At 37.0% G+C, this 120,659-nt stretch overlaps 4 protein-coding genes and 2 non-coding genes across 6 annotated transcripts; 3 read left to right on the forward strand and 3 right to left on the reverse strand.

Moving 5' to 3' along the window:
• Positions 1 to 14,339: 14,339 nt before the first annotated feature.
• Positions 14,340 to 33,203, forward strand: LOC121412903. The gene is made up of 4 exons (XM_041605666.1): positions 14,340 to 14,469; positions 27,585 to 27,758; positions 31,737 to 31,895; positions 33,097 to 33,203. Exons 1-4 carry the CDS (start codon positions 14,340 to 14,342, stop codon positions 33,201 to 33,203), a joined length of 570 nt encoding a protein of 189 aa, XP_041461600.1.
• A 10,507-nt stretch (positions 33,204 to 43,710) lies between these two features.
• Positions 43,711 to 48,989, reverse strand: LOC121412904 (flavin reductase (NADPH)-like). The gene is made up of 4 exons (XM_041605667.1): positions 48,840 to 48,989; positions 45,233 to 45,431; positions 44,556 to 44,723; positions 43,711 to 43,975 (listed from the first exon to the last, which is right to left on the reverse strand). Exons 1-4 carry the CDS (start codon positions 48,987 to 48,989, stop codon positions 43,836 to 43,838), a joined length of 657 nt encoding a protein of 218 aa, XP_041461601.1. The 3' UTR covers positions 43,711 to 43,835.
• A 7,543-nt stretch (positions 48,990 to 56,532) lies between these two features.
• LOC121413670 lies at positions 56,533 to 62,560 on the reverse strand. The gene is made up of 4 exons (XM_041606588.1): positions 62,336 to 62,560; positions 60,312 to 60,510; positions 59,210 to 59,377; positions 56,533 to 57,558 (listed from the first exon to the last, which is right to left on the reverse strand). Exons 1-4 carry the CDS (start codon positions 62,474 to 62,476, stop codon positions 57,413 to 57,415), a joined length of 654 nt encoding a protein of 217 aa, XP_041462522.1. The 5' UTR covers positions 62,477 to 62,560; the 3' UTR covers positions 56,533 to 57,412.
• Positions 62,561 to 70,260: 7,700 nt separating this feature from the next.
• On the reverse strand, positions 70,261 to 79,472 carry LOC121412615. Its single transcript, XM_041605395.1, has 4 exons — positions 79,162 to 79,472; positions 77,438 to 77,766; positions 74,062 to 74,197; positions 70,261 to 70,527 (listed from the first exon to the last, which is right to left on the reverse strand). Exons 1-4 carry the CDS (start codon positions 79,346 to 79,348, stop codon positions 70,352 to 70,354), a joined length of 828 nt encoding a protein of 275 aa, XP_041461329.1. The 5' UTR covers positions 79,349 to 79,472; the 3' UTR covers positions 70,261 to 70,351.
• A 2,094-nt stretch (positions 79,473 to 81,566) lies between these two features.
• Positions 81,567 to 81,638, forward strand: TRNAR-UCG. The gene has a single exon. It is a non-coding gene; the product is annotated as a tRNA-Arg (tRNA).
• A 12,612-nt stretch (positions 81,639 to 94,250) lies between these two features.
• TRNAR-UCG lies at positions 94,251 to 94,322 on the forward strand. Its single transcript has one exon. It is a non-coding gene; the product is annotated as a tRNA-Arg (tRNA).
• Positions 94,323 to 120,659: the final 26,337 nt, after the last annotated feature.

The raw sequence follows: 120,659 nt of genomic DNA on the forward strand, positions 1-120,659 counted from the left end.
GAAAATTTGAAAAACAAACAAACTACAAGAAAATAGGCCTATAGCTGTCATCCCTACAAGATTTAATTGTTGAGGAAAAGAATAAGGGTGAAAAGCAAGAGATTAGTTATGAGCAATTTCAAGGACACTTGAAATAAGTAAATTAAACCAATCAATAGAAATTACATTAATTGATTTTTCATTTTACACTCCAGTTGGAATGAATGAATATCTCATTCTATTTGAAATTACAATTAAAATGTGTTATACTGTCTGAGCATTTCACTGCATTTGTCATATTAATGAAGTTACTCATATATGCAACACTCAAATTACTAGAAACATAGAAATGACTAGCCACATAAATGAAATATGCAACAAATCATAGATACCAGCAAAAGTACTCTGAACTAAGGTATCCTTGAATAGTGATGAAAGCAATTATCACCATTTTATCCAAGAATTAAATAGCTTCTGTCAGATGGGGTCCTGTGCAAGTGCCTCTTTTGTATTCTCTCGGGCAACATATTAATTTCACAAATTTATTGGGGATTGCGGCTGCACGCACGTGCCTTGTGTTAATGTGAGATGGTATCGTGAGAATGAGATGAAAATGATTGCCATATTTGGACATGTTAGCTATCTTTTTGTAATTAAAAATCCGCATCCCATATTGACAGTCATGTAATATTGGTGACATAGTAGCTGTATATTGAATATATTTAATAATTGGTTTTATAACTGGTAAGTGCCACTCTAATTGAACAGAATGCAAAAGTGATACAACCAAGTCATGACTCATTTTTATGATGTGTGAGTGAGATTTATGACATTGGTACATCTCTTTAGATTATTAATGTCAAATATTGCCCATGCCAAGTCATATATCTGTCATGGACTGAGTTATCACAGAGCATCATATTGCCATGTTTATTGTTACTTTGTACATATCGATGACAAAATTATATACCTGTTGAAGTAAATTACAGTCGATAAATCTTGTAAGCCACTCAAGCATATGGATTATCTGTTTAATGCAAATTTAAGTGCTATTGGATGGTGAAAGTTGGAAAATTGGCAGATTTTTTTCCATGACATGAAATTGAGCAGAGATAATAAATTTCAAATTATCAGAAAATCTAAAATACTAAAAATGCATCTTTTGTGATATATAATTTGATAACTCCTTTAAAGGATTTCAATGTAGCAATAAAAGTAAGTGCTACGTCAGCAATGGATTGTAATCTGAGGAAATGATTTAGTTTTCTTAAAGATGTGGAAATTAACGAAATTAATAACCATATCAATTACATGTAGATAGAAAATAAGGTTATATCTTCATTATAATTTTATATTCATTGTTCTCTAGTTTTCTATCCAGCCACTATAGCAGGTCCCTTTTGTGGTCCAGCACCGATTCGTCAGCGCTTTTCGCAATATGATTTATAAATTTTATTCCCTGGTGTAAGTGTGCTACAGTTACTGATAGATGATTGTTGTGCATGCTCTTTTGTTGACTTCTTTTCTATAAGGGGAAGATGAAATATTGAACTTGGTGGCCAAAGTTGGATGAAAGCCAGATGACAGTGATTACATCTTTGCTAGAGGGAGTTTGAAAAAATCTTGTCTCGTTTAAAAAATGTGTTATTCTAGAAGATGATTCACAAATGATTGAAAACATATTCATCAGTGAAAAGAATTAATCTAGTCTTAACTAGATAGTACTAAAATTTAATGTTAAAAAATTAAGGTTTAGATGAGATGATTTTTTTTAGGGGGGGGGTGGGAGCTGGGGGACAGGGGTTGGGTCCCGGGGGGGCACTCGACCAAAAAGTGGTGGGGGTGTGCCGCGGGCGAGACAAAAAACGGGGGCCTTGGAGCAGGCTTATTGTAAAAAGGAGGGTCCTCGGAACGGGCTTCGGAACGACAAATGTTTGTGAAAACGGGGGTCCTTGGAACGGATCGCCAGCGTGTGAGCGGGTATGCCTCCCTACGGAACGGTCGTGCGTGCATGATGCAGCTAGCGCGGCCTCCGCCGGCCCGGGGGAGCTCTGCGGCCGTTTTTCACCAAAATTGCAGCTCATTCAACGCGATCGGAGCGGCGTAACGAAAAATATGCGAAGCTTTGGAGCGGATTTCTTTCTTCTTTTTTCTTGATAAGAAGAAAATGCTATGCCTTGGAGCAGCTTTCTGTGTTCTTTTCTCAACAAGGCAAAAATGCTATGCCTTGGAACAGAAATTTGAGTGTAAAAATGGGGGTCCCCTCCGTGGCACATACCCACTATGCATTATATACTGAGTGCCCCCCCCCCGGGGGTTGGGTAAGGGGTGTTCTGTGCATTCTCCCATGTAATTATGGCAGTAGGGGAATATACAAAGGGGGTTCATGCCCTGTATTGCTTTAGTAAAATGTACACATTTGTAATAATTGCTCATGATACCCTCAGTTTATGTTACGCAGAGCTTATTTTGGAAAGGACAAGGAGCTTCCAAACTTCTTCAAGAAGTCACGTTCTGAAGCAAACGTGGTCTGTGGCTGGTTTCTATCACTATGATAATTGGGGTAGCAGCTTCTCCATGGAGAGCAAGGAAAGACAACATTGGTGATGTTTGATTTGGCAGCTTGGTGAAGAAACATGATGTATACCTCGGGGGATTTGTATCAGGTATCCCTGTCATATCACAGCACTGCATGCAGTCACTTTCCTCTTATTTCATCATTACTTCTGAAGGAATTTATATGCTGTATACGAATTGGTATATGGGCGTACTTCATTTTGAAGATTCATTAGGCTTGTTCCTTTTGATATTGTGTTGATGAGTAGTCAGGTGACAGGGGTGCAAACGTATGTTTTTTGTATTTTGGATGTAAGTAGAGGATGTTATTGTTAATAGTGTAGGCCTAATCATATTTTTTGTAATAAAACTTTGACCAAGTGATCCTCCTGCCCCCCTGCCATTGTCCTTTGGGAATCATTAATTTTTATTTGCTGCTCTTGACCCAGGTGGAGTAGATTGGTTCATGTACCTGGTAAAAAATAAATTCTTTACAAAGGTGAAGCACTTTGGGGCTTTGGGCAACAATAACTGGATTGTACCATATGGTATCAGGTATTAGATGGGACAGATAGAGAATGGGCCTACCCATACAAATTTTTCAAAATTCACGCCATTATTACCTACATTTCCTTTTCATGAAGTGTACGTGTACCTGTGGCTGGTATTTATTAACTTTATTTTTACATTTGATTTCAACTGGATAGTGGTGGAGCTCAAAAGGACACCACAGTCATATTTTCCTTTTGTTTGCTTATAGTTTTGTGATTTTATATAACTTTCGCTTTGCGGAATTTAGGCATGAGGATTTGTTGAACTAGAATTTTTTTTGAATGTCCAGCGAGTGAAGAATGGATCCTTGATCATCATGATCATGGACCCAGAGTGTGGACCTCCTATCACGACAGAATGAGAAGTCATCATGGTTGAAATGGAATGAAATCCAATGAACCCTACAGAAATTTCCAAGCTTGCGGGAAGCGTGCGACTAGCTTGCGCAAGCTTGCGGCATGCTAGTAACTAGCATGCGGTTAGCTTAATAAGCGTGTGATATGCGTGCAGAGTAATAGTTAAGCGATCTTTTAGCGAGCAGGGACTGTTCGCTAGCATGCACTCGCTTATTAAGTGAGTGCCCTGCTAGTCGCATGCTAGTTACTAGCAAGCGGCACGCTTAAATTTCGGTAGGGGAACATCAACAAATATCTCATCATAATGGGGGATTGTAATCGACCCCTTCCATCCATGGATTGTTCTAAGTGCATCATATATCATCCAGCAGCCTCCAGAACACTGTATCCATGGCAACCAAGATAAACAACTGTGTCAGCTTTCTGACTCTCTTCCAAGTTCTGTGTCAGTGTCCGGATTCCTAACATTCACTTTGATATATTATCATTGGTTAGGAGGATAAACCTTGCAGAGTCATTAGGACCTAGACCTACATATCATGATAACCATGGCCTACGTAACGTAATGCATTATTTTTTTCCAACAAAGGGGGGGGGGGGGCAAAGAATGGGCAATTTCTAGAATATGGGCCAGTACAATTGAGTGATTAAACTGGTTAGTGCAGTTTGATTGATTGATTCATTCACTTTGGCTGGACTGTTGTGAAAATTTGCAAGGGATAAAACAGGTTTGGTGAGGTTTCTGGGGCAGGTATCCCTGCAGCCCCCCCCCCCCCCAATTTGACTACGATCTGAGTTTCAATGGGAAGCCAGTGATTGTATATTGTTTTTATCTTCAAGGATTCCATCTCATCCATACCATTGTACCTGCCATGTTATCCACTTAACTTTGTATCCTCTCAAGTCTTCCATGAAATATGCATATATGAGTGTGTGCCTAAGAGCTTAGAAGTGCCTGGAGAGGATCGGTTATTGCTTTGCATAATCCATAACCGCTCAGCAAACATCACCATTGCTCTGTATGCATTGGGACTACATGGTTATAGGGATGTGTTCAAGCAATAGTTTTTAGCCCTGGATTCAACTCAAGTTTTTTAAGACATTCATTTTAAAGCAAAGTTTTATTATTCTGATTGTTGTTGGTTGAGGATAAATATGAATATAAACCAAAACACAAGCTGCATGTAATTCTGTAAAAAGTTGCATTTTGTAATATGATTCTGCAGTGGTCACTAAATATCACTTGAATCAAGACCTCAATTATAATCTGTTGTCCTCAATAGGCCTATAGTGATATGCTGCCTTAAGTTTGGTCATGCCTTCATTGTATTATTCTAGCTGAAGAAGTTGGTGTGAACTCAACCTAGATATATCCACCTGCAAAGGTGCCTCAATTTTGAGATGCATCCTTTGTCATCATATCAATACTTCAAGTATACCTGGAGACTGATTGGATCATTAACTCTTAACATGCCACGCACACTACTAACCCAATGCCACATTGCTAATCCGATGCTAATCCCCTGTGCCAGCCACAAAACCCCCCTGTGCCACATTGATTTTGGGATCGCGAGTCGTATTCACTCCTTCCAATAGTCATGATTACAATTGCTTGTAACTCTCTAACGATTAGTTTATCCACAAAATATTGTGTAGTAAAGTTGTAGGAAATTTCATACCCCTTATAATGATGTCCTCATTATATGGATTGGTTATTATCTTTACCGCTAAAATATGAGTTGTATCAAGTAGTTCCATTTTGTGGAGTGTTTTGTATGGATCAAAAACCTAGGTCTCTTCCCTCTCAGAGGCGGAGCCATATCTTGTAAAAAATGTAGAAATACTCGAAAAAGTCGAATGTAAACCGCGTAAGTTTATCTGTCAGAAAGCAGAGTTCGCACTGCACACAATAGTGCTAATTACGGCGTGCATGCGATGCGCAATACAATGCAAAACGGCGTAACAATGATTGTTATTCCGAATGTGCGCAGTCATGCACGAAGCAGGCGAGGGTAGGAAACAATGCAAGCACAAAGCAATCAATAGTAGGCGTGCGAGCACGAGTGTGGCATGTTATAGTAGGATACGTAGCGTGCACGAAGCACTCAATGAGTTAATAGTGGAAATGCAGATTTTTATGGAAGTACTTACTGTAAAGTGATAGTCATGAATGTCTACCAAGTTTAATGATGATGAAGATAGATAGAGATGGTGGTAGTCTATTGTGGTGGTGGTGGTGGTAGGAGTCGTGTTGTTGATGATGATGGTTTGTTGTCATGGTAATGCTTTGGTGGTGTTGACTGTTTGTGATGAATGATGATGATGTTGGTGACAAGGTGATGATGATGGTGGTTATGATGGTGATGAAGGTGGTGGTGATGGTTTGGATGATGGTGGTGATGATGGTGATGATGGTGGTGGTGATGGTGGTGTTGATGGTTGGGATGATGGTGGTGGTGGTGATGGTGGTGGTGGTGGTGATGGTGATGATGGTGGTGGTGATGGTGGTTATGATGGTGATGGTGGTGATGATGGTGGTGATGATGGTGGTGGTGATGGTGGTTATGATGGTGGTGATGGTGGTGTTGATGGTTGGGATGATGGTGGTGGTGGTGATGGTGGTGGTGGTGATGATGATGGTGGTGGTGATGGTGGTTATGATGGTGATGGTGGTGATGATGGTGGTGGTGATGGTTGGGATGATGGTGGTGGTGGTGATGGTGATGATGGTGGTGATGATGGATGGGATATTGGTAGTGATATGGTGGTGATTATGGTGGTAATGATATGTGAAGTCATGAAATGGGGGGAAAATACCAAACACAAATTTACGCTCTCTGGATAAAACTACCCATAATACTTAGAAATAGGAGAAAATATTGAATCGTCTGGTCGCAGCCATGTTCTCTTTCAACACAGACACAATACTTTTTCATGTAGAATAAGTACCCTGCATTCAACAGAGAAAACTTCTTTATTGGCATTTTTCCATTTCAATTTCAGTCGTTTCCAAGACATGTGTTTTGGGAGATCAAACTTTTGCCCCATGGAAGTGAAACACTTCAAGACATTTATGGGTGAAAAGACAAATTTGTTCAAGATTTTATGCTGCACCTGTCCTCCAAATTTTAACTTGACCCCTTTTCTAATATTCCCTCCAAAACTTTTGCTCAGCACATTTGGAGAAGGATCAACTGGATGTGTTTTTACACGTATACTCCAATTAGAGATGACATTTTGTTGGTTTGATGCTGAAGTTTTTGTATTAAAAACTATCATTGTCAAGCGAAATCTGCATTATGATTTGGATACAGTAATAGTAAAATAAACGATTGACACTAGTAATTGATGAAAATAAAGAGATATAAGCAAACATGAATGAGTGAACATATTTTTTGGAAGATTTACTTTGATGAAATATATTATTCCAAGTGATCATGATAAGTGAGACATTATTGTAATGTTCCCAGCTTAGTTATATAAACTCTTCTTGATTGCGCTCCGCTCCAGAGTCCAATGGAAAAGCCTGTAACTCTCTTTCTTGCTACCTGCATGCATCTATTTTCCTTCCTTTCTCTCTCTCTTTCTCTCTCTCTTTGGCAATTTCCTCTTCACTCTCCTTTCCCCCTCCCATTTTTCCTCCTCTTTGCTTCATTATGTACAATCCATGAGCATGTCCTCTGCATACACACAACATCTCATCTCCGCAACATTATTTATCATGCTACATTGCAATGTTTCCAGCACCGGGAATAGCTACCCAAGTAGGCGACCCCTCGCATACATTCGTCGCTTGTCGGCTCTACGTGATGGGTATTGAATTGGAAGCACTCTCGGAAGGTCGCTGCCATGTTTGCTCGGGATCGGCTTTCAAGAGCAAATCCAGGAATAACATAATCCCGAGAGAGTGTAGATGGGGCGTCGTTGGAGTACCCCCTTCTATTCACATTGAGTGGTTCATTCGCACCCTGATCATCATTTTGTGGTGATCAAACAACCAAGAAGCAGGTCAAGATCTAATCATGTACCTGCAATTTCAGAGGAAGCTGTTTACATGGTCATTATTTGTTGAACATTTCTAATTGACTGAACTTGGCAAAAGGGAAGATCAGATCTAATTTAATGAATTTGATTCACATTTAGGAAAAAAAACAAATTTTTCATGAATCAATCTGTTATATGAGATCTTTAAACAAATTTAAGTTTGATTTTCTGCTCTGAATAGAGGGACCAAGGGGCATGCAACAAGGGGGAGGGGAGGATGGGGGAATAGGGTTGAAAGGTACCTGCGGTGATGATAAACTAGGTAGATAGATTGAGAAATTGAAGAGGGGTTATTTTTACCCTATTTCAATAAATGAAAAAAAAAACATACAAACAGAATAATGGTATTATAAATTTCCTGAAATTAGACCCTTACAAAGAATTTCTATAACTTGTAGAAAAATGTTGATTTAAATCAAATGAAAAGAAATGTGATCCAGTTAGTTCTCAATCTGGAACAATCCCACAACGCCTCTTTTCTATCCCATGAGGCCCTCTGTTTACATCTTACCATCATGCATTGAATTCATCAGTCTCATTTTATCTCCTATTCTATTTATAAGTTAGAGATTTGAAGTGGAATAGTGAAATGCTTGCGAGCATAATGTAACTCTATTTCAGGTCAGCCATGTTTGTGAAGGATATGCAAGATGTGAACAGCATCTAGCTGTGATGTTTGCTCTATTTTTTTCTAAGATTAGAAATAGAAGACCGGTAACCTTCGATAAGATTGTCACATTTTTCATGTGTCTTAAGAAAGGAGCAAATGGAATAAATGGCAAATAGATGTTTTAAAATACCCTTCGACAACGCAAGTACTCTTTTTATTAACAATGGTATCAAGTAGGCCTACAATAAATGTGGAAAAACAGCCATTAAATGAGATGCATCTACCTCTTTTTCTAGTTGATCTCCCCAGGGCAGATCCAGGATTTCCCAAGGGGGAGGGGGCACATTTTCCCTGAGGAATTTGACAAGCCCCCCAAAAAAACTGGTTAACCAAAAATAAAGGTATTTCGTCCATGAAAAAATTTGACCCAAAAAAGGTCTTCACTTTCAAAAGGGGGGGGGGGCACACCTCTGTTTAACAGCATTTTTACATTAAAAATAGAACTGCCTCTCAAAAAGGGGAGGGGGGCACGGGCCGGCTGTGCCCCCCTGGGGCCCCCTCTATACACTAGTGGATCTGGCTCCCAAATAGGAAAGGTGATCATAGAACTTTACAATTCCTGCTAATTTATATGTTCTTGGAAAAAAATTATGTAGAATTTAGAGATCGGGGAAAAATTATTGAGGAGTATCTCAAGCATGGAAATATGTAGATTCTAGATGGAATTTGCAGAATGAATTTTGACAGGAGCTTCCAAAAATACATTGATTGTAATTGGAAATGAAGATGTGCAATTCAAGGATACTGGACGTGGGTAGTCAACGAGGGAGTCATCTAGTTATTGGTACTTCCCTTTTGCTTCTTCCCTCTCTTAAACTCATGCATCTCTTAACCATTTTTCTGTTTTGTAACAGATCATCACAAATTTTGGTGCTGTTATTTGGAAATAATTTAGATTTGCAATCACAAATCCTTTATCATGAGGGATGAAATGTTACCTAGGAATTTCATGATTTTCCATGCTCCACCCTTCTAGTTCTTTTCATCTTTTTTGAAGCCTCTCCCCATTGGGGGTCCCAGTCTTTTACATCATCAATATTAAGAACATTCACCCCATTCCTGCTTGAGGATGCGTGAATGATGAACACCGCTGGAAACCTGGTCTGGTCTGTATCCACAATCACCTCAGCCCCCCCCCCCCGTACTTATATATTGAAACCCGATTGGGCTTGGGCAGACAATCCTTTTTTTCATCTCTCATTCTCTGCTCTCTGTTTTCTATGACTCCTTTTGGGGTAGGGACCATGTTTTTTTCATTTTCTCTTTAGTTTTTCTTGTGGGGGTTCTCTTGGGGGATGTTTTTCTTCTACTCAATGGGTAGATCATATCCCAAGCTAATACTTGCCCCTCTCCCATCCTCTTATCCCTGGGTGCCTCGCTATATCTCCTTCTCAATCAATACCTATTCTCCTCCATCCCTGTCCCCCTCCCTTTCCCTCCTCTCTCCCCTTTCACCCCTCACTTTCACTCTCCCCCTCCCTCTCCCCCCCCCTCCTCTCTCCCCCTCCCTCTCTCCCCCCCCCTCCTCTCTCCCCCTCCCTCTCCCCCCCCCCCTCTCTCCCCCTCCCTCTCCCCCCCTCTCCCCCCCCCTCCTCTCTCCCCCCCCTCTCCCCCCCTCCTCCCTTTCCTTTCCATTGTTACTCCCTCCGCATTATGGTAATATTAGAACATTCACCCTGGCCTTTTCTATACATGAATGAGTGGCACATATCTTTTCCATCCATCTTTCTCTATTCTCTATTTCTTCCTTTTCTCCCTCTCACCCGCCTGCTCTCCCTACCTTTATCATATTGCACAGTAATGGTAACATTAGAACATTCACCCCAATCAGTCTTTGCCACGCATGAATTCTCCGATTCCCCTCGGATCAAACATTCAGAGCGAGCCACCAAGCGAGGGCACCCTAATGAACCACCTCTAACCCTAGAGAAGGCATTCCTAGAAGATAAAAGTCAAGGAAGTGGAAGAAATGAGAAACCAGGTGTAGGGTTTAAAAAGGAGATAAGGACAATTTAACTTCATATTTCAATTCAGACCATGAAAACAGATATAATTTTGTAAAGCACATTGCAAAAACATCTGATGATGCATGTAAGTTGAATAGTGGAAGTTATTTAATTGGGGGAAGTGCTGCAGGGGGGAGGAAGGCAACTTCATGATTTTTATTTTAAAAAAGGGTAAGAAAAAAAGAAAGAAGAAGAAGAGTTGATAATGCAATTAAGAGATTTGGGTTGTTTAACCATGGACTTTGGAGGGACAATTCTATGTGGTATCCCCCCCAAAAAAAATATCTGGTCTCATTTTGCTCATCTTCCCCCTTCCCCATCAGATATCCTGGTGCCAATCTTTCATTTCTTCTTCAGAATTTTCAGAGCCAGCTCTTAGATCAAAGAGGGGCAGGGGAGGGACATCCAGGGGAAAAAGAGGATGTATTATTGTTTGATCAAGGTTAATATGGTATCCAACCTAAGTTTACAGATAGATTTTAACAAAGCAAAGCTATGATGTAAAACCAACAGATCCAAGACCAGTGACATCATTGTCATCGTTATCTATGGAGATGAGTCATTGGGTAGCAAAGGGGTATCCCAATGCCCTCCTCTCTTGGTACCATTGGTATTGTTTGATCCTTTGAGAATCATTACCACTAACCCGTCTTCTTGTATTTGACTTCTAGTCCATTTTATATGAGGCCCTGTAATACCTTGAAATGACATTGAAAAGAAGAACCACAAGATTTGGGAGAAATGAGTTGGACAACATTGGTTTAAACTTTCAGAGAAGAGTGAGAAAATAGTGAAACTTATTTTGACTTGCTTCAATACTTTTATTTCTTCCTAGCAGAAGTTTTGATTATTCAATTTCATACATTGTGCTCATATAAAATGGGAATACTTTATCTTTAATTGTGCCCCATTGTGAAAAGTACCCAATTATATCTAAATTTGTAGATTTAAAGCGGGTGAGGAAATAACTTCCATATCTCTGATTGAAGTTCCCCAAAAAGTTTCAGTAGAGGGGCAGCAAAAAATATGGGCATATGAAAAAGAACTATTGAAGATATCATGTATCTTTCTGTCACATTTCTTTTTTAATGGAAGTATTTATTGGGCTCTGTTGGGGCATAAACCCAAATTTTTGAATGCATTATATGGACAGATTAGATTTATGTGTCTTCAGTTTGTAGTTCTATAAAAAAAAGCAGGTAGATGTTATTACTCAGTGCTTGACACCTGTTGCCTTTAAGAATAATTCCAACTTTTCAGCATGTGCACAAATAAAATGTTGCTCAAGGGGAGACCATGACAAAATAGTTTTGTCATTTAGCATTAGGCCTACCTTTTCAAGAATTTGTGTGTGTGGACTATTTCTGAATCATGAGACTGAGAGGTATCTTTTAGAAGGATGAAAAGTTAATATTTTCAGACTTGATGCATAATTTCATTCTCTAATATTTTTTTTATATTTCATCATTTTAACATTGAAAACTATGATCTCGTCCCACATATTTTCATGTAGACATTTGCCTCTGTAATCCAAGTATTCGCCATGTTTTTGACATACTTCATGCCTTGTTGAGTTACTTATAATTCAAATCAAACGTTGCCAAAAATTTGATCAAAATTCCATTACAGAACCATTTTTATTTCAATTTTTACAAGAAATCTCTAGGGGACTCCGGGAGGAGCATCATGACTCTAGAATAGTTCATGGAATGTTGCCATTTCTTTTGCATTTAAACTAAAAGAAAAATTGAGTGCCTTAACTAGTCTTACCACTCAGACCTTTTCCTTCTTCGTATTGATCAAATGAAAATGATGGAAATAATTGAAGTAGAATTAAATTTGCAAAACACTTGGTTGCATCCAGACCACATGAAGAATAAGAAAGATATGACTGATCTACAAATTTACCATATTGTTTGGTAAAATGTAGTATGTTGGCCTATGTCTTTACTAATATGCAAAACAATTGCCCATAGTGGTATCTTTTCAATTTCTCTCATTCTTTTTTTTGCTTTTACTAAACAAAAAAATCATATCCATTGAACTTCCAATATGTGAATGTGAGATTGTCGTTTTAACTTTGTTGTAGACTAGATTTTTCAATTCTCTCCCACTACAGGTTTTTCCCTACAATCCGTCCAGATTTGTACCTAAATCCCCACATGTCCTTCCCTCACCACAAATGACAAAAGAAGAAAATCTCTTGGTATGTTGGCTTCTGCCTCTACCAATCAGGGTGTGAAAGATGTTGAATTGAACCTGGAGAACAGCTGAGGAAGAGAGAAAATAGCACAAGCAAACTCGTCTTGAAACTATCTTTTTAGCCAAGGAGAAATTATAACTCCATGTTTTTAGCAGGGAACTGTATTTTATATAGGCAAGGAGCTTCAAGATATTTAGGTAAAGGTATTTTGTCATGGGAATGCAAGAATTTGCCATAGATGAGCTAGTTTAGGAATCCTATACCCTTTTTACACAGGATTTTCTTAACCCTGGACCATCGCTAACCCCGTACTATCCTTAACCCCGTACTATTTTTTTTCCTTTTCACACATGCCAAATTGTTATTGCTAACCTCGGATAAGGAATGCTTGCTTTTCACACACGAAACTCGCTAACCCCGGACTAGTGGTTTTTGTCGATCATTCGTAGTACAAGTACTTCACTCGTACACTTTTTACACACGCTAAAATTTCCTTAACCCTGTACTATAGGTGGGTCTAAATTGCCATTTAGCCCCACCTATAGTACGGGGTTAAGCTTAGCCCACTTTCGTTTTACACTAGCGATCTTAACCCCGTACTATCGCTCTTAGCACCGCAATTGCTGGGATAACCCTGCTTTTTTGCAGGGCTAAATAATCCCGTACTAAAGGTGGGGTTAGCCCACTTTGCAAAAATGCTGTGTAAAAAGAAAGTGGGCTAAGCTTAACCCCATACTATAGGTGGGGCTAAATGGCAATTTAGCCCCACCTATAGTACGGGGTTAAGGAAATTTTAGCCTGTGTAAAAAGGGTATAAGATTCCTTCCAAGTAGCACCAATGCATAAATCATGGCAAAAACTTTACAAGGCTGGGGCGATTTAGCCCCCCCCCCCCCATGCTCAAAAGACCCCTGGGGCCCGTAACACAAAACTTAGCAATGATCGTAGAACATTTTTCTATGATTGAGTCCATTGACTAATGTACAATTAAAGGTCAAGTCCACCTCAGAAAAATGTTGATTTGAATCAATAGAGAAAAAATCAGACAAGCACAATGCTGAAGATTTCATCAAAATCGGATGTAAAATAAGAAAGTTATGACATTTCAAAGTTTCGCTTATTTTTAACAAAATAGTTATATGAACGAGCCAGTTACATCCAAATGAGAGAGTTGATGATGTCACTCACTATTTCTTTTGTTTTTTATTGTTTGAATTATACAATATTTCAATTTTACGAATTTGACGATTAGGACCTCCTTGCCTGGAGCACAAAATGTTAAAATAATGGAATTCCACGTGTTCAGGGAAGAATGAAACTTCATTTCACATGACAATGACGAGAAAATCAAAATATTTCATATTTCAAACAATAAAAAACAAAAGAAATAGTGAGTGAATGACATCATCGACTCTCTGATTTTGATGTAGCTGGCTCGTTCATATAACTGTTTTTGTGAAATGAAGCGAAACTTTGAAATGTCATAACTTTCTTATTTTACATCCGATTTTGATGAAATTTTCAGTGTTATGCTTGTTGAATTTTTCTCTTTTTATTCAAATCAAGTTTTTGTTGGCGTGGACTTCTCCTTTAATCATGAAAATCAAGCATACGATCAATCGCTAACATTTGTGTTACGGGACCCTGGAAAATGAAAAAAAAAGCCCTGGAAATCCCCATTCATTGCAATGCTAATAAAGCTTATCCAATGTTGAAGATTTAGGCATATGTGAAAAGTAGCCCTTAAAATAATCACAGAAAAAATATATAATATATTTTTTCCTGGCACAAAGTTTCGGTTTAGGTCCTGGCCTATAATATAGGCCATACAAACTTCTTACCATTTGTGAAGTTTCCATTCATTTCCCCATTGTTTGGCAATATCAGCTAAGATCATCACTTGATAAAAAGAGACATTAATCATGAGTAGGCCTTAGTGAAATGATGAAATACAAGATAGAGAGGAATTACAAATGGCATCAGATATCCCGGCTCTCCGTCATCCAAACATCTTCAATTCATGGATGGACTCCATGATGGATTCCCAGAATGCACAGCCCCTGACTGAGGTCACTGGCCATGAACCCTCTCATGCAACCCAGGGTCAAAGGTCAATGGTTTTCAACATCCCAAGGCTATAGTTTCTGAAACATTCAACAAACAACCTGTCATCAAAAATGGAATGCTAATCCATCATACAGGTTTGTTTGAGCGCTAGAAGGGAGTTAGTTGGTACATCATGTTCAGTTTGTATTCTACATCATGTTACAATTCTAAAGCCTTTCTTGCTCTGACGGGATATTATTTCTGTGTTAGAAATCAGGGTGATTGAAAAGGGAAAAGTTAGTTCTACTTTCCCAGTTCCTCAATTTTTAGCCATTGTTATGAGGTCTGGCTGAGGGCTAAAAAATTGTATTACATACGCCCTTCTGACCTTGGGGGTCATGTGATTGCCCCCCCCCCCTCATACGACTGTCCCACCCCTTTCACAATTTTTCTTTGGAATTTGGCAAAAGACAGGGTGGTTGATGTTAAAGGGGGGGGGGGTGGTGGAGGATGATATTGTTGCGCTGAAACCTTGATAAATCCATTCTGTAACTGTAAGATTTTGAATTTGAGCGGATGGATGTATATCACCACATCAACCAAACTTCCTCCTGCTATGTAGGCCATACCTCTCACCAGCCAGAAACCACAGCAAAAAATGGTGACCTAAATACGTAATGGGGGTGATGTAGGCCCAGGATATTTTAGTTCAGTAACTCTTTTTCGAAGATGAATTCATGTTCATGATGTTGATTTGATTAAGCCCAAATTGTTGAGTGTTCCGTCTCCTCACTGATGAGGAGGTAATTTAATCTGTATTACAGATGATCAGTAAATTGGCGATCATCAGACTTATTGGAAGCAAAATGATTGAATATTTTTAGGATTGCTGGATTAATAATTGATACTAGTAAATACTATACATAGAAGGCAAGCAGCAATATTTTTACTTTTTTGGCTAGATATTTTTTATTTTCTACCTATTTAGCATATTATTAGCTCAGTGATTTAAATTCATCTGACAAAACTATTGTTTAATCAGAATTTTTTTTAATGTCATGAAACTTATAGCCAAGACTATAGAATCAAGGTATGGGTCTATACCATGGGGTTCCCTGGATACAGCAGAAACTGTATATTCCTACAGGAGAAGAAATTTGATTTTATTATCATTGTGCTCATGAAATATTGCGAACACTTTTTTTTCATCAAATGATTTCATTCATGATCACATTGAACTTGAGTTGCAAGATAAGAATTTGATAACATCCAAATTTGAAGACGATGTTGACTTTCATCATCTCTCAGACTCAGTGTTGTTTTACTTGATCATCCATTAGATGAATTGAAAATGCTTGAAGTGCGATGACATGGGCTGTTTATAGAAGTTGAAGAAGGGGAGTATCACTTGGAAATGTGACTTGATCTGCCCTTTGGGAATCTGAGAATGTCTGAAGTATCACTTCAAACATGGGTAGTTACTGAGCCCATGTCTCCTCTTCCTCCTCTTCGATCTTTCACTTCATTCCTCTCTCGTCCCGTCTGCATCATCATCATCCTTCTGATACCCCTTTCATAAACCCAATTAAAATGAATTAGGCGGCTAATAGCAGCATAATTTGGTCGTAAAATTGGAGGAGGATAAGAGTTATCCGCATTACTCTGATGCTGCTATTATCCGCATAATAGCAGCATCGGGACAAGATTTTGAGTTTATGAACGCATTTCCAAATAATGCGGATAATTGCCATGGTGCGGTCACAAGGTCACCCTTTTCCAACACAACCGCATCAGAGGGGGCGTGTCCAGTTGTCATGGCGATTATCCGCCTTTTTCAGGACGGGCGCTCGTAAAACTAATGCGGCTTATTTTCGGAGTTTATGAACGCAATATTTTATTGAATTATCTGCATTACTCTTAAGCGGCTAATTGGAGGATAGGTTTATGAAAAGGGTATTAGTTCTGTGATGTTATAGTTTGTACCATTGTTTGTGTTTGGTATGGTTTGAATGAAATACTATACTACTATCTAGTAGTTCATTTCAGATGATTGTTTTATATTCAGTTAAAAAGATTTCTAGGGGGGTAGGGAAGGGACCCATGTGCGGATCTCTTCTGCCTCCTCGTCTCTTTCTATTCCTCCTCACTCCCCCTTCCTTCATCCCCATCTGTAATTTTATTAATTTGTTTTTTCTATCACATAATTTTGATGTCTACCCTATTTTTTTTCTTATTTCTGAAAGTCAGGCTCCTGATTTGAACTTAATAATGAACCACTTAGTGATAGGACTGTAGTGTAAAATAAGATAAGCAATAAAGCTATAATAAAGTTTGAATGTTCCTACATTTGATATTATTGAATATACCTATATTTTACACGGACCATAGATACCAGTGAGATCTACATCAATCTTTACCCTTTTCAAGAAAACTTCAATGGTTTCACTATTAGATTGGAGTTTGTAACAAGTGGCATGAGCGTATTTAAATTTGATGTTGCATACATCTGCCTGCACTAAAGAATGATTTGTTTTAAATTTCTCCTGAGGCTGTGATTGAAATTAGTTCATTCATAGTTTTGGATAACATGTTTTCCTTAATCAGCGACTGTTATTATATAATTGAACAAAATTGATGAAGTAAAAAGAGCGTCAAAGCAATTAACCATGACCTTTGCATTGTGGCCACATGAACTTGAATATTCCCCCTCCAGACCTTTACAATTAGGCCAAGATAATTTGTAGACTAAATGAATAAGTAATCCTCTTTCAAACTTGTACTTAAAAAAAAAATCTAACCTTGACCCTAAAACCCACTTGAAAAAACCCACACCCTAATCCTGTTGCGGTAATGAAATAAGGCTCAAAGAGCTTGAAGTTTACTGTATCAAATTTAACCATCTCAAAATATTATTTTCATATGTTTTCCACATTGCATAGCTGTCATCACATGGTTAATTTTCAGCTTAGAGTGGTCCTAATCCAGTGGATATTAAACCTAAAAACCTTGCCCTTGCCTAACTTCACTCTTGCTTTGATGAATGTGATGATGGATGACAATATTGCCATGGCAACCTTGACCTAGTAATGATGATGATGATTGTTTTGATCTGGTAAATTGTTTTACCTGCTGGGTAGATGATTACAGACTTAAACCACTCGTAGAGGCTGTTCTCACTACGTTCCTGAAACTAGTTTAGTGGAAACTAGTTTAACGCATAGTGAGAATGGTCAAAGCGGTCTTAGAAGCGATCTTCAAAACCAGTTTGGAAAACCACCTCGCGATGTAGTTTTCAAGATCGCTTTGCCTCGTTAAACTGGTTTTAGCGTAAGTGAGGACACAACCGTTCTTCGGGAAGCGATCTTCGCACATTTTGAGCGCGCTATTCCACACGACAGGTGTAGAATACCTATGCTGCGGTTTTGAATTTCACGCGAAATGTGTCACCCCACTGAGGGCATTTCCATAGCAACAAGAGCGCTTTACGTGAAGTGATTTTGAAAACCACTTTCGTATGATCAAGTGGGAACGCTAGCGAAGCAATCTTCCAAAGTGTTTTCCTGAATCGGTTTCCAGTAAACTAGTTTTAGAAAGCATAATGAGAACGGCCTCGTATACTTCTGCTGTTTCTGCGCATCTGTCATGTTGAACCAGGGACGTCCCTGGTTGAACCTACCTGTGGTAAACATGTGCTCTGGTAAATTATAGGACTTTTTATATTGGTCTGGGAGGTGGAAGTCTTGACTAGAAACATCCTGCATAAATTAGGATGGTGATGTTGATGATAATGATGATATTAAGGTTGATGATGGTGATATTGATGATGATGATGGTGATATTGATGATCATGATTAACATGATGATGATGGTGATGAATATGATGATGTTGATGAATGTGATGATGATGATAATGGTAATGATAATGACGACAACAACAACGATGATGATGATGGTAGTGGTGATGGTGGTCAATGGTGGTGGTACTTGACTACTTGTGATGAAGATGGTTGTACATTTTGATGAGGAAGAAGACAAGAAGAATATGATGGTGATAATGTCACCGATATCTTACAGCACTTTTATGTCACAATATTTATGATATAGACCTAAGCATACATATTAAAATATTAAACATGCAGAGTTGCTGATATTGATAACAGTGTCATGTGTAGACCAAAGGAACCATTGGGGCCTACCACCTCCCTTTTCATCAATGTAGCAAGGTTGCAATTAGATTTATGTGTTCAAATAACACGTCATAATTTAATTTTCATCTTTCATTCATTGAAATAACCTCAAGAGGAAATGGTGTAATCATGGAATGTTTTGAATTGCATCCACTGTGGCATGTTATTTCAGTGGAATCTGGGTTTATCACTGATGCCATAATATGCACCTGTTCAACAAACTATTTCACTCTAACCTGATTGGATGATTGTTTGTTACCATGGTAACAAAGGAGAGTAATGTACTAGATGATTGGTTGTGACAGCTGTGATGTAGGCTCATATGTTAAGAAATGATAGGTAAGATGTTTGGTGCATGAAGGAGAGGATTAGGAAGAATATGAATGTGAAAATCACAAATCTTGGAGGAAGGTCTAAAACATGTATATTTTTACTAATTACTATATATTTTCTTTTATAAAGATATTATGAAAAATCAGTCTTTCTGTTGGGTCTTTTATCGCATTTCTTTATCTTGTGAGTTGTGACTCAAAATCTGAATATATCCTTACAATTTAAAGATACATTCAGGATTGCACAAAGAAGTAGGGCCTACTAGTAAATGATAATTATTTCCATAATTATCATCCAGGCTATGATTCAGGCCTATTGATATTTATCATCTTAATTTTGGTTATACAAAGTTATCTTTTTGTTAGTTTCTTCTTATTATTTTCTGTTTCTACCCAGTGTTATTTTTTTTACAATGATGGATCGTCTAAAAACCTAAACAGCAGTTTGTACAGAGTGCTCAATGGTCTTAGAACTGCCCTGATTGCTTAAAGAGAAATTCCAGTAGTTGCAGTAAATACTGATTTCATGAGAAAGTCTGTAAAACAAGGCTTAATTGTCAGTATATCATCGAGGATCTAGATCTGGTACAGTTACATAAACTGAACTTTGTGAAATCTTGAAATCTACACTGAAAATGTTCACACCGAAGATCCCCAACACAGATAGGGGCATGTGGGACAGTGTATAATTATAGCTTTGATTGTCGGGCCCGACGCTCTACCCGAATCTTGTGCTTATTTGCTGATTTCTCAGCAATTACACAATTTCTTCCAGAATCCTTTGGCACATACGTTTTATTTATACAAACAGACACTTTGGGGGTCATTTCATTGGATTCTGTGCGAACTCATTTTGATATTTTTACCAAAACTAGCATTTACCTTTAATGGTCTGAGAATATAAGTCAATTTTCTTTAACTCTTCTTTTCACTTTCCCATGACTATGATTTGTTGGTATTAGTAATTCTATAATGATTTGTCTGTGTGTATTTACTGTGATGTTTGCAAAGGCTTTGTGTACTGAAATAAAAGAGGTTAGCGAAATTCCCACGCCTATGAATGTTTTATTTATTCTATAGAAATATTTGAGTAAGTTGGCCTATTATTACCAACCACAAAACAAACCACAAATTACCTTCATTTCTATTGTAGAGATCTGTCACATTTAATATAAGATATCTCAATTATAGAAGGAGAGAAACATTCACTTTGCTTGTTTGCCTCTTCGAAAGCAAGCTGGATGTTGCAAAAAATGGATCTTATTGCCAAGGTCTTTTCTTTTTGTTAATGCTAAATGAAAGAAGGCCATAGGCCTACGTTCAATATATTTGAAATATATACGGTTTACAATTATTTTTGTAGATTGTATGCCTTGGTTCGCATGGAATGAAACAGTCTGTTAAGTGAAAAGTTGGGAGCACATTCCCCCTGTTTAGAAACAAGCAGTATGTACACAACAATAGATCTGCATTGACCCTGGTATGGCAATTTCAAATTAAAACAACATCTCAACCTAAAGTACAACAATATGCAAATTAGCAATCGCACTAAAACTCAATATGAGTCACTGCTATCTATTAATTATTGTATAAACCCATCCATGACTCAGCGACACATCTCCCCTGTGATGGTGGGTTTGGGGGAAAATAATCAATAAATAATAAAATATGAACCAAATTCCCCTTGAAATTGACACAAAAGGGATGTGTCTGTTCAGCCAAGGAATGAAGAAGGGGGCAATGTACTTTCAGGTGCGATGCTGATCTATAGTTAGAATGGTTAGTGGAGCACAAATACATGATATTATTCAGCGTTTCTAGACTCATCTCGGATTTTAATGACAATCTGTCATCATCGTGATGCGGTTGAATGGTTTTGTCTGCTATACACTCTGACGCCCTTGCCTGGCGGTTGCTTGACATTGCCTCCTATCGTACTACCTTTCCACTTATCTATGAAATATCTTTTTTTTCTGAAAAAAATGTTACTGACCTTATTCCTATTAAATTTATCTTTGAAATGTTCGGGTAAAAAGACCCTCTAAAGCATTACTTGAAAAAACAAAAACAATTAGTTCCATATTTCTAGAATCACAATCTATCTAGAGAATGTTGCAATTAGCACCTGAAAAGCTGCTGGAATTGTTACGGCAGAGTTTCATGAAGCATTCTTGCCATTATATTGTTACAAGCAACTGAAATGCTTGTATTTCATTGGCTGAGAGCTTACTTGGTATGCAAATCACAGACAAGGTGTTTTGTGAAACACTCCACTGATCATTGCTGAAAGGGAAGAGAAACCAACACTCCAACTTAGCAAGTAGGTGAGAGTTTGAGGGTCAATATTGCACCCCAAGGGGGTAATGATGCGCCCCATTCTTATCTTATGACTCATCTGTGTTGACCATGGACAGTGATGGAGTGGACATTGGTCAGAGTAGGCCTATGAGGATAATGGCTGAAATTCTTGTACTACATTCGATGAGAGAAAAAAGAATGGAAATAATACAAGAAGGAATTTTGCAAAATGAAAAAAAAAATGTTTTCAATATTTTTATTTATTCAATTATTTACTTGTCAAGCTTGATGTTGCATTGGGTAGGCCTATTACGGAAGGGATATTTTTTTGCTCTGTATCAGTACATATCTGTATATTATTTTGTGGGAGGGAGATGTGGATTGGAACTACCCCTAGCACTAATTTGAGCTCAAAAAATAAAATGTAGATATTTGCACTGTTTTAAATCTGTCAGCTTCATTTATACTTACCAGATACAGCAGCAATAATGAATATGAACAGATTGCAAATAATATTATTCATCTGTGGTTAATGAAATGTAACCATTGGAGGGTTAATGGGGGGGGGGGGGGCAATAACTCTGGGATAACTTAATTAGACCTACTTTTTGTACTTGAAGAGTTTAAATATGCATTTAATCACCATTTTTTTCTAGAATCATGAAGATAAACATCTGTTTGTGATAGACTCATGATTAAAAAGGAATTTAAAACATTTTTGATACAGATGATTTTGGCAATCACCATTGCTAATTTTGTTTGGAATTTACAACCATGTGTGATGTTAATGCCAAACAACTTGTCCATATGCCCCAACTCCACACCTCTTTTATGCCATTTCTGTCAAAACAGTTTGAATAATCTTGTGAAATTGACTTTGGAGTATATTGACAAAGCCTAGGCTAGGTGTGAATGAGCTTTGTGTGGTTTTGATCCTAGAATGGTCAACAATGTCAGCTGATCCAAGCAATGATCCCAGAACTATCCCCATTTAGACCAGTTTACTTACTGTATAAAGATGGAGGTGGGGGGGGGCTAAAGTTACACTGATAAAATGCGGAATGTCATGAATGAAGCATTGAAATAATTTCTTAAATGTTGAGGTGATAGGTGAGATGAAAAAGATAATGGAAATGATAATGAAATATAGATGATGATGATGATGATGGTGATGATGATGATGATGATGATGGTGGTGGTGGTGGTGGTGGTGGTGATGGTGATGATGGTGATTGTGACTTTGGTGACAATGATGATGATGGTGATAATGACTATAATAGACATTATGATGATGATGGTAATATGGTAATGAAGGATACTTACGAATGATTGTGATAATTATGATTTTCATGGTGGTGGTGGCCATGCTTGACAATAATTGTAATGATAATAATAATCATCATCTGCATTATACAATTTAAGAAATACATTTCTTGTTGTCTGAACTGGACTTAAGCCATGATCTCTTACAAACCCTGTTCTATATTCTGTTTGCATGAGCTAAATAAACATTACACACCCTTGATGTGTCGTAATCCATCTATTTCCATCTGTCTTTCCACACTTTCATTCACCTTGTGCCAAGGTGAGAAATGGGCAGCTTCTTCCATGCCCCATTCAGACCAGACAATGCTACTTTCGATGCCAGTTATGTTAGACCTGTTACTTCTGAAACATTCCTAATGGATCTACTTTATCAGTGAAAGCCACCAGCTGAAACCATGTTTATGCATAGGCCTCTAATAAGAATGCTGAAAGCAGTTTTCAAAGTGATATTTAGTGGTCTTGGAAGCCAGTTTGGAAAACCATCCTCTTTGCCTTGTTAAACTGGTTTAAGAGTGAATTAGGACATGATCGGTCTACAGGGAAGCGATCTTCACCTGGAAGTGTTCATAGTGGGTGCATGTTAGGCCACAAAGGGGGGGGGAGGACTTGGGGTGCTATAATATGGACCATCCCAACAAATTTACACCCAAGACAAAAATGGGAGGAAAAGAAATACAAGGAAAGTAAAAGGGGGGATATGTGGGATCATATTCTGAATATTATTTAAAGATCTATCTCAAATCTGATGTTTGTATTAAAAAAGGTTTTAAAAAATATGCTTGCTTGCTTCACTTGCTTGGTGAACTGGTAGGCCTATGTTTCTCTGTCGAACTTGTGAGAATTTTGTTGTGAACAGGTCAATTTAATGTCCAAGCTCTTTGTGTAGATAAATTTTCAGAGAAAATTATTGCTGGTGTGAATGGTCCTGATGATAATGGATGTTGTAGCATTTGATCATCCATCTGTCTGGTAAATCCTTGAGAGCTTTACTGTCTCTAACTTGTCTCTTTGGTGTCAAGTTAATTGCCAATTAGAGGCTTGAGCGGGTGTGACAAAGATGGGTACATCATCCACTAAAACTCTCCCAAGACAGTGAAAGTTTACAACCAGAATCTTTGTAATTATCTGTTTTATGTATGTTTCTTTGTTTGATTCCCTGAGGTACAATGCTACAGATGTGATCTCTTCATACTTAAACCTGTTTCTGTCTTCTTGGAGTTTGGTTCTGAAATCTCATGGAAGAATTTTCTCGATATTGTAACGTTGCATAACATTTTGTTTTAATACATGCTACACAAAACTCGCTTATGATCCCCCCCTCCCCCTCTGAAAATATTGATTTGACTTGGGTTGATGTTTTGGCACTCCTACAATCTTAGAGTATATTAACTCTTGGGTTCTGATCCTTGCCTTTAAACTTTCAATTTATATTCTGAATAGGACCCCCCCCCCTTCCCTTCTGAAAATATCAATGATTCAACTTTGATTGATTTATTACTTCTACAATCTTATGCTATCTGAAGTTATTAACACATGGGGTCTGATCCTTACCTTTAAACTTTCAATTTATATTTTGAATAGGATCAAAGAAGAAGGAGGAGGAGTCGCATGATGCATGTTGCTCCTTTATTACGTTAGTTTTTTCATGTCATGCACTTGAATTTCTAAGCAAACATTGTCATCCGTTAGTCTGCCAGGCAGGAACGTGAAACAAATTGCTTTTCAGACGAATCCTGAAGATAACATTCGTGTTTGAACATTTGTGTCTCGCCGTGAATAAGAGGCATGTCATCGCTTTGTCAGACATGTTATTATTCTCTTGGTGAATCTTAATAATTCAAAGTTGGTGTGCGAGATGTGCATTATTCTTTGCTATTTGATGACATTGGAGATGGAAAAGTGTGATGCAGGGTGAGATCATCAATGACAAGTAATGTATCAAGTGCATGTGACATGAAATATACAATCAATTTTACCATTGATTAACTTTAAGTCAATGGTTTAATAACATACAAAATTAATGATCAGTTGTAAATATTATTTGTATCTGTTATATCCCAGGTGATTTTTTGAGAAATACTTGTTCAAAGAGGTATGCCACCTGTTACCCCACCCCAAATAACTTTGATAATACTTTGATAATGATCAGTCAAAAATAAAAAGATTTTTAGTATGTTTTATGTATAGGCCTCCATATAGGGCCTAATTCTACTGAAAATTATAGTATGAATTAAGTTCTTAATGTATTTGTATGAGGATCAAAAGTATAGCTTACAGCACTTTGGTATTCTTGACAATTGAAAAAAAATCACACGATACACAGTCACATCTTGACAAGTTTAATAGAGGGTAGTCCCATCATTTAAGTATTGTTGTCTTGTGGCTTTGTGGTTTCACCTCAATTAAAGGTGAATCTTGCATTGATGAAGATGTGTCCAGGGTAGTTCCAGGGACTTATGACTGTTAGAAATCCTTGTTTTGAATAATTGAACATCATTAGTTTAGATTAATAGCAGCGAGGAAAGAAGGAACGGCACCTTCATTGATTTAAGGATGACAGTGAGACAGAGAGATGAATATATATATATATATATATATAGGGATACAAAAAAAATAATGGGGAGAGGGAAACGTTGAGATAGAGAGAGACACACAGACAGATAGACAGACTGACTGACCAACTGACAGGCATACAGACAGACAGGCAGACATACAGACAAACAGACAGGGAAGAGATGGAGAGACAATAACACAAAGTGTAAAAGGTTCCTGGACAGACGAGATGAGAGTAAAGATAGAGGCCTTTGCAGACTCAAACAACAGTAGAAAAGGAACAGAGAGATTGTGAAAGAAAGAGCAAAATAAGCACAAAACAATATTCAGATAGCATTGTTACACCAGGCTAGCAAAGTGCTCTTGATGTCTGTTTCCCAAGCACTTCATCATTCCCTTGGTGTGATAAATTGCATTAAAAATCACCTATTTGTAGACCAACCTTGAGCCAACTCTGACTAATCAATTCAAATCATCAATCATCCTCCACAATCAATTGAGTTTCCAATCACAATTTTGGTTGGGATGCATCTTACAATCAAAAGAAAAGGAGCACAATAACGCATTTTGATCTTTTTGAATAACCGCTCTTTTAATAAATGGATGCTGTAATCATTATAAATAGAAGTGGCTGTGCTAAGGCAATGCCGATTCAAGGACAAAATTCGAAAATTAAAATTCCCACTCTTATTATTAGAAAAGCAGGAATTTTCACATGATTACCGACTTTTCATTCATTTAAATGATCAATTTATCATTCCTATTTCATTTGTTATTGTTTAATCCCAGGCCTAGCAAGCAAATTGTATTTTTTTATAATGTTGAGTGAAGATATGATACCATGGTATGATTACGGTATTTATGTTTTGTTCATTAAGGTCATTTCTCTTTTTAAAAAAGAAAAGGAGAGAAAGAGAGGGAGAGAGAGATAGAGAATGTGCATTTTTGTAGCTTCTCTTTATTTTCTTCTCCGTGACTATTCCTTAGTTTTGATCTGTATTAAGGTCCTGCGACACAAATTATAGGAATTATTAGGATTAATTTATATGATTGAAAGTCATGCATAATAACCAGTGGTTTGATTGCATTTTTCAACCTGAAACTTTAGTTTTTTGTCTCATTTTTGCCATTTCATACCGCTTTCCCATCTAGCTCAAGATTTGACTGGCCAAATCTACCTGATTGAAATCGTTTACATTACTAGAATTTAAGCCAGCAATAAGCTTCTAATTTTCGCAAATGCATTAAAACTTTGGCCAAAACACCAATTGCACAGATGGGTATGTATGACTGAGCCTGAGGGATTCGGCCAGTCAAAAGTTTTGTTGCACCGTATCCCAACTGGAGTTAGAGCAGCGTCTTTCTTGCTGACCCAAAGTTTTGACGGGGGGGGGGGGATGGTTTTGCCAGCCAAACTACTTTGACATCTAAATTTTGGCCATGCAAAGTGTTGACCATAGGAAAATGGCATTGGATTGCTTTATTCTCTTTGACGATTTCTAATCCCTTTAAGCCTCTTCCTTTTTTTCATTTACATTACATTTGCTACTCTCAATGATATATTTCTCTTCTTATCTTCATGTTTTCAGTTGTACTTTTCTTGTATCTTTTTGTGAGTTTTAGGAGGGTTACCAAGAAAATCTGTCACACTTTGTTAAAGCATTATTCATTTATGATGTGCATATAAGACCGTCAAAAGGCCTTGTAGAATATCACAATCATTGCAGAATTTCATTTTCTGAGGTTAGAGCCCGACAGATGTACCTTTTATTTTTCTTTGTTCATGCCATGGAAGCCATGTTATTTCTTTGCACTGTAGATTCCAATGAAAGAAAGGTGTTTTCTTCTTGTTTGTGTTGCACATATAGGCCTAGGGCTAAATCGGCGAACCTAATCTGTACTCTCTTGACACCTCTATAAGTCTTTGGATTTCGGCACCTTTTTCCTATTGTCTCCTATTTCCTTTTCATCCCTTTTTCTATCTTCCATTCTGTATGCTGTTCTCCTGTAAAGCATACAGAGGATTGTCACCCTTTTCCACTTTCTTTTCATTTTATATGCCTTCAAGCTCTTATGTTGTATCAAGGGAAGTCTAACTCCCACTTCCCTGTTAAAATCTTTCTCATCTGTGCCTTTTAATCATACTTGTCTTTCATAAAAGCTCCTTGACAAATAAACCAAAGTATTTTGGCAAGTTTAGAGGGATGAAAACTGAAAAGAGATCAACTAATCTGATCGTGCTTAAGTTTGAGAGAAATATGATTATGGGACTGTTCAGTGTTGGGTTCAAACTATTTACTGATATCTCCCAGTGTTTTAAACATGAGGAACTATTGAATAACCTGGGTTTTTTTTCAGAGAGTATTGGCAGTGTAAAAGCCCCAATTCTCTCTTCGCCCATCATACTTCTGTCATTCACAAAGTAAGAATGATATATATAACCTTTCTTTGTTTTCCTCTTTTCCCCATTCTGCAGTGAGTAAAAGTATATTCCGGAAGCCCCGCCGGTTCCCGGGTCTACCGCCCCTCCCCAGCAATCGAGCTCCTGATGGGTCCTCTATCAACGGTCTAGGAGGTGGAGGGAGAGGGACAGGGGGTTTAGAACCTGTTTCTGGAGCACCATTTAGGACCTTACAACCAAGTTTTAGTGGTAAGTACTGTATCTCCTACCATGTCTACCAACTGTAAATAATTCTTTTCATTCAGCTCAGGAGGATGGTATTCCTTATTGCTAGTTATAGGCCATCCAACATGATTATTACAATGATCGTGTCAGGAAGCATAAGAAAGCAAATCCCGCGGAGTGGTATAAGGAAATCAAAATCATGACTAATATGAAGGATAGTAATACTTTTATCACTGTTCCTGGTGTCGACAAGGATGATATCCCCGCAATAGCGAACAGGATCAATGACTTCTTCAGGTCTGTGTCTGAAGATGTTCCGGCATTAAATGTTGGGAACCTACCTGCATACTTACCTGATCCCTCTCCACCACCTAGCATCCAACCTTGGCATGTCTACCAGCAGCTGAAGAAGGTGAAGATTGGTAAAGCTGTTGGCCCCGACATGATGCCTTCTCGGATCATCAGAGAATTTTCGTGTGAACTCAGTATCCCCTTGGCCCATATCTTCAATACCTCACTCGCTGAAGGTGCCGTTCCGAAGCTGTGGAAGAGAGCTGTAGTTGTCCCTGTGCCTAAAACATCCCCTGCTACTATCGACAAGCTCCTTCCAATCTCCTTGACTGACACCTTCGCTAAGGTGTTTGAAGGTTTTGTGTCGAGATGGCTGATGCAAGCAATTGGAAAGGAACTCGACAGTAAGTAATTTGGTAATATAAAGGGGTTATCAACGACACACTGTTTAGTAGATATGCTGCACTGCCTCTTCCATCATGCAGAAAAGGGTAAAGCAGTGTCTACTCTTGTGATGACAGATTTCCGCAAGGCTTTTGACCGCATAGATCACACGGTTGCCATTCAAAAGATGATCTCACTTGGTATCAAACCCACACTGATCCGCTGGATAGCCGATTTTCTTGCAGAACGGACTCAGTGTGTTCGGTACAGGGGCGTTAAGTCAGAGTGGGTGACCCTTAATGCAGGAGTACCTCAAGGAACTAAACTTGGGCCCATTGTGTTCCTAATCGTTATCAATAATGCCCTACATGACAGTGATAATGCATATTGGAAATATGTTGATGATGTGACTGTGATTGATAGAAGATTTGCAGGAGATCATCCAGATGTCTTGGAAAGGACACTGCACAATTTTGCTGAATGGTCCACATCTAATGGAATGTCTCTAAATCCTTCCAAATGTGAAAGTATGCAGGTGTGCTTTATGAAAAAGCCACCCGAACCAGCTTTACTAGCAATACACGGCCAGCCATTGAAGCAATCTGTGTCTGTCAAATTACTGGGAGTTCATATTCGTAGTGATTTGAAGTGGAATGATCATGTCGACTTCATGATAAAACGTGCCAATGGAAGGATACATATTATAAGAATCCTAAAAGGACACGGATTGCCAACTGAGGACCTTTGTACTATCTACATGGGCTTCCTCAGACCCCTATTAGAGTACGCCTGCCCAGTGTGGAATGGAGGACTAACTAAACAACAAGTGACTCGTCTAGAGAGGGTGCAGAAAAGATCCCTGAAAATAATCTTGGGACACAATTTTCAGTCATATGATTCTGCTCTGAATGTATTGGACCTCCCCTCTCTTGCAGACAGAAGAAAGGCACTGTGTTTGACTTTTGCCGAAAGACTGATTTCAAATGAGAGGGTATCATATCTTATACCCCCTCTTAAGAACACCAGAACTTTGCGCAAATCAAACACAAGAGAACAATTAAAATGTAGAACTAATAGATTTCGGAACAGTCCCATCCCGTACTTGATTGACCTCCTAAATTCTCAATCATGACTCATAAATAACCCATATCCATAGTATGGTATTTCTCTGACTGCTTCTTTTGTCAATGGTTTTTTTTTTAATCATTAGTATGTCACATTATTCATATAATATGTTCTCTATTTCTACTTGGAATTACGAACATTAGTTAGTTATTTTCACCACTTGTACATGTATACAATCATTATGTTTTTAAGTATTGTAGATAACATAAATATACTGTTTGAAATGCTTTAGAATTAGCAAATTTATACATAATTATCACTTAAAAATGTATGATCTTTGAAAGTCAGGTATTATTATTGTATTGCACAAGAATTGAAAGTTTTTTTAAAGGTAATTTTTCTTCCGCATATGTACATGTACATGTGCGGATATAAATCCATAACTCTTAAATTTGACACTTTCATTCCAATATACTTACCAAATGATCTACTCGCATGATCTCTGTTGTATTCCTTTCCTTTCCTTGCGACTCTTTTCTTCCTGTTGTTTGTCTTTCTCTATCCATATTTCTCCCTCTCTTTTTTATCCATCCCTCTTCCTCTCTTTCTTCGAAATGTTGAATTGTAAATACTACTGCTTTTAATGTACAATTCGGTAAATGATAATGGACCACTATACCAATACGTGTTAAGGATAATATTTTACTTTCGAATTCTTCTAACTTTGTTTATTCTTATGTACAGCCTTATAACTTCATGTCTTTACCTCTTTCATAATGTTTGTACCTTCTTTTCTTCTGACTTTCTACTCTACTCCTTCCCTTCACCCCCTCTCTCCCCCCCCCCCCCTCTCTCTATCTGCCTCTCCTCCTTCCCAAGTCTCTCTTACCTTTCCAAATTCCACAATACCATACTTTATCCTATTATTTATTTCATAATTATCTGCGTTATTGTTTGAATATTTTTTGTGTCTTTATTACCTTGTAAATACATCGCAATTCGGCCTTAGCCGCGATGATGTCTTGATTTTTATTAATAAACCATTTTATCTATCTATCTATCTATCCAAGCTTAATAGAGCAGAAATTATAAATCTCAAATAAATGCCTCCCCAAAAAAATATTATATCAGCTGGTTTATACTTGATTAGTCTTGCCCATGATACAGAAAGTCTGATCTAGATATGAGTAATAAATAAGTGTCATGTGATGGCGCTATTTATCAAATACTCTCAGGGTTGATTTCATCTATTTCCAAAAGAATGGGCAAAGCATTTGAAAAAAAACCTATAACAACAGATTGTAGTTGATTGGATAGCAAGTTAGCAACAGAGGAATCGTATGAATTGGGGTATATGATTTTGTAGCATTGATGATGTCATTTATATTGTTAAGATAAGTGCAAACACCATCACTGTTCCTGCCCCCACAGCTGATGGCTTTTGCTTGTCCACATTGCAACAGACTTTTTCAGGCGAAGATTGTGCTATTCAGCCATCTGCGAATCCACATTGAATTGTGATTTTTTTTCTTCATCTTCGCAAGCAAAGGACGAACATCATCATCAATAGCTATCTTTAATGTTTATTTAGGTCAAAGGGCTTTTCATAGACAAATATTACCAACCAAAATGACCATTCTATTCTAGAATCTCCTTCTCAATATTGTTCTATAGTACTAACATATGTTTCATTTCCAAATTTGAAATATATGATGATATCCACATGATTGTATTATCACCCTGCTTGCGTGATTTCTATTTGGAGTGCATTCCTTGAACTTGGCACACGAGAGGGGGTACTTCAGTGATGTGTTTATTGAACTTGTCGGCAAATGATAGCATGGAATAAATATTTGGTCTGGCAACAAGAATGTCGAGAATTCTTGACAGTTTGCCAGGAGAATTGATAATGAGATTGATGAAAAAATGTGCGATGACAGTTACATGAGTTTGTACTTATTGTATGATGATAGTAATGTCTATTTGATATTTGCCCTGAAAAACGATGACAACAAATAAAGAATATAAAAATGATCCCTAAGTGTTCGTCATTTCAGAACTACAACGGAATAGCATATAGAAAATGTGCGATTTTTTTTCACAAACATTTCATTACCCCCTCATTAGTCGCGTGAGGGCAGTATTGCTTACATTGATGGAAGAGTGTGTTGAATTCATTTTTATTTGAAAGCCTGATTGCAGACATCATACAATTATCAATTCTTAAAAGCATTTCATTTTAATCATTATTTTCTCTTACAGATTCTTCAGTTTCCTTTAGCAGTGATGCGTACAATGAGAGCTCTTACAATAGTTATCCAAACTCAACAGCATTAATACCAACAGGATCGGGGAGCTCGGATACAAATGGCTTAGGTGATTTTGTTGGGAGTTTCATGATTTTTATAGAGTTTCTTAAAGGTGAGATTTGTTATTGGCTGCATGAATGTTTTGTTTTCTTTTGAATGAATCTGTGTACCCCCATTCTATGAAACCAATAAAGCCAGGAGGAATTTCATCAACATTTCTTGTCTGACAAACTTACCAAAGCTGACATCTTTTCTTGATTTGATGGGCCGAGAAGCACGCGGGGGGGGGGGGATTTCCTGAAATGACTTGTGACATTTTATCCTGCAAAGTCAGTCTTCTCAAAACAGTTACCATGGTAACAGTCAATCAAAATAAAACAAAAAAAGTTGACAGATGAGAAGTGTTAATGAAATGCTCTCCACTACTTTGACTGTGAATATGATAAAAGTTAGATGTTCCCAACTATCAGAAATGGTACTCATTTAAGGGTGTGTTTATGCTTCCATTGCGAGGACAGAATCAGCGATTTCAAACGTCGATTCAAAACGCCGATCGTAAACATGGTTCTGGGAGTGCTGTTTATGCTTAACTTTTCAGAGCAAATCATGATCTCCAGCTGGCTTCGCATCGTAAAGCGAGGTTGAATTTTTTTCCAATTGTTGTTATGCGGAGATAACATGGAGCAATACGACTGTATTTGCCCGCGGATTTTCATCTCACCGGAAGCATGTACCAAATGACGTCATTTAAACACGTTTACGATCGTAGTTCTGTTTATACTTCCCCAGAAAGCCTGATTCTGGTCAAACGACGTTTACAAACGCACCTTTTTGTGAGTTTACGATCGGCGTTTTGAAACAGCGTTTAAATGAAAGTAAGCATGGATGCAACCATGTTTTGGACTAATCACGTTTGGAAACGCTGATTCTGGCCTGAAAAGTGGAAGCATAAACACGGCCTTATTCTATGACATTCATTCTTTAGCCAATCAGATCACACCATTTCAGTTTCTTATCTCAGGAGCTAGGTACTTTAAATTGATAATAAGTTTAGTTCATACAAATTCAAATTTATTGTAGTTCATATGTATCTTCTGAATATATTCATATATATCTTCTTTTGATCTATAAAGTAAAACTGAAATTTGCAATCAAATACAAATAATGTAATAAATCTTTGTAACTCATATCAATGTGTTTTAATAAATTAAGTACAAATTTGATACTAGATACTTAAATTTTCCCATCAATTCCAAATAATATTTGTTTATGAATGAATTAATCATAATCTATTCCTTGTTTTGACTCCACAGAGAAGAAACATATCTTCATTCAATACTTTGTGATTGGATGCCTAATAGGAATCATCTTATCTCTTATATCATGGGTGTTTCATCTCAAGAGGAAAAGGCAAAATTAAAGAAGAAACTTAGAGGATCAGGTAAGCCAAAATGGACCAATGGTCCAACATAAGCATTGTTAAAGATCAAGTCCATCTCAGAAAAATGTTGGTCTGCATCAATAGAGAAAACTCAAGCAAATGCAATGCTGAAAATTTTATCAAAATCGGATGTAAAATAAGAAAGTTATGACATTTCAAAGTTTCGCTTATTTTTAACAAAATAGTTATATGAACGAGCCAGTTACATCCAAATGAGAGAGTCGATGATGTCACTCACTCACTATTTCTTTTGTTTTTTATTGTTTGAATTATACAATATTTCAATTTTTACGAATTTGACGATAAGAACCTCCTTGCCTGAAGCACAAAATGTTAAAATAATGGAATTCCACGTGTTCAGGGAGGAATGAAACTTCATTTCACATGACAATGACGAGAAAATAAAAATATTTCATATTTGATATAATAAAATACAAAAGAAATAGTGAGTGAGTGATGTCATCAGTTCCTCATTTGCATACCGACCGAGATGTGCATATAACTGTTTTGTGAAATGAAGCGAAACTTTAAAATGCCATAACTTTCTTATTTTACATCCGATTTTGATGAAATTTTCAGTGTTATGCTTGTCAAATTTTTCTCTTTTTATTCAAATCAAGTTTTTGTTGGGTGGACTTGTCCTTTAAGATCGTTCAAGTTTATTTATATCAAACTATAGTGATATGTTGTTGAAATATTGCACTTTCAACCTTTCGCCCTTCTTTCAACTTTATACACAATGTTAACATATCAGAAAGCTAAATACCAGCAATGTATCCTGAAATCTTAACCACATGTTATAGGTGGTTTTATGCCAAAAGGAGAAAGATATTTGATATTTCAAAAAAAATTGAGGACTCAACTTTAATAATTGAAGCATTTTGATTGTAAACTTTGTCAAAAACATCTCTCTAACACCTATTTTTATGATATACTGTTTCCAAATATCTGACAAAAATTGAAAACGAACAATTTGTAGGACTAGAGGAAAATAATACACAGACTTTAAATATTGGTTTGATATAAGTATAGTAATAATAGAACAGCTTTTGTATAGCGCATTATACCTTTCAAAGGTCTCAATGCGCGTTAGGAAAAAGAAGGAAGAAAAAAAATGAGGGAAATCTGCTGGTAATGCTATGATGATATTATTATTAGTTAAACAAATATGTTTTCAATACCGTTTTAAATTGCCAAATTGTATCAACTTAAATTGTGTGGAATACTATTTCAGAGTTCCGGCGCTGCATGCGCAAACCCCCATTCACGGTGATTCACCATAAAACTTTGTCTCAACAACAGGTACATTATAATTATATAAATACTTATGAAGTGATCTAAGATTTCAAACTGGTTCATATTTTTACAGTAACTCTTGTGAATATTGGCCTATGAAATTACTTTAATTATATTGGATAACCCAATCTCTAGGAACACTATTATTTAAGCTACTTTCTACATTATGACCCCAATTTTGCTTTTATGAGCAAGTTCTACTGGAAAATGACATCCAAATGTTTATGTGTTCATCAGTGTACATTTTAAGGTACTAGAGAAAGTGCAATTTCAGGAAGTAATTTGATTTTTTTTTGGGGGGGAGGTAGAATTGCTAAAAATCACATCTTTAAATCTGCACCTAATGGATTACCTTGAAATGATATAACCAGTGAATTTTTGTGTATCGTTTCTCTTTCTAAAAATGATTTTGTCCTAGATGGTACAGATGGGAGACAGAGAGCGAATGGTGTCTTAGCCGCTGTGCAGGAGGAGAACAGGATAGACATCGATGAGATCTGGCGGAGTCCACCGCCCCCTTCGATCCTCAACAGAGTCAGTCCGACGGAGGACGACAACGATAACACAATATGGCGTTCTCACACGTTACCCGGGTCACGGCAACTCAACAGTTACTTCCCATAGCAATGATGGGACAAGGGTGGGGTCGGACATGCAGCACTAGGGGGAAGATCGGGGGGGGGGGGGGGGGCTCTGAGGTGGAACTGTTTGGAGGGAAACCAAACCTTCCTTTCTGCAAATCTCAATGTTGTGTTAATGATTTTGGTTCATCAATAATTGAATATTCATTCTTTGAATATTACTCACCAATTTTTTATTCACATCCCTAGCAAATAAAATATCTGAAGATAATAGATATATAATTGAGTTGGTTTACAGATGAATTAGAAAGCTCAACTCTGTAACCAAATTGGCACCCTGAAGGTTTGGATTGTTCCTAACTCCTGTGCTGCATGTCCGCCCTCATGCCTTGGTCTCTTGTTAATGTGTCTTTGGCCCAAATTCATTAAGCTGGTTTCACCTGTACCATGGTACAAATGCATGGACTAAGCAGATTTCTCTTAGTATTGCGCTTTATTCAATCATGAATTTAGCGCCCTTTACCCAAAACATGCTCATAATTGGACTTTTCTTGAAATACATGTACGCGATGGAATAAGTGTTATTATTTGTACAAAATCTGCATGGTTCATGGTTTTATACCATGTTGTAGTTAAAACCATCGTTGTGAATTTGGACCGGCTATATGTCCAGAAAATAGATTTATTTTGATATGCTAAATTGTATTTAATAAGTAGGTATGTGTGAGAGTGTGTCTGAATTATGTTTGATGATAAGAGTTGTGGAAGTGTGCATGTGAATGGTGTGTGTGTGGGGGGGGGGGGAGGGGCGTTGATTTTCAGGGCTGAGATTCTATTTTATACCTCCAAATGTTTACAGTGGGAGATTTTCTTGATCTATAGTCAAGTATCTGGATTTTTACACAAAGTGTGTGTATTTCAGAGACTGCCTAACAAAATCAACCACAGGAAAGGGCATAATTTTGAAAATTATTTACTCTGTATTTTATTTTTATTAATTTATTTGTCAATTCATTCATTTACAATTTAGAATGAATTATGAAATCAAGATCATACAATAAAAATGGTGGCTCAGTGCAGGCGCTCGCCTCATGGGGTGGTTAGGGTCTGTTCCATGGCTGAGTCATGCTAAACAAATTTTAATTAAACTTTCTGCTAGCTCGGCACTCATCATTTAGATTGGAGAAGGGTAATAATAACATGTTATGTTATGCAGGGTGCACTGGTAGAGCAGTTTTATACCTGAAGTGGTAACCAGGGGTAAAACACTATTATTTAATAATAATAATAATATTATTTAATAATAATAATAAGAATAAGAATTGGATTTATATAGCACTTTTTCCAGAAGATACAAAGCGCTGAAAATACAAGTGCTGCCTGTGAGGCGCTCTAATGTACTAAATCTTTAAAGCAATAATATATGTGACATGATGAGACAATAATGTGACAGGATCACACACAAAAGCATGACACAAAATAACAGCTCATTCAGAATTTCCCCTTGAATTAGTAATAATGCTGGGAAGTAAAAGGGTTTCTTTTGGAGGGATAGGTTTACAACAGGTTCCTGATTATCATAGCGATGTGTGAATGAATGAGTGAATGGGTTGAATGTAGGTCTTTCAAAAATAATTTAGGCTCTTTCTAAAGAATTTCATAGCTCTATTTTGTATAGATATTCTCAAACTCGTTACCCTTTGGAAAATTATTTATTTGCTCCATTCATGGATATTTCTAAAATAACTTGTAATTGATGGGGTCATTGTTTTGCAATCTCTACTTGAAATCACCATCCCCAGCCATACAATAAGCCAGTTCGTAGTTCCTTTCTGCGCATGATCAAAAGATTCTACGCATGATCAGAAGAAGGTCATTTGCACTAAAGTGACATGGTGCTTTAAAATCTAATGAGATAAGCACCAACTTTGATGTCTTGATTATTCATATATTCTTTTGAATTGTCGTTTTCATTTACATCCACAAAAAACAACAATGCTTCCACGAACGACTGGTATTTCACAGTTTGTCAAGTACATTGTGCAACATGCTAAGATATGCATTCAAAGTAGGAATGCAACAAATACCTTCATTAAGTGTTCATTGGTGTGCTATTCTAGTCACCTGGTCTATTCAATTTCTTCATCCTGCTATGTAAGGCAAGCTTATGTAATATCTTGCTTTGAAATCTGCCTATCATGATGAAAGGAATGAAAGGTCATTTGACCAAAATTGCCCATGAAGTAACTACGAACTGGTCTATTTAGATGTTAATTCAAGTTATCAGAAATCTTTGGGGGCTATGGACATATTGTCATTTTATCATTTCAGAATATTTTTCAAAATTCAACTTTTGGTTAGTATGATATTTGACATTTCCGGGGTAGAAAATATTTGACCAATTCAAAGTCTATCTAATGACGTGCAGTTGCAGAGTTAAAATACATACAAGACTAAATAATTCTACACCTTTTTTTTGCCCTCTCAAGAGAAGTTTGTCAATATCTACATGTATGAGAATAGAGCTCTGAAGTTTGGATGAAGATGCTAAAGTTATAATAAAAAAGGACATTTTAAACTTTTACCTTGTATATTTTAGCCTTTTAAGATATCCTAGTGCAATTTTGATATATTACGTTTGTTTTTACACACAGTGTTTTGTTTTGATGTTATGTTGTCGATGTGCATGGCCATAACGGGTATATATTGCCAGAGACTTACTGCTCATTTTTTAAAATCTATGTACTCATTTTCTCTCCATCTCTCTTACTCTTTTTCCTCCTCTCTCTTTCTTTCATCTGATTTGTCACAAGCGCTAAGCGGTATAAGTGACTTATGAATGCCAAAGTTTTATTTATTAATCTTTAGTTGTGTAAATATGAATATCTGTAGTTCGTTCTGTTTTTTTCTTGTGACATCAAGCTTACGAGCTTATCTTTATCATCTATGCATACTTCATTTCAGATTGTAATTGATTCTTGTAAAAAATATGTGTTAATTTAAGAAAGTAGTAATGTTCAAATATATTATGATAAATGTGATACGAGTATTGTGGCACTTCCCAAATTATGGAAAGGAAAATTATCAATGATTAAATATTTTAACGAATTCTTTACCAGTTCAGTAAGAAATCATTATCTTTTAAACTAATCATGAACAAAGAAAGTCGAACACTTTTTAATTGTAGATATTTCAGAGGATTCGTTGGTAAATGATCATGGATATTTTCTACCCAAATTATGTGTGGATGTTACTTGTGGTAACGACTTAATCCTGCATTCCTTTTCAAATCAGGAATGCATTAGCAGAAGGGTACAACTGCATGAACTGAATATTTGGGGACTTTTATCACCATTTACTTGAGAGACAATTCACAATATTTCAGAATGTATATTTGAAATGAAATTAATCATGAAAATTTTAATTTTGTATTGCAAGAATATAATCATGACAACTGTTCTGATTCAGCTAAAATAACAAAACTACCATAAAATGTGTAGTGACAAATTCTTACAAATTGGAGCTGAATTGGATAAATTGCCTTTAGGCCTTTTCATTCCAGAATATTATGTAATTGTAATTGACATTTTATGCCTAAAATTGGACATATGATTATTTATTGGCCCTGATTGCAAAAGCTCATCAGAATGTATTTTGAGGTGTTGGCAGGAGCATCTACGCAATAATGAGCTCCGATAGCATTAATGGGGCACAACATTACGCTTTTATATAATGTTAAAACAGAGAGATGTGTTTCACACTCAATTGCTGATGTTTATCAAAATCACCACGATGAAAATTGTTTTTTAATATGTATCGTTACATAATTATGCTTGATTGGTTGATACGCCTATGTAATTGTGCTTGGTTCTAATGCCCCTCATTGCAGAGTGTGACCAAATTGGCAACAGTTGGTGGCATCATGAGGTATATCACCATGTTCAATGTTTGCCTGACATAGCAGTATCAGCCATGTTGTAACCATTGCCAATATAGTTGGCCACACTGTTTAATTACTGAGTCTTGTTGATTTACAATTGAAAGTACCTTCCCCTGTCATTAATAGATCAATTTCACATGGCACCATGATTCCTTTGCTATCATTGAATTTCAAATGATTAATTAACTTCCCATGTGCATTTCAACTTATCAAGGCCACCGCACACCTTACGACCCAACTGGTCTGCGACTGAGAGAGGGGAGATGGATCGCAAGGTGGTCATAAGCCTCGACACCGCACACCTTGCGATCGGATCTGCGACTCATGCATGCGCCTTTTGCTTTTTGCCATAGCAACTGAGAAAGTGTGCTTACTACTGCGTATGCGCGTTGCTTATCATATACGCGTCGTGCAACTCTGCTGTCTGATTGGCTGAAAGTTGGATTGAGCTTACGATCCAGTCATAAGGATTCGACATGTCAAATCCTTCCGATTTTCCTTGCGACTTGTCTCTGACCAGTCTGTGACGTCACATCTCCCCTCACCCAGTCGCAAGCCAGTCACAGACCAGTCGGGTCGTAAGGTGTGCGGTGGCCTAAGTATACACAATAGGGTATGTTTTCAGAGGGTATTTCACAAAGATTAATTGTGACTAAATATTGCACTTAACCTCGTAGTTGTATGCAATATAAAATGCATCACCACATTGGTCAAAGTAATCAATGAGATCGCATGTTGAATACCATGTGTGAGTCAACACTAAACATGACTCTAAGTCATCCTGACTCCTAGTTGTAATTCCGATACAGGTTTTGTTTCAGTATTCGTTTTATATGTATGTATCTTCTTCACTATTGCAGCATTATTTTAATGTGGTTACTTTGTTAACAAATTTTACTACCTCACTGCTCATAATTGGCCCTTGCACAAGATATATGTTTGTAAAGGACAAATCCACCCCAGGTACTGGAAATTCTGATAACTCCCCCAACTCTACCAATGATTTAAGAAGAGGAATTTGATATACATGAATTGCAACTCAAGAGAAGTGGCAGATTAAGGTTGTGCAAAATAAATACCATTACTTTGAAATTTTGTATAGTTTTAAACACAGAGTAGGAGTGATAGCTCAGTCGTTCGAGCGGAGGATTTGTATTCCGGTGACCTGGGTTCGATTCCCACTTGATGCGCTGGTACCCTGTGGTAGGGCATTAATCCTCAGTGCCAGGTCCTTCGGAGAGGATGCCAGGTCCTCTGGTTACTAGCTGACAAGCATTCATGCTTTCTGAGCAATCAGGTAAAAATTCACCACCAATACCAACACTATTTTTCAAACAAAATGTTTATCAGGCAGTGTTTACATCTGTGGTCACTCTGCATGCAAACCCCCAAATCACTTATAAGCTTTTCTATAATACAGTAATACATTTACAGTTGAAAAAGTACCCACACTGTCAATATATTTGCCCTTTATTGCTATATCAATCGCCAAGAAATTATATTTGTTTGGATTGAATTTGTAGAAGCAAACAAAAATATATTGCACCACCACAAAAAAGTGCTTTAGGGCCATTCATTCAGAGCCACCAATTTCAGTATTAATTTGAAACTGAATATACCACCTAAAACAAAAGTAAATGGAAAGCGAAGACCTCTTTAAAGTACCTGTATGATTACAAAAATGGACATTGCATAATAGTTGTCAAGGATGAGCATGATTTAGAAATCTGATATCATGTGGAGCGTTGTGGCCCAGTGGATAGGTCTTCTGACTTTGAAACAGAGGGTCGTGGGTTCGAATCCCAGCCATGGCGTAATTTCCTTCAGCAAGAAATTTATCCACACTGTGCTGCACTCGACCCAGGTGAGGTGAATGGGTACCCGGCAGGATTAATTCCTTGAATGCATGAGCGCTGAGAGGCAGCTCAAGCTAAAGCCGGGGTAATAATGATAATAACAACGCGCCTCGGAATAGAATACTTCTAGATAGATGGCGCTATATAAATGCCTATTATTATTATTATTATTATTATATCTTGTTCTGCAGCAATAATGCAGGTAAAATAAAAATATGATTTAATTGGTTTCATATGGAGTATGGCCTACTGTAAAAACAAAAAACCTTACCTCTTCATCCTCCAATGAAATTAATTTGTAGTCCATTTATAGTTTACATTTTTAGGGGGGGGGTGATGGAATGTCTTCAAATTGTCTAATATTTTCTAGTTATCACAGAAATCAACAATACAATATGAATAGTACTTTGCCTCTTTTACTGGCATTGATATTGATAAGAAAGAAATATCACTGCTACAAATCTTTTGGACATTAGAAATGGATACCTTTAATACTAAACATATTTACGATAATTGTCCATAACTGGAAAAGTATAAATCAAAATATATACATGTTCAGATATAATAATATGGAGGATGGCCCATTTCAGTGGTATTAACAAACTACCACTGTTGCTCCATGGGGTCCTTAATAACATACCATGGCACCACTGTAAAGCATTAAGCAATCTTTTTATTTTACTGGATGACGAAATATTTTGTCAAATGTGTTGCACAAAATAAATTAATCTGTCTTCCTTCCCGAATGCTCCCTTTTCACAAAATAAAGTGATGGTTTTTTTATATCATGGTTCCACAACAAATCAAAAGCCTTCTTACGCAATAGCTCAGTCGGGGGATTCGTATTCCGATTACCCAGTTTCGATTCCCACTTGGTGCGCTAGTGCCCTTTTAAGAAGGCATTAAACCTCAGTACCAGGTCCTTCGGAAAGGACCTTCAGCCGTTGGTATTCTGGTTGCTTGCTTGCAAGCATTCATGCTTTCTTAGCAAAATATCAGTACCAATACTATTTCATTAACTTGTAGTGAACTATTACCTCTGTTACACCCAAAGCTGTATCAATGAATTTTACAGTAAATTGGATATTGTCTGTCCTTATTTCATTTCTAGAAATGTATCATTCAAAACAATAAATTTGAGTCTTCTTGATCACATTCAGTCCTTGTTATCCGTGGAGCCCTACACCCAAGATAAATCAGGCAGAAATCATGGGAAATGTGTATTGGATGGAAGTTAAATTGTGTTCTATGGGTTATAACCAAATTTTCTTGCAAGGCTTCTGGGATAACAAGGGTCATACGCAGTTGTCTTTATATGTATTCAAACATGTTCAATTAGATTATTTTTTAGTATTGTTTCGTATTATGTTATTTATATCTTGTACCTTGATATGTTTTTGGAGAGATGAGTTTTGCCATTTATATATAAGTAATGTTTGTTATCAAGAGGGATGCCAAAATCTGTTATTATAGAGAAGTGGTATGCTACTCATATACAATAAAATCATCTTTTTGTAGAAAATACAAATGTTATCTTTGTGATTCCTTTGTCTTGGCAAATTTAAAGATTAAGTTATCCCTATTACTCTCTAGAGAATACAAATATACAAGTGATAAAGCTACCATTTCTCAGTACTATTTGACATATTCTCCTTAAAGGGGTGGTCCAGGCTGGAAATATTTATTTTTCAATAAATAGAGTAAAATTCACAGAGCAAAATGCTGAAAAATTGATCAAAATTGGATTGCAAATAACACAGTTATTGAATTTTAAAAATTTGTATTATTCCGGTGAAACAGTTCTAGGCATATCTTTATGACACAATTGGATTGACAAATGATTAAGTGCATTAGTTATTTATGGCCACAACTTATTTCATCATAATGGAGACACATCATTTACACATGTTAGCAAAAATGAAACATTTATGATTTCATGTAATAACATAAAAGGAAAGTGGGGATGTGACATCATCATTAGCTCACTTATTGAATATTCATGAAGATGTGCATAATACTGTTTTCACAAAATATTAAAATTCAATAACTTTGTTATTTGTTATCCGATTCTGATGAAATTTTCAGCATTTTGCTCTGAATTTTACTCTGATTATTTAGATATGTTTTCAGCCCGGACTATCCCTTTAAAATGACAGTAGACTGACTTTGCACCAACTTAAACAGAGGTCGAGACGATAAGTGGATATATGAGTAAATCAGTATGCACTTATTTGCTAATATACAAATAAGACCATCTTTTTTGACAATACATCTTTCTTACATCTCCTTCCCTTTTTAACACCTTTGAATTAAGATAGGGACTATCATCCCTGCTGCATGCAGTGACTTAAAATTTGTCAAGTCTACTGTCATTTTTGAAGAAAAAAAGTCTTGGGACAGATTTTTGTGACATTTTAAACATGTCCACAAATATTGTAGAACAATGAAAAATTTTAAAACCAGATTTCCAACACTTCGTTTCATAACCTTAACGTTAACAAAAATCTTAGAGCAGAATCGAAAAGTACATAAACCTGGCATACCTAAATCTGCATTATAAAAAGTAATTTGTAAAATAAAATACTTTCAACTTTTCCTTCGCCAAATGAGAATGAACATGAATAGAAATAAAATATATGTTTGTTTATGATATGAATACAATTCGCAAAAATATTTTGGATCTATTTCAATTCAATACCATACATTTACAAACATTATAATACAAGTATTAACTTTGAAGTTTACAAAAACTTTATAGGACATAATGCAATCCATTATACTACATTATATTTCATTTCTCAAGTATCTTACACTGAAGATATAATAACAATTGTTAAAGTAATGACCACATTACTCCTTAATATATAGGCCCTACAGGTCGTGTTATAAAGAATAAACAAACATATGTCACCTCGGGTTCTCCTAACAACCATTATTATTATTTTACACCAATGGCAAGAAATTTCTTGTAATACTTGTCCTCGTCCAGACATTGTAACATGAACCTTGCTACATCAGCTCGAGGTATGGATGTAGATGCATTCACGAACTGACGTTCTTCTACGACGAATGGTTGACCTGTGGAATAAAAGTTATTTTTCATTGTATCGATTTTTTAAATATTTTTTTCTTTATTTGTTTTATTTATTCATTTATTTACTTATTTCTAGTTACTTATTTACTTATTTATTTACTCACTTATTTCTATTTATTTAATAAATAATTAAGATTTATCTATTTATTTATCATTATTTTTTGAGGGGGGTCAGAAAAGGGTGAGAAGTGAGAAGAAAATGGGAGAAAGAGCGAGGAATGTGTTTTCAATGGAAAGAGAAACATGAACTCCAGTTAATTCAAATACATTATACAGCATAACTAATAGATCTTTTTACCGGAGGGTGCGGGGGGGTTGACATGACAAGGTGGAAACCATACTCATTCATGGACCTCCAAAACGACCCAAAACAAGTAATCATCATTTCATCGCAGAGAATTTGTTTTCTTTAACCACTAAAAAAACATGTTTTGTGAATTGGTCATAAAAATCATCGTTTTGCATCTCAAAATTCTTACTTTATTTGTCTGTTTTAAATACATAATGACGATAATCAAGATAATGAAAAAAAAGAGGGGGAAGAAAAGGAGATGTAAATAGTACCTGTGCTCTGTTTGCTATTGAGCTGAGCGGGTCTCACAGCAGTGTAGTCGATATCTTGGCATTCTGTCTCCAGATATGTTTCCATAATGAGCATATCACTCAAGACCTTCTTGAGCATAGGTCTGATCACCCAACGGGCTACGAACCCGGGATCGTCTTTAGGGTCGACTATGAGGAATGCAAGCGAGTAAAAATCAAAGCAGATCAAATCAATCCAAGTCAATTCAGGTCACGTGACTTATTGTAAAAATTAAGTAGAGTCCAATTAAATCAATGAAGTCCAGTCGGACGTAATCTAATCCATTCAGATCAAATTAAATCAAGTGAGATCAACTCATTCAAATTGAACCAAGTTAAATCAATTGAAATATATTAATTCAAGAGCTCAATCAAGTCGAGTCAATTCAAGTCAACTGAAAAAAAAACGTTCAGTCAAGTTATGTCAAATAAAAGTCAACAATAATTCACGTCATATCAAATCACATATTTTTTCCACTCTAAAACACGTCACTTGTCTATTGCACTTTAAACAACAAAAAATATAACAGACTTTCCTGGTCGTGTGTAAGGCAATATAGCCAATAAACGCATTTCGCAATGGGATTCGAACCCGGGACCTCATAGTCCACAGCTGGTCCCTGGACTTAAACTAAAGGGCCTACACTCTCCTAACATACCTTGCGTATACCAAGATGTGATTACGACGAATCTTTTCACGTTGGCATGTCTCATGGCTTCCACGATTGCTTTGCAAGATCTTGAGTAGAGCGTGACTGTAGAGAATAAGGTCTGGCCACCAAGACCAGACAGGACTGCATCGCAACCATCGAAGATTGGTTGAAGACTATCAGACGAATATATATCACCCTTTACAATCTGTAGTAGAGATGGATGACAGAAGACAAAAGCAAAATGCTCGATTAATCGAACACGTATCAATACTTGAAGGTCAAGTCCACCCTAGAAAATGTTAATTTGAATAAATATAGAAAAATCAAACTAGCATACCGCTGAAAATTTCATCGAAATCGGATGTAAAATAAGAAAGTTATGACATTTTAAGTTTCGTTTATTTTTCACAAAACAGTGATATGCACAACTCAGTGACATGCAAATAAGACAGTCAATGATGCCCCTCACTATTTCTTTTGTTTTTTTGTTTGAACTATACAATATTCCATTTTCTAAAAACAAATTTGACAATAAGGACCAACTTGACTGAAACAAATATAATATGATTTCAACAGATCCAAAAAACTGACTAAACATTTCATCAAAATTGGACAAGGAATGAGAAAGTTTAATGACATTTCAAAATTGTGTATAATTCGGTTAAAAGTCACATGCATGTTTTCATGAATATGTTATGAGCAAGGTGATGCCATATACCCACTTATTGTTTTGCATATCATTATATGAATTCATATTTATTAAATTCTGTCAACAAGGGAGACACATCATACACACATGTATAAAAATATAGAATAAGACATAAGAACCGGCCTGAGAAGAATGAGATGGATGTCCTACATAATTATGGATATTACCGAATTCTTCTTGTAAAAGAAAAAAAATGACGTGTAAGAGAAAAGAAGGTCAGATTCGTGAAATACTTCGAAATTTCAAATTAACTGATTGTTCTAAATTGATATGCAACACCTTTTAATAAGTTAAAGGAAACTAGGAATAACACCACATGGCAAATATCAGTAAACATTCTAGGTTGACTATCACGACCAGTGGCGTAATGAGATAAAACTTTGTGGGGAATTAAACTGGGTAACATTTTTTTAAAGTCGTGAGTAAGCGAGGAGAGCGAGCGAGGATAGTGAACATTTTTTGTTTCACAGTATTGACTGCACAGGGAGAGAGTGAAAGAGAGAGAGAGAGGGGGGGGGGAGATTTTTTTTATTATTAATTTTCTAAATTGATAGCTAATTTTGACATGATCTTTAAAAATATGCTATCATATTGTCCCCTTTTGTTCTTTCTTGTGTTCTTCTTTTCTGTTCCTTTCCTAGTCGTGCAAGTGCCCCAAATGATTTTCATTTGAAATTACCGAAAGAAACCGTATCCCCCCCCTTTCATCTGCGCTGTCCCTCGGTATGTAGCTATGTTCAGTTCACACCCTGGACTTTGTTTTCAGTTGTCAATAAGCCCGTTTAGACAACGGGCAATTTTCTCCTAATTACATGAATTACCTAGTAACACCTGTGCAGTCAACAAATAAATGCAATTCGTGACAAATCTAAGTCGTTTCATGAAGCATTAAGCAACAATGCTATCTTATTGCTCAATACACCACTCCCCTTGTTAGCGGTCCTTTTTTTTTATAAAATTAATGATTCCCATCCAATTTTGATTCCGAATGCAGTGATCATTTCGATGTGTTCTATTCCACATAATAAAAGAGGTGCATAGGTTAGATACACTCAATAGGATTGTTTCGAATAGAATTTCATATCGGTATTCGTTCTTGACAATCTGTAAGCTTGTCAGGAGCTTGCAAGATAAAAAAAAGTTATTGTTATTTGTAGAGAGCGATAGAGAGAGAGAGAGAGAGAGGGAGAGGGTGAAAGAGAGAGGGATAGATATTTAAAATTCATATTTTCAAAAAGTATTGGCGGTTGAACAAAAGAAATAAATGGCTTTTACCCTTTCGTAATATTGACATTGATTCCAGTTGGGAAACAAGGTGGGTGTTTCATAAAGCTGTTCGTAAGTTAAGAGCGACTTTAAGAACGACTGTGATCCTTTCTTGTGGTAAATGGTATATACATTGACGATGGTTTAGCGCGTAAGAAGGGTTCACCAGTCGTTCTTAAAGTCGCTCTTATCTTACGAACAGCTTTATGAAACGGCCCCCATGAATTTGTTTTCTGACAACACAAAAAGGGGGAGGATTCTACCCCACCCTCTCCTTCACTCAGGTAAGATAGTAGTCAGGTAGTCGGGAGCAATGCTGCAGTCAAATGGTTTCCCGTACAGCGACTCGAAAAAACAACAACAAACGTTTTATTCATTTCTATTCAAACCACCTACAAACAAATGTTTGAACACAGGGCCCGTTGCAGAAAGAGTTGCAATCAATCGCAACTCTAAAAATCACGCGCAATTTGATTTTCGACCAATCAACAACGCGCATTCGGGACTTGCCCATGATTTTTAGAGTTGCGATTGATTGCAACTCTTTCTGCAACGGGCCCCAGGGGCTCGCTGTACGACCGCCGTAGGGAAAATGTGACTGCGCCATAATCAGCACTATTGACTCTTTCGCATTTAAATGGCTTTCAACACAAAATGTAGCTTGTGTATACCACCAATCATAAGAAAACCTAAACATAACTTTAACCTCGAACTTGTGTTTCTCCATACGATTATGTAACGATGCACATGGTGATGATACTGATGCATAGGCGGCGGAAGCGGGGGGGACGTGTCCCCAAAAAAATTTGAGGAGGGGGGGGGACGGTCCGTCCTATATTTGTAGGTTGAGAACCTTTTTTTTTGTTGCTTGTCAAATTTTTTTTGGGGTTGTCCCCTCCTAAATTTTTTGGCTTCCGTCGCCAATGTACTGATGTAATGATGATGCTAATAACAATGTTTGCATTGCGTCAACACTTCAATCGATCGAGCAATATTATCACAATTTTAGCACATTAGTTATCTATACGGACTATGTTCACAATAGTAATAATAATTCAGTCTAGTATGTAATGGGCAATTCGTCATTTATATCATAAATAATCAATAGAAGTGAGGAGGTGGTCATAAATTAGCGGGCCCAGTCATGTTCCAGCAATATGGAAATCATGAATGATGTCAGAAACCCTATCTGTCTTGACAGATACTTTGCTTTACATTTTAATTAAATCACGTATATCAGAAGCTTAAACGCTTAATCATGTGTATTCGCAGCTATATTAAGCCAAGTAAAACCCATTTCGAGATGCTATCGGTAGCCAATTTAGCCGCCCTCAAAAAAATTGTCTCTTAAAATATGTTTGACAATGAATGATAAAAATGTTCAGACGTCCATCCATGTAATTTAAAATATTACTGTTGACTAAATGATGTTGACGTCGTCGACAAAATAATTTTTGAGCGACAATACTTGAAGTAGTAGATTCGGAAGCGATTTCGCATGAAAAGGGGATAGAAAGAGGGGTAAGGGGGATAGGGTGAGATATAGAAGGAGGGAGACATAGACAAGAGGGATGGGAGAGAGAGAGAAAGGTGTGAAGAATGAGAGAATAGGAAATGTCGGAAATGGGACGGTCTTACCTTCAAACTGAAGTCGTCGACATTCTGCTCGATATCACGTAGTTTCTCAGGATCTCTGACCACGGCAACGACCTGGTGACCAGCCTTGATGGCTTGAAGAATAAGGCTTTGTCCTGTCCGGCCTGTAGCGCCCAAAATGGCCAACTTCATGTTTGAAATAGATTGAAAGTAGATCGTGTTAACTGCGCACGGTATTGCCGGTATTTATATCTATATTATATTGCATGCAATTTTTATGGAACAATATCGAAGTCTCATAATTATCTCGTACTTTGAACATGACCTCGTACAAACAGAGTTAATGATTATTAGTCGTGATCTTTGTGTGACCCTGTCAAGAACCTCAATCATTCACAGCAAAATATCAATGAATAATTTCTAAACGATATGATTTACTAAAATGCGTAAGCGATGTGCTGAACATAATTATATAGGCTACAAAATAGTTTACCTCAAGTCCCCCCTTCTCCGTATCCACCCCTTGCGTATAATACACGAAACCTCTTGCAACCCTTTTCCACAGAGTTGGATTAAAGAGTTCCCATTTTCCAGCAGATAATAAAGAATATATATTTTACAGAATTACGGGAAATTACCCTAGCTGGTGTCAAGTTTGTTTTACTCATGCAAGTAAGGAATATATGTCAAATATTTTTGGGGCAAAATAATCTATAAAACGAAATAGAATCGTTGCACTTAATATGCCTTTAATACATCATAGCCAGTCTCCATCCATATAGTGACCGCTGTATTTCATTTGATTCAATGGTTTTAATATACCACAATTACGTTGTGTCATAATTATCTTGTTTGTTTCAAATCAAAACCACTTTAATGTATTTTTGTTTCTTCGTTTTGATCTATCTTCATTGCGTTAAGAATTTTTAATCACTATTTTTTTCCGGGAACCTATGATTACAAGCTATGTTTTTTAATAGGTTCCTCATATTCACGTTACTAAATTCAATTATGCTGTCATGTTTTTTAAACAGTGAATGCAATTGTCATTATGTTCTTATTTGTTCAAGATGTATGTATTTTGGTGGAAAGTGAAACAAAAAAATATAAATAAAATCAATCAAATATCTAAAATTTTATTTACATCTAGAGTTCCCCATGATAATTGTCGAGAAAATATGGTTTTACTTTAAAAGGGTAGCTATAGACAACCATCACGTTATTCCTTTTCATTATTCTTTTGCAGTGGCGAATTCAGGTAGATGCACTTCTGGCCCATGCCCCCCCCCCCCCTTCGAGAGCCAATGTTTGTTAGGGGAATATATGATCTGCATGCGCAAGTAAGGATCCTTTTTTATTCTTGGTTTTCAAAATGTTCCTGACATAAATCACCATTACATTAATTGGGAGTGAAGATCTGGTTTTTTGGAGGGGTGGGGGGGGGGGGGGCTTGTTAATTTTTTTGAATGAAAATGTCCCCCATTTTGAAAAAAATATGGATCCACCCATGCTTTATTATGTCAGTTTAAGATCAACTCTTCATACAATTTTCAGTTTGGAAATAAATTTTGCTACCGACATTACAATACCTCTCGTTCTCAGCATGTAGGTCCATGGTCTCAGCAGTGCAGGAGTGATTCTATATCGACTTCATAGAAACATCTTGACAGAGGCATTTACTCCATGCAAACTTGCTTATACTTTGACGATCACAATAATTCTGCAACTTACAGCCTTGAACAGTTGAAGAGAGTGCAGTCTTGACCAAATATTTATCCCTCACTGACATTGGTCATATTGGTGATGCTCTCCGGAGGCCTTGAACAGTGAAGTAATTAAACAGTAATAAACTTCATTAACGAAACTAAAATGGCTGAACTCACACGTACGCAATCCCTGTCCAATCATGCCTGGCCTAAGCTTTTCTTGATGGTCAGTCACATGATAACAGATTCACCTCTACGCGCCCTTGCTTCTTCTCTCAAAACAAATCCGAAAGTCTTTCTTAAAAACCGCTCAACCAAGATTTGGTAGATGAGAACGTTAAGATGGAATTTACAGAATGTATGTTCACCATTCATACTTCTTTTGAAGCCAATACATTTCAGGCAAAAAACAGACAATCTACAAAAGGAACAAAGCGCTTACATGGCTTAGGTCCAATCGGGGTCCAGACTATTTTTTTAGGGGGGGGTCTTCAGGGGCTTTAAATTTGTGACATTGGTTTATTCATGGACCAATAGGTCCATGGTTTATTTCAACTTGTCAATGTAAGGAAATTGGACTAGCGTGAGCAACACAGGGATCTGCAACATCAGTCAGTCTCTTTCTCCAGGCCTGGGGATCAGTTAGTTTCAAATGTTCAATTGGAGCGAAACGACCGAGTGAAAAAAAGAATATGTATATTATTTCTTCTGTTTCATTTCACAATAAGGGGGATACAACTGGCAATAAGGAAAGGGCTATGTATTGTTACCCTCTCCAGGTATTCCAAATATATCATAAAAGTGAGTGAATGTAGAGAACCAGCGAGAAAAATTCTCAATTTCAAGAGAGAAACTTAAGGGGCAAGTCCACAACAGAAAAATCTTGATTTGAATAATAGAGAAAAATCAAACTAGCATACCGCTGAAAATTTTATCAAAATCGGATGTAAAATAAGAAAGTTAAATTGTAGAGTTTCGTTTATTTTTCACAAAACAGTGATATGCACAACTAAGTGACATGCAAATGAGACAGTCGAGGATGTCCCTCACTCACAATTTATTTAGTTTCTTATTGTTTGAATGATACAATATTTCATTTTTTACGAATTTGACAATAGGGACCAACTTGACAGAATAATATAGTATTAAACAATGCAAATTCCACATGTTCAGGAAGGAACTAATCATTGTTTCACTTGACAATGAGGAGATAATTAGAATATTTTGTATTTCATATAATAAAATACAAGAGAAATAGTGAGTGGATGTTATCAGTCTCCTCATTTGCGTGCTGACCAGGATGTGCATGTAACTGTTTTGTAAAATTAAGCAAAACTTTAAAATATCATAACATTCTTATTTTACATCCGATTTTGATGAAATTTTCATTGTCATCCTTTTATTTTTCTCATTTTATTCAAATAAACTGTTTGTTGGGGTGTACTTGTCCTTTAACATTCTAGCGATCTCTGGCGGGGGACATCTCCCCCAGCTTTCCCATCTTCATTGATCACCATGTTTGGAGTGAAAGCAGACATGTAATTTTCTGTCCGACTAATTCAATAGTACAAAAGAATAACAAAATTGATCACTCTTTTGCATGAGTTCTTTTGTGAGAAATAACAGAATATTAATAATATGCAAATCAAAATTATCTCTTTTCAAATACTAGTAATAATTATAAAATTCAAAACACAAACAACACACGAGGAAACTGATGCGTTCTGTAAATATTTAGTATATCTCTACTTTACGTTGAAAAGTCTGCCACCTTAAATATACAAGACTATTTGACAATCTGACAAGACAAGAATAAAATACAGTATATGATATTAATTACATGTATAATAATTGACCAGGGGCCCGTTACATATAGGACTTAAAACCGTTGTAACTTTGCCATTTTATTATTATTATCATTATTTATTACCCCTTTTGCAGCGATAAATAGTGACCCTGTTTTGTCTAGACTTTCCTAATAAATTTACACACCATCTCTGTCCCAACTTTCACCCTCCCCTTTAGATCCGTTCTGAAATACTATCAATACATACTGATAAAAATTTAATCAAAACAAGAGTTGGTTTTTGTTTGAGAACGACTCGCTTGTCATAATGTATTTCCAACAGTTTATGAGAAAAATAATCTTGTAAACAGGAAATAAAGATAATATATGATGATTATCAAATGGTATAACGTTATTGTAGCGACATGCATCAACAATCATGTTAAGATTTTTTTTTAATACCAAACTCCAAGTATTTCATCTGACCTTCCTTTTTCTAGCATTTAGGAAATCAGAAAACTGTTGGAAGGAATGGAGGGTGGGGGCAGAAAGGCTGTTCAGTGTACCATTACCATATATTCGACTTGATTTGATATTATTTCTGCATTCACACCAGTATCAAAGATATATTAGTATTATATAATATACAAAGGTAATATATAACAAAATATGAATAATTATAAGCAGTAATAAATATCAATTGGATGAATTATTCATTCAATCAAATCATAATTTAAAGGAATGCAGGAGACCACCATCAAGAGAGATTAGGCTTGATGATGACAGCTGCCTCATAAAAAAGGTACATATTTCTTCATTGATAAAGTGGGTGCAGTGTGCAGGGGCCGTGGAAGGGGGGGGGCTGACCATGCAAAAAATCACAATCATATGGTCATTTTACGATTTTGTACACGGTTTTGGAAAAAAGTGTGCCCCCCCCCTCCCCGCTTCTGTGGCCTCTGATGTGGGTGCTGCTGCGGTATAGTATCATACCACTGAAATTCTGCAATTAGATGATTACACTGGGTAACATTATTTGATTTTTAATTTATGTAGTCTGTAATAATGTTTTACAAAGTTTCATTACATGAATCTGATACTTTTAAAAATACTGTCCTATAAATAATTCTAAAGGTCAGCCATGGATCTGAACTATTTCATATCAAATTGAATGGCATGATAATGGCATGTATACAAAAATACAATAATTGATATTCCATAATGGTACCAAAATACTTTCAAAGCATGAGTAAAGTTTTTAACTAAATAATGTATTCTTATTGATTAATTCTGTGTGAAAACTGGAATTCAACTGTTTCTGTTACATCGTATTAAGTCTGCTCTCAGTGATATATTTTTCATAAATACCTTCAAATAGAAATAAATAAATACCATAATATCATAAAAAAAAATGTTGTCCCACTTCATGATTTAGAATGTTTAAATGTTGTCCCACTTCAGGATTTAGTGATTCCATACCAAAGCCATATGAGGAAATAAGTTGGAGACATGACTCTTTGCTCTTTCTGATTTCAATTTTCACATAATGTTCCAAAATGTTTCATTATATTTTTCATTCTATTTGACCATGAATTTAAGCAAAATCAATTTTAAATTCACTAAAGCTTTATAAGGCTTTAGAATAAAATTTTAGTTTTCCGCTGCAACAATCAAATGGACTTAAAGCAACAACTCCAAACCTACATATACTTAAAGCTGACTTAAATTTAAACATATTGAATTTCTACAAAATAATCAAATGAATGTGAATATATTTCTTAACAGTACTATAAAACTCTTAAAAAAAAACACTTTAAGTGTTTCAGACTAAAACTAACATGCTAAAGTCCAACCAATTGACGTAGTTAGGAAAGTAACATATAAACAATTTAAAAACATGTATTTTTTACAAAAACTACAATGCACAATATTTCACATCTTGTAGACCTGCATATATGTGAAACAAATTCTTGACAAAATTATTCAGTCTTTCACTGTAACAATGACATGTAAGGTAGGAAACATAGTTTTGGACCATTAAACATCTTTTAACATCTGTTTAAAACTACTTAAACTATATTTCACAAAAAAAGTAATGCATAATGATTCATTTCAGACAGCACATGTACGCAAGTTGTAAAAAAAAAATAATAATTGCATTTGAAAAGGGAGAGCAGAACCGATTGACAGCTTAATGAATGACTGAAACTAAAAGAAAATTTTAATGGCATATTATTTATAATGACAAACAAGTAGAACGCCTCTGGCTGTCTCACCTGCTTCACACGATTCAATATAGCAGCAGTGCTGACTTTGAAAACTACTATAAAATATTCACAAAAAAAATTCATAAAATGATACAATACTATATTCATTGACATTTGACCTTGATCATGTGACCGAAAACTTGTCAGTGATACTTTATTACCCCTATATCCATAATTTATGCACTATATCTATCAACTTTGAAAGTTATGATGATAATTCAACAAATACCCCTAACTTGGCCAAGTTCATTGACCTTACATGACCTTTGACCTTGATCATGTGACCTGAAACTCGCACAGGATGTTAAGTGATACTTAATTACCCCTATATCCATATTTTATACACCATATCTATAAACTTTAAAAGTTATGACAGCAATCTAATAATTATCTCTAAAATGGCCAGTTCAATGACCTTAAATGACCTTTGACTTTGGTCATGTGACCTAAAACTCGCATGAGATGTTCAGTGATACTTGATGACTCTTATGTCCAGTTTTATGAAATAGACCAATACACTTACAGAGTTATGATGGTAATTCAACAAATACCCCCGACATGGCCAAAGTCCATTGACCTATGACCTTGGTCATATGACTGAAACTCGCACATGATGTTCAGTGTTACTTGGTTACTCTAATGTCCACATTTTATGAACAAGACCAATACTCTTACAGAGATATCATGGTAATTCAACAGATACCCCTAACCTAGCCAAATTTCATTGACCTTACATGACCTTTCACCTTGATCATGTGACCTGAAAATCGCACAGGATATTCAGTATTACTTGATTACTCTTATGTCCCAGTTTCATAAATCAAATCCATAATCTTTCAAAGTTATGGTGTTACTTCAACAGATACCCCCATTATGGCTAAAGTTCAATGACCTTTGTCATGTTACCTGAAATTCGCACAGGATGTTCAGTGATACTTGATTACTCTTTATGTCCAAGTTTCATGAATCAGATCCATAATCTTTTAAAGTTATGATGGTAATTCAACAGATACTGGTACGCCCAATTTGGCCAAAGTTCATTGACCCTAAATTTCCGTTGACCTTGGACATGTGACCTGAAACTCAGGCAGGATGTTCAGTAATACTTGATTAACCTTATGGCCAAGTTTCATGAACTAGGTCCATATACTTTCTAAGTTATGCTGTCATTTCAAAAGCTTAACCTTTGGTTAAGAATTTGGTGTTGAAGCCTCCGTCGCAGCCATCGGAAAAGCAGCACCTATAGTCTCATTCTGCTATGCAGGTGAGAAAAAACAGATTTGTAAAAAAGTAGACTAATCAACCTACTCCTTATACCCTGACAAAAATGAGGAATATTTTGGTTGAAAGTTGGAGAAGATATCATTTGTGATGGGAATGTATACTTCAGTTATCCAGAAATTTCATATAATTGTATGAATAGTACCAATCATTGAACAAATATTCCTGTTAACTAAAAATGAATGACAGGTAATATTGTAGATCTCAGCCAATCATTTCATTAGGATCCCTATCATCACTATTTAGTAAAAACATATATAAATATAAATATATATATTCCACTCTTTGCTTTTAGATTGACATTAGCATAATGTACAAAAAATAAAGAGAGCTAGTTTAAAGCAGGTCCATTTCATTTTTTCCATAGAACTTAATGAACGAGTTATGCTTTAACACAAATAACAAAATATCATCAGCATATTTCATTAGTGAAAAATGAATTTGTGTTTGATTTTTGGACTTGCATTTGACTTTGATCACAACTCTTTCTTCATTGGACCCATGGGAAAAAACAATCCCTGAAAATCTGAAATATCTTATGATCTAGCACAAATAGCTACAGTAATATTCATGGAGTACAATAGAGTACCGAATTGATGATGTCACAAAAAACTTTTCTTTTTTGCATTTCAGCATTTTTGATACCATATTTTTGTAGAGCATGATGAAATACCTCCACTACCAAAATTTGGTGGGAATTGGTCCATGGGGGCCAGAGATATGACCTCATGAATACATAATTAGCCCATTGAAGTCAATGTATTATTGGCAGGATTCTAAAAGTTAGGAACCAGGCCAATAGTTTTATGCAACAGGGCCCTAGGTCTCGTTTCACAAAGACTTTTAAACTGACAAATGTGCACTTACTATTACAAATGTACTATCAGCCAATTAGATTGAAGGATTTCAGGTGTTATTGCAAATTCATTATAATAACAAATTTCATGAAATGGGCCCGTCACCACTTCAAAGAACACCCAACAACCAGAGTGATGCTTCACCAACCAGCTTGTAAAGTTATGCATGACTATACATGCACAACTGGAACATGTTCTCATGTTCTATTAAATCAGCTACTTAAATGTAGGGATATACCCTTTAGCACAAGAAGGGTCACAACAGTGGATAAAGTTGTGCGTAACATATGAAGAGCTTTGTGATACCATGAACCTACTTCAAGTAGTAGTAGTAAGACCATAGTGATAAAGCCCCGTTTAGCTGTACTTAAAAAAAAATCGGCATTTAATATACTAGCCCGCATTCTGAAGTCAGGTTTAACTCTGCATATATTTTGGGAGCCCAAAATTTAAAAATCCTGTTAATATTGTAAACCAGTATTTCTTGTGTTTACTATTTTGTTTCCTTTTGCTTTCATAATGAAGAAAAATTATTCAAAATAGTCCAGTTATCATTCCCAGAAAGACAATTTGGGTGTCACATGAGTTGATAAATTGGATGTGTGCTGTTAGGGATTTGTGCCCCAATTAGCTCTCCATAGTTAAACCACAACTTTAAACCAGGGTTTAATCTAAACCCCAGTTAAGAATACGGCTACTGTATTTCACAATGAAAAAGTTAACTCTGGAGTCCGATGGCGACACCTTTCTTGAAGTGATCTTCGGTATTTACGTTCTCTAGCATGAACTTTGCTACATCTGATCTGGGCATCTTCGCCGGAGCATCACAGAACTGGCGACCAATATCAACTTTAATCCCCTTCCCTGTGATCATTAAAAAAGAAAGTTATAAACAGTAAAATTCTTAAATTCATGAATTTGCGAAAGACACATCTGTAATCTCATTTCATTTCTATTCCTCTTTATGATTATCTCTTTCTTCTGAAAATTCTAACGACCCATTTGATACTCTCCCTGTTTCTCTCAAGAGAAATTCCAGATTAGAGCACATTCCTAAGCTAGAAATGTAACCCATTCTGATAGATGTAATGGACCACAGGCATGCTTTTGTACATTATTGAGTTCTTGAATAACCTGATGTTACCAAATGCCCATGAAACTATTGCACAAAAATTCTATGTTGTGTGATTACAGTGCATGAACCAATCTAATGTGAAAGGTTCCATGACATTCACTTCGGCAAAAATTGCTCCAATGGAAAATCTGCACGTTAAGCTAAATATAAAATATGACTAACACTAAATAAACCCTAATATTTGAATATACATGTACTGTAGAACTTTTTTATCTTCATATTATTTCAAAACATTATCGTGGGTTCGAATCCCAGCCATGGCGTAATTTCCTTCAGCAAGAAATTTATCCACATTGTGCTGCACTCGACCCAGGTGAGGTGAATGGGTACCTGGTAGGATTTATTCCTTGAATGCTTTAGCGCCTATTAATATGGCGGCTCAGCTACAGCCGGGGTAATAATATGATAACAAGTATCAAAGCGCAGTTGAGTATATGCACATAGTAACTGCGCTATATAAATGGACATATTATTATTCTGATCCAAAACTCTTACAATCCTAACTCTAACCATATGCCATAAGACCAAATAAAATGCCACAGGAGTAAATGTCATGTCACCTGTGAGAAGCTAGAGGACCAATGGCTCTAAGTCTTCCCAGGGAAGAAAGATTTACTTCCGAATGCTCATTTTACTCATCCTATTGTTGTTTGAATGTGAGTGTCAAAATGCAATGTTGGAAAATATATTTGAAACATACATTGGATACTGTAAATAGTTACTTCTTTTTGTATACAAATCGCTCTATAACCTAGCCCCATGACATCCGGTGTGATGGCTCATTTGGTAGAGCATCCGTCTCACAACCGGGAGGTTGGGGGTTAAAACCCAGGCGTGTCAGACCAAAAGACGTTAAAAGATGGTAGTTGCTGCTACCCTGTTTGGCGTTCAACAGTGAAAGGGATAGAGCCTCGTCGATCTGGCGCTGCACAGTGGCTGCCGCCTGCCGGGCCCACGATCAATTGGGCAAAGCAAATTTTCGGAGTATTTCATTTCATGTCTATTTCGAACAATAAATTATGGATTTTAAAAAAAAATACTTGTCTAATTGTTCAGAAATATTTCCCAGGTAGAAGAACTGGATCCTCTAAGACCCACTTAAATTAACATACTGTATCCAACTAAAAGAAAACAGATCGGAGATAGAAAATTCAACATTTCATCCTCAATGGAATGGAACAAACTCCCTCTCCATTAAGACAATCCCCAACACTTGAGTCATTTAAGAAGTCCCTTAACACTTTTTTTCTAGGCAACTGCCTTCATTTTATATGTAATTCTGATCTTTTTGTTGGTAAGTGCTTTGGGCCATGTGGGAAAAGTGCTTTATAAATATTGAGTATCATTATTATTATTAAATGGAATCAAAAGTAGGCCTACCCGAACAAGGCCCATCGATGAGTTGTGGTGGTCTGACTATTGTGTAGTTGATGTCCTGACACTCGTCGTCCAGAAACTTTTCCATGATAACTACATCAGCTAGCGGTTTACTCAGAACTGGTCGGATGACCCATCGAGCTACAAAACCTGGGTCATCATTAGGATCAACTGGAAAAAACAATTTGAAAAAAAAAATGAAAGTATAACGCATATGTAAAATACTCAACATGACAGAGGCCAGGCATACCTAATGATTTGTCTACCAGAAGAAAATAGCTTTTGATATGAATACTGAAAGAAATATACTACTGTCCAAATATCAAGAATGTCATGACAAATGATTAACAATATGTTTACTTAAACTCTAATAATCCTGTTATTTATGAGATGTTTATGATATCTAAGTGCTTAAAGATTTTTATTTTAGAATACCGGAGCGATGACGTCAGTTGCCATGGTGTCATGACGGCCTGGTTCTAAACAAATGAACTCAGAGCGTGTTTCTCATAGGAGAAAATGGCTGCTAATGGAATTTCATCGCTTGCATCCTAAGAATGATGGTAATTTTTGCAAATACAAATGTTTATAAACGGAAACGATCTTGGGCTGTGACTCTGTTTAGAAACAGCCGGTTCGTTGCCATGACAGTGATGTCACACTTTGGTACTCTATTATTGTTGCAATCCTCCAATGGTTAAAAAGCCAATTTGCTTCATAATCAAGGCATCAAAACAGTTATAAATACAATTCATTGTAGGTAGGTACTTTGTTCTTTAGTAATAAGAAAGAAACAATTATAGGTGATCAATAGTACGCTACTATTTTGCACGAATAGTTCACAGTTGTTTTTAGCTTGTTATTTCAGGACGGAAGTTAATGGAACCCATGAAAGCCCCTGCTAAATCCATCTTTATCACCAATAATAGTTTGAAGAATGTCCCGATGGAAATTGAATATTCAATCAGGAAAATGGAGGAGGGGGTTATTTGAAAACTAGAGTTGAGATTGGCCTACTGTATGCACAGCTATCCCTCTCCTCTTCCCCCTGTCTCCCTCTTATCTTTTGACCATGCAACGATACAGATGAATCATGACCACTCACTTTTGACATACCAAGATGACATCAAAAGGAGTCGTTTGACCTGCGCGCCTCTCATTGCCGTGACGATGGCCCTCATAGGAGCAGAATAGACGGTGGTACTGTAGATGAGAGAGGGTGATCCTAAGCAGGAGAACACCGCATCGCATCCCTCAAAGTTGGGTTGGAGACTCTCTGCAGAGAAGACATCCCCTTTAACAGCCTATCAAAAGACAAAGAAACCATGTGGGAATACTTGATGTAGTAATCCCTTTGGCAGCTCATACAGAAGCTATAATGGGATGATGAATAAAGTGAGCCACTGGAAGGAGCATTATAAAGTGTAAAAATGGTGATGGATAGACATAGCAACTTTGTATTTGTACAGTAAAACATGCTATGCTGATAAGCTGATTGCAAGTAAAAACCAAGCTTTTGACTTTATATCATATAGGATCCAACAGGGGGCTGCATCATTCTGATGGCAGGGGAGCGGCCTCCTTGAAACTGGACATTCCATTCCTTTGGTGGTGACAGCTGAGCTGGGTAGGTTGTTCCAGTTCCTTATCATTCTTGGATAGAATGAGAACTTGTGCAATCCGCAATGGAAAAATACAGAAATAATGCTTAAAAATTACAACGATCATAAACATTGGTCATATTTAAAGTTGATCACTTAATTCATGGAAGTTTACTGGTATAATATTTAAGAATATACAAAATATATATGTTCAACATTCAATTCTTTTAACATGACATAGGAGCCAAAAGGGGCTTACCCTATGATTTGAAATATGCGCCTATTCGCATGGACTTTTCATAATCTTTTCTTTGATGAACTTATCTCCATTTGTAATTATTGTGATGGATTCGTAAGCTATAAGTCTAATCTGTATCTTAAATTCAATTACCTTTTTTTACTGCCGATTTTTGTTTGTATCACTGTATCCCAAATCAAAGAATTAATTTTCATTGATTAAAATTAATCTCATAAAAAATTATAATCATAATGAAAATGAAATAGAAATAAATAAATGATTTAGCATGTTTAACATCTTAGTTTTGTATTGTTCTTTTTTTGCTGAACGTTATAAATACGTTTTTTTTTCGTACATAGTTTCTTAAAACAAAATTGTTTTCATGTTGTTTAATTGTCTACAATGAGAAAGCATGAGTGGTCAGAGAGATAGTGCAGTGCCGCCCTTTTCGATAGTTCAAGTTTATTTTCTTTTTTAATGGAAAAGGGGTGGGGATAGGACGGAGGGAGAATAAAAGAAAATATATTTTAAAAATATATATTTGGGCCTACATTACCCCCGGAGAAGTTAAAATTACATCCGTTTTTGGTCGTCTTGTCGACCTGAAATTGATGACAACTAGCCCCCACACAAAGAATAACTTGGCGCCATTCCAGATAAAATGCATCATCAACCCCCTAAAAAAATGTTTAAAGGTGATATGTCAGTGTGGCTTGCCGTAAACGCATTTTCTCTCAATGCCGACGGTGGCGGGCGGTGTGCAAAGAAGATCATGCCTACGTAGGACATGTCTGGAGGTGTCTTTCCAAGGACCATTCTTCGTATCGCCCAAATCGGCTTTGTGAAACAGTTGAGCGATATCTCGTTCTTACGTAGAACGGTTCTACGAAAGACCATTTCATGCAACAGGCATGACAGGCCCCTTGTTCCTTGAAAGTTGAATGAGTGGCTACGACCTACGTGGCTACAGAACGAGGAATCAAACACACTAGGCTTATAATATAAAACAAACATATGGCCATTGAGTCCCTGACCCTGTACAGATTGAGCTACAACTTCGGTCTCTGTATTTGGTGAGTGGAGCCAACGGAGTTCAGCGGAACAACCAACATAACAGAGCCGAAGCTTTTGCCAAATGTTGTTGGTGCCTAGCCCTAGACCAAAAGTTTTGGTCTAGGACTAGGGCTAGGCACCAACAACACAAAATGATGAGCGAGGTCCCAGGCGTACCGACCGGGAAAGCTCCGGGCACTCTCAATGTGCGCTTTCGCTAATCAGGGCTGTACTAACCTTGAAGTTCTCGTGCTGAATATCTTCGAGTTTCGCTGTATTTCTGACAATAGCTGTTACTTCATGTCCCCCATCTAATGCTTGCCTTATCAGGGACAACCCCGTGCCTCCCGTTGCACCTAATACAACAAATTTCTTCATGATTGCAATGAGTTTCTTCCTGTGCTGTGTGTGAGTAGCTTTATAAACATGGATCACGTGATAATGATTTTTGGGGCCGTGGCGCGGCCGGCCGGTCCGCGGAACGAACGACCGGTACATGTGCACTGTGGGCCTATACCCTACTTCGGGGAGGGGAAGGGGGGGGGGGGGGGCGACGGGGACACATTATGTGGTTCATATAGTGAAGTTTGAATTGTTAGATCTATGCACTCGGCATGGGCAGCGGAACGGTTTTCAAAGTGGGGGGCAGGGGGGGGGGGGGCTGACCATGCTAAAAATCACAATCATAATTATGGTCATTTTTACGTTTCTGTACACGGTTTTGGAAAAAATGTGTGTGGGGGGGGGGCTTAAGCCCCCGGCCCCGGTTCCGCGGCCCCTGCTCTGTTTTGCAATGTCTGGAGAGGGTGATCGATGCTATAAACATAAGGATTTTATTAGTAAATCGAATGCATTGATCACATCATGAAATTATGATTAATAAATTTTTTTTATTTACATATTCAGCATCAGTATGATATTATTGATTCGCACTTACTGACAATTCAAGCAATATATTCTTCTTAATTTGTGTAAATATAATATACATGCATGTTCATATCTCTTATTCAAATGACAATCTATATCCGGGGTCTGACATGATCCAACATAGTAAAAATTGTACGAATTCAGGTAACTAAGCTTCCAATTTTATTTGTGAAAAAAAAACCCACTTTGGTATCTAAAACAAAAGCGGAATATTGCAATATCAACTATCAAAATAAAATTGAGCTAATTAATAACTCTGATTTAGTCACAATCTCAAATACACTTTAAAAATTATTTAAACTACGCTGTTTACTATGTGAATCGCGCAGTGGTTTTTTAAACAGTTCAATCAAGTGTTTAAATTCTTAAACAACCATGCTTAAGTTATTGTCATTTCAGATTTTAAACAGCGTTGTTTTAATCATTTTTAACAGTGTAAATCACATGCGCTTTATGATGAAGATAAACTCAAAAGAAAAAGGAAACGAGAATGTTCAACTACTAGTATATGGACTGTTAAAAGATTTTCACCCTTGTGCCTGACCGCTAAAAAACAATATACATATACAGCCTACGGGCAGTTGCGATGTCATTATTCTAAATATACATACACATATAATCTTTTCATGACTGCTTTTTTAATAGGAAAATTACTGAAATATTCGAGCTGAATCAGAAAAATGACATTCATTGACTATAATAATAAATGCACTGACCAATATAACTAGATCACATCAATTTAAATTCAAAACATTTGTTGTCCGTTAAAGCAATAGGTCCCCCGGGGGGGGGGGGGGTCACTCCACATGGACTGCTACCCACCCGTGTCCGACAACCTCAGAACTACATTAACTGAATTTGCAACCCTAAATGGCGTAACACATGATGAGAAAAGCCACCCTAAGTGGCGTAAACATCGAAATCGATTAATTTGATACCATACTGATGACTGATGTTAAATTGAAGTATAATTGGTATATAAATTCAATTTTTTGAAGTTAATTATTGAGACTGAAAGTAAGGCCAACATAGACACCTCTCTTATCCACTTTGAATAGCCATCTTTTAGCCTAAATTAATGAATACAATTGAAAATGTTGCTTGCCTTGACTGACTGATGCATCACTTAGATCTACCGTTCGTTTTACCAATATCATCAAAACTTGAACAAATGGAATCCATGTGAAATAGGAAACTTTTGACGCTTTTTTTTCTGGACGCAGGTGCGTAGCAGGCCATGTCAAGAGTGACCCCCCCCCGGATATAGGTGCTCCCTTTATGTTTATTGCATGACAAAAATATTCTTGACAAAGTAGTAAGTATAACACCCTCTCATATATGCACCCCCCTCTCTCTACACTGTAAAAACTGCGGTGTTAAAACTGACTCCAATTGGTGTTCACAGAGGACCACACCCTGAGGTGTTAAAATTACACCCTAGAGATTAAACATAGCACTAAATAGTGTAAATGTAACAACAAAAGTTGTTTTAATAACACCACCAATTTAACACCGGTGTAAAATATCTGGTGTGGTCCTCTATGTACTCTATGTACACCGGTTAACACCACAGTTTTTTTCTGTGTATCTGCTTCTGTTTTATGTAAGCACCTACTGGATAGGGTCAAATGGTCTAATTGACTATAGTAATTCAGTTAACTTTATTTGACCCTGGCAGTCCAGTGGGTGCTCAATCTATACTCTGTTATGGGTAATTCCATAAAATAATCAACTTTTTTTGTACGTCCGACCCCCATTTTTTCAAGTATTACTTCACTTCATAAACTGACCAAGTCATGGTCATTTGGGAGCATTACAGACTTTCAAAAGAACCAGAAATCAGAGACAGAAAGTTTCATAACTGAAGGTCCCACAAATAGGGGGTCGGACGTACATATATTTTATGGAATTGCCCTAGTATGTTTATTATGTGTTGTACTACAATGTACCAATTTCTTATACTTTTCATTGCCAAAATAAATAATAATAATATATTTTATTATTATTATTGAAGCAATTTAGTCTCTTTAACTTCTTTATGGCAAAAGGATATAACGATATACATGTATATCAAAAATATGAAATACAAACGATCAAATAAGCTAATCAAATTAATAATTCCAGTTCTCTATATAAGCAAAGAGTTTAGTCCGGATGCCACGCCGTAATTTTGAGTGTTATAGGCCTACATTATATAACAAATATGGATGAGTTTAGGAGAGATATTACTAAAATAACTTACTGGTGTCAGAGCCATGATGTGGAGCTATTAAAGAAGAGCCTTCTTCCTGACCTGTCTTGCTCGGATTTACTTCGATGCCAACCACAAAAATAAGTTGCTGCACATCTCAACTCCTCCTCAACGCACCAAACACACAGGTCCTGTCACGGTCACGACCAGTGTCCCTCCCCTCCGGGGGGGGGGGGGGCACTTACATTGACGAGTGGATAGCATTCGCGACCCACAAGACACGTAAAAATGATGTCTTTTTCAAGATAGGGCACATTACCATGATTACGTACGTAATAAAAGTTCCAAAAACACTAAAATAATGAAAAAAGGGTATCTATTTCGCAAGGAAAGCTACGTGCTTAGGGTCAAATTTGCGAGGGTATAAAATGTTTTATAAAGGATGTACTTTTTGCCCCAACAGTCGAGGTGTGGGAGGTTGGGCCGTACTATAAACCCAATGATGTATATGTCGAGAAAGGTAAAAATGACGTCCGTGACATATAGGTGGTTTGAATCAAAATTAATTAAACGGCTGTTTTCGACCTGCCGTACGGCTACCGTAGAGCAAATGTGACCAAGGTATAACACACCTCTCTTATTCCACCAAAGCATTCTAGCCTGAGATCCTATTGTTTTCTTGGGGTTAACTTGGATTGCTAGGATTGCTGAGAATACTAATATTCTCATTCCCATTAATTAAGATGCTTCTAAGATTAAATTCCTGCATGTTCACTTTGTGACATGCATATTGTGGTTTACGTTGTGTTTATTTTCAATTTTAATTGACATTGAGAATTTCCCAAGGTGTGTATAGAACGAATCAATAAATCCTTTTCCCATTCTTTATCCCCTCTCTCTCTTTTGTTTCTAAGATGGATTATTGGAATATGTGATATAATTTTCCGCCATTTTCTTGTTTTATCACTCTTTTAGATAATAGGAAACCAAATGTTTCAGGTTAAATCCTGAACAATATGGATTTCGGCAGTCACATTCTACTGATCTTGCCTTGTTAAAATTTTATGATCATGTTTCCAGTGCTCTTGCAGCTGGTGAAAATGTGATTGGTGTTTTCATGGATCTTAGTAAGGCTTTTGACACACTAGACCACACAATCCTTCTCTCAAAATTGGAACACTATGGAGTCAGGGGTGTAGCTTTAAAATGGTTTACAAGTTATCTAGCTATGAGAAAACAATTTACCTACTGTAACTCATTTAAGTCAGATATCTTGTCTCTGAGATGTGGCGTTCCGCAAGGATCCATCTTAGGCCCTTTGTTATTCCTTGTATATATCAATGATATTTGTGATGTTTCTAATCTTTTTAAGTATACTTTATTTGCGGATGATACAAGTGTGTTCTTATCTCATCGTGAAATCAAAAGTCTTGAACGTACAATTAACTCTGAACTGCCAAAGTTGTATTCTTGGTTTAGAAGTAATATACTCTCTCTCAACGTTATGAAAACGAATTTCATTCATTTTAGTGGTAGGAAATCTAATGATAAGCATTCAATAAATATTTACTTAAACGGCACCCCAATTGAAAGAAAAGCATGTACGAAGTTCCTTGGTGTATATATCAATGAAAAACTTAATTGGAAAGACCAAGTGAATCACATCAGTGCACCAATCTCTCAAAATATCGGTGTGTTGTACAAATTTAGATATTACGTTGCCACCAATATATTATTGATGCTATACAATACTCTTGTTTTACCTTACATTTCATACTGCAATATTCTGTTGGCAACAGCTAAGGGTTTGACAAATAATATTCTTCTGCAAAAGAAAGCTATTCGAATATGTACTCGATCTGGTTTTAGAGACCACACAAATCCTCTGTTTGTAAAACTAAAGTGTTTGAAAGTTGACGACATACATTTTCTTCAAAATGCCATATTCATGTTTCGATATAACGCAGGACTCCTGCCGGTCTCTTTTACTTCTATGTTTCAAACGAATAGTGCAGTTCACTCACACTACACAAGACAGGCATCTAATATACACTTAAACAATCCTCTCACCGCATTAGCCCATAAGTCGATAAGGCATAATGGTCCAGATATTTGGAATTCCTTACCGCAAAGTATTCGCAATTCACGTAAAACATATTCCTTTAAGAAGGCAGTTAAGAGCATGCTCATCTCGAAACTATGATGAAAATGTAGGCATATAATGTTTTCTTCGAAGATAGTTCATGTCGTTGTATTTGCTTGACAAATTATGCATATATTCTTATATAAATTGGGGTACCCTCCTTTCTATTCTTGTGTCATCTTCTCTGTATACTTCTTTGTAAATATTGTATATACATGTACCTGTATTCATCTATACCCTTTCATCAGTTTTTTTTTTTTTTTCTGGTTAGCGTAAAATAATGGTTTTGTAATGACTCAAGCTTCAAGCTTATGTTGCAAGACCTTTGTGTGCTCTGTTAATGAGAGATTATGTAATATTTTCTTTACGTAATATTGTCTTTATGTAATAAACATGTATCACTGTATTTTCATATATGAGATTGTGGATGATGTGAACACACATGAAACAATAAATAAATAAATAAATAAAACAATATAGCCTATAAAGGAAATAACAGTAAATGAGTACCATAGAGAAGCACATTGACGGATGACCATCTGCTCCAATTAACGCATCACTACATATTTTTCAGCCCACAAAACGGCATGACCGTAATGACAAGAGTATTTTTGTGCGATTATTCCCTGATGGGGCATGTTGCAGAAAGAGTTGCCGCTTTAACCCTATCTAGGCCGGGGTATTTTGGGAGTTCATATGGCCGGGGGGGGGGGGGGCTCCCAGCCCCCCTTGAGATCTCGGCCATCGACCGCGCGATCGCGCCGAAAATTGGCACGCAGGTTGTCTAACATATAATTGTTTAGTAATTTATTTTAGGCGAATTGTTATTACGTAATTATGCTAATTTATGTGTAATTAGTATGCAAAATCATACTTTTTCCTCTAACTCCATAAATAAAGCTCCAAATGTTCTAATTTTTGGCACAGAAACTCTTTGTGATGTTCTTAGCAAATGTCCATGAAAAAATTGTGATATCTCTTATGTATTATATTGTTTTTTGTAATTTCTTATGTATTTCCTTTTTTTGGGACCCTTTGTTTTTCATTGTTTTTTCATTGAAATTCGTTATGGGGACTCTTCTAAAATCATAAACAGCATAAAATACATACATTTAGGCCAGCAAAACTAAAAATAATCATACATTTATGATTTTTGGTTCAAAACACAATTTACATTGACTTTGTACACGAAATCACGTTTTTGAGCAATATTTGGTCTGACATGCACTTACATAACGTTGGGTAATTTCAGAACCGCGAACCCAGATGACGCAAAATTGGTCTCAAAAGTTGCGCAAGACTTGAAAGTAAAGAGTCAGCGAGCAGCGCGGTCAAAAAATTTTGCGCGGCAAAAATATCGCGCGACTCGTTGAGGGGGGGGGGGGGGGGCTACGAGGCCCCCCCCCCATCCGGTCTAGATAGGGTTAAACGCAAGTCAAATATCAAGCGCAAGTCCCGAATGCCGGTGCTTCCCTGGCTGAAAATCAAGTTACGCAAGATTTTTTGAGTTGCGTTTGATTGCTTCTCTTTCAGCAAAAGGCCCCATTTAATGTTATATTTCCAATCATGGGCATATCCATCTTTCATGCGCTGATTCAGTGATTTCCTGATCAGATGCCCCCCCCCCTTGGATCAAAGGGAAGAGGAAACAACACTCTCTCTAGTCTCTGGACGTTATAATAAATTGTTTTGTTGGTTTATTTCCAATTCGTTTAATGCCAATTAGTCCAATGGCCAGCTCTTCTGCATTTGGTCCACCATCAGTTCGTCCACTATCCACATGGCTTAATTGCCAATTAAGGCGTCAACTCACCATTTCGCCTAATACCCAATTGGTCCAAATAGCCGTTTAATCCATATACCATTTTAATTTGTCAAATTGGACTAAGTTTTAATTGTGCAAAATGAATGACGATGAATGGATATTAGACCAACTGGTTATGGGACAAAATGGTCATGGACGAAATGGTGATTAGACGAAGTGATGCTTGGACCAAATGGTTGTTAGAGGAAATGCTGAAAGACGTAATGGGATTAGACTAAATGAAACTAGACTATGTGGTGAGTGGACGAGTTAATTTACCGTTTTGCTCAGAAAGCATTACACTCATGCACAGAGTGTGTGTGAAACCGTCTTTTCACTTCCCTTTAATTCACTCAGTAAATAAAACTATAAAAAAAGCAATTAACATGAAGAAGAAGTGACAAGAAAGTTATAATAATAATGGTATTTTATTCAAAGACTGTTCGCAGCAAGAGCTGAATTGTACAGAACTTTTACATAAAAAACAGCATTAAGCATAACAGTATCAAAATAGAATAATAAAAATACACAAAGCATAAAATATCTACTATCATTAATACTTTGGTGGTTAATATGAATCAACAGATTATTTTCAAATATAACTGCAGAGGTTTCAAATTTTGCTTAAGTTTTTGTATCATTTTATTCTTTTAAATCATTTTATCGTATTTTAAGTTTTGATAAACACTTACAGTACCAAAGGCTTTTTTGATTGACAAGAAACGCTGTCCTTGATTTTAAAGTCATTGTTGTGCAATTATTTGGACTGGAGGGTCGGGTCAAGAATGTTAAATTTACAGACAATTTCTGTATAATCTTTTATGTACAAACTTGAGACAAGCCTAAAGTTTACGAGAGGGGAAAACAGATTCTTTATTCTAAATATAACCAATAAAGAACAGACTACACATTTAAAAAAAATGTATATTGGGTTTTCCTATCTGTTTGAAAAGTTGAAACATTTTCCGTCCAATTTGGAGTCAGAAAAATATCATCAATTATTAAATGTTGATGCACCAAATATAACCATGGAAAATGCAAAAGCAAAAATGGTAAAATGTGGATTATTCGGTTAGAGTATAAAAAAAAACTCTATCCTACTACTGTATCATAAAACGTGAAAGTTTCCTGTGTTTCAAAAAACCGAGGGCTTCATTCGTTTACATCGGGTCACCAACCTGACGAGTGTCATTCCTTGGTAGCCACAATGGTCATAGTTTTGGCCCTTCCCAGTTCACCTTGGTAAAAATTACCAGACCTCTTTGGAGTGACGTCACACATCCATTTGTACACGTCATCGATGAATTCATCTTGGTGTTCCACAGGGATGTTCTTTATCGGGTAAAACACGCAACGTAATTGTTCTGTATAACAAACATTGATAAGAAATATAACGATATACGGTAAAGTCACAAGACAATGTCAAAAATCATATTATCAGAGTTGAATATCGGCCATATAACCACTCACCCTATGACATTTTGGGTTGCTCCATGGGTGTCGATTTCTTGTGATGATTGGGGGGATGATCGGCGAGGGCGAGAAGTGATCGAGCAAGGGGGGGGGGGGCGGTATTCCCCTCCCACGGTAGGGACTTTTCAAGAAATTGACATGCTAAAATCGCATTCTAGAGCATATTGAAATTACTTTCTAGCCTTCCTAATAATAATAATAATAATAGCCAATTTTTATAAAGCGTTTTCCCAGAATGGCCCAAAGCGCGTTACAGCATATTATTACCCCGGTCATTGGATTCATTTCAATCCCGCACGAAAATTGCACAATTTCCACTCCCTGGGGAGCATTCCTTGCATTCATCGCAGCCTCATTATGGCGCTGGCAAAATCAAACATACAATATCTTTCACATCCTACGGGGTACCCATTTAGCACCTGGGTCGAGCTATATATAGGCCATCATAATGGTAGTCAACTTTCACTATTAAATTACCAAACATTGTTTAGGACTTTTTTCTCGTTAGCCATGAAGACAATCAATGATGCGAGCGCGGAGCGCGAGCTGAATTTTTTTTGACATTCCGACCTAAAATAAGGCAAACGCCAAGCGTGGTCTTGAAGAGGCTGCATGTCAAAACTATAGGTCATGTCATTAGTGGAACAAACAGATGCAAAAAGCCTCCGAACATACAGTACCAGTCAGATATCTTTAATACCTGTTTCGAAGCTATAGAAAGTTATTGTGTGTACAACACAGCACAATGCCAGTCATGGAAAGTTCATTGACCTTATTCAAATTCAACTCACATTCGAACTTGACCTGCACCTTCAAGAGATGGACCTCTTGTATGAATTTGGCAATCCTACCTCGAAGATATAGAAAGTAATTGTGTGTACAGCACAGCACAGTGTCAGTCATGGAAAGTTCATTGACCTTTGACCTTATTCAAATTCGGCTCACATTCGAACTTGACCTGCACCTTTAAGAGATGGACCTCTGTTATGAATTTGGCGATCTCACCTCGAAGCTATAGAAAGTTATTGGGTGTACAACACAGCACAGTGCCAGTCATGGAAAGTTCATTGACCTTTGACCTTATTCAAATTCAACTCACATTCGAACTTGACCTGCACCTTCAAGAGATGGACCTCTTGTATGAATTTGGCAATCCTACCTCGAAGATATAGAAAGTAATTGTGTGTACAGCACAGCACAGTGCCAGTCATGGAAAGTTCATTGACCTTTGACCTTATTCGAATTGACTCATATTCGAACTTGACCTGTGCCTTCAGGAGATGGACCTCTGGTATGAATTTGGTGATCCCACCTCGAAGCTATAGAAAGTTATTGGGTGTACAACACAATTGTGCCAGTCATGGAAAGTTCATTGACCTTTGACCTTATTCAAATTCGACTCATATTCGAACTTGACCTGTGCCTTCAGGAGATGGACCTCTGGTATGAATTTGGTGATCCCACCTCGAAGCTATAGAAAGTTATTGGGTGTACAACACAATTGTTGACGACGACGACGACGCCGGAAATAGTGATAGGATGATAGTGATACGCTCAGCTACGCAGGTGAGGCAAAAACTGGGCACTCTAAGCACTTTAAAAACATGAACAGGATAGGTATTTAACAATTGATGCGAAGGCAAAACGTGAGCTGAACATTTTTGACGTTTTGACCCCCCCCCCAAAAAAAAGAGAATTGTAAGCACTTTTGTAATCATGAGCTGGATAGGTTATATAACTAAACGATTGATGCGAGCGCGAAGCGCAAGCAGAAAAAGAGTTTTTTTTTACCTAAATCGGGACACTCTATTTATACTTTGTTAATCATGAAAGCTAGCTTGGCTGGTATATTCCTATATAGGCCTATAATGCGAGCGCGAAGCGCGTGCAGAAAATTGTTGATATTCTGATCTGAAATTAGATTTTAGCATTTTTTAGATAAAGAACAATCTGCGTATCTCAATAAACATGCTTGTGCGTGTTCTAGATTTAGACCATAAACATATAAATGAAATCAATAATGCGAGCGCGAAGAGTGAGCTGAAAATATGTGATATTCCGAACTGAAATATGGTGAATTTAAGCACTATATCAAGCACTGTGTAGGAAAATTGTGAAGTGGATATGGATCACACTTAATAAACGATGCGATATTCTAAGAACATTCGTCATCATATGAAAATGAGGACTATCTTCCTCCTCCCACATGTCCTAGGTGCAAGATGAAACTTGTCGATATTCCATTCTGAAAATATGGACACTTTTATTACTATAGAAATTAGTTAAAATATTATTTACTTATCATTCTAATAAGCCTATTTAATAGTGCTAAATGTGCTGATTTCAAGGCCAGAAAATTTGATATTTTAAGCACTTTTGTTATCATGAATAGGAAGCATGGGTAAATATTTTTTTTAACGATTGATGCAAGGACCAATCACGAGCCGCAATTTTTCATTGATAAACTGTCATGAAAAAGCAATTTTAAGATGTTTTAGAATTTAGGTATACATACAAACAAAATACGAGCGCATAGCGCTAGCTGATGCGTTTGACAATCAGCCCTGATAAGGGATATTTTTAGAACTTTATGGAATACACGAAGAGGATAGGTACTTGACAAATCAAATAATGCGAGCGCGCAGCGCGAGCTGAAAATGTTGATATTCAGATCACAAAACGGACATTTTACAAAGCACCTTTTTAAAGATTAATTTGTAAGTCAAACAAAATATTGAAAGCTCGATGTCCGAGATGAAATATGGTTTGTATATTGACTTCAAAACTGGATATTTAAGCTTTATATAATATATCAGCCTATTGAGCAAGATATATATCATCGAACAAGCAATGCGAGCGATTGGAGCGAGCGAAAATTTAATATAGTGCTATGATAGTTTTTTTCCAAGTCTTCCCCTCATCCTATTCTCTTCATTCCTCTTTCTTCTCTTTTTATTTTCCTTTTTTTCTTTTCTTTTCTCCTCTCTTTTCCTTTTTTTCTCCCCTTTTTTGTTCCCCCAATAGGGGGACCCAGGCCCGTCGATCTGCCTATGAATTAATATATAATGCATATATATTTTTTTAAAACAATTTTGCTTTTATGCAACATCAAAATAAGAGAGGGCCTAAAAGTATGCATTTATTTAACGCTCATGAGATTACCCTATATCAACAAGTTCACTTACCACACACAGATGAATGTGTTAACTGTTTTTAAAACAGACTTGTCAACTTCAGAAAACTGAATTGGGAAACGATTTTTTTTTGGGGGGGATATATCCTCCATTCCCCCCCCCGGATCTATACCCATGGGTTGCTCAACATTATTCAGCTTGATAAAATAAATAACGTCACCCGGATACCTTAAGTGTCCCCCGACCCTGAACCACATTTACTGATCTATGTAAATCACGTGCAGAACTTACTTTTGATGTCACTTTCCTTCCATTCAATCCAAGGGGGTTGCTTCACCTCTGAATGTTCAATGATGAAACCCACTGATCTCATAAGGTCCAGAAAACCCTCAGTACTCTTTGTTGGAAAAATCTCGTAGTTGCATTTCTGGAGACAAGTATTGCGTGTGACAAAAAAAGGACGAAAAAATAATGAAAAAAAAAACAACTCAACATTCATGAAATTTGAATGTTATTATGAAAGATTTGTGCTCCTTTTGTCGGTTTAGTCATTTATAAGCTTCTTGATAGCACTTTGTTGCTTATCAAGTTTTAACCCGTATCACGGGTGTAAATCCGATCGGGGATGGGGGATACACCCCCACTTTTCGGAGAGGGGATATGTATGTACAAGCACCCCCCCCCACTTTTCAAGATAGAATCTCTTTTTTTTTTAAATCATCAAATGGTTAATCCTACTGTTATAATGTGCGGATTTATTTGCTATTAAAGTGCTTAAATTGGCATGGGGAGGATTTCGTGAAAGGACTTGTCGGATATTTTTATCTGACAAGTCCAATATTATCCGTGACAATTCCCTACGTTTAGTTTATTGAAAAGGTTATATACACTGCATCATGGGAGTTTAGTATATAATAAGTCCGAATAATAATAATAATAATAATTGGCATTTATATAGTGCTTTACCAATCTACGACTGTTCAAAGCGCTTCACAATTATTATTACCGGGTCACTGGATTCATAGCATTTCAAGCAGCCTGTTTACAATGGTTTAGCGCACACTTGCTAAACCAACCACAATAACCAAGCGATTCCAATGACTTTTATACATGTATATGTTTATAACTTCCTGTAAATACACTTCCATGAATATGGTGGGGGGGGGGTGTCATGTAGTATATTCGTGGAAGTGGGGGATTTTGTAAAAAATATATTTTGCCCATCGTATATTCTTCAAGTTGAGTCTTCGATGAATTACTGATGACATTGATCAAATCAATGCCATTAATGAAACACATCTTTACCATTGATTTTTATCCATTTAAAGGGGACTTTAAATTACATCAATTAACACAACAATGCAATAAATACTTCAAAAATTAATTTTGCTCAACATTCGGAATGCTGCATCACCTTCTAATAAAATCAGAGTATTCATAATATTTCCTTTTATATACATCATTGTGATATTTCCACGTTTTTGGAAGTTTATATTGTGACCCGTGGTGGCCTATAAATATGATCATTTTGTATGGCACCCTTATTTCCGATAATCATGGTCCTATTTTTATTTTTCTCTCATCTCACCTTTAACTAGTGAGCAAATAAGTTTTCACTGAACAAAACTCGATCATTATTAATTCCTATTTGCTCTTTAAAAATATATTTCTTGTTTACATTCTTCTATAAGTTTACATTGTGATTTTATACCCTTATCTTCTTTATAAATAACTAATGCATATAATTTTAAACGACTTACTGAAGAAAAAATTTCGAGGCTCGCTCATTACGCTCACTCGCCGCAATTTCTCCTATAATTACACTCCCGTGAATGACGATTTGATAATCATTCTTTCTTCTAGCTATGGAAAAATTGCTCGCTCTCTCGCATTTGGATTATGAGTGAAACCCAGTAGTTTACATCACAACAAACCCGTTACAATATAGCCATTGAATAAACCAACAAAAATCGTGATATTCCTTCAAGTGAAAGATGGAAGTATTGTGTTAGGGCACTGAAAACGATTTTTTGATCGGGGTGATGATGTAAATATGACAAGCAAAAAACAAATATTAAAAAGAAGTGCACTGAAAATATTATGGAAGGTCATTTTGCTCCTGAGAAATTTTACAAGCAAAAAAAAAAACGTTTTCAATAAAAAATCGAGATCATTTTGGTTACATCTTTATCATTTTTTTTCTTCTCATCTACCAGAATTACAGGGGTGCTGCGTGTATATATTCTCCATAGGCAGCACGGCCAGCAATTATGACGGCCATCTTTAAATTTTTATAGATTTTTCTTTTTTTACTTTTTAACAAAATACCATGCATATTTTCAATATACATTACTGGATATTGCTCTGAAAAGATACCAGTGTGCATGTGACTCTTCCTGTGACAAGAGATTAGCTAATCTCTTGTCACATTATACCGAATTGCTTCTTGGATTTTACATCAATGCCTTGCTCTATACCATGTCTGCTGCATATACTTCATCGTAATTCTCAATCTAGGGAAATCTGAACAATGACAGGACTCTTTGCTCTGATTGTAAGCTCAGACACCAATGATAATATAATATTTCGCTATGAACTTTTGAATTTTGGGTGCATTGTACTGTTATTGTCTATAAAAAGTGGATTTAACTGAACTGGTTTTAACACTGATCTAGGACTTTGTTTACAACGACTTTCTTCTCTTCAGATTTTGAGTGCTGTCAATAATGAACATACGGCCACAACAATAATTGCTGTTAAAAAAAGGTATTAAAACTACAACGTCAGTGTTTAAAGAGGATGATCACACCAATCATTGTACACTACAGTGTGTCCAACATAAAAATGTTAATGACACTTTAATTAAGTATAATATGAAATCATTAAACCCTATTGTATATTCGTTAATTTATGTAATCGTAAATTTGCATTTTTCATGCAACTGGCTTGAATTTCATGCGATATGATTCATTAAACAAAGAAATATGAACCTTCTTTAATAACTCATTAGAAAAACCTCTCAATCCAAGTTTTGTTATTGCGTTGAAGAGAATTAATGACGTCTGCATTTACTCATTTTTATTTCCTTTTTTTTTAGATTTTCGGCCCACATCTCAAGAGTCGATACTTAAATTTAAAAGGAAAATGAAGGTTTAAGAAGACTGGCATCACATCTTTAACCAAACGTGATTAATCAAACATGAAATTGACTTTAAACCAATGGGATGCACAGATAGTGAATTGCGATTGATTTTCAGTTGTTTTCAAACGCAACCTTTTCTGCAACAGGCCTGGACTAGCATTATGCAATCGAGAACATTCTGTGAAAATATTTGATCCGAATAAAGAAATATCTATTTTGTCACTGGTTCTTGAGTTCAGAATCCATCATGAGCTGACGGTTTGCTTCGTCAGAGATGTTGCTTATACGTCTTCGTCAGGAGTTTATTACAAAACCCTTGACGAAGACGTAATATGAATCCTTGTCGAATATACTCCTGACGAAGACGGAAGACGTCGAAAATTTTACTACAATAATTTCGTAATTTGAAACCCCCAAACCCCACACACATTAACTTTACTACTATCACTGAAGCCATTAAGCCAATACCATGAATACGTGAAACTGTCAACTGTAGGCTAGGATATTATTATGCTGCATACATACCTGTAGATATTGCCCCCATTTTGGATGTTTTCTAATCCATACATCGCAGGTTTCACCGTAGGGACTCCATTCTGAAACAAGTTGGCAATGTGCAGGGATATCAAGGAGGAATATACCTCCTGGATTAAGACACTGGTAGATATTCTTTAAGACACTCTTCTTGTCAGAGCACCAATGAAGAGCTGTCAAACTCAGAATTTTATCGAACTTTTCCCGCCAGTCGGTAAGAAGAGGACCAAACGTCTGCGCGTCTTCTTCAAAGTATCGTATATTGTGCCCTGAGTTTTCAAATCTAGCGAACTCCACCAATCCGTGAGAGATATCTAGGCCTGAAAAAATAAATCATTTTAGAATCTCTATAAGGCACAAATATCGATAGCCTGGCAGGTACAGGGGGTTGAATGGTATGATTATATTTAGAGAGATTTCTGTAAGATTTTATTCTGTATTTTAATCCTTGTGATTATAAATCGTTAAAAATATATGACAGACCGATTCTTACTTTCCTTTTAAAATGATCATTTTAAATTTGTTTTGCATGGATTCCGATTCAATTATATTAATGATTTTGTATTATTCATTACTTTTGCATGATTGTTATGTATAATGAGGACATTTTGGGAACACTCATGCGGTCCTTCTGACCGGAGTGGGGGGGGGGGGGGAGGAGGGGCGGGATATAGCCACAATTAAACTACGTTATCTATGAAATGATTATTGATTTGTCCTATAGCTGTCTGACCCCCTGGATGATTTGAACATTGGATACTACTGCCATGACTGCCTTCATTGGGTTGATCTCCGAAAGCAACGGAGGAAGAGATTCAGGAAGAAGAAGAAGATAATGGGGACAAGACTGGTCCAGGTGAGGAAATGGACCTGTGTTGTAAAGGTCAAGTCCACCTCAGAAAAATGTTGATTTGAATCAATAGAGAAAAATCAGACAAGCACAATGCTGAAAATTTCATCAAAATCGGATGTAAAATAAGAAAGTTATGACATTTCAAAGTTTCGCTTATTTTCAACAAAATAGTTACATGAACGAGCCAGTTACATCCAAATGAGAGAGTCGATGATGTCACTCACTCACTATTTCTTTTGTTTTTTATTGTTTGAATTATACAATATTTCAACTTTTACGAATTTGACGATTAGGACCTCCTTGCCTGAAGCACAAAATGTTAAAATAATGGAATTCCACGTGTTCAGGGGGAATGAAACTTCATTTCACATGACAATGACGAGAAAATAAAAATATTTCATATTTCATATAATAAAATACAAAAGAAATAGTGAGTGAGTGATGTCATCAACTCTCTCATTTGGATGTAACTGGCTCGTTCATATAACTATTTTGTTGAAAATTAGCGAAACTTTAAAATGCCATAACTTTCTTATTTTACATCCGATTTTGATGAAATTTTCAGTGTTATGCTTGTTGATTTTTTCTCTTTTTATTCAAATCAAGTTTTTGTTGGGGTGGACTTGTCCTTTGATATATTCATTTTTAATTGAGTGAGCCTAGTTCGAGTAAAAAATATCCTACTTTCAACAGCGATATTTTCACATTTTAGAGACTTTAAATCGTAATACAAGGTATGGTAGGAGATATGGCAGGGAATGATGCTTTGCTTAATAACCCTCACAGAGCCGCGCCTAGCCCAAAAGAAAAAAAGCAACGCAAAACTTTCAATACCTCATAATGAAATGGCTTAATTTCTTACCAGTGACTGAGTTTACAAGAGGAGACAACATTTTGCAAAGCCTTCCAGAACCACAGCCAACATCGAGTACGTCGTCGTTTTCATCGAAATCGATCCATTTCAAAGCTTCATCACGAAGTCGACTCTGTATACAAACGGAACTTATCAAATCATATTCCCGTGCTAGTTCTACTGTGTCAGCATTCATCTTGCCTTGCTTTGAATGTCCGAAATAAGTTGAAAAGATCAGTGCAGAAAATTGAGCAAAGCTTTAAATCATCTTTGCATTAAATACATATAGGCCTACTAGTACTGGCAGTGGCGGACCATGACCCGAGGAGACAAAGCATTGGAGGGTCACTTGCATTAAACTGAACAATGCTGTGCCCCTCTAATGCTTTGTCTCCTCCGGTCACGGTCCGCCACTCAGGGGCGGCTCCAGCTTTTTATAAAGGGAGGGGGGTTGGGGTGGTATGCGAGGGAGCGTAGCGACCGAGTCCAAGCGAGCCGAGCCTGTCCCCCTCGCTACTGTCCCCCCTCCCTGTTCTCCCCCTCCCTACTGTGGGAGGGGGACATCCCCCTCCCACAGTAGGGAAATTTTTTGAAAATCTGTGTGTGAACACGGCGTTTTCTTACATCTAAAACATCACTATTTTTGGTATAGAGGTCGTTGCCAAATTAACCCCCATGAAAATCTGTAAAATTAAGTTTAAAAAAAGATAAGATTTAAAAAAAATGGTCCCCGGATTTTTTTTGGGGGGTTGCAACCCCCACCCCCCTCTAGATGGTCCCCGCTTCTGGCCACTGCCTACTGGTCACTTGCCATCGCTATAATTCCAAAGGCCTTATTAAAAAAGATTAAGCCTTTGAACTCGCGTAGCAGGATGTCCAGACGTGGACATTCGAATGAGGAACATATTAAAGAAGGCCATGGATCGAAATTCACACGGTTTTCCTATTAGGATGCCACCGTGCCTGGCCGTCTGCTTTGTCTGTTTAGCCAATATTTCGGGTGGGGGGGGGGGGGGGGCGTGAACAAATTATTTCTAGTATTAACTAGTTTTTTATGTGTGAAATATAATCCCCTAAACAAGTTTTTCGCGGGCTTCATGTACACATTTTGGCCCCTAAACAAGTTATCGACAAAATCCCCTAAACAAGTTTTGTTAAATATTCATCATGGGTACTTCATCCCCGCCATTGCAGTTAGGGTTAAAATACCTGCACAATCGTGAAAAACCCGAACACTTTTCAGAAACGTGGAGGAAAAAGTCCCGGGGACAAAGCTTAGAAGGAAAAAGCATACCCTAAACACGTATGGATAGTCTTTACAAAAAAAATCTTTGAAAAACCATAACCTAAATACGTTTGACCCCGCGATTGACAATTGGCCAGTCTTACAAAACCAGCTTTAAAAAAAAACCCAGGTGTTTTTTGTTATACCCTTAACAAGTGCACGCGCGGCCAACACCCCACCCCACCCGTGTTTTGGTCACGCATGTGTACAGTACGAGCACTTTTAGAAACGTACGTCGACATAGACGACTGATACTAGATGACGTCACCTTTTGGCCTGCCATATATGCCTCAGGTCCTCACACACGTCCACTATCAGAATCGAGAACCTCGCCACATTCATTTTGCGGTTCTCCTAAATCACAGTCGACGTGCAGGTGACGTGACTGAGTGACGTCATTTCAACCGCTCAAGCTCAGCATAAAGATCAACCTTTCCCTTTCAAAACACAGTTTTCAGTGACTTTTCACACAGTTAATGTAGGTTGTACGACGCATTATATGTTTATCATATTTTAAATTGCTTTCTGATCTCCAAATATATATCGATATTATATCCTAACTCGCGTAAAAAGGAATCAAAGCAAGTGAAAGGGCATGTGTGCATATGTTGCACCCTCGCATCACCCGACCGGGTCGCCAGGCGATGGTACTCCAGGGAAGGGTTTCATCAATATTTTCATCCGACAAGTTGTCAGATCTGACATCTTTCCATGATTTTGATTGGCTGAGAGGCACCGTTCCTATGATAACTGTCGGATAAAATGGGACTTGTCGGATAAAACGTCCGACAAGTCCTTTCATGAAATGCCCCCCCCCCCGATCTTCCGGGTCGGGCAGCGTGATGTCATGACCCACCGGTTATCGCACTGTTTCACTATGGAAGCAGGAGACCGTCAAAAACACGGATATACGTCGTGTCGTAATTCAATTTACTACACGACGTAAATAATTACGTCATGTAGCAATTCAAATTACTACACGACGTAAATAATTGCGTCGTGTACTAATTATTTACGTCGTGTAGTAATTTGAATTTCACCCGACAAAGGAAATTATATAATTGGTATAGTGTCGAAAATCTGTCTATCTGACGGTCAATCGGATTGGGTTCGGCCTAGCCACTAACCCGTCTCTGTGGTCTAGTGGTTAAGGCACCGGCGTTCGAAGCTGGGGGCCCGGGTTCGATTCCCGGCAGAGACATTTTTTCGGCATCACCAATTTTCCCAAAGGGTAGATAGCTCTGGGGAACCTTGATTTAAGCTACGCCTACCATTGTTCTCTTCATCCATTTCTTTACAATATTTAAATAAAAAAGAGTTGCTGTTGTACATGTATAACTTTACACACACACACACACCCTCTCTCTCACACACACACACACACACACACATATATATATATATATATATATATATATATATATATATATACATATATATATATATTTTTATATATATATATTTTATATATTACAAAATTCACAAATTACCTCGTTTAGCGAGATAATAGAGCCAACATAATTGGATTAACTCCCTTTTTACTCATCGTCATACCCTTCTGGTGTCTGTTATCTCTGAGTCTTCGACGATCCACTTTTTATATACATCATTGTGATATTTCCACGTATTTTGGAAGTTTATTGTGGCCTGTGGTGGCCTATAAATATGATCATTTCATATGGCACCCTTAAATCATGATCCTATTTTTGTTTTTCTTCTCATCTCACCTTTAACTAGTGAGCAAATAAGTTTTCACTGAACAAAACTCGATCATTATTAATTCCTATTTACTCCTTAAAAACATATTTCTTGTTCACATTCTTCTATAAGTTTACATTGTGATTTTATACCCTTATCTTCTTTATAAAATAACTAATGCATATCATTTTAAACGACTTACTGAAGAAAAAATTTCGAGGCTCGCTCATTTCGCTCATTCGCCGCAATTTCTCTTATAAATACACTCCGTGAATGACGATTTGATAATCATTCTTTCTTCCAGCTATGGAAAGCTTGCTCACTCTCTTCGCTCGCTCGCATATTGTGGATTATGAGTGAAACCCAGTAGTTTACATCACAACAAATCCGTTACAATATAGCCGTTGAATAAACAAACAAAAACCGCGATAATAGTCCTTCAAGTCAAAGATGGAAGTATTATGTCAGGGCACTGAAAACGATTTTTTTTTATCGGGGTGCTGATGTGAATAAGACAAGTCAAAAAATAAATATTAAAAAGAAGTGCACTGAAAATATTATGGAAGGTCATTTTGCTCCTGAGAAATTTGACAAGCCCCCCCCCACACACTATAAGAAATCGAGATCATATTGGTTACATCTTTATCATTTTTTTCTCATCTTTCAGAATTACAGTGGTGCTGCGTGTATACATATTCTCCATAGGCAGCACGGACAGCAATTACATTTTTATATATTTGTCTTTTTTTTAACTTTTTAACAAAATACCATGTATATCGTCAATATACATTACTTGATATTGCTCTGAAATGATACCAGTGTGCCTGAGACTTTTCCTGTGACAAGAGATTAGCTAATCTCTTGTCCCCGGGGGCCACTTACATCGACGAGTGGATACCTTGCGCGACCAAAAAATCACGTAGAAGGGATGTCTTTTTTAAGATAGGGCACGTTACGTACACAACGTGATAAGGGTGTCAAAAACACAAAAATAATGAAAAAAAGGGTATCTATATATTTCGCTAGGAAAGATACGTGTTAGGGTTAGATTTGCGAGGATGATAAAACACAATTAAAATGTTTCATTAAGGATGTCCTTTCTGCCCCAACACTACGTGTTTAGAGTCTTATTTGCGCGAGCTGTGGAAGGTGGTGCCATATATACTAAACCAAATGATGTGTAAAGCGAGGTGTAAAGGTAAAACTATCGCTGTACTTGTTTAGGGGTTCATTTTAGGGAATACTTGCCATGAGTATCGTTTTGTTTCCAATACGTGTTAAAGGTAGGGTTTCACACTCCAATACTTGTCAAGGGGTGCATTTTCAGAATATGGAAAATGCGTGTTTAGGGTGCTTTTTGAGACCCCATGGTCGCGCATGGTATCAAACCGTCAATGGAAGTGGCCCCCGGACTCTTGTCACACCATACCGAATTGCTTCTTGGATTTTACATCAATGCCTTGCTCTATACCATGTCTGCTGCATATACTTCAAATTTTCAAGCTCTTCTGGGGTAGGGATCGTCCCTTGCATGGGTTGTGACTCGTCAGGGGGGGGGGGCAGACTACCCCCTGCCCCCCGTAGGTACGCTAGTGGACTGCATGTAAGCTCAGACACCAATGATAATATAATATTTCGCTATGAAATTTTGAATTTTGGGGGCATTGTACTGATGGTAATGTCTATAAAAAGTGGATTTTAACAGTTTTAACACTGATCTAGGACTTTCTTTAAAACGACTTTCTGTTCTTGATATTTTGAGTGTTGTCAATAATGAACATACGGCCACAACAAGAATTGCTGTTTAAAAAAAACACTTTCGTTAAACTACAACGCCAGTGTTTAAAGAGGATGATTACACCAATCATTGTACACGACAGCGTGTTCCACCAAAAATGTTAATGGCACTTTAATAAGGAAAATAGTGTGAAATTATTATATCCTATTGTATATAATATATTCAATCGTAAATTAGCATTTTTCATACAACTGGCAGGGCCCTGGGAACGATATTTGAATGGGGTGCTGATGTAATTTGACAAGCGAAAAAAAAACCTCACTAAATATGAAGGTCATTTTGGTCCCGATTAAGGGGGGGGGGGTATTTTGTGTTACATTTATCAATTACTCACATCTATTACAATCCCAGGGGGTGCTGCCAATAGATAATAATACACCCAGCACCCCCAGGTAATTCCCAGGGCCATGTTTTATGACTATGTACACAGTAATATACCCCTGTATATATAGCCCGTAATCCGAAAACGTAAACGGGTTCGTTAATCTGAACATTTGTGGTTATTGCGAAGGTTCGTTATTCCGAAGGTTCGATAATCCGAAAACGAAATAAGGTTCAATGTTCCGAAGGTTCGTTAATCCGAAAACAAAATAAGGTTCGTTGTTCCGAAAGTTCGTTAATCCGAAAACGAAATAATGTTCGTTGTTCCGAAGGTTTGGACGTCCGAAAACGAAATAAGGTTAGTTAATCATTTAGTTTTCGGACTAACGAACCTTCGGAATTACGAACCTCATTTCTTTTTCAGATTAACAAACCTTCGGAAAAATACGAACCTTCGGAAAAACGAACCTTCGGAATATCCGAGCCTTCGGAATAACGAAGCTTCGGAATTACGAATGTATGCGGATAGATACACACCTTCTTTCTTACACCTGAAATTTTTCTCACTCGCCGCATTATCCAATAATCAAACCTTATGAACGACAATTTTGGTCACCATGTCTTACAACTACTGAAAATTTGCTCGCTTGCTTCGCTTTGCTTGTTAGTTCAGTAGATTATAACACAAGTTCAATAAAATAATAGCCATTGAAAAAAAATTGTGAGAGGGCTTTAACTGAAAGACAACTAGGATTTTGTACACGGTTATATACCCCCGTATACATAGCCCTAGCTAGGTGTGGGGATGTCCCCCGATTTGTTTAATTTTCAGGTCAATTTACGCCAGTGACCCGAACTAAGCCCCCCTAATTTATATACATGAAGTGTGCACGGGACACAACCACAACCCCCCCCCCCCCTCCCCACGGTTTACTTCGTCAGAGATGTTGCCTCTACGTCTTCGTCAGGAGTTTACTACAAACCCTTGGCGAAGACGTTGTCGAAGATGTAATAAACTCCTGACGAAGACGCAAGACGTCGAAAATTTTAGTATTTTACTGCAATAATTACCTTATTTGGACCCCCCCCCTCAACCCCCCACACATTAACTTTACTTCTATTTAGCCAATACGGTGACACTGTCAACTGTGGGATATTATTATGCTGCATACATACCTGTAGATATTGCCCCCATTTTGTATGTTTTCGAATCCATACATCGCAGGTTTCACCGTAGGGACTCCATTCTGAAACAAGTTGGCAATGTGCAGGGATATCAAGGAGGAATATACCTCCTGGTTTAAGACACTGATAGATATTCTTTAAGACACTCTTCTTGTCAGAGCACCAATGAAAAGCTGTCAGGCTCAGAATTTTATCGAACTTTTCTCGCCAGTCGGTAAGAAGAGGACCAAACGTCTGCGCGTCTTCTTCAAAGTATCGTATATTGTGCCCTGAGTTTTCAATACTCGCGAACTCCACCAATCCGTGAGAGATATCTAGGCCTGAAATAAAATCAGTTTAGAATCTCTAAGGCACAAATATCAATCGCCTGGAAGGGAAAGGGGGGGGGGGGTTAATGGTTATGATTATATTCAGAGAGATTTCTAGAAGAATTTATTTTATATTATAATCCTTGTGATTATAAATTGTTAAAGATATATGACAGATTGATTCTTTCTTTTCTTTTAAAATGATCATTTTAAACTTGTTTTGCATGGCCAATAACACACAAAAGAAATTAATTACATTTTGGCAATTTTTGTCTATATATATATATATTTATGTTAGAAATGTAAAAATCAATACTCTCACTAAAAATTAGCATTCTACCAGCAGTATAAAGTGAGTAAGAGGCAAAAACATCAACAAAAACCAAATTTAGGGCAAATTCCATATGTTTATTTGCATATTCAACTACGAAAGAAATGTATATAGACAATTAATTTTTTGAATTTTTCTACTATACCGTCTTGCAGTTTACATTCGGCTCTACGCACGTGCAAAATTTCACCGCGATCGCGCAATCAGTGGCCGAGTTGTGAGGGGGGGGGGGGGGTCTATTCTGCCCCAGTACATCCTGGTCCGACATAGCCCAGTTAAAATAGGGTTAAAGGTAAATATTTGCTAAGAATTGTTTGGACGTCACATTGGTCATGCTTGCTTAGTAAGGTCAAGTTGTCATCCGTATCTTTTTCGGGATGTATCGTAACCTAGGTGTCATTTTAGATTATGGAATGTCCATGTCAAATCAAATAACCAACATTTGTAGGTCTGTAAGGTATCAGCTCCTTATTATTGGGTTCATCAGAAAATATTTGTCAAAATCTGCTACTGAAAAATTGGTTCATAAGCTCTGATTCTTCACGACTTGACTTCGGGAATGCCTTACTTTATAATTTACCCAACACCCAGTTGTCTAAACTCCAAAAGCTCCAGAACGCTGCAGCACGTGCTGCAGCGTGACCAAACTTACGTTTGGCAGTTTGGTCACCTATCTAAAAAACATGTTCATATCACATCCATTCTGAAATCTCTTCATTGGTTAAAGGTCAACGATCGCATCATCTTCAAAATCCTTCTCCTTGTATTCTATGCAATTAACGGCTCTGCTCCACAGTACAATATTAATCTAATCAGCAAATACACTCCAGTCAGGTCCCTACGTTCATCAAACTCTGGTTCCCTAGTTATTCCTAAATCCGTTAAGACATGGGGGGGGGGGGGGGTTCGGGCTTTTGCTCACGCTGGCCCTGTTCTATGGAATGATCTCCCCTGACAATCCGTGAATGCACGTCCATTGATACATTTTACGTTACCTTAAGACTCGTCTATTCAATGCCTCTTACTCTTAATTAATTGTTCCTGAATCTATTACTATTTTATTATTTGTACCTGTTCTCTTTCGTTCTTTCTTTCTTTCTTCTTTTACTGCGCCTTTGGGCACTCTGCCGAGTGGATTTGGCGCATTACAAATCACATGTATTATTATGCAACAGTCCCAGTTGCAATTCGAAATGTACACCAACACTACATTGTAACAAAGAAAAAAAATCAAAACTCCTCATTATTTTTTTTATCCAGCTGCTAATAGAGCCTACGAAATCTTCTCTTTGAACCCGTGAGATCTGACCCCAGATATGTGTTCAGACCGTGACAGAAAATGGGTCAGCCCGGGTGCTTCGATCATTGTCGATCGGCTTTGTCCGAAGCCCCTCCCCTCACCTCCGAAAATGCCCATCAGTTGTCATAATTTACCCATTTCTTTTTATAGGTAAACATGAAACAAAATATAAAAACTCGAAAAGGGGGCAGCTGATGCCCCTCGATTGGAAACGCCCATGCTTGTTATAATTACTCCATGGAACTTATACAAAAGTAAATTAACATGAAAGCAGACTAGGTATACATAAGAAACTATAAAAGCTGACGGGCTTAAGTGGTCGTGAAAAGGGCAGTTGACGCCCCTCCAAAAAGCCACTTCTGTGGAAAATATGACTGTACACCAGTGATCTACTTGAATGCAATACAGGAAATGAGCGCCATTGAAGAGGAGACAACTCTAAAATCACTGGCGTAAATCCGTGTTGATGGGTGGGGATGACTGAAATACTTTGGCATTTTTTTGCAATCATGTTTTTAGATATGCAAGGAATTGTCATTGATATGTCCACAGTGGCGTGGGGGGGGGGGGGGACACCAGCAAAATTGTTGAATCACTGAGTGAGCGCGCTCAGTTGCCAGGTATACTGACCTAATAGAGACATTTTAAGGACAATGTCATTAAAGGGATATGCATCTCACTGATCATATAATGCGAGCGCGAAGCGCGAGCTGATTTTTTTATATTTACACCTGAAAGGGACATTATAATCAAATTTGTGTAATCATGATAGGTACCTGTCTCACTAAACAGAAACAGAAACAATGCGAGTTTTCGTATATTTTGACCCCAAACAGCGAGATTTTAAGGAATACCTTTTAGGAATCCATTAAGAGTATGCATATCTCACCATAGTCATCTTGTTACGATACTGCAACAAATAACATGTAAAATTTAGGTTTAGATTTTCCTCTTTTTTATTTACAGGAAATAATTAAGCATAGTACAGAAACAAATCATAAATGATAATAGTCTTACGTCTCTTGAAATCAGTTCTGGCAATTATGGTATTCCAAATGATAGTATCCAGATAAGAGTCCAAGTTGGCTGGCGAAAATTCACAATGATGGTGATGATGAAACTGATGTTGAAGCACGATGAATAATAAGAGTCACTGTAACGAGTTGAAATGTCCGTGAAGACGATGTTGATGATGATTAACAGTCAATTTTAGCAATCCATGGGTTGAAGAGTGTTCATAAAGGTTGATGAACTCGACGAGAACTGAGAATTCCTCTCTCAAAATAACTGCAAACAGTTCATTGATGGTGTGCAAATAATTCCACGGAAGATAATTATTCCAGGTGGAAATAAACTCTGCTCTGACATAAAGTCTGGCGTGAAACTCTTAGCTCTGATCTGATGAAGTAATCTGGTATGATATGATGAAGTCCTTGTAGAAACTGCAGCTTATATATGCACATTTCAACTATTCTAGATCATTCTAGTATTCACTATTCTAGAGGCTTCTAGTATTCACTATTATCATGATTATGGAAGCTTCTGATATTGTCTTTTAAAACAACATTCTTCTTCTTCTTTCTGGAGCATTCTACATTTCTTGAATGACCTCAGTGAAATCATAGCTTGCCTTTAAATAGGCAAGGCCTGGATAACAAAAGCTTTCACAAAGACATTCTGGAATGTTCTTTATCATAAATGAATGTAATTGATCTTACAATTCTTCTTATATGTAACCATCTAATGCGAGTGCCGAATTAAGCACTTGCTGATTTTATTAGAACACATGCAACACTTTTTGTAGTCATTGCAATCATGATTATCATACCATCTCACGATTCAAATATTGCGAGCGCGAAGCGCGAGCTGAAAATTTAGATAATTGAGACCTGAAGTGGGGCATTTTGAGGACTGATTTTAGGAATTCATGAAGAGCAGACATATCTCACCAATCCATTAATGCGAACGTAATCACGGACAGGAAATGTTTCATAATTATGTACGAAGACCTTCACGGGGCAATCATTATTTGAGTCATGAAAAAGAAGCATATATGTCACTATATAAAACAATGATAACTCAAGTGCTAGGAAATATATTTGGTTTATATTGACTTGAAAACGGGATGAAAACAATGAAGACGGAGGCCCTGGGCAAATTATGTTTCATGAAGATATGATAAAAATGTTTCTTATGTAATGCAACGTAACATAATTATAATATATAATATTATATATAACATTATAGTGAATAATATTGTCTTTTTTTCCCACTACGTTTCTCTTCCTTTCTCCCTCTTTTCTTCTTTCCCCTTTCCCCGTTTTTTTTTGTCAGACGATGGGGGGGGGGGGACGTGCTCCCATCCCCGGTAGTTACGCCACTGTATGTCCATATGGCAAATACATGTACCTCTCCAATATTATTGTCTTTTTTACCCCATGATGGTTTAATGGTTTTATTATAGATTACATAAAAAAAATGACATTCCATCTTAACCCCTTCCCGAAGACCCCAACATTGATGAATGGGAAGAAACGGGGGTTTCTCTTCAATGTTATAATAAGGACATAAGTATTTCGTTTGGAAATGGTGAACTGGCTCTTTATTTGTATCGTATGATTCAATAATATTGTTTTATTTGTTAAGCGGTATTTCAGGAAGAATTTTCACCAATAAAACAATTATCTCTTTGATTTTTTCATTTCTTTCTTAAAAGTGTGTGTGTGTGTGGGGGGGGATAATTGTACAGGCCATCCCCCTCCTCGAAAAGTGTAGGGGGGATATATCCCCCATCCCCCGTTATTTACGCCAGTGTCTAAAATCCTGTCAAGAAATTATAGCATGAATTCCTATTTTAATTCATATAACCTTGCTTGACGTTCAGATACTCGTACAATACTCATACAATATGCTCACACAATCATTTGTTGTCGCCATAATTTCATAATAATTAATAAAGGATAACGCCTTCCATTGGTCGGTTAAATTCAAATGGAAATGTCTTTGGGTCGCAGTTCTAGACGGAAACTGTTTTTTCATCTCCATGTATAACACCCTTAGGGTGTGTAATTTCCCGGTGGGGGGGGGGGGGCACTCGACCAAAAATGTGGTAGGGGAGTGCCGCGGGCTAGACAAAAAACGGGGGGCTTGGAGCGGGCTTATTGTAAAAAGAGGGTCCTCGGAATGGGCTTCGGAACTAAATGTTTGTGAAAACGGGGGTCCTTGGAACGGATCGCCAGCGTGTATGTGCGTATATATGTATCCCTATGGAACGGGCATGCGTGCATGATGCAGCTAGCGCGACCTCCGCCGGGTGCGCTCGCGCAGAGACGATGGTCGGACAGCGTTCTTTGGCCGCTCATTGTAGCAGATCAATGCGTCCAGAACGGCGTAACGAAAAATATGCGGAGCTAGCTTTGGAACGGATTTCTCTCTTCTTTTTTTGCTATGCCTTGGAGCGGCTTTTTTTGTTCTTTTTCTCAATAAGACAAAAATGCTATGCCTTGGAACACTGAAATTTGAGTGTAAAAATGGGGGTCCCCTCCGCGGCACATACCCACTATGCATTATATACTGAGTGCCCCCCCGGGTAATTTCAATTGAATGCTAAAGAAACTGAATAACACACGACTTCAGCTTCAAAAGAATCATAGGAGTACCAGTCACTATACTACTGACGAAATTTTCTCACAGACTCGATACCAGTGTCTGCTCAGATTGAACTGGACAGACTCACTACTCCTTGGGCTAGTTATGATAGATCGCTGCCGGTTTTAGTTCAGAATCTTCCTTCATGCCTCAGAGAAATCAACCCCGACCATCCGAATATTTGCCGATACCCTGACTGAATATCATCTACCTCCACTTGAGGATTTAATTATGGATCCATAACAATACAAAAGAACAGTGGTAACGCACCATTAATGTAGCAGGGAGGAGAAATGTCTTTCAGTCTGGGTAGGTCATCTACCTACCATGCTACCTACGGATGTCAAGAACTCTACCCTCCTTTAGAAATTAAGGCCTTGACAGTGAGAGCACAGCTTCTTTCTTCCACCTACCCTTTCTTCAAACCAGACTGACTGCAGACTGAACAAGATCGCAAATACCTCCGACTCAACTTGCCAGCATTGTCATAGTGCCGATGAAATAGTTGAACACTTTATTGCCACAAGACTCCTTTCCAACCCAATTCGGTTAGAGTAATACTTTCTTACTCAATGAATCTCTGAAAGACTACCCAGATGTGATCTCATCTTATAACTCAGAAAATCCTACACTTTTCACTCGTGCTGTGCTTCTTCCTTTTGTGTCTGATCCACCTATCAAGGACTGCCTGCCCCTTAAGACCGTATTTTTTTTTTAATCTATAAACTGCATGCGTCGATTGAATCATACATGCTATGAACCTGCATAAAGCCACATATGCAATGATTATCGATTTGTCCTAGCTGTCTAATCCCCTGGATGATTATTAACATTGCCATGGCTGCCTTCTTTGGGCTGATCTCCGAAAGCAATGGAGGGAGAAACACAGGAAGAAGATAATGGGGACAAGACTGGTCCAGGAAAGGGACCTGTGTTGTTATACATGAGTGAGCCTAGTTCGAGTAAAAGATATCCTACTTTCAAGAGCGATATTTTCACATTTTAGAGACTTTAAATCGTATTACGAAGTATGGTAGGATATGACAGGGAATGACGCTTTGCTTAACCCTCGCAGAGCCGCGCATAGTCCAAAAAAAAACAAAGAAACAAAGCAAAATTTCAATACCTCATAATGAAATGTCTTAATTACTCACCAGAAACTGAGTTTACAAGAGGAGACAACATTTTGCAAAGCCTTCCAGAACCACAGCCAACATCGAGTACGTCGTCGTTTTCACTGAAATCGATCAATTTCAAAGCTTCATCACGAAGTCGACTCTGTATACAAACGGAACTTATCAAATCATATTCCCGTGCTAGTTCTACTGTGTCAGTATTCATCTTGCCTTGCTTTGAATGTCCGAAATAAGTTGAGAAGATCAGTGCAGAAAATTGAGCAAAGCTTTAAATCATCTTTGCATTAAATACATATAGGCCTACTAGTACTGGCAGTGGCGGACCATGACCCGAGGAGACAAAGCATTGGAGGGTCACTTGCATTAAATTGAACAATGCTGTGCCCCTCGAATGCTTTGTCTCTTCCGGTCAAGGTCCGCCACTGCCTACTGGTCACTTGCCATCGCTATAATTCCAAAGGTCTTATTAAAAAAGATTAAGCCTTTGAACTCGCGTAGCAGGATGTCCAGACTTGGACATTCGAATGAGGAACCTATTAAAGAAGGCCATGGATCGAAATTCACACGGTTTTCTTAGTAGGATGCCACCGTGCCTGGCCGTCTGCTTTGTCTGTTTGGCCAATATTTCCGGGGAAGGGGGGCGTGACCAAATTATTTCCAAACACCACCTAAACTAGTTTTTTATGTGTGAAATGTAATCCCCTAAACAAGTTTTTCGCGGGCTTCATGTACACATTTTGGCCCCTAAACAAGTTATCGACAAAATCCCCTAAACAAGTTTTTTTAAATATTCATCATGGGTACTTCATCCCCGCCATTGCAGTTAGGGTTAAAATACCTGCACAATCGTGAAAAACCCGAACACTCTTCAGAAACGTGGAGGAAAAAGTCCAGGGGACAAAGCTTAGGAGGAAAAAGCATACCTAAACACGTGCGTATGGATAGTCTTTACAAAAAAAAATCTTTGAAAAACCATAACCTAAATACGTTTGACCCCGCGACTAACAATTGACCAGTCTTTTAAAACCAGCTTAAAAAAACCAGGTGTTTTTTTATACCCAACAAGTGCACGCGCGGCCCACGTCCAAAACTAAAAAAAAAATAAAAAAGTGGCACCCACCCTTTAAACCCGTGTGTGTACAGAACGAGCACTTTTAGAAACGTACGTCGACATAGACGACTGATACTAGATGACGTCACCTTTTGGCCTGCCACATGTGCCTCAGGTCCTCACACACGTCCACTATCAGAATCGAGAACCTCGCCACATTCATTTTGCGGTTCTCCTAAATCACAGTCGACGTGCAGGTGACGTGAGTGACGTCATTTCAACCGCTCAAGCTCAGCATGAAGATCAACCTTTCCCTTTCAAAACACAGTTTTCAGTGACTTTTCACACAATTAATGTAGGTTGTACGACGCATTATATGTTTATCATATTTTAAATTGCTTTCTGATCTCCAAATATATATCGATATTATATCCTAACTCGCGTAAAAAGGAATCAAAGCAAGTGAAAGGGCATGTGTGCATATGTTGCACCCTCGCATCACCCGACCGGGTCGCCAGGCGATGGTACTCCAGGGAAGGGTTTCATCAATATTTTCATCCGACAAGTTGTCAGATCTGACATCTTTCCATGATTTTGATTGGCTGAGAGGCACCGTTCCTATGATAACTGTCGGATAAAATGGGACTTGTCGGATAAAACGTCCGACAAGTCCTTTCATGAAATGCCCCCCCCCCCCCCGATCTTCCGGGTCGGGCAGCGTGATGTCATGACCCACCGGTTATCGCGCTGTTTCACTATGGAAGCAGGAGACCGTCAAAAACACGGATATACGTCGTGTCGTAATTCAATTTACTACACGACGTAAATAATTACGTCATGTAGCAATTCAAATTACTACACGACGTAAATAATTGCGTCGTGTAGTAATTCGAATTACTACACTGCGTAGGCCTAATTATTTACGTCGTGTAGTAATTTGAATTTCACCCGACAAAGGAAATTATATAATTGGTATAGTGTCGAAAATCTGTCTATCTGACGGTCAATCGGATTGGGTTCGGCCTAGCCACTAACCCGTCTCTGTGGTCTAGTGGTTAAGGCACCGGCGTTCGAAGCTGGGGGCCCGGGTTCGATTCCCGGCAGAGACATTTTTTCGGCATCACCAATTTTCCCAAAGGGTAGATAGCTCTGGGGAACCTTGATTTAAGCTACGCCTACCATTGTTCTCTTCATCCATTTCTTTACAATATTTAAATAAAAAGAGTTGCCAAAGCTGTTGTACATGTATAACTTTACACACACACACACACACCCTCTCTCTCTCTCACACACACACACACACACACACACACATATATATATGTATATATATATATATATATATATATATATATATATATATATATATATATATATATGTTGGCGAAGAAGCTTAAAAAAGCATTGAAGCTAGAGACGTAGCCTGGATATCTTCAATTTTTATTAGTACAAGCTTTCGGCCATTTAGTTCGGCCTTCTTCAGGTATCTGAAGATGTAAAAGACATAATGGTTTTACATGTAACATGCATAATATAATTGGATTAATTTACTAAATATAGGTATATCTTAAAAGAAGATGTTTTACATCGGTAATGTTTAATTAGGATTATCCAATAGCTATTAGAATCAATTAAGTTTACGCAGATTTTTATTACAAACATTTTTTTGAAAGTATGTAGACATATTGGGTTATGTGTGCAGTATAATACATACTTATATCTCAAAATGTATGATAATACATATATCTTAAAATGTATAATAATACGTATATCTCAAAATAATACATATATCTCAAAAGAAGTTGCATTGCATTGGTAATGCTTAATTAAGATTATCCAAAAGCTATTAAAATAGATTAACTTTGCACAGATTTTTATTACAAATATTTAAGGAAAGGGGAAACGGAAATGGGTCGTGGGGTTAGAGTCAATCAGGAGTAGGTGGGGGGGGGGGGGGGACTTTGGGTGGTCAGTGATCTATTGTTCGGCATTGATACCATGTGGTTGTAATGTTTTTAGTTTTGATATTCAAAATGACTCTCGGTGTAGTATTGCTTCACGTGACCTACTTCTGATTGACTCGAGATCCCGGTAGTATATATATATATATTAATCATATTCAAGATATAACCATAAGCCTACAAGGAGGAATAGGGGCCTGGGAATAAAAATAAACAGAAATGAGGGATCTGTACGCGTGAATCAGATAAAGAAACTGGGGATTTCATTCTTTGGTAGCCATTATGGTCATGTGTTCAATCCTCCCCGCTGCACCTTGGTAAACATTATCAGACCTCTTTGGGGTGACGTCACACAACCATTTGTACACGTCATCGATGAAGTCATTTTGGTGTTCCACAGGGATGTATTTTATCCGGTAAAAAAAGCACCTTAATTGACCTGCATAAAAATGGAGATAAGAGCGATGACAGTTTTACAAAATGATAGCATCCACGAAGGCAGGGGGGTCGAAGCCAATGAAATCGTGGCGCGTGTGTGTGTTTGACGATTATTTTCGCCTGGGACCGAAATTTAGGGTCACTATCCGAAAGAGATGACCAAGGTTCAGACCTTGAACCTCTGTATCAAAGTCGTAACAGGCGCACGCCATATCACCCAGTTATCGTGGCCTTTGTCAAGCTTGATACCGGTGTACACTCCAACCCTGGGCAACATACTTTCCACGCAACTAACATCTGTCCCATTTGGGTAATAAAACTAATAATTGGGTAATAAACCTGCTCAATTTGATAATAATTGCCCAGAATATATTTTTTACCAAGAACATACATTTAACACAGTGGACAGTATGTTGCCCAACATTTTAAGTGTGTATAGTGCCCGTATAGTGTAGGCCAATTTAGGATCTGAAGCAGAAAGACTATATACGAAGCAGCGCCAGCTGACGGGTGTGGCCCTTTGCATCGAGCGAATGATTCTTCTGCGATTAGAATTCAGTCCAAATTTCTATTGGTCCCAAACTCCGTACCACACACTAAAATTAAAATAGGTTCAACTTTGTATCTATAAGATGCTTATTTGCACCTTCAAGAGAATTGCAAAGCCGGTTTCACCTTTCCAAAAAGGTGAAAAATTGCACCCAGTATGACTATTAATCTACTTAATAAGACGGCCATGGATCCAAAATGACACGATTTTTCCATCAGGATCCCATCATGCCTGGCCGTCCGCTTTGTCTATATGGCCAATATTTCAGGTGGTTAAGGAATTCTTCCGCACATTATCAGAGCATGATGGAGAAGGGTCATTGACCAGAGTGAGTGATTCCCAAATCTACCTTTAATTCTGCAGTAAAAGTAATGGTGGATCGTGTGAAATGAGATAAAGCCTTAAAACACACACCTAGGATTGCAACGTTTGTTTCCTCATAATAAGAATTTCACAAAAAAACAATATTGAAACAATTACTAAATGATTATTTGTGCCAAACTACCTGATCCCCCAAACAAATGCTTAGATCAATTTTCTCACAAGTATTTTTCCCAAAACAATCATGACAACTGTAACACATGTTCATAAATTATGCAAATTATGTAATGTTTTAAACGTTAATTCACAGACTACTAAACACATGATTTCTGCGTAGGTCTTGTACAATATAATTATGCATGTTCCTAGAACCTATAAGCTCTCCTCGTCATTATTTAGGTGCAATAAAAAAGAGTTTTGCTGCATTGCACGTATTCAAGAAACACGCTCATACGCACACCCCAAGGATTTTATATCACTGCCAAGCAGATTGAACTTTGAGAGCAATTTGAAGAAAATAAAGTATGAGAGGAACCTAGACTAGATACGCAAGGTTCAAACTTGCACCCCATCAACCGCTGCGGACCTGCACATGGGCGATGGCCAGTGGAATCTGCAACTCTGAACCTTTCGTATGTTACATGAGCAAAAAGTGCACAATTTTTACCATGCGCAACCGGATACAGTCTCCTTCGGCAAGCCTGCCCGTGATGGTATAGTGTCCGCGCTTGATAAATAATAGGCACCTTTCGCAAACCTCTCCAATGCGAGATTAGAGTCGGGTAACTCAAAAGTTAACGATTAATCATAGACTCGATTTTCTAGATTGATTGTAATCAGTCAATACAATCGAACGTAGAAAACTGTTCTACAATCATTGCCAAGCTTTGTGTTACAGGCCCTATAGATCTTGCTTTTCGTGTGCAAAGCTCTTTCATACGATACCAGCATGCCATGCCATTTGCCTGCCTGAGCTCGCGGCGGGACTGTATCTGTATCATGGCTATATAAGACTCCAGCTGGCTGGAGACATGCGAAATGTAGATTATGACATGGATAAGAAAGTGGTTTTTTAAACAAATCAAGTACATATTGAGTAAGGAAAAAATTACCGAATTAAGGCTTAGATATAGATCATTACAATCCATCGAATCGATATTGCATTTAATGTGCATTATTTGTGGATCACTGGCAATTGATTCCATGGGTCAGTTCACCTCTCAAGCCGAATCATTTCCCATGCGTTGACATGTACACAGCATGCAACAGGCCATAAACCGTCTAAATTTGCGGAGTTTTTTCTTTTGCCTGCACCTTCTACACAAATGATATGCCTCTAGCACACAATGTATTGGGCAGTTTGTTTTACTTTTCCGCAGAAATGGGGGATTTGCCGGGGGTACACTTCCATTGATGAGTGGATACCAGGCGCGACCATGGGGTTTCGAAAAGCACCCTTAACAAGGGAAGGTCTTTTCCAGATTATGAAAATGCATCTCTCAACAAGTACCTACAGGTAGTGGAAATATATCCCTTTTTCAGTATTTTAATCATCGTTTTTCACACCCTCATAACGCTACATAGGCCTATACGTAACCGACTTACCCACTCTTTCCATTTTAACGTGTTGTCGCGCCTGGTATCCACCATTCAATGTAAGTGGGTCCCCCGGGCGGCCTCTCGAGCTCTTGGAGGAACCGAATTTGGATTTGGAAAGTCGTCCTAAATCGGATATATCGCTGTTACCATAGTAGCAACCAGAATTTTGCGCACGAAACGCAAATTGAATGTTTCCGGTCCAGATGCGAAACGAAAAAAAATCTCATGTCACACAATTTGCATTACAGGACGGAGTTTTACGACCATGACGACGGGCCCAAAAGTCTTTTCGAACATATGAACTACCGTCCTAAATAAGCGTGCGCGTCCTCAAACGAAAGGCCGGGAATATACAATTAGATACTAAACAGATTAGATGTCGAACTTACTTTTAATTTCATGTTCTTTCCATTGAACCCAGGGTGATTCCTTGACCTCTGATTTTATAATAGAGAATCCTATTGATCTCATCAGGTTGAGAAAGGAGTCAGTACTTTCCACTGGAAAAACTGAATTGTCGCAGTTCTATAGATTTAAAAGTACGATGTTTTAAAACAAACCAAAACAGAGATGTATTTAAACAAGCTATCAATATTAACATTTCGGTCTACTACTGGTATATTTTTCTCTCTGGATGCGATTTATGTCTGATGATTTTTTTATAAAGAAAAATAGGTTTGGGTTTTCATTAATATGACGGAGTGTCTGGTTACGTTTTGGTTGCTAGAACTTTATTTTTTTTGGTGGGGGGGGGGGGGGCTGGGGTGGAGGAGCTTCTGATTGCTAGAAACATGAGTCAAGTTTACACGTGTTCGTTGTTTTGAAATTATTAACTTAGTAATTGAAAAACAACGAAAATGTCTATTATTAGTCCATGCATACCCATCTGATGCAGTTCTAACCAAAGTACATGATTATCAAAGAGCCATAGTACAGCAAATATTAACTTTGAACATTTTAACTTTTAACCTCTTTCAGTACCAATTGTCTACGAGAGAACAGAGGAAAATAGTTCAAAAGTGAAAAATTAGCATTTAGAGCAATTACCATGGAGCTAAACTCCATGCTTACCTATATTTTTCGAAAATATTTATTCTGGAAACCTATCATGTAGACAGACTATCAGTTAAAAAAAAACTGGATTTATGTTGTACTTTAAATAAATACCTTGATCATTTCAATAGATTTTGATCCAGGAATCACCGCCTTACGTAATATCATACATTAAGTTATGCTCTACACTTTATTCATTCAAGGCTGTTTTGAAGAGAAATACACGGTTGAAATATAATACCAAAAATCTCTGTGTGTTACGTACCAACCGATATTACAACCCCCGCACTTGCACTTTATCTTTTATCAACATGATTATAATTTCCTCATTTTAATTTTTCTTTCCCTAGGCCTATCTATTTTTGGGTAATATTCCTATTATTTTGTGCAATAAAAGATAAGTCTCTTTTATTACACTGTTTGTCTGATTTTCCTTCCCCTTTCCTTTTGAGGCTTTTATCAATTTCAAGCTCTAATCTTAAGATGAAGGTCTCCTACATTTCAAAATGTATTATGTTGATATATGTATACATATAATTTTTTTTCTGCTTTTTTAACAATAAAAAAAAATGGTGGTTCGTTGCAAGAGGGTGGTGTAGGCAGTGGCGTAACTACGGGGGGGGGGCATTGGGAGCGTGCGCCCAATCGGCTGCCCCCCCCCCAAAAAAAAAAAAAAAAAAAAAAAAAAACGGGGAAAAAGGAAAAAAAGAGGGAGAAAGAAAGATGAAGTGGGAAAGAAAAAAATATTGTTCATTGTAATGTTACATTCTTACTATGTTATGTTGTTACATACGACCATTTCATAACTTTATGAAACATAATTTGCTCAGGCCATATGTCTTCATCGTTCCTGGTGCTCGCATTTTCTGTTTATCAAGATATGTACTAAAACCTCCCGTTTTCAAGTGAATACACACCAAATATATTTCTCGCACTTCGTCGAACTATCAATGTTTTATGTCGTGACATACACTGTTAGAAAATTTATCCTTAAACTAAAAGAAGTTCCTGCAGCAGAGTCTCGAGAACACCTGTAATCTTACCAGATTGCGTAATCTTACAGGAAATTGGTATTTGGTGTGTGTAATCTTACAAATTTCCTTAAATGAAACACTCTTTTCCCCTTTTTCTAACATACCTGTTCTGTTAAATTGCAGAAAAATTCCTGTTTCATGAATTTAAAGAATGATTCTGGTATTGCTTTCTGCAAAATCTTCTTTTATTTTTCTGTAAAATCAGGGTTTTTTTTAACAGTGTATCCTTTTTTTCATATACTTAAGTGATTGCCCAACATTCATACAACATACAAAAACATCCTGCCCTTGCTTACGTTCGCATTGTGGATTGATGAGATATGTCTGTTCATTCATGAAATCCTACTACTCACTACAACAAAGCCGAACCAAGTAAGCTCCTTACCTCAAGATATTTTCCCCATTTGTGGTGTTTCTGAAGCCATACTTCGCAGGATTCACCGTATCTACTCCATTCCCCATGTATGTGCCAGTGCGTCTCGAAGTCAAGGAGGAATAAACCACCAGGTTTAAGGCACTTGAAGACATTCCTCAGTACATTCTCCTTGTCGAAGCACCAATGAAGAGCTGTCATACTCAGGATCTTGTTAAAACTTTCCCGCCAGTCCGAAAGGAGAGGACCGAACGTCTGCGCGTCTTCTTGAAAGAAGTGAATGTTGGGCCCCGAGTTTTCCATCTTTGCGTATTCTATCATGCCAGGCGAAATGTCTAAACCTGCGTAAAACCATATAGAGTGTGAGTCAGAAAAAATGTTAAAATTTTAAATTAAGTATTTGTCAAGAAAATGTGGGAGTCAGAGAGAAATTCTAGCATGTAAGGATAGAGTAAATATTCCTTTGTCACTTGGTAAATTTGTTTCAATGTTGTTTCTTTTCATTTCATTTCATTTATTGGTTTCTGCAACACTTTTTCATAAACACATGAACAATGAAAATACAATAATAATAATATACGTATAACTAACAAGCAAAACATTGAACATAATTGCATTTTCTATTAATATATATCGATTGTTAGAAGGTTGCAGGGGTTACCATATAAGCTAAGCTTGATTACGTGGCAGCCTCAGAAATAATTAATTAATAATTATTATTCATCCAACATATCTTAACGTAAGGGTGCAGGTGCAAAATGACGGGGGGGGGGGGGCGCTTGGTCCTCACAATGTATCTTTTTATTTTAATTCTTGGTTGTTGCTGTTTTTCTTGTTTTTAAAATAATGTGTTTCATTAGATAAAAAGAAAGAGCAATTTAACTCTCTGAATATTTATTCAATAATAATTTTTTAATACCTTTTTTAAAGGTTTAAATCAAAATAAGTCGACAAATAAAGAAGAAGAAGCATTTTATGTGATTGAAGTCAAAAGTGTACAGCACCCCACCTGCAGATCTGGATGAGTTGCAGCAGCGCATCATCAGAGCAACATGTGGAAGATTGAACATGTTGAAGGCGGGAAGCTTTATCCAAGTTGTGGCCAAAATGGCAATGAAAAGAACTTTTCAGTGAAGATAATTTATTGATTTACTGGTTCCCTTGTTTATTTTTCTTGATCAATAAACACACGCAAAAACTTAAATTGTTTGTGTGAATGCTTTTTTCTCTGTGTCAGCGGGTACAGGTAATCACCTGACTTTGCGCAAATGGGTTTTGACACTTTTTCAAACAATGGCTGTTGTGCACTCAACCATAACAACACTGAAACAAATTTACCAAGTGACAAAGGAATATCTACTCTATCTACACATACTAAAAATTCTCTCTGAATCCCACATTTTCTTGAAAAATACTTAATTTAAAAAGTGTAAAAAAAATTCTGACTCGCACTGTAGTATCATGAATGTTAAATAATGATCTCATTCAGAACCGGTTCAGGAAAACAGTTTTGAAGATCGCTTTGCAAGCATTAAAGTGGTTTTGAAAAGGGGAACTGAATGCTTTCAGTGGGGTTACATCATTATGGAGCTATCAATGGTTACATGTTTCACGCGATATTTGGAACCTCACTGTACACATCAGTATTGTATACCTAGGATTTTCCACAGGAAGGGGGGGGGGCAGGCGCGCCGGAACACTTTCAGTTTTGGGGGGGCAAAATCCCGAAGGGGGCACAATATTTTTGACAGCGTGAGATACCGAAGCGATCGAGCGGGAGAGGGCGTGGGACCCCCCCCCCCCACACACGGTAAGGACTTTGTGTAAAAATGGAGTTTAAAAGTTACGTTTCTAAGAGAATTCAAAAATAAATTTCTTGTCTGATTACGTAAATTACGTAATACGCTGATATTGACTCAAAATAACAGAAATTACATTTTTCATACAATATCCTTTCAGAAATATTTATTTATGTACATTCACATACACGGACGACGCGAGAGAGCACAATTATCATAAGTTTCAAGGAGTGTATTAAGCAGAAGAAGCGTAACAACAGAAACAAAATACATTCTAATGAATGTCTTTTAAAATTCAAAATGTCATACTGTTCTGACGTGGCAGACGACGATAAGCGCTTAAATCCCCATTCTATTTAAATCATTTCTGACCTCAGCATTGGAGAGAGTCCCTGATTATCCATGCATAGGCAAAACGTTTCATAATTTGTAACTGGAGGAAAAAGAAATATGACCTGCTTAATTATTGTCTAACAATTTAAAACTTTTCTGAAAATTTAAACTTTTCTCGATTTATGTGTTTCCTTTGGCATGTTTTGTATGGCTGGGAAGCACTTTTGGATGACCCCTTCAAAATCTTCTTTTTCCTTTACATATTTTCTGGGGAAAATGTGACCATAACTAGGAAATGATGAATATCAAATTCCAGGAAATATTCATTTGTAAATAATCATGAACTAACAAACTACGGCAGTTCATAATGTACATTATGTAACATTATTTAGAAGAAAACAATTACATTTTAAGAGCGGATGTGGTTGACGGTACACCATGTGGAGTTTTCGAAAAAAAAGTGGATAGAGGAAGAAGTGAAATTGATAGGAGGAAGTAGACAGTTGATAGTCGAGTAATTTTTTGTTCAAACGAGCGTAGTCCTGATAAAGAAAGTAAACCAGAAAAGGTTGAAGAAGAGGCTTGATTAGTTGATAGATGAGTACTCCTGCTCTGCACTCCATTTGCCGACTCAAGCTAGCATCTTCTCATTTATCCAATAAGCAACTACTCAATATCCTCTATAACTCTTTAAACTTTTCGGTTTTACAGCTATTTTCAGATTCCATATGTTGCTCGAGTAACTAGCGTTCACGCGCGTTGGTGATATCGGGTCCGGGGAGCGTTTCATGAAAGGACTTGTAGGACGTTTTATCCGACAAGTCCTCTTTTATCCGACAGTTACTATGGTAACACTGCTTCTCAACCAATCAGAATACAGGAAAGTTGTCAGATCTTACAACTTGTCGGACGAAAATATTGATGAAACACCACCCCGGTCTGAGCGTTTCTGGGCGACCGCGCGTTTGTTAGCCGACACAGCCAGCATGCAAATTTTTTAGTCTGAAATGTATTCACTAATAGGCCCCCATTCCACAGAACGGAGACCATTGAAAGACCACTGAAAGACTTGAAATTGGTGAGGTCTTACAGCGGTTTTCAAGATCAATGAAATTTGTCATCTCTGTGGAATGGCTCAGAAAGACCCCTCAAAGAACTCTGAAAGACTGATGGATATTTCTTGTCGTACTGGTCTTAGACTAGTCCTCTCGAATTCTTTCAATAGTCTTTCAGATATCTTTTATGCAAAAAGTGATCTTTCAGAATTCTTTCCATGGACTTTGCCTGGTCTTTCAATGGTCTTTCAATGATCTTTCAATAATCTCTCATGAGTCTTACAGTGATCTCCGCAAAAATCTTGAGAGATCGACTGCCGAAAGATCAATGAAAGACTATGAAGACCTTTGAAAGTTCATCGAAAGACCGCTGAAAGACTGCTGAAAGACCACTGAAAGACAATTTTCTGTATGACGTTGTAAGACTGTTTTGAACCGTTTCAAAAAGTTTTGGAGCCCATGAAGACCACTGAAAGATTGGTCAGGACTCGTGTAAGACCTCAAAGACCATTGTAGGTTCTTTGAGAGACCTCTGAAAGATCAACCAAAATTCATGGTCTTTCAAAGGTCTTCCAGCGGTCTTCCAGCGGTCTTGTTCTCTGTGGAATGGGGGTTTAAAAGGTAAATGTTATCACACTGTAATAAGATGGAAAGGGGCTTATCAAAGGTATGTTTCACAGAGGGACATGTTCGTCAAAAGACGCAAGGCTTGTGTAATTGCCCCGTCAGGGGCGAAATTTTTTCATTTTTGACAAAAGAAATGACAATTCTTAGGCAGAAAAGTGCCTTCATCGTTACTTTTGTCCTTAATAATATCATTTTTCTACTTTTAGGGGGGCACATTGGGGGGGCAAAATCTCGTTTTGCCCCCCAAAAATTTTCTTTGGGGGGGCAAGTGCCCCCCTGCCCCCCCGCTTCCGGCGCCCTTGGGGGGGGGGGTTAATCGTCCGCCAAACAATTTGACAAGCAAAAAATGAAGAAGAAAGAGAAGGTCTTCGACCACAAATAAAGGATTTCGTACCAGAAAAAAAAATGACAAGCATAAAAAACCATAAAGTCTTCAACTTCAAAGGAGGGACCACAGGACAGGTGGCTCGTCAGGAGGGCAGAGATGCGTTCCTTGCATGGGTTGTGACTCGTCAGGGGGGCAGTCTGCCCCCATAGGTACGCTAGTGGTACACATTCTACGCATTGAGTGTTAGAGTAGCGTCCTCAAAATGTGCTAAAACTGATTCCTGAAGTATTTAGGACATTGACGTTTAAAGCAGTTTAACGAGGCAGTGAAGCAAACCACTTTGGAAGATGGCTTCAAACATGTCCAAGGCTACTTAAAGCCATGGACGGAAATACAAGGGGCAGTGGCGTTCCCTAGGTCACGCCATGGGGGGGGGGGGCTCCAGCAAAAAAAAAAACTGAGTCACCTAATGGGCGCGCGAAGCGCACTATATTGCCAGATATGCTGAGCCAACAGAGAAAAGAGAATGACTGTGTCATTAACCGGATATGTATCTCACTGATCAAATACTTCGAAGCGCGAGCTGAAAATTTTTATATTCATACCTAAAAAATTTGACATTTTAACCACACGGTAACTACGGTCAAGAAGATATGATTGGAACCACTTCAATTCAAGGTCAGAGATTCCAAAAGTGTATTCTAAGCGATTTAAAAGAATGTCATGTCTTATGGTGTCGAAAGCAGCTAAAAAATCTAACAATGTAAGGTTAACTTCTTCACCTTTGTCCAAATACAGCAATATGTCAAAATCTTAGGTGTATATTTCGCACGGGATTGTTAAGTCAAAGATGACTGTACCATATAGTATTTAACAATGCTAATTCCAGTGAGAAATTAATCGTTATATCACTCGCCAATGAGGAGAAAAGTAGAATATTTCATATTTGACATAATAAAACACAAAGGAAATAGTAAGTTGATGACGTCATATTCTCCTCATCTGCATACCTGCCAGGATGTGCATATAACTATTTGGTGGAATTAAGCGAAACTTTAAAATGTCATAACTTTCTTATTTTACATCCGATTTTGATGAAATTTTCAGTGCTATGCTTGTTGGATTTTTCTCTTTTTATTAAAATCAACTTCTTGTGGGGGGGGACCTGTCCTTTGATAAATTGTATTATATTTCTAGTTAAGCATATTATTTTTATTTCAAGAAAACAGGGAATATTGTTAACCGTACAGAAAGTGACACATTTGGTTAAAGAATATAGAGATGCGGAATATCAAATAGCGTTCAAAAAAGGGAAATTGGGGGTGCACTTAAGAAAATGGGAACAAATCAATGCATAACTGTCTTAATATTATGGATATATTGGTTGCTTCATGTTTGTTTGTTTTGTTTTGTTTATTTGTTTAAAACATATTTGTACCAGCGCAGGAGTACAGTGTATGGGTGTACGTGTGTAGATGGATTAGTGAGTTTTGGGACGGGGGAGGGGGAGGGGTATAGGGGTAAGGTAAGTGTGTATGGACGTTGTAGGCAAAATCAACTTCCTCTAATTTATCTTTAAAATAAACTTTTATCAATTTTCTTTCTTGTACAATAGTGTGCAAAGGAGAATATTTCTATTCTGTTCAGGGAATATAAGTCATCTTTTTCAAAGTCTGTTCTTTATCTGCTTTGTTCTGATTCATTATGATTATGTTATTTCCCCTCTCCTTTCACCATGTTCACTAAATTGTTATGGAAGAGAAATTGGGCAGTAAATTTCTTTTGTAATAATTCTGAAAATATGTAATCCCATTTGATACATTTCTTTGTTTCGTATACACTCATGTACAAAATCTTACTTTATATGAATTGTGATTGTAAACTTATTTATTTGAAAGAGGGGGAAATAAGACAATTATTTAAAACAAACAAAAATAAACTTCGCACTAATCTTATTACCTCGTTGAGAAAGCAAATACCCAAAGAAGGTGGGAGTCGTTTAAAGGAAAAGTTCACCCTAAAGAAAACTTTGTTGAAAGAATCGCAGAAAAAATAGTAAAAATATTGGTGAAGGTTTGAGGAAAATCCGTTAAAGAGTAAGAAAGTTATTAAAGTTCAAAATTTTGGATTTATGACGTCATAAACGAGCAGCTGCCCCATGTGTTATGTGATATAAAATGTATGAATTTCCAATTTTGTATGGTTCCTGATGACTTAATTCTGTTTTCTTTTCATGATTGGATGTGAATTGATTTGTCTATTGATATACAAAAGTTACAGTGAAAACCATTTTCAATAAAATTTTCTGAGAAAATGACATTTCATTGATTTTTTACCATTCGCTAATGTAGGAATGCTGCTCGCATATGACGTTTAACTTTTAATTATTTGATGAATTTTTCTCAAACCTTCGGCAATATTTTTATTATTTTTTCTGCTATTTTTACAATAAACTTTTTGGCAGGGTGAACTTCCCCTTTAAAACAAATAATATTCGCCACTAATCTTATCAGCTCGTTTAGCATGCTTAGAAAGCAAATACTCAAACCACAAGGTGAGGGTCGTTCGACGGATTTTCACTACATTCAACTATAATAGGGTGTTTCTACGACGGGGCCGGTTGGACTCGTTCAGGGCAACAAGAAAGAACCCCGGGGAGGGGGGGGGGGTGGGCTACTCTTTTATGACACCCATGTGCCTCACCAAAGTCGAAATAGGGTGCTCTGGAGCTAAATCTTGGTCTTAAAATTTGGGTCTCCGGAACGGCTCTTGGATCAACATTTGCTAAAAATGCAATGCTCTGGAACTATAACCACATCAAAAATGGTGATTTCAACCATGTCAACAATGATTATCAAGTCAATGATTATCTTGCTTATAATCAATTAATATATCATCGAATATTTAATTGCTCTGACACAAATTGTTACGAAATCTACAAGAATCACTCTAACATCCTCAAAATGTATAGACTTAATTTTTACGACAATATTAGAATATTTACTTTCCGATGTCGCCAAGATTGCCCTCAGTGATCATTTTTTTAATTTCACATGTATTTCTTTCAAACCAAGTGAACCTCTTCATAAACTCGAAAAGTACAGAGATTTTAAGAAATTCCATGAATTTCAATTTCTTAAAGATTTTCGTTAATGTTGCATACTATATGGTAATGAACGGAGTGTATCCGAATCGATTAACCATGATGGACATGTATGAACTGAATGCAGGCAGGCCTTTTGACACTATATAAATACACCATTTTTGAGAATTTTACTCCATATGCCGAAACAGACTATTTCTATTTTACTCAGGTACTTTTTACTGCTAAACCTAGACTGTTTTCCTGTTTTGGAGCCGGAGATTGGCTATTGTATTGTCATCTTGTCATGGCAACGCGTCTTTAGGTGCGTCTTTTTTCAGTGGGCTTCCTCCATCTTCGGTGCATTTGATTTCTCTGAAAGGTTAGTTTCACAATCCCTATGCCCATGAGCAGACGTCTTTTTTTCACGACTGTTTCAGAAACGGATTTTGAATTTTTTTTTTGTCATGGGCACTGACAGAGAGTGTGACTCTACCTTTCATTTTTTAGAGCTACGTTCCTTTTGAAATCTACAATTTTATTTCTACGGCATTTACTAAACATTTTATTAATTATTTTACTCCATATGCCGAAGCAGACTTTATATATATATATATAGCTTTACACATCTGTATATATATATATATTTTTTTTTTCAGTTGAGGCCAAAAGCTTACATACACCCATGAAATTCAGTGTAATTTGTTCGCTTGCCAAACATCGTAAAATTTACTATATCTTCATAAATATAAATACTACCATGACGAATTTTGTATCAAATGAAAGAGCGTATTAAGCTCTTTTAGATAAATGGGATGCTGTTTAAGTATATTTCAGGTGGAAATTTCTTTGAATGAAAAAAATAATATTCGTGCTAAATGTATTATATTGTTTGTTATTGTATTTTCAAACATCGTTTATCAGTGTTAATAGAAATATATAAATGTCAAATCTACAATATATGTTACATTTTCTATCATGATATGTCACCACTGAACAAAAAAGTGTAATATAAAATATATGAAATATGAAATGTTTTTGTCAAGTTTTTATAAATATAATAAAATATGAAGATTTTTTGAGGAAAAATTACACCTAAATATTTTTCAGCTCTGATGACAAAGCATTATGATAAACTAATTTGATTGATATCAAATTCGTCATGATAGCACAAATATTTTATAAGATACAGTAAATTTTATCATGTTCGGCAAGTGAAAATTTTCTTTGAATTTCCTGGGTGCATGGAAACTTCTGGCCTTAACATATATATATATATAATTTTACCTATCTAAAGTTTATCTAAACTACGGGATAATAATTGTCTGGGGAAATACACATACATCATATCTAGAACGAATATTACTTTTACAGAAAAAGGCATTGCGCGTTATTTTTAATATGTCCTGGAGATCCCACACAGACCTATTGTTTATTGACAATAAAATCTTAAAAGTAAAAACACTATATCAATATAACTTGGGTCAATTTATGTATCAACTAAATAATAATATGCTACCATCAATCTTTGATTCTTCATTTAACAAAACAAAACTATTCATAAATACCCTACACGTCAATCCGAGGAATTTCATTTTCCTCTACCCCGGACAATTCTTGCCAAATCTATCTCACTTTCGAAGGCCCTCGACTTTGGGGCACTCTTAATAATACTATCAAAGATTCCCCAAGCCTAAATTCTTTTAAATTTAAGTTGAAAAAGTTTCTCCAAGATACTCGTTAGTTTATTTAACTCTTCATCACTCATACATCATATTTTTCATTTATACTCGGCACTACGAACTATGAAATATATTTTTCGTTTTCCTGTTGATCCGTATATTCGCTGTGAGTGTCGGGGCAAGAATCTGGAGACCACTGATCTTGCTTTTTTGCTCATTTTCTATTTCTTTCATTTTTTCTTTTTAATTATTCATTCAGATAGATTTAAGTTCAAATTTCTACCATGTTGTATTTGTGTTTTGTTTACATTGTTCATACGTATATGTTATAGGAGGCTGCATCCTACAAGCTTCGCTTTTTAGCAGCTTCCTCCGTTTCCGACCTGTTATCTTGATTATTATACATAATAAGTTTCTTTGTTTTATTGATTATAATTATATCAAGATGTATGTAACAAAACTACTGTAAATGTAAATGATTGTTTGAAATGGAAAAATAAATGAAATGAAATATATTATATTTATATATATATATATATATATATATACGGCAACACACAACATACACATGTATAGCCAAAAGGCCTGCTTCAATTCAGTGTGTGTGTGTGTGTCGTTTGGCTCTAATTTCCTACCCGGTTGACTTGGTTGGCTCTCATTGTGGGGCGTTGGGCTGTATACCAAAGAAGAAGGGCCCACGTTAAACTAGTTTCCAGTAAAATAGTATTGGGACGGTAATGAGAACAGGGGTCCGAGTGTAAGATGGACCAATAGACTCAATCCCACCCCCCAAAACAACAACAAACAAACAAACTCACCTGCAACCGACTTTACGAGAGGAGACAACATTTTACATAACCTTCCGGGACCACATCCAACATCGAGCACGTCGTCGTTTTCATCGAAATCGATCCATTTCAAAGCTTCATCTCGTACTCGATTCTGAAAATAAACGGAACTTATCAAATCATATTCCCGTGCTAGTTCTACTGTGTCGGTATTCATCTTGCCTAGCTTGCTTGGAATGCTCGAGTTTAGTTGAAAATATCAATTCAGAAAGACAGACAATAATTTTTTTATCAAAGCATTCGAGTCAATCTATAGTGTGCAGAAAACGTCCAATCGGACATGTCCGAGCGTACTAAACATCATGCTTTCAATAAAGACACAGACCATCGCTAAAATTTCAAGGGTCTCATTAAAAAATGAACTTCGATTTGTTATATCTAACCCTTTACCCGATAGGCCGAAGCGAAATCATTTTTCCAACCACAGTAGTGGACATCAATATGAATATTCATGACTAGGCTATATGACTAGCCTAGACTAGGGCATTAACTTTAATTCAAATATGGACCTGTCTAATGCCTGCAGCCGACTCATGCCATTTTTTAAATTTTTCCCATAAATTGCATATTGCCTCATTCTGAGCATAAAATATCTCATGGGAAAATTTAATTCACACCACATGTCAAGGTTAGGAGGAAATGATGTGAAATACATAAAATAGAGGGGGAAATCTGAAAAATTGTGTACAAAACAAATGGAGGGTTGTCCACAAAATCAGTCATTTTTTAAGCATGTTTGCCAATTTGATGATCCCTATAGAAAGTACAAGACTTTTTAAACATCCATAACGTGCTTATTTTACAACCGATTTTGATATAACTTGTTTTAAATTGTTCCTCTAATTTTACTCTTTCCAATAAAATTGCTTTTCTTTTGGGTTTTGGTTTCCTTTAACAGCATCATCTTGGAAGTTTAATGTTAAGGGTCAAACGACGATGGGATGAAATCTCGAAATAAAATACGTGATTTTCATGTTTAATATTACAATATTGGTAAATAAACAATATTAGTCGTTGACCAATCGGCACTCGATATTTCGCGCCGGAGTCCAGGACCTAAACTTCCCCAAAGATGGGCATCTTCCTACAATAGAGTTGCATGTTTGTATATGATACCGACCAAAATATTTTCATTTTCAATGACATTTGCTATGCTAAGGACAACAAAGGCACAAATTGGCCATTGTATGGAAACATGCAAGTTATCCTCAGTCTAGGGGGAGGTGCATTCCAGTGTCTTTTGTCAATTGCATTTCGTAAATAAGCAGTGATTGACAGATGAGGTCACGGACAGAATCTTGGTTTGGAGGATTTTTTGTGGGCGTTTCTAAGCCTGCTAAATAAAAACATAAAAATTATTATAAAATATACGATACAAATTTAGATATTCTTTTGGCCACATAAGTGATGATAAAAGTATACAAATCAACACAAGTCAACATGCATTTGCATTAAATAGGTCCTTTAAAACCACGGGAAAACAGACCTGTTTTATTTACCTCATGTATTCACATTTTTTTTTCTGAAGTTCTGTTGATTCATGCTTCAAATTTTGCCATTCTAATCTGTGCCATAGTAACTTTTAATAGACTTGCTATTATTCTGGTAACATTCATGGGGGCACTACGGCACTTTTAATTTCATAAATGAAAAATGATGTATTTTGATTCTCCCTGATCTGATATGATAGACGGGCACTTTTTAATTTTTTTAAAAAAATTTTTGTGGGGGGGGGTTGTAAAAGGAGTTCTGGCAATGCATATTTCAAAATTTTGCTTTTTCATCATTTGTAATAACAACAAACAAAAAAGACGAGTGATATGTGAAATTTGCATAGGAACATAAATCATCATATGGCACAAACATTCTTTTTAAGGTAAAAAAAAACAATGACGGCATGCTGCATGAGGATTTTTCGGTGGAAATGTTTTATGGTGTGATATTGATACATGTAAAAATTATGACTGATTTCAAGGTTCTTTCAAATAAAAAAAAGTAACTTACCTTCAATTTTGTACTTTGCAGGTGTTTATTTATTACAAAGGAAAACATTCGTATACCTGGAGATATTTGGTGTCCCCCAAATTATAAAACTTACGGCAGATGTGTCCTGGAAGGGCAAGGCCAAAATGGATGTCGGGTCAGCATTCACAACGTTTACTTACCTTCCTATATTTTACACTTGAGACCCTGCCTCATTACATTTTGTGAGATGTATCTGTTGTGTATGTGTGCGTGTTGTGTGTATAATAATAATAAAAATAATATGTGCGTGTTGTTTGTATAATAATAATACTTATAATAATAAAATAATGATAATAACAATAATAATAACAATATTATAATAATAATAATAATAATAATAATTTTCACCCCAAGAGTGAATTTATGGAAATGAATTTGGAGTGAAATATTGGCGCCAAGTGGCTTATTGCAAGGGTGGGTATCTGATTTTATTATCATAATTATTATTATTATTATTATTGTTATTATCATTATTATTATTAGTTAAACTTTTCTTTCTTTTCCTCAAATTGTCAATGCTTTAAACGATTGAAAATCCCACTATTTTACGTGCAAATTGGCAATATTTGACAAAATACCTTATATTCAGCTTTCTTATAAATATTTGTATTTGTATTTATTTATTTATTATTAAACACACCCTTTCGTCCAAACGGGGGGGGGGGGGGGCTTTGGACGAAAGGGCGCGTTCCAGTGAACGCGACGCGACGTGGCGCTCCCGACGCACCCTTTCGGCCAAACCGGGGGGGGGGGGGGGGTTTGGACGAATCTTCGCGTTCGCGTTGACGCACCCTAACGCGACATCACCCACCCTTTCGGCATAAGCCCCCCATTGTTACATCCAGGATCTGAGCAGGGACACTGCCCTGATCTATCCAGGCCCATCAAATAATAATCTTGAGCATGTTCTGAAGGACAAGAAACACCCACACTGAATTTATTTGATGATTAATAAAAGGGGAATCAGCGCACAAACATGAAAGAAAACTTGAAAGATGGATGAGTACTATAAACTGTACTATGAAGGCAAACTACAAGTGTATCACACTGCGATAGTACAATCATTACCAGTGGAATATTTTTTTTCATTAAACAAGTATTAGAGTAAATGATCTTGACCTCAGTAACTTAATAGCAAAAAATAGCAATGAAAACGAAATTCAGTTGCTGGAATTAGGCATGAAACGGTCATGACCTGTTGTCTCTATCAATGTGCCTTTCTCATTATCAATCTTTGAGATTTCCGAGTCCCTGGTGGCCGTTTCATAAAGCTGTTCGTAAGTAAAGAGCGACTTTAAGAACAACTGGTGATCCTTTCTTATGTTAAATGGTGTATTCAATGACGATGGTTTAGCGCGTAAGAAAGGATCACCAGTCGTTCTCAAAGTCGCTCTTAACTTACGAACAGCTTTATGAAACGGCCACCAGGTCAGAATGATCAAAAGGGGTTGATAGGCTAGACAGAGCAGAACATACAGCAGTGCAGCATGCAAACTTGAAATTGACTGAAAAGTACTTCTGTTACATAATAGATTGTGTATTCAAACCACTAAAGCGAGACCAATGAAATACTTAAAGAAGTAAGAACATGAAATGAGCTTCCAAGTTCCACACATTTAATTGAGAATAATATTCAATTTTGGGAATAAATTCAGCTGTATATCTGAGTGACATTTTTGTGGGGATGCGCAAATATGTTTGAGGCGTGTGACATGAAAAATGCAAACTGAGTACTTCGGTAAGGGAAAAGAAAAATTTCATGTTGGATGGTAGATTTTGAAACACTTGGTAAATTTAAATAGAAATACATATCAAAAGTAAAAAAAAAAAGCATTGGTGCAGTGGTAAGAGTATAAATGCAGAGCAGACATGAGACAAAATTAGGGGATGTTGCCACACCTGTTTAAAAATATTCATCAATTTGCTATACGGTGCCATAAAAAAGGGACCTGAACAAGTTATAAATGAATTTTTGTTTATTCCTAAAGTGTATTTATCAAAAAAGTTTTTAAAATACTGAAATGTGATGAATATTGACACCGCGGGGAGCGTTTCATCTTTTGTCCGACAAGTTTGCCAGATCTGACAACTTTCCCTGATTTTAATTCGCTCAGAGACATACACTTCTTTTGTAACTGTCGGATAAAACAGGACTTGTCGGATGAAATGTCCGACAAGTCCTTTCATGAAACGTCCCAAGACTAACCCATTTTTTAAAGTAGATTGTTTCTTCCTTTGAAACAGTACCTGATATCCTTAACAGTACACACCAACGAACGTAGAGGGCAGCACACACAAGCGTGTTGCTCTAAGGAAGGTCAACTCGATACGCGCATGCAACTGAGCTGCGCGCATATTTTATTGTTCATGACAACGAAATCAAATGCGATCAAATACAACAACAAATTAGTAGTGATCAAGAAACGAATATGAAAGAATATGACTACAACGATATCAAAGATAACATTAAAAAATATGTTGAGGGATATACATAAATATGAAAACATACTTTGATATTTAAAACTTTACAAATGCAAGTTTCAGGAAACTAAAATCATTACCAAATCGGTAAATGATGAACAAGATCTAAATGCACTACAAGAATGGGAAAGGAAATGGCTAATGGAATTTCATCCCGGGAAATGCCAGGTTCTTCATGTCTCCAAACGGAAGAAAAAAGACCGACATAGCCATACATATACAGTCCATGGAACTGAACTAAAGCCTGTTGAATCTGCCAAGTACTTGGGCGTTGAGATTTCGAGTGATCTCTCCTTTGACAGACACATTGACAACATTACCAAAAAGGGAATGAAGACACTTGGCTTCTTAAGGAGAAACTTGCCGGTAAGTCATGCTCCAAGGAACAAAAGCCTGTTACAACACACTTGTTCGGCCTATCGTGGAGTACGCAAGTTGTGTGTGGGATCCCCCACCAGCAAAGCCATTTCCAAGGCAGAATCTGTGCAACGGAGTGCAGCTCGCTATGTGATGAACAATTACTCAAGACGATGTAGCGTCACAACCATGATTGATGCGCTTCAGTGGAAGACCCTGCAACATCGTAGAGCAGTGTCAAAGCTTACTATGATGTACCGAATCACCAACCATCTGATTGACATCCCCGACGACCAGTTGGTACCGCTCAACACTCCAACAGAGGCCACAGCAAGAGATTTCTAATCCCACGATCACGCACATCACTACTGAAGGATACGTTCTTCCCAAACACCATCCGTTTGTGGAACGGTCTACCTGAAATGTGGTCATCTCACCATCGATCGACATCTTCAAGACACGAGTCAGAGATGTCGTCTTAAACTAACTCAAAATATGAGAACAATTTGTATTAGTGTATATGCGTTCGTTTTTGGACTTATTTTTATCGAGCTTTGCTACGAGCAACACGTTTAATTAGCCGATAGACAACCAACTGTTGTGCGACGATACTCCTGTGGAGGTTTATGCACACTACTGAAGAAGAAGAAGAAGAAGATTGTTGTTATCAGCGATTTCACCAGACGGCTGAATTAGGTGATTTGCGCCGAGACGATTTTGTGACCACTCGCAAAGCATTTCGGGATTGAATATGTCCCCCTTATTTTCTCTGGGCTCTTCGCTGAACCCATCATCATTCTATCCTTAAGCTACATTATGCTCCGTCGTCTGCTTAGATTTCAACCCCTAGTCTAGCACTGGTACTTGTTCTGCTAGGCGTCGATCAGCATTTATCTGCAGTCCATATAGGCCGTGACTCATTTATTTATTTATTTATTATAGCAGGCAGCAATGCCAATGGGTATCAAAAAAATAATTCACGTATCTACCAATAGTATATTATCATTTCTTTTCACCATTGTCCCAAAACTTATAAATTTAGAAATACATTCCAATCAGTAATAAGTGAAGTCCACATCTAACCTAGATCTTGATCATGTTGATCGATAGACCAAAAGCTTCAGTCTCTGTATTTTGGTTGCTCTGCTGAACTGCGCTGGCTCACTCACCGATAGAGATTATAGTAAAATGTCAGAAATTGTTGAATAAATCCCCAGAAACGACGGTTATTCCTGTCTAGTTGATCGATAGACCCAATTAGTCTAAAGATCTAACTTTATTTGTCTAACTAGACAAATGCTCTGACCAGTCTCGATCTGTTTGTTGAAGATGTTGTTCCACACTGGATATCTAAGTAGATCTAGAATATATATAGATCTAGCACGACTAGTCTATGCAACAATAAAAAAATACTAAAATAATAATAAACTCAAAACAGATGAATTCCACATTGTCTTTTATAGTATAGGACGCCTAAATCATTTGAGGGTTGGTCCATGCAAGCTAAGTTTGGTTCAATTAAGGCCAGCCTGCATGGGCTAGCCGCTAGGAGGTTATGATTTTTTTTAGTCCGTACGTTAAATGCCTACAGGGTAAAATCTAGATCTAGAACTAGAAGATTTAATGGTTGACAATTAAGTTACCGTTAGGCCTTACCGTTAGGCATGAGAATTAAAATTCAGTTAGATAATGCATAAAAATAAAATCACGACGAGCTTAGTCACTTTGCTCTTTCACTTTCGAAATTCTCCAAAAAAAATACGCGTTCTGCCAGCCAAGCCCAGGCCATGCAGGCCCAGGAAAATTTACCAATTCTTGCAATATGGCAAACAAATTATGTAAAAGTCTTTGATTGCACAGAATCAATGGTCAAATTAAGATATGGATGCTGTCTATCAAATCTACTTTCTGCCCAAAATCATAAATTAAGATGGTGTATAATATCCAGCTCCCATTTCTTCTAGTCTAGGCCTAGATCTAAGTATAACTAAGGTTAAGTCTAACGCAAAACGATGATGGCACTCTGCAAACGATGTAACATTGCAATCAATTTCCCAGAATTGGCTGATTTTTCTTAGAAATTATTGAAGAAAACCAGGGAAAATGTGAATAGGTTTAATTTTATTCAAGCTTTAATTTGGCTTTGGAAGTTTGGTTGCTCAATGATTATCGACCTTCGACGCGACGCAGCGCCTGGCTGTGCAGCTCAGCTGCAGCGCAGCCAATGCAATGCATCCGATGCATGGGTTTTTTTTTCGCCGTCCATAGTCTCGGACTCAAAGTTGAAATTTATACCCGGATTTCGGGTTTAGGCGCCTTGTATTAAGATTTATAGACTTAAAAGTCAAATGCAAATTAAAATTTGAAATCTGACCTTGAACAATCATCGTTGATAAACTTCAGCCCTGAAGCGATTGCACTTCAAATCAGACCAGGCAAATTAGACGTCATTGTGTATGTTGCTAGAAGATCTATGACGAGTCGACTGAAGCCCCAGCGCATCACTAACGTTACTAGTAGCTACGCGACGGCCCAGACTCGGCGCACCCAGGCCAGAAAAATGACCTCGATTATTACGATGGTTGTCTATGCATTTATTAGTGGTGCAGCGAAATTCAGCAGAGGAAAATAAGAGATAAGAGGTATCCTCGTCATAGACTTAATATTCCAAAATGAGAAAAAATGTCAATATCATGATTATTTAAGCTAAATAAATTTTTAAAAAATAAAATTAATATTTTTAATATTTCTAGCTATAATAACCGATGTAATAATTGTTCATTAAAAATATTTAAAATTAACAAATGAAAAAAATCAACTCGACAAATTTCCGAAAAGTCCCCCTTATTTTTTAGACTGGTCACAAAATTCGAGCGGAGTTGACCTTCTTAGAGCAACACGCTTGTGTGTTGCTGCCTCTACGTTCGTTGGTACACACTAATATTAGTAATATCGACCGGTGCACTGTAAAAACTGTGGTGTTAAAACTGACACCAATTGGTGTTAATAGAGGACCAAACCCTGAGGTGTTAAAATAACACCCTAGAGATTGAACATAACACCAAAGAGTGTAAATGAACAACCATAGGTGTTGTAATAACAACTATAAGTGTAAAACTTACACCACCAATTTAACACCGGTGTAAAATAACTGGTGTGGTCCTCTATGAACACCGGTTGACACCACAGTTTTTGCTGTGTGTCAATGTTTCGTCAAAAACTTTTTATTTCATTTAGAGTATTAATTCTTTGCATCTATACCGTGTGTCTCAAAAAAAACGTATCGCTTTTGAAATGGTTGCCAAATTGAGCATATGTAATTTTATGAAGAAATGTCGATATGTATAGAAAGCTGAAGGACCAACCTTTCATATGATATGAAAAATTGGAAAAAAAAATCATGCTTCGATGAACAGTGTTCACTTAAGTTAGAGGTATGAAAATGTGCCTGCGCAGGATTTTTCCTTCCAATTTTGGCTTTTGGCTTTTTTGTAGCTTTAATACAAAATAAGGTCAATATGAGATATTCATGATCGATGGATCAACAGGATATTTTGAATACCTTGAATACCATTCCTTTTTCTCTGTTATTTATCAATCCCGAAACACCACCGCCCACCCCACACACACAGCACACACACTTCCACTCCCATCTTATTGTATCATTGATCTGGTAGATGTGAACGGGATTAAGGATGATGGGAATTGGCTAAATTGAAATATTCCAAATCATAATTAACATTTTAATACGCAACCCACTGTCCTCCCCTCCCACACACACACACACACACACATACGACCATCTTCCTATCCTCTCACCTACTCCTTCCTTTTTTATCACTTTTTATCATTTTTTTTCCATTAATAATCAAATTATTACCAGTCACTCATTTTGATCAATAAAATCAATCGATAAATCACTGAAACATTAATTCCATCAAGCAATTGCTCAAACCAATTACCACACGAACACAAACCACACACACACACACGCACACAAACCACACACACACACGCACGTACACACACACATACACGCGTGCGAGCACACCCCCCCCCCCGCACACACATTAGGGCAGACATGACAAAAACAAGTTAAATCTGACATCCGTTTGATAACGATAAACTACGAGGCCAGTGAAAACACTATGGCTTGGAGGTGAAACGCCATTTCTATAGTTGGCACAAGCCCACTACGTGTGGTACGATTCTTTACACCCCCAAGACAAAATGAAATGGGGAAGGGGGAAAGAAAGAGTGAGATTGAAAAAGCAAATACCTCGTTCAAGTTCAGATTTATTTTCCATTTCCATAATAACTTCATTGATATTCCATCATAAATTATGCCTCGAGTGAAAAAAGGACGGAACATTGGAGAACAAAAGAAACAATAGTGTTTTTTATGTTCAAATTTACTTTATTTAATTTTCAACATAAATAAAATGGTTATTATATTTGCAATCATTTATTTATTTATTTATTCATTCATTTATTCATTCAGTTTTATCTAAAATCAGGGTAGTCCTTTCAGAGCCAAAGTCCTGCTTTACAAAAGAGCCCTGTAGACATAAAAAGATTTACAAAATAAATGACATGCAATTAATATAAAATAAAATATAGTACACAATCAAAATTACATGACATATCAATGATATCACCTTAAATGAATCAAAACAAAAATTAAAAGCCTTGATTAAAATCAAGACAGTTTAAACGACGGCGAACAAAATCATAGAAATAAAGGAAATTACAAAACAGACGTGTGACTTAAATTAAACTAAGTAGAATTAATAAACAAGTTATAAAATTGACAATTTAAAAAACCAATCAAAATTATTAAAATGAAAGACATTCGCAAGTGAAACGTTTACAAACAATATTTGGGGTAGGTGCAATGTATATTTTTCATAAGTAAAACAAAATATTATATAAAAGCAAATTATCGTTCACATTACAAAGATCTGAGAAAATGGAGGGATCCACTAAAAAAGCACATGATTGTCTGAAGTGCATGTGAGGACTATTCTAAATAATTATTGCATAATTGCATATGAAGACGGGCACAGAGCTAACAGAACATAGAACAGCATATTAGTAATATTAAAAATAGCATAATGTATATCGACCGACTAGATTCGAATCAAGGAAATCGACATCAAATATATGCATCCAACTCAGACGAAGGTATTAATTAAAAAATAAATTCAAACATGTCAAAGCTATTCTTAAATAAATGAGCGTGCTGAGTGAAAAATTGATACGGTCTTGTTCTCTCCATTCTGATTATAATTTCCTAAGATTATATCGAATAAATTCGAATCTAATTATAATTCATACTTTAAATACGAAAGCATAGGACTCCACTAATCCTCTGGATGCCTGCGAATTGGTCATACGATCCTGCAATCTCTAGTAATAACCCTGTGAGTTAAACTCGACACACTATGCGATTCGCTGCGATCCGAATTTCAAATGAATTGCTATAGCATTTAGATAACAA

Source organism: Lytechinus variegatus, chromosome 4 (assembly GCF_018143015.1).
Source record: "Lytechinus variegatus isolate NC3 chromosome 4, Lvar_3.0, whole genome shotgun sequence".
NCBI classification, from domain to species: domain Eukaryota; kingdom Metazoa; phylum Echinodermata; class Echinoidea; order Temnopleuroida; family Toxopneustidae; genus Lytechinus; species Lytechinus variegatus.

What these genes read in the sequence shown, in the direction of transcription:
- LOC121412903 (XM_041605666.1), top strand. Translation starts at nt 14,340, where the DNA reads ATGGCATCAGATATCCCGGCTCTCCGTCATCCAAACATCTTCAATTCA. An exon ending in ACCCTCTCATGCAACCCAGG is followed by an intron (nt 14,470 to 27,584) that starts GTCAAAGGTCAA and finishes CCCATTCTGCAG; the next exon opens with TGAGTAAAAGTATATTCCGG. An exon ending in CTTACAACCAAGTTTTAGTG is followed by an intron (nt 27,759 to 31,736) that starts GTAAGTACTGTA and finishes TTTCTCTTACAG; the next exon opens with ATTCTTCAGTTTCCTTTAGC.
- LOC121412904 (XM_041605667.1), bottom strand. Translation starts at nt 48,989, where the DNA reads ATGAAGTTGGCCATTTTGGGCGCTACAGGCCGGACAGGACAAAGCCTT. An exon ending in TCGACGACTTCAGTTTGAAG is followed by an intron (nt 45,432 to 48,839) that starts GTAAGACCGTCC and finishes TCTCTACTACAG; the next exon opens with ATTGTAAAGGGTGATATATA. An exon ending in CACATCTTGGTATACGCAAG is followed by an intron (nt 44,724 to 45,232) that starts GTATGTTAGGAG and finishes CATTCCTCATAG; the next exon opens with TCGACCCTAAAGACGATCCC.
- LOC121412615 (XM_041605395.1), bottom strand. Translation starts at nt 79,348, where the DNA reads ATGAATGCTGACACAGTAGAACTAGCACGGGAATATGATTTGATAAGT. An exon ending in TCTTGTAAACTCAGTCACTG is followed by an intron (nt 77,767 to 79,161) that starts GTAAGAAATTAA and finishes TTATTTTTTCAG; the next exon opens with GCCTAGATATCTCTCACGGA. An exon ending in AATGGGGGCAATATCTACAG is followed by an intron (nt 74,198 to 77,437) that starts GTATGTATGCAG and finishes ACTTGTCTCCAG; the next exon opens with AAATGCAACTACGAGATTTT.
- LOC121413670 (XM_041606588.1), bottom strand. Translation starts at nt 62,476, where the DNA reads ATGAAGAAATTTGTTGTATTAGGTGCAACGGGAGGCACGGGGTTGTCC. An exon ending in TTCAGCACGAGAACTTCAAG is followed by an intron (nt 60,511 to 62,335) that starts GTTAGTACAGCC and finishes GTCTTTTGATAG; the next exon opens with GCTGTTAAAGGGGATGTCTT. An exon ending in GTCATCTTGGTATGTCAAAA is followed by an intron (nt 59,378 to 60,311) that starts GTGAGTGGTCAT and finishes TGTTTTTTCCAG; the next exon opens with TTGATCCTAATGATGACCCA.